Below are 130,946 nucleotides of genomic sequence, written 5' to 3'. Positions count from 1 at the left end.
AGGTTCAGGATGGAAGAAGGACCACTTTCTCACTCCCACCGAAGAGGACCCCACAGTTACTCTTTTCCTCTGCCTGCTGCTCCGTCATTCTTCTGCCAGCAGCAGAATCATACAGTACCAACAATAAACTACAGTTACTAGAGAACAGTAACATGACAACAGCATAAACACTCAACCATCAGCAAACATAAAGACAAGGCCAAGTCTTGTTGGTGTGTCTCAGCATGGCTATGGGCTGTGAACCAAGTCTCGCATGATCGGTATATCCAGAGTGTAACACAAAAGCCTTATGAGGATCCTGTAGAAGAGGAGCAGACAAGAGTGACACAATTTGACAGTTACCTCTGGATAACTGCCTGCCTAAATAATTGCCAGACAGTCAAGGAACTGGCAAGAACACCCTGGGAAAAGAAATATTGCACTGGAGAATTATGAGGAAAGTAACTTTCAGTCTTAGTATTTAGTTGGTGTTAAAACCAAACATCTTACCTTTATATTGCATGAGCAGCTGCCCTCCCCCCCCCCAAATACAACAAAATTAAATATATCTTTGCAAAACAAATTTCCTACCTTTCTTGAGCTGTGATTTACTTATAAAAAGATACTACAAAAAATATTCTATCTATTCCACAGTATAAACCTATTTCTTGAATTCTGTTACTGTTCCTGGGGTTTATTTATTGCTCATAGGGCTCTCGCGGCTCTATATCATAGCTTCCTTTGCTACACCCAGTTCATTTACATTTTTATGATGTTTGCAGAGACTAATGAATCTCACCTATCGATAAATCATCAGTAGATAAATCCTTTGCTTTCTGCATGCTTACTTTCCATCTCTTAGATACTGTAATCACAGAAAATAGTTGTTGAATCAGTTGGCATCTTCGACATTTGCAAAGTTAATTTGCCTGTAATATAAATACATGTATATACTATACATATACACTAACATATATATGCTGCTTCTTGAATAGATTGGTTTTATATTTTGCAATTTTAATGTTGGTAGTTTCATTTTATCCTGCTGATGTAACCTAAAAACATTGTCGTGGTACAAAACTGAGCTGACTTCACATGCTCTGCATGTTTGCACTATGAAAGGCCTTGAGAAGCAAAGAATGACCTTGACAGATGATGTTTGTATGGGTTTGGGGGAGGGCATTAATTTAATGCTTGCCAAGGTAGGATACATAATTTATTGTGATAGATTGTGTATCTTCCTTGTTCTTTGTGGTTTAAGCCAAAACTTTCCAGATTTTGAACAAAGGCTTGCCAGTCTCCAGAGCATAACTGACCACTTACTGTTGAAGGTATTAACCATACACACTACTTTCAGTGAGTTGTGTAACTGCTTTTCAAGGACAGTGCCTTAACCAAGTTTATCATGCACGATACTAACAGTGCAAGTCAGATCAGTTAAAAAATACGTCACTATTTTCTCTTGAATTTCATTAACAAATGAACACTACTGAGCTGCTGCTCTTAGTCTCCTGTCCTCTAGACATAAGATTTGGAGGTGATACTATTCACAAATATTAACACAAATTTAATTATGTTAGCTTCATTAGGTAGTCTCTAAAATCTTAATCATAAAGCTGAATGAGCTGTCTGCTTTCTGTTGAAAAGAACAATTTTGCTATTAATTTCTAGCCAAGATAAGAATGTGTTTTAACAGATTAACATATTAGTCACAGAAGTCTTGAGATTATAACTATTTGTTTGCTCTGTTTAACGAGAACAAAGGATCCTTCTCAGGGCAGTAACATACCTTTCAGTCTACAGTAAGAACCACTGCAGGCCCCTTTCTAATAACATTTTTCACATGTGGATCATACAAATGTAAAAATAAAATGCATGGTGAAGAAGTTAAATAAAAACCCCAGAAGCTTCTCTTATTTTCCCTAAACTAAAAACTTGCTGAGTTATTCCCAAATTCCTTTGTATATTCTAACTCCCCACGTTTACTATGAATTGTGACAATATATAGTCCTTCTTTTTCACAGAGGACTCAGATTTATTTGGGTTTAGTTCATTTAGTTTGTTTGGGAAGTGCTTACATATAAATGCAGCAACATTTTGTTCTAAGTATGAGGAAAGCCCAGCTCTCCATGTCAGTTAAGCTACAGACAGACATTAAACTCATTAAACCCTAAGAAAAGGTACTTTTCATAAGTTTAAATAGCCTCATAGTTCAAGTTAATACTTTATTCTTTTTTCCTGCCAAATAATTTTTAATAGAGTAGATTGCCATTCACTGCATAATTAATCTGTACCCTGACTAGTACAGTCCCTGTTCTTTTCCCCATTTCCAAAAATCTCCCCAGGTTTTTAAAACTCAACTTCGTTTTTGGGAATCTTCAGTCTCAACACAATGGTCAGATATATACTTCTATAGAGCACTGTACATGTCTTCCAGAAGCTTCTCTTTCAGATTTTGAAGGATTTGGGGTAGTATATACACTATGATATGAGAGTCTAGGTATCAGAGAACATCACAGCTCATCTTTTCATGATTCTAAATTATCCAGTGTTTGAAGGAAGCCGAAGAGCATCAGAAAAGTATCACTTGAGAAAATTATGAGAGGAAAGTATGGCCAATTGGAAATGTCTGCAGAAAGACAAAAATCCTGTTTTTTAAACCCAGAATTTCCCCTAGTATGAGAGGTATAAACCAACTTACTTATGTCTAAAATAAAACAGGACTATTGCCCTAACTCATGTGAATGTTGTGTCAATACATGCAAAATCCTTTGTATGTAATTTTTCCCCTTAAAATTACCTTTGATTCTTATTTTTAATTCTAAAACTATTACTAATGACAGCATATTAGAGAGATATGTAACATAAACTCCTGTCTCCTTCCTCCTTCCCTCTTTTTTTAAAGCACTGAAAGTAGAGAAGCCGAATTCCAATGCATTTTGATGATGTCATAAAAGCCAAAGTTGCAGCTATTCCCCTGCCCCCAACAAAGCTGAATAAGAGATAAATAGCTATTTAGAAAAATAAAGATCCATATCTGAGACTTAGACTAGCTTTATAAGCCTGTCAATTATTTTGTTTAAAAACATAAACACAAGTAGGTTTGATGTCAGATGCATGTTACAGAACTGCATGAGGGTGTCTGTAGTCTGTGTTGGTCCAAGGAAAGGCATTCCACCCATCTTATTTTAGTAATTCTACCACACCAAAGACAACAAAAGCTGTCCTGAGATTGAAGTGTATTGATGCTTTCAAAGCGGGTTCACTGTGAATGTTCAGAAGGTCGTAGGTCTGAATTCCACTGATGTCTTGCATTCTAGTCTTGGTGCAGAAGATGGGAAAGTATGAATTAAAATGTTGCTGGTAAGCCCAAGCTTATCATGTGATTTTCTGAATATTTTGGCATTCATTGATCCAGAAGAGGATATATGGAGGCTCCAAAATTACAAAGAAGAGACAAAATCTGTCCGCTTCTCCTCTGCAATCTCAGCTAAGCTTTTTTAGAGCACCAGTCACAGTCCAGATGGTTCAGCTGTAGTGGCAGGGGAAAGATGCTGTTACCATTCCTGCTAATGTCCTTGGGCCCAGTGAATGCAACATCTACCTAAAGTCCTCTCTTGCCCAGAGCCCAGCTTCAGGGGTTCTGTTATGAGAACCCTTTTCTCATTCAGGGGTCCATATGAGAAGTTCAAGTTCAGAAGAACCTCTTCAAAAATAAAGGATTTTTTTGTCTAAATGAGACAAAGATAAATGAATATACTGTGTGTCATTCTCCCATGTGTCTAATGAAAAGTGTGTGGCATATTGTATTAACACTGATATGGATAGCTCCTTAAGCAAAGCATTCATTGCAAGGTAAAGTGGTAAGGTTGCCCCATGCCTTTTATGTTGTAATTATCTGAATAGCTAGACTGTATTTGTATACATCAATTCCTAAAGCACAGACAAGTGGAAGAACTTACTGTCACACAGAAAACTCATGGGCTAAGCTGGAAATGAAATGGCATGAGACCATCTGCTCTGGCCGCTAGCCATAGGCACATACCCTTAAGGGGCTTCCAAGTCATGGCTTGGGCTTCCTCTTTGCCTCAGCAACAAATGTTTTGAAGAGAGAGATCTAGTGCTCTGTTCAGTGCTTTTTGATCTAAATGCTGTTGATCAGAGTTAAGATGGTTAAGTTGGCTTTTTCTCTTGGATGCAAGCATCAAATTACCCTTACCAGAATCCTTACAGACTCATCTACAGCAGAATATGTTTAAATCTTAGCTACAAACACATGTACTTCTTGGCAAAATCGTAGAAAGTCATCCAGGTTTGAACTAATTCATCAAGGCCATTATATTCTATGCCACTTTTGCCCTCTTCTTGTTACAGTCAAAAAACCCCCACATTAAGAACTTTAAGCTCTAATAATTTTTTGATAATGTGAGTCAGATAAGGAGACTTGTGGCAGCAGCGTCATGGTGAATCACAGACCTTTTTTGCACTTCAAGAACATACATAAAAATTACAACTCCTATCACAAGACACGTTGGACAATGGACACCGTTCAATTTTCACTAGGTCCAGGTAGCAGAAACCATGACAAAGGGCTGGAAGTCTGCAGAATAAAGAGGCCATGGTGGTCACGCCCTCTTCTTTGCCTGCACTGGGCTCAGCAAAAAGCAAACTGAGCTGGCCAAGAATGAGTTGATTCAGCATGCTCTGCTGAAAAGGCTCTTAAGCTGTTCCAGACAAAAGTATGAGGAAGGATGACAGGGACAACACCATCTATCCTTCAGGCTAAGTGCTCCTCTCCCCCCCAGGCATTGGACTGCTGCCAAAATGAATCATCTTGACTTCAAAATATACTAGCAAGTCCATGTCTGGCACAGGTTTTTCCTCAGTTCTTTTTAATTTTCCTCCATGGATGCATGATCTAGTGAAAGCTGTATGGTTTATACTGCAGTACAGAATAATGTGTGGTTAAACTTCAGGTAAAAGGACTGGATTTTTTTTGCTGTAACATTCATTTGTACAGTGTGAGCTGAAGTTAAAACAGGAGGAGGTGAAAGCTAGTGAGAACTGGTTGTGACTGAAGTGCTTGCTTCAGAGAATTTTGCTCCACACTGCTTGACCTACAAATACCTTCCCTTTCTCCCGTACTTAATTGCCTCAGGCTTTTTCTCTGGTTTCGTGTGTACTGCAGAAGTTGCAATGATTTAACTGAATCAGTTTCTGAAAGAACATACTTAAAGCAGACCAGTTGTCTTGTATGAAGACTCAGAGCCCCCCCTGAGTAATTCCCAGATATAAGATCTTTTATTTAGTATCAGCAAAGTCTCTCATTTAGTTTTTTTCATCAATAGATCTCAAAGCACTTTATAAAGTAGGTCACTGCCATTTATTCTGTTTTGCAGATGGGGAACAGATGAAGTTATTTGCCTACTGTGGGCAAGTAGAAAGCTGGGAATAAAAACCTGTGTCTGCCCAGTTCAGTGTTTCAGCCACAAAGCCACATGGGGTTTCCAAGTTTTCCTGCTATGAATGTGCTTTGAGGATCACATTTCTGCTAACCTTGTAATGATGTACCAGTGATTTCATGGTAATCATAATCAACTTGAAAAAATACAAAATAATAGGTCTTGTTTGGTGTACTTTAAAGTGTTTTTTATAAAATGTTAGCTCCTAACAGAGCCTCCATCTCTTAGAACTTACTTTTTGTCATGCCAAAAAATATTGGAAGCATCTGTAAAATGTCTAGAGCCTCTCTTCCTCTGTCAAAGCCCACAGAAAATTCACTCCAGAATTATGTTCAGATCATACATAAACCATCTAACAGCCAAAATACAGCTCTACAGCAGAACACAAATCAGCCAAAGTGTGAGCATAAAACTAATTCAACAAGGAGCAAGGAGCAATAAAAATGACTGCATTGAAATGCCACCTTATTTTCCATCCAGCCTTCAGAATGCAGAGATAAACTTAGCTTACATTTTCAGTAAGGCTGTCCTAACACTGAGCTGTCAGGTAGTGGGCTGCTGGTGGATTTTTTCTATTAAATGTTCTTCCTCTGTCATTGGAACCTGAGGGATGTGGTGACATCTCCATCCCTGGAGCTTTCCAAGGCTCAGTTAGACAACACCACAACTGATCTGATGTAATGCTGGTGATAGTCTTGCTTTTTAAGTAAGGAGGTTGGACTAGGTAATCTCAAAAGAGCCCTTCCAAACAACATTTCACCAGTCCTGCAACTTCAAACCTGGTGTGAATGCAATGGACTTATATATGGATTGGATTGTAGTATCTGAAAAAAAAGCATGAGAATGGGTGACCTCTTGCAGAATTACCAAGTTAGTAAAATTCTTCATCTCAGAGAAATAGAAACACTCGAGTTGCTATGGTATGCTGTCTGTTGTGGTAAGAGAGGAATTAATTAAGTTTTTATATTAGCCGAATCTTGTATTACATATAAGGAGATGCTGAAGCATTTTATTAATAGGTTACAGTCATTAATTCAGTTTTACAGATTAATAAGAAGTTGAGTTCCTTTTATGAATGATACTTAGCCCTTTTCTGGATTCTGGTATTTGTCTTTCACATTGCAATAAAATAGAAAATTGCAGATTGGCATAGGTATTGTCATCTGTAACCTTTTCCTTTGTCTTACCTTTTTGCACAGTATTTCTAAAGGCTACGAACTTGCAAGAAGGATCTGATTATGGGAAATGTGCTACAGTCCCATTTTGTCATCAGTACCTTATTAGAACTGAGAAAACACTTAAGCTTTTTTGTCACAGGGAAAAAGTTAAAGCAAGAGAAGTACAAGCACACATGTTATATGCTATGTAGGGTTTAGCTAATCTGAAGCTACTATTTTCAATATATACTATGCATTACTGTTAATTAAAGCCAGGCAGAAATCTTAGCTAAGGGAACCATTTCCTACCTAAAAGTGTAATCACATCTCAGTCTTTGGCATGTAGTTAATTTGGCTAAATTTTGTTTGGGTAAAGAAGCCCCTTAAGGATTATGATAAGGTCTAAATATCCTGTTCTGCTGTTTTCCAATTACTGTTTTTTCTGTGCCTTTTAAGTTGTTTATTTCATATTGTAGTATCTAAATTGATCATATGGCAGTTAGACCTGAAGTGAAATAATTCATCATAACAAAATGTTTGTGTTGATTTAAGCTGATCTTTTTTCCTTGAACTTTTCACTTGGAATGTTGATTTCAAATTCAAAAGAAAGCCAGATTTTTAAATGAAGAAATCCTCCTGGTCATGCATTCTTGTGCTCAGGTCTGTTACTAGTAAATCTGCAAGATTCTGGAGAGCTCTTCCAGACAAGTGAAATCTTGGCTTCCTCTATCAGGAGTTTTCACTCTGACGGCAGTGGTAACCTTGGGGTAGAAGTATTATTTTTTAAACAAATTAGGTGCTTATGTTCAAGGCCTTTTTTTGGGGGACACCTAAAATACAGTGGGTTTCAAACATTTCTATGTATTGCTGTCAACTGTGAACAATCTTTGTATACTGCTGAGTTTCCTCATAGCAATTGATGATAAACAGTTGCTAGAGCAACAGTAAAGCAGAATTGGGAAGGACGTTTGTCAAAACTACCAAAGTTATTTTGCTTAGAGTGAAAGTTAATAGTATTTGTTGAGTGTCTCCTGCTAAGCTCATTCACAGAATAGTACCTTACTAGAAGATATATGCATAAATCGGGATGAAATCAGAAGAAGACCGTATTAACGTGAGTACATTGAAGTTCTTAGGCATAGATCCATTATGGTTGTTTTACAGCTCCAAAAATCGTCACTTCTGATACAGAAAAGCAGCAAGATGCTAGGAAGACATATTCAAAATCCTGGTTTTTTTCCCTCCATGTTTTTTTGTGCTGAAAATACAATCATGCACATAGCAACAGATACATATTAGGCATATCTTAAGATGTTAAGTCAAGGATCCTGATGATTTTTATTGTTACAAAAATCATATGTCACCCTTTTACGTAACTGCTTACAGTACCATCAAATGAATAAGAATAGACAAACTGTCAGGTCATGCTTCTGATATGACTTGATACATCAAGAAAAAATGGATATGCAATAAATTAAGTGAATTTTGAGTTCAATGATCTTATTCTTGTTGGAAATTCTGAAGCATACTTTAAAATACTTTCTGAAGGGAAGAGGATGTGCAGGTGTATATTTAAAGAAAAATGCAGTACAGGAAATTAAAATATACATGTAGAAGAATTTGCTGCCAATAAAAAATTTACAGTAATAGGCCATGAATTTCTGACTGCTCACATTTAACATTTTGTAAAACGTTGGTGTATGAATGTCACAGTCCACTCAGTGGACTCGTGATGGTTCGTTTACTATGATCTCAAAGCACAAAAAATCAAGGCGACTGTGCCAAGGGGTTATGCTTCAATCCAACAGCACAGTTTTATTGTTTGCCCGTAAAGCAGCATGCAATAGGTAGAAAGACAGAAAGTGAAGAAAAGATAAAGTAAAAAGAAAAAGAAAGAGGATTATAGCTACCACCACGGGTCCAAGGCGTCCCTACGGTCCCAGGTCCAGGCAGTGTCCCGCTGGTCCTTCTGATCGTCGTGATCCTTGGTGGGGAAGATCTCCCAAAATTCGGTTGCTAAAGAGTCCTCTTTTATGCAGAGCAATACACGTTGCTCCTCCTCTGGCCCATGGATTGTTGTCAGTCTCTGCCTTCTCAAGCAAGGTTATCACGCATGTTCTGGTTCGTTGTTATGACAATGGTTGTGATTCATCTTCCGGACAGTTGTTATGCGGCCTTATCGTAGTTGCTCCTTCTAGTGCCGGGTATCAGGGAGCACCATAGTACTCCTCGTACCATGCAGTTCTCCTTCAGGGTCACTGGATCTCGGTGTCCATGAGGACCACATTCCAACTCCAGGTCTCTGTTAGCAACGCTGAGACAATATCGTTCTCTTTAGACTGACTCTTATGATGAAGAAAGCTCTTTTGTTGCTTCATTTTAAATTAAATAAGTTTATGTTTCTTATTAGTCTCTTGCACTTTAGTTTGGGGTTTATTTTTTACACAGTGATTTTTTTCAGCATGTAAAACCCAGGAAGTTTTGGGAGCTTAAACCTCCAAAAGCTGTCACCAGAAAATACATATATTCTCCTTTTATAGCCTTCTGAATCACAAACAGTGTCACATTCAGATCCTGCACACTGATTTCGGTGATCTCTGCATCCAAACTGGATTCCCATTACACATGACTATCTGCTGGGAGCAGGTCTGTTCAAGACATTGCCAAACTGCTGAGCCTAACAGCCTGGCCTCAGCATCCAAAAAGATTCTGTCCCCACAGTTGTGTCTATGTTGTTTCTTATGTGGCTTGTTTAAATCAAAGTTGTGCAATGACCTTACTTAAAAACCCAACAAACTCTGCCAAGAGCACTGGCTCCTGAGCAGATGTGGCATGGCTGAGACTGGCAGCTCAGGACACACTGCTCTCCGTGCTTGGACAGCTGAGCTGCTCACAGATCAGCTGCTGAAATACTGCAGATTACAACAGCATTTGCCTTCAAATTTTGCTGTCAACTGCACTGGTTCAGCAGCTTGTTCATGTACATCTCAGCCATCCCTGCAACTGGGGAGTGGCAAATGCAATTGTCACTAACAACCTTGTCAGAGATCCTGAGGTATGTTTTTCCCCCTGGTGAATTTGAACCTTTTTTAAAGGCTACTCTTTTTGTTTGTTTGCTATTTGTTGTCAGATCATAAGCATATCCATTTTAAAAAGCAGCCACAGCAACAGCTACTGGCACAAGAGAGGAGATGGCAGCTTCTAGCCTGGAAGGCAGAAACAAAGAGCCATGGTTGACAACCTTGAAAACCACATTCTGTCTCAACATAGTCCTGATGTAGAGCCACAGCTCTGCTCTAATAAGGCAATTCAGTCTGCTTATTGCAAATATATTTACGCAGTTTCCATTATCTACAAGGAGATATACCCCGCTGTGCCAACCTTGGTAATTATCTTCCATGATAGTTCTTTTCAATGCAAACCTTGGTGCCCATGGCACATGTGTGCAAAGGATGGCAACTGCAGGAAATCCTGACATGATAAAGTCCCAGCAGAGTTCAGTAGAGAAGCTGGTGGGATGAGGCAGCATCTGTGATTTTTCTGGACCTCTGCATAGACTTACCCACCCCACCTTGACATGTTTTCCAGGAAGGAACTGTCCCCCCACAAGCTGACACCATCTCTATCTGCTATGGTTGTCTGTGGCTGCCACACTAGGGAAATTGTGAGGGGCAGGGTTGGAAAGCAGCTAAGAGCACAGTGTGCTGGCATGGAGTGTGTTAAGTAGCCAGGTCCCTTCCCTGTTAAGAGAAATGAACCAGCACAGACTGGTAAAAGGGCTGGACACAGCCCAGCCTGCCCTGCAACAGAGCAGCAGGACACTGGGACATCACCATCATTTCTGTTAAAACCACTTCTAAACTTCACAAAATCACAGCATCACAGAATGGTTGGGGTTAGAAGGGACCTCTGGAGAACACCTAGTCCAACTCCCTGCTAAAGTGGGTTCACCTAGAGCAGGTTGAATGGAGTCACATCCAGGCAGGTTTTGAATGTCTCTAGAGAAGGAGGTTCCACAACCTCTCTGGGCTGCCTCTGCCAGTGCTCTGTCACCCTCAAAGTGAAGAAGTTTTCTCTCCTGTTCAGATGGAACTTCCTGTGTTGCAGTTTGTGGCTGTTGCTCCTTGTCCTGCCACTTATCACTGCTGAAAAAAACCTGGCCCCGTCCTCTTGACACGCACTTTTAAGGCATTTGTATGCATTGATAAGATCCCCTCTTAAGTCTTCTCTAGGTTAAGCAGGCCCAGGTCCCTCAGCCTTTCCTCAGAAGGGAGATGCTCCAGCCCCCTCACCATCTCTGCAGCCATTGCTGCACCCTCTCCAGTAGTTCCCTGTCCCTCTTGAACTGGGGAGCCCAGAACTGGACACAGCACTCCAGGTGTGGCCTCACCAGGGAACAGTAGAAAACTCCTTCTACCCATGGGTATGGTAATAACCAGTAAACATACATAAGAAATAGTCTGCTTGCCAGTCACGTAAGAATCATATGTGCAGAGTTTTAATAACCCAGTGGCAGAGCCTTCAAGATCAGAAACTTCATTTCTTCCCTAACATCTGAAATACGTAAATAAAGGCCAGGACTATATGAATTTAAATGTAGATTAAAGTCTTAACTGACTTGAAGACGTGATGCACTAAAGAACGAATTTATCTGGGAATGGAACATCAAAGACCATAAGAAGGCAATACAGATGACTGTCACCAAAGCACCATTCATATTTGTGACACGAGAAAACAGTCCAGTTTCATGTTTACAGCAAAGGATTCGCCATACCTGCGTGCTTTTGGGGTGTCAGGAAGTCCTCTGTCCACGGCAGCAGCACAATGCTGAAAGCCAGCACAGCTCACTGCAAAGGACGGACAGGTCCTTGTAATAAATGTACTGGTAGCTACAAGCATGCCCCACTGCAGGCCTATGGCACTGGCACCGGCAGCAAAGCACAGCGTGCCTTCTTTAGATCTGGGAAGCCATAAGACAAAGGCAGCCACTTGGCAGGCCAGTTACAACAGCCAGAGACAATGTGTTTTCCAGCAGCACCTCCCCTTCTTTGGGGTTTCAACTTAGTGATATGGTCCCAGTCACCTAAGCCCATGTTCATCACTGCAGCTGTCCTATCTGCCTCCCACAAGGTGACAAAACACAGCAATCCCACCTAACTGCTGAGAAAAAGCTTGAGAAGTTTGAAGTCACATCAAGATTTATCAACTACGCCTCATACTGAGTCCTTGCAATTGTAGTCCAAGATAAGCATTAGCCTCATACCTAATCTGATGACAATAATATTAGAGTGTATTTTTGCACAACCCCCTCCTGTCTAATTTTCCAGCAACATTTAAAAGGAAATGTAAATGGATAGCAATGCCTGTCACCAAGGCAGACTAGTCTGTCTATTGCCTCAGCATTGTGAAACTGATGTTGTGAAACAGCAACTAAAAGAAGCCTAGCCCAAGACACAAAAGGGGTGATTTGTGCTACTAACTTGAGAAAGAAAACTGTCCAGACACTTTAAAAATAAAGAACGCACTGGGATCTTTTAAGTTATTTCTGTAATTATTGCCAACTGCATACTGATTTCAAACCTTTATACTGTACAAAACTGCCAGCAGGGAAACTTGGCAGGGAATTAGCAGCTGAGAAAGACATAGAAGATGAATCATGATCATATGCATACAGTGCTGCATGTAGTTAGCTCTGGAAGTCGCATATTTTGTAAATGCAGAATAGCCATGCAAAATTTCAGTATTGTTTCAACTACAATACATTCACATATTTTAGCAACCTGTAACATAAGAACAGTTCTACCAAAGCCATTTTGGAAGTAAAAATTCAAAGATCTGAAAGGGAACATTCATTACAGAGTTCCTTAGAGCAATCATTACCTTGTAAGTAATGTGCGACGGAATCACCTTGTGTTTAGACAAGCTGAACTGATTTCAACAAGGGTTAAATTGGTTTAAAGGTATGCATGCTCTGGGTAGAAACTATTTAAAATTAAGCCAGTTTTAAAACCTACTAAGATATATATGATTGGTACAAACACTCATCGGCTGGATGCTGTCTCTCTCCCAAAAGTGTAAAATGAAGGCAAAACATGCTTTTGAATATGAGAATGAAGCTGTGTCTACATATAATACTTTCTTCACTGTATGTAAGAAATGATCAAGGGGGTTAATAATGTATCCTTCACTCACATGAATCACTCAAGACTACTTACTTAGAAAAATCAAGTTCAAAACATGACTCTAGCATTATATTCCTCTAAATGAAAATGGACTATTATTGACAATAATGTGGTAAGTTTTCTTTTTATTTAACTTATTATTTAAAGCTCTGTAATTTTAATGACCCATTTAGAAAGTACATGGAAATATGCCCTCTAACACTTGGAATAAGAAGAAGAGGGGAAAAAAACCCTAAAAACATTCCATGCATGGATTTGAATTGTTATGTGTTTTCTTCTTTTATAGCTTCATACAGAGGTAGTCAATCAAGTAAACTGTTAGACAAAAGTCAGTGATGGCTGACTATTTCTGAAAATAAAAAGTAAAAGGTACAGGTCCTTTTGCAGATGATTAGATTGGGTTAGAATAACTAGATTAGTCAGAATAATTTTGAGTTCAGCTCTGGGGTAGATCATGGTACTAATTAAAAAAAAGACTACTGTGTGATTTCTGAATGCCACTCTTCCATTTCTTAAGACCTACATATCCTCATCTCTACTGCTATGTAGTTGACAGCCTAAGGCTAGGAAATGATCATGAGAAGAGATCATCTTTCTAAATGAGAGGCAGAGAGACTTTCAGGGCAGGAAAGGATTGCAGCAGTAGCGCTGTATTCTGAAACTGGTACTATTGTCATGTAACCTGCGATGTACTCCTTAGGCAAGGGAGCTTCATAGTTGCTCCAGTCCCCAAAACATAGTGCTTTTATTAAACCATGAAATGTCTATTAGAAAGAGGTTTGGAGCCTAATTTAAGTAGTTCAGTTTCTGCCAAACCATGTATGGCTTTTTGGCATAGCAGGGAAAATTTCAGGCTTAATGCAGCTCTTCTCAACTTGTTTCTCATTGTACTAATTACTCCAAACAGAAAATTGGGGGAATAACCATCTTCATGTCTAGAAAAACAAAATCATCAAAGGCAGGCTTTTCCCTGCCCCCCAGGAAACACTTGAAAACACTTTCTTTTTAAGGCAGTTTGATGCACAGGAAAGCCTTATGTTAAGGGAAAGGAATTTACAATTTATATAAGATCAGACTGTTCTTACAACACATTGCTGTATAGCATGTGGTGCCTTGTCTGAACTCTATTGTTAGACCACACTGGCTTCAGCTCTGCTCCTCTGTAATATACCAGATACTGTTAGGGGCAGAAGGACAGATTAGGGAATACCTGTCTTCATTATGAAGATTGGAATAAAATTTGCATTGGAATGAGTGTGAAAACATATTGCTGTGGCCCTTATATTAAAGGCAGAGGAAGGTTAAATTTCCTTTTAAAATGTAAAGTAACATGTGGATGTAGACTTGGGCAGAGGCAGCAGTGTTTAATCTAAATAGAAGTCTTTTTTATATTAAAGTTATTGTTCAAGGTGAAACATACTTTCCTGGACTCAAAAATTGAGTACAAAGTTCAGAATCTTCCATTTGGCCAAGATGTATCCTGTGAAATACTAAAGATAGTTTACAAAAATTTTATCACTGCCTTATGTTATTGGAATGAACTGAATTAGCTGGTGCTCATGGTAATAGCTGTGCTGGAATGCCTGATGTCCCATTGTTTGGGGAACAATGGATAGGTTACTTGACTGGCCATGGAAGTTGTCGTAACATAGTTACTTAGGAAGTACTTACTACATAAGCATGTGTAGAATTTAACACATCTCTGAAAAACCTTTAAGACTGTCTGTGAGACTTAGATCATCAGGTCCTGCAGGATTACAGAGCACGTTATATCTGGATTTCTTTATCGTGATTTGACGGCTCTCTGGTTAGCTGGAATTTCAGTGCAACAGACTATTTAATCTCTCAGGAAATGCATCACTCTCATGTGATCTCAGTGCTCTGTGAAAGCCCTGCTGAGGACTTCAGATGCACCTGTGCATAGCATGCTCCTAGCAGCTGTGAGCCAAGGGGAGCGGACTTGCTTTCCTGGACTTTAATTTACTTGATGTACAGGCATGATTAAGCATCATTAATCCTTTAGCTGACATGAAGTAAAACCCTATGCATTTACGTTTCAATATATACAATGAAAAAAAAATAATCCAGAAGCACATTTGAATGCATCTATTACAAAGCCAGCCATCAGTTCACTTCAGATTATGTTCTTGCAGGCTTGTCGACCCGAACACTGGGAAGTTTGATTCAAGATGTGCTTGATTATACACTCATGTGCTGCTGTAGGTGCAAGTATGTAGCAAGGGCATTGTACACACTTACTAGGATATTGTGCACTGACCACAGAGAAGATGGGATGGTCCTACAAATCAGAGGCTGTAGGATCACGTGCCTGTGCTGTGTTCTGCAGTTTATCTCATTCTGTCCTTAGACAAGAAATTACCTCGGTGCCTTCAATGCCCTAAGCCACCCAAGACCAAATCAACAGTTAGGGGAGAAACAAAAAGATGAGAAAACACAGCATAGGTAAAGGCCACTTTGAGGTGATAAAATGCCAAGACAGAAAAGCAAAAGAATGTGACTGGAGACAGAAAGTGGGCAAACCAAGGGTCTGAGCCTTTTCTTTTATAAGTGAACATATATTGTTTCTGCATGTTTTGAACCCATGTGCTATGATCACATACATATGCTTACTAAATTCAGGGTGTTGTTTGCCTGTGCTTCAGGGAGAAAATCTGAACATTAGTAAAAGTGGTAGGTTATGAAGAAGATATAAAAAAGCATCTTATTCCTACCTATTGTATATTTACTATTTTCCTTTGATTGATGAGAGGAGCATCAAACATTCTCTCTTTCAGAATTTAGTAGAAGGGTTGATCATCATGTTTTATTTTTAAACTGTGGCAAGAACTCACAGAAAGCCTTTTCAAAATGTAAGTGCTGTCAGAAACTTTTGTTATACAAGCACCAGCAGTAAAAGCTATAAGCACTACAAAACATGCCATACACAATCCTTATGATTAATTATAAATGTTTCATTATGTGAAAAAACAACATAATCTACTGAGGATGTCAAAACATGAAAGGCTTATATGTTTGCGATTTTCACTTAATACCAGCTTCTTTGACAAGAATGATCTATTTAGCTCTTACAAAGGGAAATTTTATAGTATAAGTATCTCAGGCAGGAACTTCCTCTAATCTCAGTGACTGGCTGTGGAAACATAAGCCACACACTTGTGTTTCCTCAGACCAGTCCTCTACTTTACATTAATTTAGAGACTACTGATGTTCTGAGAACCACAATAGTAATTCTATATTAATGAAAATTATAATTCACAGCTTTTTTAAAAGATCTGCAAGCTACCCAGCCCCACAAAGTGGAGACAGCCTTGGATTTCTATTTTTTTGACATTATTTTTGTGCTATAAAATACAAAAAAATGTTCACACACATCCTGGGCTGTCAGGACCTAAATCAAGTGCCTCAAAAGCAACCTGGATAAAATAATGCTGCATGACCACTAATAGAAATGACGTGTTGCTGAAATGTCACCATATGTTCCTATTTTGTACACTTCAAAAAGCAACATTCCAGCCTTTACAGGATGAAAAATAGTGACATGTTTTTGGCTTTCAAAATGTCATTTTCAATTCCCCACCCATTAGAAAAATTGAAAGTTTTAAATCAGTTGAGAAAGGCGTCATGTATGCCTTTTAGTTAACAGCTCTTTGTCAGACAACAGCTAGAAAATGTTCGTGAGAGGAACCCAACAGATGACAACTATTTCTATTTCTTGGATTTATGATTTGAGAAAAACTGCCTTTGAAACTCTGATTTCAGACCACTGGCTCCTGGAGTGCTCATTCCCTGTTATATTCCAAAGAATGAGGGATGGTGTGGAGACAAATTAGACCAAAACTGCAAATCTGTAATTTCCTCACCCCCCCCTCCCCGAAATGTCTCTCCCTCCCTCCCTCCCCCCCCCCCCCCCCCTTTTTTTTTTTCTTCACCTTATATAACAGATTAAGATGGACATTTTTGGGGGCCATCCCTGGGACTGGCAGGGACCCCTGGCCTCAAGGCAATGATTGAGATGCTGGTGAACATGATCAAGGGCAACAACTTGAAAAAGAAATGAAATGAGGAGCTTATCCTGCGTCGGTACAGCTGAACAAATGACTGCTAGGAAGTGAACAAATCCTGATAATTATTTTTGAGTCATCCTTTTAATTAGGTAAAAATAGTAGCCTGTAGTCCCCTTAAAAGTTGTTTTGAGGAGTCTGGTTTTGTACATAAATAGAATAATTGCAAGGCACAAAATAGAATTGAAAGAACATGTACCCTATACAAATAGAGGTAAATCACAGGTGAGAGCCTGCTGTTGACTCTCACATGCTGAGTGGGAGACATTCAGCCATATTTTTCAACCCTTATCATCCATAACAACATTTCTGACTGTCAAACTGGTGACTCTATCGATGGTTTCCAGAACATCCAGGCACTGCACTAATGGTAGCTTTACGACTAGATCAGACCCAGGGAATGAGATTACGAAGCAAGGCGTGAAGGCCTATACGTCTGTCCTCCCTCCTCATGTAAGTTTTGGACCTTTTGAGCCCTTCTTTAGTGTCAAATATGCTGCTGCAGTGTTTCCTGAGGGTAACTGAGGCACATGACTGCCTGACCACAACTGGATCCATATCTGAAAAGGCCATACGTCTTAGACTTTTCCAATATGTGTTTAAATTCATGCACCTAAATCCATACGGAAGAATTACATAAGGAGCTTGATTTTTAGAAATCAATTAATTTGATCTTTGTATGGCTTAGTCAGTAGCCCTTAAAATGCATATCTCATAGGAGAAGAGCTTGTTTTTTAAAATAACTGTTATAAAAGTCTCTGTAGATTATTTTTCAAGTGTTTTGCTCATTACTAAAGAGCTAGAGGAGACTAGCATAACATTCATCACATGAGAATCTGTGACAGCCTTCAGTTAGATTAATCCTATCATACCACTTTGATTCAAATATATTTGATATCAAATATACCAGGGATCATTACTGGGGCCAGTTCTGTTTAATACATTTATCAACAACCTGGATGAGGGGATCGAGTGCACCCTGGGTAAGTTTGCAGATGACACTAAGCTGGGCAGGAGCGTTGATCTGCGGGAGGGCAGGAGGCTCTGCAGAGGGGTCTGGGCAGGCTGGAGCGATGGGCCCAGGCCAGTTGTGTGAGGTTCAACCAGGCTCAGTGCTGGATCCTGCACCTGAGTCACACCAGCCCCACACAACACTACAGGCTTAGGGAAGCTGTCTGGTGGAAAAAGATCTGAGGGTGGTGTTGGTCAACAGCTGGCCATATATGAGCCAGCAGTGTGCCCAGGTGGCCAAGAAGGCCAACACCATCCTGGCCTGTATGGGAAACAATGTGACCAGCAGGACTGGGGACGTGATTGCCCCCTGTACTTGCAATGGTGGTGCCGCCCCTCGAATCCTGTGTTCAGTGTTGGGCCCCTCACTCCAAGAGGGACACTGAGGTGCTGGAGCATGTCCAGAGAAGGCAACGAGGCTGGTGAGGGCTCTGGAACACAAGTCTTACGAGAAGCAGCTGAGGGAACTGGGGGTGTTTAGGGTGGAGAAGAGGAGACTGAGGGGGGACCTTATTGCTCTTTACAACTACCTGACAGGAGGTTGTGCTGAGGTGGAGGTAGTCTCTTCTCCCAAGTAAGAAGTGATAGGACAAGAGGAAATGGCCTCCAGTTACACCAGCGGAGGTTTAGTTTGGATATTAGATTTGTTCACCGAAAGGGTGATCAAGCATTGGAACAGGCTGCCCAGGGAAGTGGTTGAGTCACCATCCCTGGAGGTATTTAAAAGACATGTAAATGTGGTGCTTAGGGCCATGGTTTGGCAGTAAACTTGTCAGTGCCAGGTTAACAGTTGGACTGAATCTTAAAGGTCTTTTCCAACTTAAAGTATTCTTTGATTCTATGATTTTAAAATATTAATTTTAAGCAAGTCTGCTCCATGCCAGTCCTCACTTAGGCAACTACAACTAGACTGCCAGTTGTTTTTTTCTGTCCTATAGGCAGAAAGTGCAAGTTTACATTATTTATAGCTTCTCCTTCTGACCAAGTACATTTAAAACAGAGATAAGGACAGGACTGGCTAATTCACTCTTAATAAAACATCTCCTTTTTGTCTTTACTTGCATAAAATAAATCCATAAAAATGCAGTTTATTTTCATTAACTGAAAAAATAAGTTTAAAAAAATTAGAGAAAAAAAAAAAAGTCAGGAGAGTTTATATTTGTTACCCCACAAGGAACTAATAACATTGGTGCCTTTCTTGAAAGAGAGTCAGAGATTCAGTAGGTTTATGGGAAAGATCTGACATTATTTGCTTTATTGTGGTGCTCAAGGGCTCCAACTGAGATGTGAATTCTGTTATACTACCAGAAACAGCGATGTATTCCTTGCTCCAAAGCATTTTCAATCTCAAATTGAGACAGGGACTGGGGTGGTCTGTGCTTCCTCAGCTACATCTTTTTCTCTCCACATCACAGGGTGGTTGAGCTGAGTTTCCCCAGTGTCCTTCGCTGTCCAGCTGATTAACAGGACTCTGCGGTCTGAGCACCCACACCAATGCTTCGTGTCTGCAGCCCAGGCTTTCTAGGAGTCTGACCAAGTGAGTGCTTCATTTTGCTGCTTTCTCTCCAGGGAAACAACAGCTGACTTACATAGCACATTAAGCAGCTCAAGAAATACATAAATCAAACAACAACTTCTTTCACATTTTTATAAATTTCAGTTCAGCACTCTGAGATCAGGATCTCTATTGACCAAAGAATTTGGAATGCTTTCTCTCTCACTGACTTTCTGAACACAATTTATCTCCTAAGATGTATGATCTTTCTAATCTTTTATTCCTTTAAGAAATCACCTGCCTTTCAATATCATAAATCTTCAGATGATTCATTAAGCCTAATAGCTGTTTTGTTGGTTGGTTACTTCTCTAGAGTGCAGATTTAAACTTCTTTAAATGAGATTGTTTCCATGTGAAGAAAGATCTCATAATTACTCACTTTGCACGTATCCACTCAGTACATATCCTAGATCATTTCCATGTGACACTGAAGCCTCTACATCAGGAGCCAAGAGATGCCTTCTAGCAGTTCTTTGTCAGAACAAACTCCATCATCTCAGAAACTGGGCTTACGTGAGGACACTTTATTTTGCCATGAATAACCCAGCCCACTGCCCTTTTACCTTGTAGGTATCTATTTCAAATTATCATCCTACTAAAATTATGTTAGAAACCCAAACTCCACGGTAAACGTAAGTGAAAATGCACCTTTCTGTAATAAATGTAAAGCTATCGAGCTACATGCTTATGCATGCGGTCAAAAGCAGAAAAATACTTGGTATTGTAAGGAGAAATTCTGGGACAGTTTCTGAGACAACCTTCTTCCAGCACAAAGCTGGATGGTCTGTGTAGTCACATTCAAACCTGGGGCTATGTTATGGAGCATAAAAATGGATTCATATTGTAACATTTCTTTTTAAATTGCCAGTCTGTGATACCAATTTGTTTCCTTTGTTCTCCTTTCTTCACACAAATCTCCCACTTCCATGAACAGTATTGTGTTGCAGCAAAATATTTTTAAGGGTGAAAGCTTCTTGTATATCTTGTACACTAAAAGAATAAAATGACAATTTTAAGGCATCTAAAGAAGCTAAATAAGAAACACTGTTTTCTATTGAAATTGACAGTAAATAACCAAATTCTATTTCCAAACAGAGCCCAATGGGTCCTTTAATAGACACAGATTTTGGACCATCAGAAATTATTAATATGTATCTTATCCACACCAGGTGTTTAAATTTTTTTAATGGTTTGTAGAAGTATCTTTATACAACAAAATCATTGTATGCCAAAAGCCTTTCAGCTTGTTTCCTTTTGATTTCTCTAAGCTGTGTTGACACAACTGCTAATGAAAAATGTTAGGAACATGAAGATACAGGGAAAGGGAAAAAATTACATTCAAGTGTAATTTCAAAAGTTCTTATTAACCAAAGATAACCAGATATTTAGTAACCAAGCCTGATTACTAATGTTGAAGGCTAGAGGCTTTTCTGTCGAAATTCAGTCTAGCAAGGATCTTTTTCTATGATTCACCCTGGGAAGGAATCATGATGCCTCATAGCTCAGAGGAGCAGCGTATTTGTATGCAAGAAATAAATCTTTACTGAATATTTATGAAAGAAAGAATGCCTACAATTTAGATACTCCCTGTGCTTGAATAAGAAATAGTATTGGAGTCTAAAATCTCTCCAAAATATGAGATAATGGTCCTGGAAGGCTAGTCCTGTAAATACAAAGGAGCCGAGATGTAAACTGATCAAGGCTCTTCGTTTAGTAGGGAATAATTATACATAGGTAATTCTTTGAGTATAATCTATGTTGAGTATCTCTGAGATAACATACATCTTGGTTTTCAGATATGTAGAGGGATAAAATCTAGATAGGGTCTTTGCTAGATAAAGTTGGGAGGAAAAGAAATGGACACAAGTTAACATTATTTCTCCTCATATACTAAAAATGAACAAATAAATATTCTAAGATCTAAATTTTTCAGTAAGTATAGTTGAATTATGGAACAACATTTAGCAAGGTGATCACTATATAACTATTGAACACCAGAACCCATGCTAGCTGATACTGAGAATTAAGAATGACTCTGTCAGAAATAGATCATCTCAGGTCATGATGACAGGAGATATAAAATTAAGTATTATTAAAGCTGTATAGCAATTATCCAAGACAAATCCAAATAACTGTCCGAAGATACCAATATGGCTTTTCTTTGCCACAGTTGAAACAGGAAGGGTGCTTGAGTATGCTATTGCTGACAGAAATAACTTTTCAGTAGTTAAAATTCCAGTAACTGAGGTTCTTAGCACAAGACATCATAAAAAACTGTGGCATTTCCCAGCTTCTGAAGAAGGAACATTTTTACCAGTGTCGTAGCTTAGCGGTTACTCTTCTAAAGGATTTGTGAAAGACAACACAAACACAAGTGCATTAGCAAGTAACTTTTTGTGGTTTGCACCTGCTTGCAGATTTTTGGGGCTTCCAAACAGAAAGAGGTTGAAAAGCATTGGTCCAGCTAATTTTCCAATACATAACTAACATTATTTTGACTTTAACCATGCCAAATTTCCACAGTGTTTCCTGCTCACTGTCAGGATGAACAGTGTTGTGTTGCAGGGAAATACTTTTAAAGATGAGAGTTTCTTGCACACAAAAGGAAACAAATCACGATGGAAACAATATTGATCCTGTCCTGTTTTAAAGGATCACACAGATCAGAGCTTCACACAAAACTCATAAAAGACGCTGAAAATAAATGCTAATAGCACTGCCTGTCACACTGACAAACTGCTGCAGTTACCAGAGACATTAGAATATACAATCTTAGCCACGAGTCCTGATTTTAAAAACAGCTCTTAAGAGCCATCTGGGTTCATACAGAGCACCCCAAGATGACTTATGCTGAAACTCAAATGGGAATAGATGTTCTCAGCTGAAGACGTAGTGTCCCATAACTGTAAACTAAGGATCAGTTAAAAATACATTAGAAACCATGAATGTTTTTTTCCTTTTTTCTTTTTTCTTTATTCCTAGTGGAGGACTAAGGAGAATCAATATCAGTCTTTCTGACCTGGTAATGTGAGTTATTCCATTGAGTCACTGGGGCTAGTTACAGAGACTAAACAACACTTAATACTCTGAGCAAGATGAGACCCTCAGCAACTTGTAAGATTTGGCCCTCAGACTCCAGGTTTCTGTACATATTCCTGTTAACATTATTAGTCTTGATATAGAGTCATTGCCAACTATTAATTTTTTAAATCAGAGTCATGTGCTTTCTATGTGATCCATTTAATGACCTTAGTAGTACAACATTGCCTCAAATGCCTCATTATATAAGTCCTTTCAACACCCATATGAAGAAAGGAATAGTGTGCTACACAGCCTCTTTTTTATGGATGATGGTAGTGGCTCCTGGACTCCAGGTGAGGTACATGGCATTTCCTTTGAGCAGTGATTATGTACCAGCTGCAGAAAATACCACACGCTGAGGCTTTCCATGGGAATTTGCACTGCATTAAATTTTTGGCAGTGGTATGAGACTATTTTTGGTAGCTTTATTTAGAAGAATCCAGGAAATCAGTTTCATTTTAGTAATGACTTCTATTAATGAAATAAAATGGATTTCACTTTGCTTAGCTATCTTGTACATGAATACCAAATGGGAAAGCTCTTCAGGAGGTGGCATCACCCCTAGCTAGCAGAGTTAGCTTTCCACAGGCAGGCAATCTGTCCGTCTCCATGTAATCAAGGCATTTCTCCTTCGAAAACTGCCAGGCTCTATTAATTTCTTCTGTTTTCCTTGTGATCTTAAAAGGAATATCTTCTTGGGCCTGGACATCAGGACACAGAAGTAGCTGTTTATCTAAGACACAGAGTAATGGCCCTGCAGGGTCTGCTCTCTCTCCTAGCTTTGATCTCAGTCAGGCTACAGGTCTGTCACACCCCTGCCTACTGTTACACAAATTACAAGAGGACTTTTCCTCACTCGCCCATTTTTACGTATTTTCTGGTCTTTTATGGCAGAACTTTTTATAAGGGAGCTTGCCATCTTCTATGCTTGCACGTCTGGGATGTGTCTGCAAAGATGGGCATAAAACTGAGCAGTACTAGTGAGAATATCCATAACTGTAATCATAATAACATTACCTTGAGTCTTTATTTCAGAATTAAACAAATGTCTGCCAAAAAAATGATCTCTCTGGCATGTGTTTTCCCTCATTTGTGAGAGTGGAGAAAGTCAGTTTAGTCTGGTTATATCCTTTCATACTCTGGGAAAGACTGCCCTGTAATTTACAGTGAGCTGTGTTTAGCTTTGCCTGAGAGTTTGTCCTTACAACATTAAAATAGTTTGCTTGACGTTATGTTTCCTTCCAGGAGAGTTTCTACTAGACATTTAATTGGAATTAAAAGCAGACCAGGAGGTATCTTGCACTTCAGTGTCTTTATTTCAGGGTGTGCTTACAATTGTTAATACTGTTAAATGAAGATTGAAATGCTGTATGAGAAAGAAAAATGTTGATTACTTACTATAAGAGGAAACAATCCAACCAAGTGCCAGTCATGCATTTAGCCAGAATAAATAAATAAATAAATAAGCCTAATTTTAATTCTATCCCCATCCTGAAGACTTACCCCCAGGAAGGCATCCTGGGAAACAAGTGTCCTTTATATATATAAAAGGAAGAAAAACACAACCATTTTTATTAAAAAAAAATCAGAAAATGTTTTGGTGAATACCTTGAGGTTTTCATATAGCAATTTTTAGTATTTGCTTTTATAGTAGTCTACTCTAAAATGAAATATGTTTTGCTTACCATGCTGTGGGACATAACAGTGTTTTCCTTTTCCCACAAGTAACTAGGACTCACTAGGAGCAATTTTATAACTACAGCATTTTTAAAGCTATGTGGAAGACTTAACTGTAGTACTTTGCTCCTAGAAGAGGGCCTTCTAGCTACTTGTCAATAGCCAGAAAGCTGAAGAATTTGGGGGAATTTTTTTTTTCTTTTTATCTCTTCCATTTGCATAGACTTCTGCAGGGTATGTTGCTTAGGTGCCCCAGGAAATCGAGGTAAGTGCTGTTCAGGGCCATGGTAAAATGTATCCAAACTAACCAGAGGCTAGGCTTGCAAGCAGCTCAGAGGTGTTGTAGTAAGTAGTCTCAATGTATGAATAATGTTAGCGTACTCACTGCTCCAGAGTCAGCCCATGCTCTTCCCAAGGGACAGGCAGTCACTCAAAATTAAACCCATGAAGGTCAGCATGCTGTATTTGTGAGTCTGTAAGGAGAAAACCTGAGGAGTGTTGCTTCCAGCATAAGTTGTCTGCTGGGAACTAGTGTCTTCCATCTGGAACTCCTTATCTGAAGGCATCTAAACCAGCCACTTCCTTTTGCCTTGTCTTTCTCTGTTTTTCAAATGTCATCCCTCTGCCAAGATGCAATAGCCTCGATGTAGGCTGCTTACATGAGAGACTTCAGCTCAAGTCCTCTTGCTGTCTGATTCACATTGATAACCTGACCTCCCATTTTCCATGTCCTACTTCTGCACACCGGCCACAGCTGGTGGATCCCTCTGAACTGCACCATTTTGCATAGTAAACAGAATGTTCTCTTTGGGGTGGGACCCTAATGCCAGCACTTGTCACCTCAGCCTGTGGCTAGAACCATTCAGACCTCAATCAAGACCTCAGCTGTGAAGCAATGTGGCTTTCTAATTGAGCGCTGCTGTGAGGTGAGGTGTCCAGAGAGGTTCAGGTTTGTGCATCTGTGTGGAAGCAGTGAGAGGTAAATGTGGATGCAAAGCAGCAGTGGTAGCTTGTGATCGGTTCCCCACCTGTCATAGGGAGACAACAGTGTTTCTGTACCTCAGGGAGATTCCTGTCATGTGATGGGCACTTCAGGGAAAGTACTCATCTTCTTTTTATTTGTGCAGAGCTCCCACAAAGTTGTACGTGTTTTTACCTAAACAATAGTAAAATACGTCTTCTCAGCAGCTGATCTTCAAGCACCACAAGGAAACATCGCTAGCCCTTTTTCAGAAGTGGTGAAACTGAACTCTGAGAAGGTAAAGGCTTTGTGTGAGTGACCAGACAACTCCTGGCCAAATTAGCTGTGAAGAAAGCTCAGGTTTCTTGAGCTGCATCCCACCACCGGCCTGTGTAGAAGGTGAATTAACATGGCAGGATTTAGCCTCTTACAAAGGACCTCACGAGCCATCCCCTGATTTCAGACTGTGAGACCAGAGCTAGTTCTGGTGATGTTCTTGTGGTATTTCTTTCAGTCTTCAAGCTGATCACTGCAATGAAAGGAAGCTGCTGAAGACTTCAGTCTTGTACGTATACTGCACTGCTAATTCTCCTGTTTCTTGAAGAAAGAGGCATTTAATTGCATGGGAACCCTTTGTGCAGCATTTTGAGGTATGTTGCACATCACTTATAGTTTGGCTATCTTGTTTTGTATGGATGACTTGGGTCTTTCAAGGAAAGTTGAAGTTAAGGAAGTTTATATTATTAGATGCAGCATTCCCATATAGACTGGAGGAAGAAATACCACACAGCATGGAACTAGGTTGTAGTAAAAGAAAAGGATGCCAAAGTTTATTGTAATGAGTATATTAATTCTTGCCCATAAAAATGTGTCAGGCAAAATCCAGGGGAGATTTGAGGAGCGGAGCTATCTATTCCAAAGCGTGATCTGAAACACAGTTGGCAACAGAGTATGACCAATTACACAGAAACATCTCTACTGACTGAAGGTGCATCTTAGGGCCCAGGTATTCATCAGCAAATTCCTTGCAGCTGGCACTGAAGAAGTATTAGAGGTCAGTGAGCCACTGCAAGTCAGCATACATAGGTGATACATGATGTCATCTGTTGAGATGCACATACAAAAATATGGAATATGGAAATGAAACGTGCACTTAGCACTACTGCTATGTTTGTGAGAAAAACTGGTGTTAAAAATACAGGAAAATATCTTTTGTGCAGTGTTGATTCAGTGACCCACAGGTTGTATTCTCAGCTGAGATCCTAAAAAAGTAACGTGTCAAGATGCACGTACTGCTGTTAAGGACTACATGCCCGCACAAGCTGTGTGGCATGCATGCAGGTATCTGTCATGTCAGTGCACTATGACAAGTACAACTGTGTTGTGTCAAATTTCTAAACACACTGGAAGAGGTTTTCTTTAAAAATGTGAATGTCCTCAAGTCTGCAACAGTTACCTGTTCTCTGTCACTGGATGCCTGTTGGACATGATTCATCAATATCCAGGTAGATATAATGATTCCCCCAACATATGTCCATTATGAACCCATTCCAACAAAGTTACTTCCAGAGCAGCAAGTGTTTACAGTACTCTGTGTAAAGAGGTATTGGTTGATGCTTACATGCATTCATTGCCAGTCACAATATTTTCTGTTCTCCCCATGCAGGGGAGCAGATTTTTAAAGTAGGTCATGCTCTCCCACACTTAGCCCTCAGATATGACTGGAAAGCACTTCCAGAAGTGGTCACTCAACATCTAACCACTCCTACAGTGGAGCTGATGGCCACATTCCAAAAAAAACCCTGACACATAACTTTTTGAGCTGTCCTGAAGATCTGGGAGCAAATGCTAATGTGCATTTGAAAACTAACTTAATTTGAAAATAGATTTAGTTGTGGTTTCTAAACTGTTGTAAACATTTTTACCTGTATCAGTACACCTCAATGGGCATTTTCTGAATTACTTGACTGATGACTAGGATTTAACACCATCATATGTTTATATTGACTATTTCAGGATTTTATTGAGAAAGGAATTTTAATCACTGGTGCTAAAATAAAACTGTTCATCTGAAATGATCCACAGGCATAGGGGTACTGTTAGTACGGTAGTAAACATACATGTTGCTGATGAAGTGAAAATTTTCTGGCTTCCTATTTCAGGTTGAAAGTTGCTTAAAGCTGCAACACAAGTATTGCTTCCTATCCATGTGACTCCATCTCTTTACTGACAATTATTCTTAGCTGTTGTTGGGCTTCAGAGGTTCCCTTTTCCTCTATTTGGTTGCAGAAGGTGAATTTAGATCTGCATAATCTCTTTTGCCTATTAATCTGTGCTCAGGAAAAGTGATGTATTTTCAGAACTCTTAAGTGCTTAGAAATGATTTTTGAAGCCTGAAAAGCAGATCTGTGGTGTAAAAGACTGGCCTACCAGTGAGCTCATATCCTTACAATGCCTTGTATTGTATTCTTACAATATCTTGGTTTGAAAATATAATTGCAAAAATGAGTAACATTAAAATTGGAGACAGTGTTCAACTTAAAGTTTTTTCAGATTAAATGGGACAAAACTAGACATGGGTCAATTATAGAGCATAAGAGGTCTAAAGCATATTTCTAATCTCTGAATTTATTTTTAGATCTCTTCTGAATAGTAAATACAGTGGCAAGAAGCATATTTCAAAACTGTGCGTTAAGGTCTGGGTCATATTCTTAAAACAACGGTATTTCAATGTTTTAAGTAATATCTGGGAAACCTGATAAATATTGTTTTCTTTGCATAATGTCCCCATATTATATCAAAGTCCATTTGTTTTTAGAGGGGAAGAACAAGCCGGTAATAACATAACATAGTCTACACCAATGGATTTCAAATAATTTTACCAATATTTTGGAAGGAATCCAGAGCCCCCTCTGAGGTACGTGCCTGAGCCTGAGGCTGCAGGCAGGGGTTTGATGGTAGATGTGCACAGCCAGGAGGCAGCTCCTGGCTCCCTGCCTTTCCTTGCAAAGGGCCCAGGGTGCTGCCGCTGCTCCCCCGAGGTGCAATCGGTCTGGGTTGCTGTGGCTAGCCTATTGCATCCACACTGCACCAAGCCCTGTCCCGCTAAATCTCTGCCTCCACCTGACAATTTGGACAGTCACTGTCTCTGGGCCAACCAAACACTGATGAGGACTTGCTGCTTCGCTTCGGCAGCGTTCGATGCCCCTGTGCTTACCCTTCAGCAAGTCAGGAGCACTTGGGAGGCATTTGGGAGTGGGCACATGGCTATGGTGTCTCGCTGGTGGACTGTTTCTCTTTTACTAGATCTTGTCAGGTGCTCCTGAGAAATCGTTTGGACAATTGTTTTGGGGTCTTTTTTCCTTAACCCCAGGAAAGGTTGGATAATGCCTTGCAATATGAAGATTTCTCTGCTGTCATCCGTGAATGTCAAGTACAACGAGAAGTCTGCAGGAGCAGTACAAAAGCTAATCCATTTGGAGTCCTCTTGGGGCAATGAGCTTCACAGATCAATGAAGTGTTTCTAGACTGTTGCTTTTCAGCATCACTGGGTGTCAGTTTCCCTGAAGAGAGACCACCAGGACCACCTTGTCCTGGTGTGAAGACCTTTCTTGCATTAGTATGGTCCAGCTGCAAAGCAGCACCACAGGCTTGTAGGCCAGGGTCACTGGTGAGTTTGTGCAATCAGCTTGACCTGGGTAAAAGGCTACTATTGTTTGAGAATTTTTATTCAGTAGCATTTTGGGCCAATTTTGCACTGGAGCAAAAGAGTTGAACAGTCCAGAGAGAATCAGAAATCTATAACATTCAAGGCATTTGAGGCCACATTTCATTCACCTCTGTATCAGTTCTGTCTTGGCCACATGAGGAAAATCCATGTCATAGTCTGGCAGCCTCAAGTTATTCCATTTACATGCCATAAAATGCAAGAAATGCAGAAGCAAATCACTAACCCCAGTGAAATCACACCCAAAAAAGTCATTACTCTGTGAGCCCAGTCACCCCTTTTATGCCTGAAACCTCCCCAGAAGCCTAGACTAATAGATGAGCTGATTATACTATGCCTGAAGGTCAAGAATCTGGAGCTATTTCTGGCTACAGGGGAGGAGGAGTGAATTCCAAAACTCAGGAGGCCCTTGCATTGTGCAGCCTCCCAAAAGTCCTCCTTTGGCTGAAGATGCACCAGCCTAGCTGCCCCCTCAGTTGGTTATTAGCAGCTCTGGGTTCTCTGCCATCACAGACTGGCAGCTAGAGCTTTTCTGGGGGTTGCTTTGCTTTGGCAGCAAGAGCTGGGTTATGCTCGCAGCCGGCTGGTGTTTTGGGCTGTGTTTGACTGTGTTTGGGCCAGCTGAGCAACAGGGCTGTTACAACCCTTTTGTGTTTTCTGTTGCTTGTAACTGGGTGTTTGCTCCTTGCTGTTTGAGCACCTTTAATGTGAGGGAGGTTGCTTAAAGGAAGAGATGAACGAGTTTGAACAAATTCAAGCATCTGGCATTTTCCACCTGGGAGTTATGAATGAATAATCACCATATTCCAGTAATATCAAAATTGCAAATCAGTTGAACTAAACAGTAGAAGTTTCAGTGGGACTTTCTAGTTGTTTTTTTTTATTATTATTTTTCTGAATTACCAGTCTAAATTCATCTTGTAAGTGCTGTGTAAAAGGAAAATGTGCTATACTTACAGAGGGAGGTATGTTCAAGGGTCAAAGCATCTACTATTTTATTTTGAAAGGGAATACTGTACATCTTAGGTCTAACCAAATCCAGTTCTAGTGGTTTGTCTTGTTTGTTCACAACAGCCTAAACTTGCTCTCAGAAATCCTGGAAAGCTGCTTTAATCAAAGAGTTGAGCATAACGGGCTAAAGCATGGAATGGCTCCTTGAGATACATTCAAGCACTTGACAGTTTGAGGTGTCCATAGCAGGTGCGGGATTTGCTATAAGTGGACAATTTATAAACAGAGCTGACAACTGGGAAAACAAAGCAGCAGGAGCGTGGCATTCCTGAGCTGGTAGCACCTTGCCCATTAGATGTTCCCTGGTGCATGTTTCAGGAGATCAACCCTGCTCAAAGGGGGCGAGCTGGCTTATGAGCAAAGCAATGCTACCTCGGGGCACCCAGCAGAACTGCTAGGTACTGCTAGGGCAGTGCAAACCAGTTTTTTACTTTTGTCCCTCCTTAATCAACTCTATATATTGGTTAATTCTTGTATTGACAGTCTTTACTGTCTGCATTTTGCAAAGGGAAAACCCTCAAAACTTAGGCTTGCTTTTAAATGTTATTGAGGGTTTTGCTCTCTTCTGCATAACCAGCGTGGCTCATCACATGTTTGCACCTCATGTTTTTGCAGCTAATTAATTGCCTTTGCTGAACATTCCTCGAATTAGTCTGAAGTCTTGAGTGTAGAGCATCCTTCAAAAAGGCAGGGCTTTTAGGGCTTATTATAGCAGTTCTAGCTGTAAGGGAGGCACCGATGCTGCACGGCAGCCGGGTGGGAGGCTGGCCTTGGCCCTTCATTCAATTAAACTTCACACTTCATGGATTAGGTGGGCTGTGCTTTCACTTTGCTTTCTGAGTCCAAGCAGGTCCAGCAGGAACAGAAGCATCTCACCACTACTTCCACAGGTTTTGATTTTTTTCTTCAATCTGAACAAGCCAAGGAAAAGAAGAGGAAAAATACTGCTACTTCTTTCCCCCCCTCCCTCACTTTGACCAAGGATCTAGTTCCTCTGGAGAAGTGGCTTTGGGGTTTCAGCCCCTCCGCCCCTTCCCTCAAAGCACAGGAGTATTACACATGCTCTCACTTCTCATGGTTGGTTGCAAACTCATGGTTTTGTTATTCTGGTCAGGAGTACATCTGCTTCTGCTTTGCAGGCAGCTCTCCTCCACTTTGCTCTTCCACATTCTTCAAGAGGTCAGGCACACATAGAAATATGAGCCTTTCCCCCCCCCCCCCCCCCCCCAGTCCTGCCCTATAACACTGCAACAATGGGGCTGCATGTGTAATCTTAACACACCTTTTAATATTTTTCCTTCCTTAGCAGGAAATGGGAGGCAAAACCTACGTCTGATCCCTCCTGACACAAGTATAATATGACACTTAATCACCAGGACACCTGGGGACAGGTTCAAATCTTTGCTCCATCTGGTTCATACTGGGAACTTATTTAGGAGACATTTTCTCCTGCTGCTGTTGATTCACACTGTGTAAGTAATTAAATATCCATTGGGCTAGAAAGAGGAGTGCTGCTCCAGGCAGTAAAACACTCACAGCAGGAGGCTGGCTTTTCCCTCCCCAGGTGAAACAAAAGTTCTGAACATCAGCCTGTCTGATTCTGTGGCAGGGCTTGTATATGCTCTCTCTCTGCCATTCTTCTGATCTAGAAACTCATGCCAGGAGCCAAGGAGCACTGCTTGATGCAGCTGATGCTGCGTCACCTCTGCCACAATTTTTTATTTCAGCAAAGGCACAATTTCAGCAAGTAACTGTTTCAATGCAAGAGTTCTAAGCAGTTGTAGATGTGCTAGCCAGGACACTGATGGGCTCTGACAGCCATTGTTTCAAAAAGAGTGATGATGGGTTTTAATGATGGAAATTTGGATGGTCAGTACTTGTAGAGTTACTCTGCTCTTGTAGCCCTAAGTCAGTAAGGTCTTTAAACACAGCTGTAGCCCTATGAGTGGGATCATTTACTTGCTCTCATTTCTGAACATCCCCAGGTATGTTGGTAGATCAAGGCTGCGGAGAGCTGACCACAAGCATTTCATCTGCAAGCTCTCAGATGTGAAGCCTGTGACATATAGCTATATTTGACTTCTTAATGGCCCATGGATATTGTACTCCAGTGTATAACAAGGTATTGTCTGAACACACCCTCTGCAGCATAGCAGTGATGTTAAGCGTGATTAATTTTAAACATTTGGATCATATCTTCTAACAGCAATTGCTCTTTCTGTATTTTTGTGACTTTCTTTTCAGACAGGTGCTAGAGGTACCAGGGAGTCATTTTAAAATACCCTTGAATTCAGTCTCATTCTGTACAGTTCTTCAGCAAGTGCTACACTTTAAATATATGACTAGTAGCTTTTCCAGACAGGATATTTTCGGGAATTGATCAAATTCCACCTAACAAGGAAAATTCCAGCCTGTGTTGTAAAGATCAGTGAACCCTTGTTGACTTTTTGGTGGTCTCATGCTGTCAGTGTTTCAGTGTTCTTGGAATTCTAAGAATGCCTCAAAACATATTATATCCAACCCAGGGAATTCTGCATCTCATATTATCAGATTAAAAACAAAAAACAAAAACCCCTGTAAAATTAAAGAATTACAAGTTAATATTTGCTTAGGAAAAAAGTGATCAGGACACATGATTTTGTCATTTTATGAGTAAACAAAATTGTATGTGTTTGGTATGTTTTGTATACATTAAAAAATATATATATGACCTTTTCAAGGAACTATTTCTCATACTTGAAAATACTTGTAAGTCAAATCAATTAGAACAAAAATATAAAATATAAAGTGAGTAACAACCGAGATTTATTTACAAATACATATAGCTTAAAAATGGCAACCTATAATCAGAACAGAAATTTACATTGATTAAAAAACAGCTTTACCAGAGTAAAGTGCAAGACAAAAAAGCCCCAAACAAACCCCAAAATAAAATGAAAATACAAAATAAAAAAAAAACCACAGAAATTTGATAACAATGAAAGCAAAGAGGAAGCCAGATGCTCTGAAACACTAATAAAGGAAGGTAAAGCACACAAGAGAGAATCTAATGCAGGTAGCAGCAGATATTCAGGAACAAAACTAACTCATAAAACTGTGGTTTGAAGAGAGGAACTGGCAATAATAATGATAGAATATCACAGCTGGTCAGTATGTTATTTTTTTTAAATATTCATAACAATGAAACTTTTCATTGCAATGATACTACAGGATGATACAAAAATGAAGCTATTAGAAAGTAATTAGTATATCATTAAATCAAGATGATTGACATCTGAACATTAAAAAAAAATCTTGTGGATCAACACTGCTCATTTATAATACTTTCTGGAGCCCTAGAAAATTTCCATGAGAACTGAGGCAGATATTTTCAAGCTAATACTTAAAAGGACAAAAGAACAAAGTAAGTCTAGGATTCATCCTGATCTTAGGAAAAATAAAGTTGGTATAGGTTTCCATTTACAAAAAATTAAGAAAGATGGCAATTTAAGCCAAGATACACAGAGTTCTGGCAAAAGAATTTTCCCAAGGTAGGCTGCTGTATTTTTTGAGATTGTATGTTCAGTGCTTTTAGTAGAAGCTTTGACATAAAAAGAAAATTTAATTTGGTTCTATGATATTTTTATTTAAGCATCAATAGCACATTAATACATTAAATACATTAAATACTCTACTTATTATGTCACAAATGTAATTCCATGTGAGCATTTACCAGTTAAATTTACTTCCACTGCAGCCTGTGGCATTTTGTAACATGATTAATAACTTGAAAAAATAATACCACTGCAAACAGAATTTGCTATTGACGTGAAGACTGAGGAGTGGAAGAGGGATGAGCTGCTGATACACAGTGCTCTGGAGGGCTCCGTGGCTCAGAAAAGCCAGCTATAAGATCATACTCCTGGGCACAAATGCAAACCAGGCTTATGGGACAGGAAAGGAAACACTGGAAAAAGGAGTTGGAAAATGTGGTTGATAATCAGGTATAAGGCAAGAGGACTCATGAGTTCTGTAGTCAATGTCAAAGGCCATGGCGGTATGCAAAATCTGCAACCTCCCTGGTGAGTGAGGCCTCCCTGTCCTCTTCTAGCACATGGTTCCCTCTCAGCCATTTGGAGGGGAAGACCATGCCCACCCTATCTAATCTTTGAGGGTTGGAGGAGGTCATGGGTGGAGGTGCCAAACTGTCATCTGTCATCACAAGGCAGACTGTGCCTCTGTCTGTATTTGGAACACATGCATCTCTTCTTGGAGTGTTTGGATAGCCATACACCCAAAGTGATGTTGAAGCAGTGAAGGGGGCTCAGAGAAGAGTTCTGAGAGCAGCTAAGGACCACAGAGGATGATACTCAGGGAGACACCCAAGGTATTACTTGCATCTGTGTCACTGAAGAAGAGATGGCATCTCCTTGTTGTCCTTTTCCATCCTCCTTTGGAAGCTCTGCTCTCTCTAAGTGCTTTCTCAGAATATTTTCCTGGGTTTCTAGGGCTTTCTGCACTGCAGCTTTGCTTCCACAGGCTGCTGCCATAGTCTTCCAGCCAACCGAGATTCCCCTCCACTCCCATGCAGCTTAGGCCCTTATTAAGACTTTGCATTAAGCATAGCACTCCCATAGCATTTTGGAGACTCCCCCAGTGCCTTCCGTGCATTCAAATGTTCCCTGAGCTTTCCATGTTCTTTTTTTAGCCTGTACCTTTTTTATTTTTCAAGAGTTCTAAATTATGTAGGTAAAAAATCTCCATAAAATCTTGCAAGTGAACCCATTTAGGAAAGAAGTAGATGCATGTGACAGTAATGGTAAGTGACTGCCGTGAAGGAAGTCAAGCAAGTTTAAGATGAGTGTAGCTAGGTTACAAATTAAGTTCAGCCAATAAAATCTCATCTTGTTTTCAAACAGAGACAGTATCAACAACCAATGGCAATGAGAAACTAGGAGAATCAAGGCAATGATAACTCTTATGTGTGTGTGGGTTTTTAAGATTCATAACCAGCAGTAGCAAATTACCATATCGCTTCATGTTGGAAATTTGCATGAAATAAAACATCAGTTGCTGTAGGTCAGAAAGTGTCTGAACTGGAGCAACAGACCAATAACTATCCCACAACAGCATTGAGCTTCGGAGGCAGAGAAAGGATAATATGATCCCTGAGCGAGTTTCTGGTAGAATCATGCAGTTACATTAAGCATCAGATTTTAGCCAGCATGCTACATCTGTCAGCATTTTGATGTTCATGTGAGAAGAATTGCTCTGTGACATTCCAAATATTAGCAGCAACACCGATCCTACCAGCTTAATTGGTTGTGTATCTATATTAACTCAGTCTGTAACCTCAGGACTGAGGATGAAATGGGTTTGTATCTTTCATCTAAGATGAGTTTTTCAGCCGTTCAAGTTCTTTGCAGACCTATTTATTTGTACAGGCAAATAAGGAGAGGACATGCCAGAGGCCACAATTAGCCCAGAGGCTGCTGCTCCCCAAACAGTGTGGTGTGTCATCTCGGTGAGGAACATAACCGAACATGAGTCCCTCTGAGCTCACCAGGGCTACGGGCAAGACCAAGAGTGCAGGTAGGCAAGGGATGGTCACTTCCAACATGTTCCTTCATCTTTTGACAGTGCATAAGAAATAAGGTCCAAAAAGTGTACGCTGTATGAGGCCTCAAGGCAAGCACTGGAAATTGTCACACTTCAGGACCCCGCTCCAGTAGCTGACACTGTCAGACAGCCAGCACCTTCTTCCTTAAATCACCCACTGCAAGAGCATCAATCTTTTCAGTATCTAGTCTTCCCGACTACGCATTTAAGATGAAAACCACCCCTGCTCCAAGGTCCTCCACTAGTATATCTGACCCTAAGATGTCTTTGCCTAAATGTCCCCGGTGTGTTTATTTGTTGATAACCATTGAATCCTCCTTTGCAGCAATATGCATGCTAACTCCTTCTTCTATCCCCCTGTAGCTGGTATGGAAATTCTTCCTCTTGACTTAGGAGTATCTTTGACCAGATGATCCAAGGTAATCTAGACAACATACGTAAGGCCCTGTGTAACCCTTTTTGTTATGCCTTTTTAATCCTTCTACGGGTGTCTGGCAATTTCTTCCCTAGCATCCACCACATCTTCCTGCCTGAGGGCCGGGCCAGCCATCGCCCAGGGTTCTCTGTGCTCCCTCAGGGATAACACTGAGCCTGCACTCGTAGTTGTCTGCTGAAGGGACCTCTCTGGTTCAGTCGATGTGCAGAACCAGGCATGCTCAAGCAGGGACTTACCCTCTGATTTCTGTAAGCCAGATTCCTGCTACAAGCCTTACTATGCTTGTTGCCATCTTCATTAAGCCTTGCATGTGAGGTGAGCTGCCAGTAGAAACAGCATGCCTGATGTCTCATTTATGTTGCTTCACTGACATGTTAGCCCCTGGCTAGGAAGGCTCCGGTACCCTGCAGAAAGAAAGCCCAAATGGCTCCAAATCAACAACCAGAGGTCATAGGATGTATTGGCTTGGCAGACGTGACTGGTTGAATATGCCTAATCCCTGTTGTCCAGTTGCAGGAGTGGATGGGCAGCTCAGAGCATGTTTTGGTTAGAGCATTCCTATCCTAGGAAAGAAAGAGGGTTCCACATCTTGGGAAGGCCCTGGAAGGAGGTGAGATAAACGCTGAAGTAGAATTGATTAAGTCATGGTGCTGCAGCCCAGACTTTGCCAAGCTGAATTTGTACAGCTGCCTGGTTGGTGATGGTTATGTGTGAAGACTGCTGTCTGTACAAGGCTTTTTGGAAATACTGATATATTTGTGAGCAGGCATTTCCTATCACAGGTCTGAGCAAGCCCAAGGAATATAATCACCTAACCATTTGAAACCACCATGCATCGTGTCAGAAGTAAAGTTGGCCATGGTTTCAGAGACCAAGTGCTGTGCCCATCTCTCCTTTGGTACATCTTGTCCCCCTGCTTCTCAAACAACCATGCACACCCTTTCTCTCTAAGAGTTTGAAGAAGCGCTGTGTTTACTGGCAGGGCTTTAGCTGTGTGCACTGAACTCTGCTTAAAATCCAGTCCTGCACATCCAAATGAGACACAGCCATCGGGCTCTTGGCGACATGCCACCGAGGTCCTCTGTCTGTGTAGCTGATGCCCCAGCGTTCTAAACTGTGCTGCATCCTACTGGGCCACCAGGAATTGAAGGACAGGCTTTGTTTTAGGGTTTTGCCTCGTGAATAGTAATTTGTTCTGTGGTGACTTCCCAGCTGTTTTCCAATGAGCTGGCATGTGACAACACGGTGTCTCCAGTCAGTCTGAGGCCTCCCAAACCTCCAGCCATGACAAGGGAATATTTATATCTCACATGCACAGCAGGCCAATATTTTCTAAGTTATCTTGGCTCTTTTTCCCACTCAAAAGTGCTCTGTATCCACTGGCTTTTTCCAGGGGGAGGGCAACAGGAACCGACACGGAGTCAGTCGGATGTCCTTTTGTGTCTAACATCCTGCCTCTCTGAGAGAGGCTAGGGGTATGTACTGCAAAGGAAGAAACAAGAAACCTTGTAAATGAAAAATCTGCCTACATATTGTTATCTTAGCTGATGATTTGTACCATGAAGCTCAGTAGTTTGCCTCTCTTCATATGTCTTTTCCTAGATAAATAAGAAATACCAGATTCCTGATAGCTCTTGACTGCAATATTATTTTCCAGCTGCGAGTTTCACATGATAACACTAAGAAAATGAGACAATTTCCCATCCCTGCATTTAAAATCGGTTGCCCTTTCATTTCTTAGGTATGACTTCCATCGTGAGAAAAGTCAACAGGCAGCTATTTATATAAATTTCTAGTTTCTCGCCTTGAAATTAACTGTCTGCAATCTTTCAGATGCCTCACCTGGCTTGAATTCCTATTTCTCTTTGAAGATTTCTTCTCTTTTCAGTGTACTGCCTCTGTTCTCTCTGAATAATATTTCTGATGAATTTGATATTAATTTAGAAGCAGTTTCAGTGTACTCATTATTGTATTACATATATTGCCCCCATGAGTACACTATCTACCATATAACCAAAATAAAAAAGCAATATGAGCCTATCTAAGACCAAGTACTCCCTCCTGCTATCTCTTATTAAATATATGTATTGGTCCCAAATCTCCTTTATTTTAAAATAGGAGTTAATAAATAAAACATACTTCAATAAGGTTGTCATGTGCAGCTACAGAAGTATTGTCACAGGAGATGTTTTAGCAAAGTTTTCCCAGTGTGTTCAGCAGCATAAAAATGTGCTTGCTTTTTTTTTTTTTTGTCATTCCTAAAATTCACCACTGAAGCCAACCTTCACCAAAGCCTTAGTTCACTGAAAGAAGAATAGGACACTTCAGTACAGATTGACAAGGCAGTCTGCGTGGAGGGAGGAAACATACTCCCTTCATGTGATACTATTAAAGCTCATTAAACTTTGAGCAGTACAATGGTACTTATTATGAAAAATCCTAGAATCATAGAATGGTTTGGGTTAGAAGGGACCTTATAGATCATCTAGTTCCAAGCCCCCTGCCATGGGTCAGGACACATTCCACTAGACTAGGTTGCCCAAGAAGTTGAAGCAAATGCTTGAGCTCCTCCTCCTTGGACATTCTAGCCAACATGTTATGGACTATTTTAAGAAAGGAGCTGTTTCTGTGCCTAAACTACCTCTGCAGCACAGTCAGAAATTACACAGTCTGAATTACATGTGTTGTATTCCTATATTCCACTGGGAGTATACCAGTATATCTTTTACAAAGTGTGCAAAAGGATGATGAATAGGATTTTCAGTTTATGTTTTTAATGTGACACATGAGAAAAAACCTGTTGAAAGATTGCAAGTATTGCATATGTTCTCAAACTCTTATGAAATTAAGCTATATTTCAAGTATAGTTTGTTAAAAACATGAAAAATGAGATAAACATTTTTTAAAACATTAACATTATGGGAAGCTTTCCCACACCCCACTATTGAACTCAAATCTTAGCAAGTAGTTTTGGTTATCAAATAATTGGCCAAGTTGCCTTCTCTTTGTTTTTAATATCTTTATTGGCACAACAATGTGCACTAGAGCTACCAAGGATAGTAAGGTATGCTAAATACCTCGGTCCTGAGGACACTTCACAGCAGTAACTGGGTTTCATGCAACAGATCCATCTTTTATAAAGGCTAAACCTGAGAAGGAGTTGTAGCTCACTATAACTCATTATGGCTACGTGTATTATGAATTTTTGCTTTGATGACTACACCGATAAATGGAGAGGAATAGGTGTAAGGTAGGTTAAGCTGAAATGGAATTTTCATTTTTCCTGAAAAAATAATCTCCACAAAATGCTTTGTTTCTTTTCACCTCAAAAGTTTCATTTTGTTTCAAGACATATATATTCTTTGATCTTTTTCTTAGTGCTAGGTCTATTTTAAAAGGTTCTTTACCAAATAAAAGAGGAAAAACAAAGCTTCCATGATAAGAAAAATCAGCACTTGACTTTTTCAGAATGAATCATGGCAAATCAAAATCTTCAAAACACTTTAACTTTTTGTGTAATCACTTCTATATTCTAAATGAAGGGAATTGGTGAACCTAGCTAAAATTTGCAAATTGTTTCTTTCTGCTACCACATCTTTCAGTGAATTTGCTGTTAAATGGAATGATTTCACCTCTGTCATTCTCCAACATTTGAAGCAATTTTTCAAGTGTTTCATCTTTCACCCAATTACATGCTTGTGTATTCTTTCCCTCCTAGCCTCCTAAGTTCCCAAATTCCTCCTTACGTAGCCTGCAAAATATTCATTTCCTTTTGAGAACATGGAAGCCTTAATCGCTGTGGGTTGTGCAATAAAGACCTCCAGGAAAAGCCTTAGTTCACCAGAAGAACTTACAGCTCTTAGGCAACGCTCTCAGATCTCCCACCGCGGCAAGGCTCCTGGCATGCCAGGGTGGCACTGCCTCCCTGAAACACACCCTGGATTGCTGAGCTGTGTGGAGCCACCGGGACCTCAGGACCTCGTCTGACCTGTGCTAGCACTGACACGATGTGACTGAATTAGACTGTGTGGCTGTGGCCAAGGCAAGGGGAAATGAGGCGCAGCAGCACACGGTGCAGAGGACTTGGTGACTGGCAAACTGGGGTAATCTGACTGTACATGTGAAATGTCCAGAAGGATGGAAGAGAGAAGATCACTCCCATTAACCCTCTTAACCACATCCATTTTAATATATAATGTGACACATTAGTGAAGTGTAGAGCTAGCTGACAAAGGGGAGTCATTTTTAGAGTAGCTCAGATTTTATGTCTGGTGACTACGTGTTCCAATGGCTATCTCAGAGCAGAGCCTGTATTGCTACCTATTCATCTAGAGGGTATGTAAGTTCTCGGGGAGTGAGGCACTCAGTATGCAAGAGAATGGAGGCAGGCAATATTCTAGAAATGCCAGATCACTCCACGCCTACTTCACCTAAAATTTTGGGGCCCTGTTTTGTGATCTGGGGCTCTTTGTAACAAAATGGTGAATCATGAATGCTCTTGATGACTTCACATCACGTATAGGCCACATAGGCACAGGTGTTGGGAAAGTGTCATTCATTCCTCTCGAAATGTGTGGCTCCCACCCTGGTGAGGCCAGTCCTTGGCAGCGACCTGATGCTGCGGAGGATGTGATACCTGCTGGAGCTGCCAACCATGGAATGAGAGCACTTACCGTCTTTCAAGTTCAGGCCCATGTAGAGCACATCTCCCTGAATCTCTGAAAGGCAAATACGTGAGCTAATGGCTGCAACACACACACATGCTTTCAGCGACGCAGTCCAAGTGGCATTGTGTTTATGAAAGATATTTAAGAACTGCTGACAATTTTTTTTCCCTGACAACTTCGGCACTCAGTTTGGCAACCTATGCTCCTTTCAGTTTTGGCCTCAGACTTGGTTGTCTTTCCCTGCTTCACTGCTAAGCCCAGGGAGAAGCAGCAGCCACGCCTGTGCCGTGCCCGGCAGAGGTGGCACCTGCGCCATGGGCCGCCCCGCTGCCCCGGCTGCCAGCAGAGCTCCTTCCCGGGCCCTTATAAGGAGATCACCCACGCCAACCTTGCCCAACTCACTTTATCTCAAAACAAGGAATAAATGTTGTTGGCACAGAGGGGTGCCTACTGAAGCTCGAGCCTGATACACAGGCATGCATGCACGAGCATGTTTTGCCTCGGCACCCGTCAGTGCAGCTTTTTCTGTGTAGGAGGGCACTAGCCTATCTTCTGCCCCCAGGACCTCCGTGCTCAACTGTTTTGCTGTGCTCACCCCTCACTGGTTTTCGTCCTTCATCCTCAGCCCCATACTCTCTTGCTGATAGTCTCACCCTGTTGAGCACCTGGCAGGAGTGCTATGGATTTTCTAGGTGCATCACTCATATTTGTTCCCTCTCCAGTTTCTAGTTCCTCTTTTCACTTCTGCCTCTTCTGCTTTCCTCCTTTGGCAGGGCAGGGTTTTTTTTCCACTTCAAGCATTCTCAAACACCTCTCCTTTCCATCTGCCTTTTGACTTTATCTCCTATCCAGGATCTTAAAACACAGACACATAAGCTTTGGTTCATGCCTGCCATTTGTCTGACAACCTCCCTTTCTCATTCTGTCCTTCTGAGATACTTTTTTTTTTTTTTTTTTGCTCTCTCCCTCTCTTTCAGTCAGGTGATCAAGTGCAACCTTTAGGAAGGGCTAGATTGCCTCTCTACTCTTGCTGCAAGCCAGGAGTGAGACTTCAACAGCAAAAGGCCAAGGGTGGCCTGCTCTAACTGCAGAACAAGACATTAAATAGTAGAGCAATATTCACATAAAGAGGATTGTTCTTCACAAGTGTGCAAGCCTGCTTGGCTTTGGCTTCTTTCTTTCCTCTCTCTTGAATGCCCTGCTCACACAAAGGAAGCCATCTTCAAGCCCACTTCCCACCTCATCACCAATCATTCCTAATCATAAGGAAGTTACTTTCCCTCCTCCTTGTTCCCACCCCATTGTTTTCTTACCCTTGCACGCCTCCCTCAACCCTTCCCAGCTGAAATGTCACTGTTGTGGCTCCTCAGCTCAAATGATGGAGAGCAGAGCTCACAAGAGTGGATTTCCATCTCTCTGCCCAGACCAAGATTATTCGTTAATCCAGTCTGTGGCTGAAGGAGCTCTGGGAAGTTTTCTCTGCCATAACCACTATGCAGAACAGTGTGAAACACAGCAGCACTGAAAGGCGGTATTATGCAGCCCTGCCTACACCTCAGGCTGGACCCTCGAGCAGTTTGCCATTCGAGCAGTCCAGGGAATGGCTGATCTCTGCACGGTTCACAGCGCTCAGTGGCCTTCCCAGGCATGATGTGAAGGGCAAGGACTTCCAGAGCAGTCCCTCCATCCTTGGAGCACATCAGGAAACCAAAATCCTTTCTAGACAGGATCCAGTTTCTTACTTCTCTTTCCTGAGCTTAGGATACAGAGTTGCCTTCTGGAGGAGTTAGTCGTTTGCAACAGCTTTGAGACAAAGGACTCTTGCTCTGTCCTGTAGGGGGATGAGCATGACCCATTTCAGCATATTCCTGTAGTTCTAATCTGTCTATGAATGGATAAAACCAAAATCAGAACAAAATTTAACAGATTAAATTGCCATTGAGCAACAGTGGCAGCCTTGGCAGGCAGCCACGGGAAGCTGAGCAGGGAACTGCTGGGACAGTTTACCTGTCATTAAGTGCTGTCCTCCATGTACTTCCATCTGCACCGCAAAAATCGACACATGAATCTCCAGTTTCTATCTGCAATCTGACAATTTTTTTCTGTTTGCATGTGAAATCAGGGAAATAGGATCTAAAATGAAATTATACTTCTCCACATGTCTATAGGGTGCTCCCAGGCAAATGCCCCAATGCACAGTCTGGAGTGAAGCCAGGAGTATCTTAATGGATGAGTTGGTCAGGACAGGGGGTCTGTTCTAACTAAACAGGGCCTGACACAGACCTGAGCAGCAGCTTGCAACTGTCCGTAATGTTGAGCCATTAGCAGGGCCCTGGCAGGGTTCTGGCCCTTGAGAGCCCAGGCTGCAGTGGGCAAGGGACAGGAGCAGCTCAGGGTTAGCTCATGCCAGCCACTTTCCCAGGGAACAGCTTGAACGCAGCCATTTGTCCTTGGAGGCAAGCATGCTGAAGCTGTGTAAGTGCATGCTATGCCATGCTAGCTGCCCTGGGGGCTAGAAAAACCATTTGCTTTGCTAGGATAGATGTAGCCTCTCAGTTTGGCTAGATGTGTTCTGGTATGCATAAAAAATCATGTGCTTCAGGGCATTTAGGCACAGGGGCACTTAATTTCTGAAACCTAAAGAGCCACAGGCAAGGAGATAGGTACCTAGATAGTCACACCAGCCAAAAGAGTGGTGCTATTGGGCGTGCAAGATAGCACAGCTACTGTTGCCTAAGGATGTTTTTGCCAGGAACTGTCAGTTCTTTTGGTATTTCAAGTGCCTTAGCAGGTTAGACGGGTTTTTTTACAAAGTGTTTTCTTGTAGATAGGCACCTGAACCCAGTGTATACAACACTGAAGCTCCTCAGCACTATTTTGGGTCTGGTTTGTGTATCCTTGTTTAGCAGATTGATCACTTCACATTTAGATCTGACTTGAAATTATGCTTGCAGTGTGCTTCTCGGGGAGTGCTGGCCTGGCACTTTGGCAGCTTGCCTCCCATGGTGGCATTAAACTGGCACCTGTTTTGTCCCTTGAAAGGCACGAGGGAATCAGTACAGCAAGTCTGCATGCTGCAGAAATGGGCAGTAAGTGGGATTTCAAAAAATGTCCATGGCAAGTTTTGCAGCAGCAGTGAGCCTCAGGCCCTGATCCATCCCCTTTCTGCATTAGCACCTCCACATTTGCAGGACAGAGCTCACTGAGCATCCCCACCTGCAAATTCATAAAGCAAGCTGTTACAGTGTACACCATCCAGTTGCTGGCTGTGACTGGACTGGGTTCATTGCTTCAAGGGCAGAGCTAAATAATCTCAGAAAATAAGTAATAAATAATAAGAAATAATCTCTTGTGAACTGTTAGCATTACATGCTATTTTAACTGTATGCAGACTTCTCCACAACAGTTGATTCTTGACCTGTCCAGTTATTGTGACACTTAGAGTCCATTGTAAAATGTCTGATTGGTTTGAGGATTGTCAACATCTGCTTCTAATTCATGATCTGTGGTTATTTTAAATATGCCATGGAATATGCCATGGAAGATTTTGTTCAGATATTTCCCCCCACCCCAGTTTTCTTGGGGGAATTTGAAACCAATAGTCATGTCTCAGTTAGGAGGGATGTTTAAAATCTTGCTGACTGAAGCTCAGAGGAACTCCTCATTATCTTAAGCAGAAGTCAGGAGAAAAGGGGAGCCCTGCCATGCAGACAAAAATCAGAGATGGAGAAAAGTCCACATTTCTCCCAAACTAATTGATTCTGACCCACTTACACTAACAGAAGTTTTTCCACTGCCTGAAGGGGAGATCAAGATCAGCTCCTAGTTGAAAGATAATACATTTTTTATGTTCAAATACTATGTACTTTTCAAATAACAGCATAGCTATAATTTTAAAGGGTACACTACCTTTGTGTTGAGCAACATTGGTGAAAACCAAACAGGACACCTTTCTTCATTCATAACGCCCCTGTGGGTAAGTGCACAGAATATAGGCCTTCTCTGTACATTTAGGCTGCGGACAATTAGTCACGGGGAAGAGAAGAAGACACACTGGATTATTTGGGGAAAACCAAGAGAATTTAAATTGATATTTGTGAACAAGCCCTAAATTAAATAACTTAATAATTTAAATATTTATCTAGTTCAGTTGTGAGCCTGTCACGGACAGCATCTCACACATACACAGAACTGGTTTATGGAAAATGCCCTGATATAATCTGACACCATGTCAGAGCATATCAGTGGTTTAGAGGAATCCTCCTTTATCAGGGAAGCAAATTATCAGGTTCCTACTCCAGACAGGTGTCTATCCTATTCATGTCACTTAAGTGTTGTAAACTAAGAGTTGCCACTGTTCTTTGCATGGCAACATAGCCGTCTTGCATTCCCAGGTATCCCAATCAGAATGAGATTGTACTGTACAGCACCAACCAGATTATTCTCCCATCTCATATACCTCTGCCTTCCTCAAATCAAAAAAAGTCTGTGCAGAGTTAAAGCAAAAGAGACTTTAACTTTCTGAATTTCCTATTTTTACCTTACATCATCTTTGAGTGCTACCACCTTTTCAAGTGTGAGCAGCTAGAAAGGGCAATGGCTCTGGTTTGCCTACCTAAACATTGCTAACTCTCTCATGGGAGAGAGGAAACAGTGCAGTGTGTTAATACAAAGCAACTTAAACTACACATTTCAGTATGGACATGTACAAGCATTCAGGAACATGATCTGTGGTGATGTGTTGCTCAAGTTCAGCCTTTCATCTGGATATTGGATAATATATCAGGTGCAATGCAAATGGTGTCCCCTTGGGAAAAAGAATAAAGAGAAAAGAGTTTGTCTTTGTTTTATGGAGGCGGCAAGGGGAGATAAGTAATTCTCTCTAAACAAACTACAACAATTACACAGCAAATGAAAGATGAGCTAAGCTGGTTAACTGAGATCTTCTTTAGTGGCGTAATATTATAGAAATAACAGAGTTATATATTATACATTAAGAGAAGTAGAATCCTGTACCCCATGGATCTTTGGAGAGTTGTTGGTAATAGGTACAATATTCCCTCCATAACGATGTTCTGCTTTATTATTAATGGGCAATCTCATGAATTAACCACTGTTAATGTACTCTGTAAGTGCATGCAGCACAACTGCCTTTAGGAAGTTATTTTGTTATTCATAGAACCAGAGAACTGTGAGGCTGGAAGGAGCCTGGGAGATCATCTACTCACTCTGTCTGCCAGACATCTCAAGATTTTCAAAGAGTCAGGCTTCTCCACCAATGGCAAACAAAATTGGCTTAAAAAGGCTGTGATACACCAGCTGTGATTGATGGCAAGGTGCTTTTATTTTCCTCTACCTTGATGAATCAGCTATAACTAGAATATCGGAAAAGGGGAGCCGGCTGGCAAGTAGCAAATCCAAAAGCTTGTTATCCTTATCATAAACTATGTCCAACTATACTGAGTTGTCAGCTTTTGTAGGTGCCTCTTGGTGAGTGAAATTAGTTGTATACTACATGTGCCATGTGGGGGGCAGCTGAAAGCTAGGGAAATGCACAAGGTGCTCTTGGCAGCAATAGGGCTAGGGGAGAAAACATGGTCAAGAGAGGTTTTCGGAGCAGCCTAATTGTGAGTTTCACATAGGGCAAAATGTTTGCACCTACCGACTGGCACTTCTCCAGTCAGCTGGCTAGCTTGCATGTGGGATATGCTTGTACTAAAGGCAAATTTTGCACATTTACAACTAGCAAACCACTTGAAAACACTGTTTTGCTGTTTCCCTGGTCGCTGGGAGATCTTTGATCTATAGCAGCATCCAAGGTAAAGAGCCCACAGAGCAGATGGGGCCTTTGAAAGCAGACTTTGCATTAATGTACAGCGTGAGCGTAAGAGACCCCTGCGGTGTGGGGAGGCTCCACCACACAAGGATTTCAGTAGTTCCACATGACAACTGTGAAAAGCAGCCACTCCTCTGTCCCAAAGCTGTCTTTCCAAGGGGAGTCTCCAGCATGTCTGCTGTAGGGTGCTCACTTTGCATGCAGACACAGAGGCAGATGCAGTTTGCCTTGTATCTAAGAGCAAACAACCTGCAGAAACCAGGTTCCATGGGCTGGTGCTGGCTTGGGCAACAGCCTGCAAAAGAATAAGCTGATCTGAAAAGACATTGTTAACTCAGCTGCAGTGTTCAGAAGGTTTTCAGATGAGACAGAGTGGCATTTAGTCTTAATGTGGTATCTGAAACCAGCTTGCTCTGTTGTTTTCCCTAGGTGTGTCTTGCCTCCTTTGTTACCAGGAGAAGACTGGGGGAGCTGAACGTTTGCTTGCCTAGTGCGAGCTGCTCAGCATGGAAATGTGATGATTGCACTTTGCATGTTGTAAGCTGCTCTGTACCTACCACACTGAGGCTGTAACATCAGCACTGTTGTCAGATGGTACATTTTTGGAGGAGGCCCTGACTCTCCAGTGCCTCCATCAGTTGTTATATCAGTGCAAAACATGAGTCAGATTCTTCCATTTAGATATTTTACACACTTAATGTCAAAAGGAGAAAGGCAAGCGAATGGTTTTAGCTGGATTTTGGGGCAGCTGGATGGAGACACAAACATCGTTTGCACTACAAGGGGGAAAGGACTGTACCAACAAACTGCCTTTCTCTGCATGTGCCTTGTCACCAGTGGAAATTCCTCTGTTTGTACTAACACGTAATTCTTGCACTTGTGAGGATGGACCAGGTTAGTTGGCAGAGTGTGCACCTCAGTGCCAGCAACTGTCTCCTGCTCCAACACTGCCACACTGTATGACCGTGGCTCTGTAATGTAATGTGCACCTAGTGGGAGCAATAATGCATCCACAGCTTTTGGAAATGGGACTGGACTGGGGAGTTTAACTTGGTCTCCCTTTTCTGACAATGTGAAGCTTCACCTGCTGCTGCTGAAGATGCAGAGTTACCGTGCTGTTTGTGCTTACACAGAGACAGATAAACCTGAGCCCCACTTGGTGGGTGCGGATGTGGAAGGCATTTTGCTCTCTGCCCAGCACTGGCACACAGACCCTGGATGAACGAGGCACCCAACGACCACCCTTGTTGGGATATAGAACGAGAGGAGCCTTCCCTTCCTCCAGGAGTGTGGGCTGTTTGCTGCAGTAACCTCTATAGAAATTGAGGATGCTATTATGAAAAGCTTGTTTTGGGGTCAATGTGGCCACAGCTCGTGAAGGGACATCTTGCAAGGCAGCTGTGCCAGGCTGAGCCTCTGAGGCAAATACATCAGCAGGGGAGAGGCTGTAGCCCTGAGACTGAGGAATGAGCTACAAGGTTAGACTATAAGGGGGTGCAGACAGGAGCCCTGACACCTAAACACCACAGGAGAGACCAAAGGACATTAAAGACACAGCTAACCATGAACAGGGGCCAGCCCAAATCCAGGGGCAAGTTATATTTAAAATTCATTGGAACACATTCACAAAAATGAAATGTGAATTCACAAAAATTCAGTGGCTATGGAAGTACTAGCTGCAGTATGAGAGCATTGTGATTAAGTATACAAGCAGTAATAGATTACTTCAGCTCTGTTTATTGCTGCCTTTCCTTAAGGTTAAAATATGATGAGAATACAGTAAAATGGTCCTTATTTTCAACATGGTAATAGGTGTTCATTTAAAGGACTATTATTCTGTGTTCTTCATTTCATGCCAATATAACTTTCTTCCTCATGATGAGCAAATTAAGGACATATGATGTGCATTATGTTTGACTCATAATTAGCCAAAATGTTGTGTTCAGAAAGGTGCCATCAATAATTTGTTCTGTTGATGCATACAGTGATCTGTACTCAAGTACTCTCTATATACAATACTTTCAGTTACAATTTTGGTGAGGGAATAAATGGGACACCTACAAAACTGGCCAAAGAAGATTTCCTGGCTTTTGGAGGACAGGATAAGAAAAACAGAGTTTCTAGACTGGGAAAAGAACTGAAAATGAGCAAATGACATTTAACAAAGACAGATGTGATACACTCTATCTATGAAGCGGAGGTCAGTGTAAAATGCAGAATGGGTAGGCAGTGGTCCTGCTACAGGACCTCAGGGTGGTAGTGGAGCTAACAGTGCCAGACTGTTGCAAAAATGGCAAGTGTTATGTCAGCAGGACCATCATGTGAAAGTCATGGGAGGTAACTGCTGTATTTGCTTGGGTGAGGCTTCTCGACTGGTGTGAATTTGCTACGCTTCGGCTCAGCACTTAAAAGTTGTAAACAGATCAAGGAAAGTGCAAACAAGCGCAGAGATGACAGCACGAGAAAACGCAGGTTGTGAGGAACTGGATTTAGTCTGACTCAAAAAAAGAGGACTGAAAAGTGACATACTAGTCATACCTGGAATTAAAGACAGGAATAAATCGTTGTCAAATTCAGCAAGAGTGGGATATGATATAATTAAGTTAACTAAAGGTCAGCACAGTTAGGAGGAAAACCTTTCTAACTGCAGAGGTAGTTAGCATCTGAATAGATCGCTTAGGATCATTGTAGCTACCATGTCTTCCCTATCCCTGTGTCCCTGTCCCTGTACAAATACTGTCTGGGATGCTGTGATTGGCTTCATATGGCTTTATAGTGTGGGAATGTAGCTGGAGTCCTTTCTAGCTCTATTCTCCTATGATTTTATGTCAATTGAACTGTTACTGTGGAAAACCTCCTCTGGCATGTGATCCAGAACACTTCATCTACTCAATTTTATGTTTAGGAAGTTTCCCTCCTGCATATATTGTAACCATATATTTTTTTAGTAATAACAATGATAATGTATAGGATGAAGGTAACAACTTTTACCCATCGCTCTCAAAACTCCTTACAAAGCTGAAGTTATTATCTGCCTTATTCATAAAGCAGAAGGCAAAGGCACAGGAAGGTTATGGGATTGCTGAGTGTTCGTAAAGTATGCTGGCAGCAAAAATGGGCACATAACCCAGGAGATGTCTCCCAGGCCTTTCCCTAGCTGCCAGACCACATTATTTATCCAACAAATTATGCTGATGAAGATGGAGTACCCAATTCACAGCCCTGACACAGCTTGTTTTTTCTTGTAACGTGAAGAAACCATAATTCTCTGGATGCTGAGGAAGTCCTGGCTGGTGGAGGTCCAAGGTAAAATCCATTCCATGAATCTCTCATAGAATGCAGGTTAATACAACCTGAGAACTGGGGCCCCAATGTTAAAACACAATTACCTATTTTTTCTTCTGGCGAAAAACATGTTGTTCTGATTGTGAAACTGCCTATGATTTGATTTGGTAAAGTAAGAATACTTTATGTCAACAGAAACTAATATTGTCTAATTAATTAAACCACCTCATGATGCAATATGTAATATAATATGTTTTCTCACAGTATTATGTTTTCACAGAGTTGTCACTCACTCTAAAGGTTACTGTCTTTCTTTTCTTTCCAGTACAAAAGCTAACTGTAAAACTTGAAACCCTTCTGGGAAATTGCTTGGATACACGAAGAACATACAACTCTGTTTTTCAGTTTTCAGTGCTTTCTGGGCCCCATATAAAGAGTTTTTTGTCAGCTCCCCTCATTTACATGTGCAGAACCATGTCTTCCAGTGTTGTGGTTTATTTTGCAGCTTTCTCACAACCTTTATAATTGCAGATGTTCATTAAGATAAAGCTTCAGTTCTTTTGCAAGAGTCTGTTACAATTTGTAGATACCCGTGTTGCTCAGTTTGCTGTTTTATAAAGAACGCTGTCTGTTGAAGAGCAAACCAAATAAATGCCATGAAATCGCTGCCTTTTCAATGTGTTCTTGCTATGTATGTTTTTGAGTGCTGCGTAAACAGCTGTGTCACACTTTACAAATGAGTAAGGAGGAAATGGCTTGGCTACCTTGACTGATTATTGTTGGTTTGTTATGACTGTCAGTGTTTGTATTGGAAAAACATCTGAAAGTCATATGAAGGAATGAGTGCTTCACCACACTGGATATTCTTCACATATCCAAAATCTTAGTTTGTGCTCCAGTGACATTACCATGCCATTTTTCCTCCTATCTTCTTCCTCTTCCTCTTTTTCTGTATCAAATGCAAGCAGCCTGTGCATGACAAAATTAAAAAATAGCTATACGCTACAGTCCAGACAGAGTAATTGCAGAGACTTCAAAGAAGAATTTATTCAGTCTTCTAGTTGCAATTAGATGCCCAATGCTTCAGGAACGATGTTGGTAAGAGAAGATGGTAATCCAGTATGCTATTGAGCAACCTGGTAGTACCTGCCTGCAGTCAGGACCCTGCCTTTCCAGAAGTGTTGGAGCAGACAGCGACAGTGAAACCCCAATGCCTTATTCAGGATAAACACACAGTGGGATGGCCACACAGCTCTGTTCACACCTCTTACAGGTGTCAACCAGCTAACAGCAAGATTAGCATAGGCATGGATCAATATAATATGGAGGGAAAGAGAAGTGTGAGTATCAGCACCATTTACACTGATTCGACAACTTTCAGTGTCTATGGCAGCTGGAGACAGTGTGCCATGCAGGGATGACATGCACACGTACTGGGGTGTGCAGAGCAGGCATGTGTTTGACAGCCGTGAACATGCCCATGGCAGAAGAGCTTCAGCGCTGGGCATAAATATGTCCAAGAAACAAGTGTCACATTTGTGTACCGTTTAATGGTGGTCAAATAATATCCACAGTTTGACACTCAAATTGTTTAAGCAATAATTTTTCATGTTATATATCCAGTTCTATAAATCAGTCAAAGAGTATTTGTTTAATAATTTAAATCCCCCAGTGTTTCAGGGAATTGCTGGTTAAATTATTGATGGTCATTTCTACATTATTCATTTGGTCTTAATAAAGCACCTAAAGTGTTGGTCTGATTATCTTTGCTTCCACTGGTATTGCAGCAGTGTATTTCCAATGGTATTTAATTCACAACATACCCACTGGTGGCCCTTTTGCCAAGTGCACTGACTTCTTAGGCTTCTGCTTCCCTGGTTTGTAATCAGTGCTTTATGAGCAACACCTTGTTTCTGTACTGATCTATGAAATCTTACACATCATCTCAATATTAGTAAGAATTAAACACGATGCAAGTGTGAAATGACCCATGGTTTATATAGAGAGTGATCACAATGAGACAGTCTAATGACAGGGCAATTTAAAGTCTGCTAGTGCTTAAATCAGCTTGATTTATTTACTTAGGTGAAGGGAAATGAACCTGTGCTTTCAACAGGCTTCTGCCTGTATTTATCCAAACACCTTCCTCCTGCAGGATGCTCCATTGCTTCCTGAGCACTGCCACCCTGCCTTGGGAGAAGCTGGGTGTGCTCAGGGGGTCCTGGGAAGCAGAGGAGGGCACCAGAATGGGTGTCCTGGTGCAGGGTGGCCCCATGGGGGGAGCTTCTAGGTCAGGGTGCAGCGAGGGCACATGCCAGGGCCAAGGCACCAGAGGTATCCCAGGTCCAGCTGTGCCTGGGCACACATGTCCTGGCAGACATGTTCCTGCTGACCCAGCTGCTGGATGTGGGAGGGTGGGTCTGCTTGGAGGGAGGGTGCAGGTGAGCAACCCCGAGGGTAAGGGAGGTGGTTTTATCTAAGTCTCACAGAGACAGGTCTCACTCCCTCCTCCATATAGACCGGAATCTTGTCTGGGCGCCCTTTCAGCAGAGGGACCAGGCAGGCGGTGGTTTCACTGTGTGCTTCCTTTCAGCAACAGTAGCCAGCTGCATCTGTTTTTCTGCTGCTGAGCAGCTGCAGGAGGACATGGTCACAAGTCTTCATAGCTGTCTGATAGCTTGCAGTTTCTGTAAGCCACCATGAAGGAACCAGAACAGGAAATATTTTCTTGAGTGCAAGGTGCATTTTAGCAGCAGAACTGAAACCACCAGTGTCAAGTCTGAAAAACAGATGGCTGATAAAAGTAAAATATAGTCCATCCAGGAAGCACATAAATTGGTGCAGTATGTTAATATTTCAGTGGCTCAGGTGGCTGCACTACTTCTGATACATTAAGACCACCCTTTTCCTCTGGAGGACAAGCTGAGTTGCATCTCTCATGAGCCCTGTGAGGGCTGGGTTGTTCCTCTCAGCCTCTTCATCTGTGATCTGTAGGTACCTTGGGAGGCCAGGGGTGGGCCAGCACTGAGAAAGGAAGCACTGAATATGGTAAGGAAAACTGTATCTTTGTATAGCCAGCAGTAGGAATGGGACTTCTCCAGCCTGATCCCGATCACATCACTCATGTGAGCAATTGCATTGAAATCAGTGAGATTGTCTGGCTACTTGTGGGCAAGGGTGGTCCTGGGCGCCCTGGAGAAAGACACACTCTGGGGCTTCTCACTGAGGTGCAGGGGGTGCCGCAGTGAAACGCTGCCCGACCCACATACCCTAGAGAACAACATCCAGCCCTGCTGGCAGGCTTACAGCACCGGAGAAGGGAGGTGAATCTCATCTCAGGATCAGCACTGAAGCTGTCCTTATGGCAGAGTACCCACCTAAGCTATGACTCCCTCATCTCTAAGCTTTTGCACAGACTGTCTTTTCAGATTTTTTTCCAGCAAAAACCTGACCAATTTTTGACAAAGCAGCTCTTAAAAAAGTGGTTTGTTTTTCAGTTAGAAGAAATTTTCTCTTCAGGGAAATACCACTTCCCGATTCATTCTGCTAAGCAGCAGAGATGTGCAGAGCACAGCAGAGATCTTTCCTGCAGTGAAGTCAAAGCAGCAATAGTTCAAATGTGGGAACTAGGCCAGGAAGCCAATAGAATATTCCCATGTCTGTGTGAAAAATTTTCGTATCACATAACAAGACCCATTAAAAGCCATCTACAGGGAATCACAAATTTGATGCAGCTTCTGTACTCAGGAGTTGCATGGGTATAAAATGTCTCCGATTTAAAGGATGTGTAATAATCCAAATGCTTGCAAGTAACTGCAAGTCCAAATTTCTGAGCAATCCCTGAGCAGTTGCAGCCTGCTTTGAACGTGCCTTGCTCAGGATGATGAAACCAAGGCAGCTTACAGCAAACTGGACTCAAAAAAAGAAAAAAAAAAAAAAAGTACTTTTCTTCAGATGTGAGCAAACACCACAGTTGTTTGGATCTGCTTTTAGACATGAGGCTTTCCAAAGGTGGGGAGGAACGTGGCCCACTGGGGTTCACTGCTGACAGATGCTCGCCGGTGTCTGCCCTGTGATTTGGCTCTCACCAGGCACGGGTGGTGCACCGAGGCAGGATCTGGTGTTCTGAGCTGCACCTCTCTGCCGGGTGGCCGCCCCAGCCCTGCCGCCTGCTTCTCGGGGCTTGTTTGGTTTGGTTTTGCTAAGCGCTGCTGCTTTCGGTTCCTCTACAATAGCAGAGCTTGTGTACAGAAAGGTCAACCTCAGGTCAAGCCAGGATCTTTTATCTTTTTTCAAACCTGGTATGCAGACAAGCCTTATCCTGCAGAGATACAGCAAATTTGGTGATTTTGAAAAAAGATGATGGAAATGTTAGAAATAATCATTGGACCATAGATTTTGGATCCTTTTTTTTTAAATGCGAGCATCATTAATGTGTTGTAAATGTGGATTAAATGCCCAGCATTCCCAAAAAGAACACAGTAACACACCACATCTGGATCAGAGTGGGTTTATAAAAAGCATTATTAAAATGAGCTGACAGGATTAACCACTGTAACTGAAGAAAATAAAATCCACATTTTCCCACTGAAAGTGAGCTCCATTTTTACCATATTGGGCAGTATGATTCTCTTTTTTTGAGTTGCTAGCAAGAATCGATCCAAACATTTTTTTCTTGATTTTAACTTCGAGGCTGATCAGTGTAATCATCTCCTGAGACGACCCAGATAGCTCTGTGGTGGTGATGGTGGTTGTTTTGCTGAACACTTCACTGAGAAATAGATTTTGGCCAGAGGCAATGTCATGTGTTGTCCCTCCTCCTGTGTCTCATTGCTGTGTATCTAAAGTCTGTGCCAACGGCAACTTCTTTCTCCCTGGGTATCTGGGTATTTCTCTGTGTCTTTCATACTGGGCAAAAGATATTAAACAATTCTCACTTTGCTGCTGCCATGCCCTGATGAAGCAGCTAAGAAGGAGGGTAGCGATGGCACGGAGGATTTATTTCAGGTGCCTGTGTGCTTGTCGGGAAGATCTCTTGGTCAGCCTCTTCAAGTGTGTTAGGGAAACCTCTGTAGGCTCAGTCCCATGGTGGTGGGCACTGTGCAAGCACACAACCAGAAAGGATGCGTGTCCTGAGGATCTTCGGTTCTGCAGAGGAAAAAAAGACAGCAGCTGAAGCATGCTCAGATAGGTGCCGATTTAAGTGAATTTGCACCAGGGGGTGAGTCTCAGAAGAGCAGTCCCAGATGGCATTGTGTTTGCTGGACCAAACTGGGCTGCTGTAAAGCCAGTGCCCTGCGAGGGCGGAAAGGGAGGTTAAGACAGAGACCCTAAACATAGAAACATGCTTCCAGCAGGACACCCAGTCTGATGACAAGCTCACTGTGCTCAAGCTCACCAGCTGAAAGGAGGTTCTCCGTGAGCAAGGGACATATATGAGAGGTGAGCTGTGACCCTAGACCAAGCTCAGAAGCCCCTCTCCCGGCTCTCCCTGCCCTCCCAGACCTACTGGCCCCGTGATGCCTCCATCTCCTGACAGGGTTTGGTGCAAGAGTGGAAAATCTCACTGCAAGCCCTGCTGCCTGCCCTATTCATTGTGGCAGCCCAGCTTGCAGATGGCAAAGCAGCCCTGCTGCAGCCCAGGTCCACTATGGCAAACCAAAGGGACACACTTTCAGCAGCAGGAGAGGATGCTGTGGTGTTCCAGGAAAGCAGCCAACAGAGACCCTGCAAGAACTCCTGTTTCAGCAGCAAAAAAAAGGTACATTATTTCACTGATGCACCATTAGCCTTGATTTTTACCCAGTTATCGGTTTAAAAAATGCCCCGGCTTGTTGAGGTTAAAATTTTGTGGAAGAAATCTTCTGTTGTGAGAACTGGAAGCAGCCTGCACCAGCACCCAGTGGAATGACAGGAGTCTGTTGTGGACTTCCATGGGAGTGGGGCTGTACCTTATGGCCGCAGCCACAGCCCATTCATGCATTTTGTCTTCACTTGCCCAAACCTGGGCATAGTATGACCAGTCCTGGGGCTGCCTGTTGACTGCAAAGGCATTTTGAGACCATAAAGGAATGCAGATGTTACAGAATCAGGTTCTTCAGCTGTAATAGGAGATGGCCAAGTATAGAGAAGTTTGCATGACTAAAAGAGGTGGTGGGACAACACTGTACCGGTATGATGTCAGCAGTTGTGTAGTTTGAGTGAAGGTAGAGATAGAGGGAAGGTGGCTCCCTGGCCGTGATAACTGAATAATTCCTCTCTTCCTGCAGTTGGACTCACAGGGGACAAGTCACCCACAGCTCATCTTGTTTTGAAGATGGCAGTCAAGTATCCTCTGCTGCCCAGACAAAATTGCAACTCACATGTCAGACCTGACTTACCTGTTGGGTACAGACAATGGAGTACTGTCAGAAGAAGGAGGTAAGGGCTGATTGTGAACATCACATGGCCACCCCAGCCATGCAGTCTGCCTGGCCAGCCCCACCACAGTGGACAAGTTCTGAGTCATGGGCAGGTCCAGCTGGATCCAGGCATAGCCTGGCAGACGCCAGTGTTTAACTGCTAGGTAGAGAAGGCAGCTGCCTGCGCTGCCGGGCAGGACAGGGTGCCTTTGCTCCCTACCCATGACACCCTCAGCCTCACAATGTGGAGGGATTTCTGGGGAAGGAAAATGACAGGGTCCTACAAATTTAACCCCATCCCCAAGTCCTTCTCTCATTCCCCCTTTGCTCTCCCCACATCCTATGCACTGTTCCATTGGGGCAGTATTTGGCTCCTGCGATAAGCCTGAGCGCATCCATGGAAGTACAGTGAGTCAAACCCACTATCCATCTTCTTTTGTAATTACCGTGATTTTCTGGATCTCCAGCATGTCTGAGCACCTGCTTATACACTGCCAGAATTTGGCATGGGACTGAAAATGATGGATCACTTATATATCTCTGGGCTTCTTCATGAAGTGCAGGGAGTCTGCAAAATGAGATCATTCAGCCAGAAACAGGGTGAGAGACAGCTAAAGTAAAGGATATACATCTGCACCAGGCAGTTCAGAAACAAATAATGAGTAATTATCTCTCTGCCTGCTGATTTTCTGCTGCTGGCATGATGCCCAAGAGGGACAAGAGGAGTATTTCCTTCTGCAGGTTGTTGGTAGCCTCTGCAGACTGCAGATAAAGAAGCAAAGAAGAATGTTGCTGTCCTAGACATCAGAAAGGTTTCCCTCAGATCTGCCCTCTTTGTAAAAGCACGGTGCTGCCTTTGGTTTGCTAAATTGCAGGCACTAAAAAACCTGTATAGTAGGTTTGCAACATAGAACACTGAAAAAAAATATTATTTGAGCCAAAAGTCTAGTTGTCTCTGGTGTAACTCAGCTGAATTAAGTAGAGCTACATGGGGAGAGGGTGGAGACTGTGAATTTCATCAGTCTGAGAGACCTTTTTGAATTTCTCACATTTTCATCATAGAAAAAAGGAACATCTGGATGTATTGTGCAAGGGCCACATTTTGCTTTCAGTTGTGTTGAGGCAAAAGCAGAGTTGTCCCAATGGGATAATTCAAGATTTACCCCAAGATAAACAAAAGCAGGATCTGTCACCATATTTTTGGCTTTACTGTTTTGTTCTCAAAGTTTAACCTGTTTATCTCCAGCTTGTACTAATTTTCGGAGTTTTCGTCTTCTTGAATGAGACACAGGAGCAGGAGGGAAAATCTAAGATGTCTCCAGTTTTTCATTTGAGTGAGTTTTTCCTAGATCTTAGCATTCTCCAAGAACCTCTGTCCTGTATCACTCTGAGCATCTTCTCTCCCTTTGACAACCTGTAAACTACTTCTGCCACCTTTTTCCCTCTCTACATTGCTTATGTTTCCTTAGTTTTCACTTCCAGCAAAGAAGAGTGAAGAACTGAGAGTTTTGTTGTTGTTTTTCTTTTCCCACTGGCTCCAAAGGCCTCAGCTATGAAAACAAAACAAGGCAGCTCACTCAGGGCCGTGCTGGGAATTGTGCTTTTCAACTGTCTGCACTGTATGCCTCTGACACTCTTCAAACTATGAAGTTTAGGGAACAGGAAGAGGCTGTCAAATGCAGCAGTCTTATGCTTTTGATTTATCTGTAATTTCTGTTCTTACTTTCTGACTGTACTTTCAATTCTGTCTTCCTTTGGCCACAGCCAAATCTGAAGCTGCAATTTTTTGAGTAATGAGTGATGTCAAATGCACTCACATGCAGGGCATGACTTTTGGAGATTTGCTCTGAACACCTGAAGAAGTTCAAGCTCCTTCAGCAGGGCAGCTCGAACACTTTGTGAAACCAGGGCTTCAGTGTAAGCATCCTAAAAGGAAGGCACTAAAAACCTCTATGTGCAGGTTTACATCTGAAGACGCTCAGCAGCTAAAGCCAGACTCACTTCGTCCTGGGTGCTGCATGTGGGTGCTGCCTTCTATGTTTTGCTGTGACACGTGGGGCTCAGGTTGTACTTGCTCTGCTTTTCCTTCTCGTGCAACTAACACAAATCCCCTAACACTTTTTTTCTGCTGCTTATATATAATGGCAAAGAAGGGGTATTTGCTGTAGAAGACCCTAGAAAAGTCTCACAAAGAACACAGATAGCAGCCTTTCCTACCTGCCTTTGCCATTTCTCCAGCTCCCTGTGCTGCCTTCCCAGGAGGCACCTGAGAGCTTGTAATGTATTGTGCTTGATGCCACTACAGTTTCGAGATAATTGGCTTTATTCCTGAGAATGAAATGTTCTTGCCCTGCTGGACATGAAAAAGCACCTCTGTGCAGACATTTCCTGATACTTCATTGTGCCAAAACTAGAACAATGAAGCAGGAGTTGATGCTCGAAGAGCCTTGGCATAAGGACAGGCTGATGCATGTAATGCATATCATTAAAAATAGTTAGCACAAAGAAATGGTTGTTATTTTGGTTAAATCAAGCTGGACTCAGTAGCTAATTAAGTACAGACTTTTTCCATGGTTATATGCAGTTTTCAAATTCCTATAACACAAACTGTTTTAGAGGATAAGTTAAATACAGAATGCATTGAGTTTGGTAGAGAAAGTTTAAAGGTCTGCATTTTCCCACCAAAGCTATTTGATATTAGCTACAGAGTGGGTGTGTGTGTGTGTGTAGGGGTTGTGACCTCTTTTATTTTTACAGCTATTGCCATGATTTCATAATACTGGCAGCAGTCACTTCAAGGAAGGGACTAGACTTTATTACTATAATTATATGCTAGTATGTGGGCATAAAACAGAAAAACTTTTCTATAGATAAATGCCAGTAGCAAAATCCTTTAGTCCAACAAATAGTCCTTTAGCAGTGTTATGAATATTATATTAACCTCAATAAAAGCTATGCTAGAAATGTCTACTGTACATGGCACAAGTTCTGTGTTCTTATAACAGCTTTGTTCTAAGATATGAGTATACTCAGCTCTAAGAGCATGCAGCGCCTTTTCTTTGCAGAGCACATCAGAGATGTTTGCTCATTAACTATAATGGCCCATTGTGCGAGTTAGTAACACCATTTTAAACGGTGGGGAAACTGAGGCAGGGAGGGTACAGTTGTATGCAGTGAATGCAGTGAATGCAATTTTGGGTGCCCCCACTGCAGTGCTGGGGTATGTCCAGATAGTGTGCTGCAGGAGTGGGGTGACACAAGGTGAGCCATGCGGCTCCAGCCAGGCCAACACCTGTGAGCACGCTTTGCTGTTTGAGTTTCTGGGGAGGCACAAAAGGGGAGGATGAATCCTGCAGGAGGGATGAGGCATGGAGCCCCATCCCTGTCACCCCCGGACAAATCACCTGTGCTGACAGGGCAGGGCACTGCCCTCAGATCCCACCCACGTGGGAGCTCCATCAACAAAGACGAGGGAGAGGATGAGGAACCAAACAAGACAAAAGAGTTTTGTCGAGGTCCATCGCTCCTCAACTCCTAAGGACTTTCAGCCCAGCTATGAGAGCTGCAGTCACCAGCCTGCCAGTCGGCTGAGCCTGACGTGCCTGAAGCCTGGGCTTAGGGTGGTGCATGAGAATAAAATGCAGCCTAGGTGGTTAGCGCTCTGGGTTAGGAGATCAGCACCCAGGCAGGATGGCCCCTGCAGCACAAAAAGTTGGAAGCGGTGGGGGCAGCTGCTCTCCCAGTTTAAAAGGACTACAGGGTGGACATTTTTAGCTTAAGCAAGAGGTGACTTTGATTTTTCTCTAACTATAGCAGCTACATCACTTTCAGAAGTGATTTCAGACTCCACAGTTGTCCTCTCCTGAATCTGCACCGCTCTTCTGCAGAGCAGGGCTGATGGCCAGTGGGACAGGAGCCTCAGCAAGGAGCTGTTCCCCTTGGCAAAGCCTGAGCACAGCTCACTAGCAATTTAGCTAATACAATTAATTATATGTCTAATAAAAGGGATATAAACCAACAAACTATTCATATTGGGTTTTTTTTCACATTTATTTCCTCATCCCTGCTTTCAAGTAAGCTGATGGAGGGCTACAAAGTAGTATATCCACCTCTGCAGATATTCAGTGTTTTTCTCCATTGTCTTTTATTTCAATGCCCCCTTATATAAATAGCACATTACATTGGAAAAGTAGATTGATTCAACTTTGTCTCAGTTATGATGTTAGCATGGAACTAGTAAAATCACTTTTTTGAATATTTCACAATGTCTTTTTGAGTACTTTCCCCTATTTGTTAGTAATCTGATTTTGACAGGTAAAATTATTTTTAGGTAGTTGCCTGATAGTATATGGAAGTAATGTTGATGTACAGCTGAATAACAAGCAGTTATTATTAACCATTTGCTATCATCCCTATAAACCATGTAGTATCCAGTGTGTTCAGTGTTTCTGCTTGACTGAAACTTTTATAAAGAAAGAATGATGTATAACAAATATGATGCTTTTGAGGATGCATTTTCATTATAACCTTTTATTATAAGCCAGGAAACAGAGTTATGTTCAGAGATTTAAAAAATATGAAATGGTCATATGTAATGAATGATATGATTCTGCCACCCTAAATGGTACTCATTGTTTATAGCTATGCAAATATCCATAGAGCAAATCTAAATACATGTGGATATTGCGTATGTCTAATGACAAATACTTGCAACAACTCATACTTCAGAAAAAAAATGCACGTAAAATGTGAAAATATGCAGCAGTGTTCAGGGCTGCAATAATATAACTTTTTCAGTGTTTGAAGACCAGGAATCACTAATAATTCCAACAGCATGAACATACATTTTAGCTGCCTGTACTTAAAATAAAAGGTTGGATGGAAAACAAGCATAACCATAGGGAACAGGGATGTTTGAAATGGCAAGTGAGATCTGAGAGTAAAATCAGAGACCCATCAAAGCAAGAGATGTCATCTCCCGACTGCTGACCAAGAATGACTGGTAGGTAGTTCAGACATGAATTCACAGTGCTTTGTATTTTATTTACTGTGGTATGAATAACAGTATGAAGCCCTTGTGCTTCTGAAATAAACCCACAACTTTGATAGGAAACTCTTCCACAGAGAGGCTGCAGCTCAAATGGGCATTTGAGCCAGGAGACAGCAGAGAGATGCCCCCAGGCTCCTCCATCCCTGCTGCAGCACCCTGTCAGAGGAGCAAAGCTGGCAAAGCTGGGAAGGTGTTTGTACTCTGCAATGTGTGCAGGTGTTGCTGCTTCTCAGCTGCCTTTGGACATCATCATAGCACTGAGGTTAGAAGCTGTGGCTGGCTTGTGGCTGCCATGACAGGGAGGTTTTATATCAACGTTTATGTATGTCAGAATTTTATGGTGATGACAGCGAAGTGGGCAGTGTGCACCATTGCCAATGACCTGCATTACCTCTTCTCTCTCAGACTGCAAACTAGTTTGGTTATAGGATTCCTTGCCTGACAATAAAATGCACTATTTCATCGTACAAATAGTGTGATGTGCAAGACAAGGTGGTAGATCTGAAAGGTTTATACCCAAAGGCCTGATTCTGCTGTGCTGATTTTCAGAAGACTGTTTTCAGTACAGTGGTTCTAGTATTGACAGGTATTGACAACCCTGTAATGATACTGAAACTTGAATCAAAAAATAATGCTACATGAAAAAATCAACCTGCTGCTTAAGTGCGTGAGGATCATCAAAGCTGATCTGGCTTACTCCTGGCATCAGATATAATTTGGAGAAGCAGGTGGAGTGTGTAATCTGTGATTGAAAACAAGAAGGCAGGCAGTAAGGATACCTAAAGTGATGGCTAAACACAACGTTGCTCAACCCAGTGCTCAGGCAAGGTACTGAATTCTCCGTCAACCCACCTAAAAATATTTTTGTCATCACTTCCCTCAACTGGCACAGTCTTTTCCAGGTGCAATGTTCATCCTTGCAAGGATCAGTCTTAGGCCTTACTCAACTGTAACAGATCTTCACTTCTTGAGTAATAAAGCTTACCTTCAGTGCAGGCGTGCTTAGTAATTTAATTCATGTTTTTAAAGTGTTCTGTGATAATTTGATTTTAATAAAATAATATGCCTCCATTATAAAATGAACCTCTGTGGGAATTTACAACAAACCTGCTGCTGTAGAGTGGGAGCTTTATCAGAAGATCTGTTTAAGACAGTAGATAAGTCTCCTAAAATCTGTTTTGGAATCTGATAGGTCAGCGTTTTTTTGGCAGCCTGTGTTCCAGATGCTCGATTAGTAGGAATGAAGAGGCTGTGGAGATGGTGCTAGGAAATCTTGCCTAATCAGGATGATGAATCTTTGTTATGCTGGCAGATTGTGCATTCTTTCAGGCAAGCCAACCCAAACAAGCAATACCACCCTCCCCAAAATCTAGGACCACTGTGTGTTTAGGAAGGTCTTATGTTTCCCATATGTATCACTGGTTCATTTCTGCTACGAGCAGCTGTTGCTGGCTGTACATCTGGACTTTGGGTTTTGGAACCATGGAAAATAAACCAGTTTTGTCTTGAAGAGATACTGATCTGTGGAATGCACTAAAGCAAATCAGCCATGACTTTCCTATGAACTAATGGGACATGGTTTAGTGGTGGACTTGGCAGTGTTAGGTGAATGGTTGTACTCGATGATCTGAAAGGTCTTTTCCAACCTAAACGCTTCTATGATTCAGCAAGATTAATGAGCAAAGACTGCCAGTGGTCTTCGAAATCACATCTGGATTGCTGGTTTCAAATACTCAACATGAAACTTCACTAAGAAGAAAAAATATAAGATAATTTTATTGTATTGATGTTTTAATAATTAATTATTAATCTCAAACTTCCACCCAACTTGTCTGTCTCAGAGCACATAGACAAAAATAAACAGAAACTGGTTTGGTCTCTCTTTTGATGAATGGGACCATAACAGGTTGGGGAGAAGACTACCAGGGCAGGATAGGACTGATCTGAGGATCTGTATAGCCACCCCACACTGCCTAATCCCTGGCTAGAAAATGAAAACATATTTGGTAGAAGGCAAGACCTCTAAGTATGGTCCTGAATAAGCAAACATTAAGCCTTCTGCTGCATAATCTTGAGATTATGAACCTACACTGCTCATTTTGTTCTGTTCTAAGAACAGGAAGGAATAACCCAAGTCAGAGACCCTGTTCAGCAGCTAAGACATCTATGTCTGGCTGAGCAAAAAAGATACCCACTTCTGAATTTCTTTCACAGTATGCACAGAGCAGCAAAGAGCATGACTGGAAAGGACCAGCCTGCTGTATCGGCAAGGGGAACAAAAATGCTTTCTGTTTTCTGATGGAGGTACAGTGATTTAAGAATGGATGCAAGCTTCTTGTCTCAGTTGTCTTGGTTTGGTTTGGGTGTAGTACTCAACCAATGTGTGTGAAACCTTGGTGGGCCACAAACAACATACTGATACAGGCAGGAACCAAGCTCACACTGGTCCTCATGTGTGAGCTGGGCACTGGGGCTGCAGGAGGCGGTGGGTTCTGGGAGCAGCTGTGGGCAGGGAAGCAGGAAAACCTGCAGGGAAAACAAACCATATATCTCAAAATGTATCAAAATATATCAGAATCCTAGTGATATATCAATTCCCCCAGACAGTTTAGTTGTATTCCTAAAAATTGTCTTGAACCTGGCAGACTATTACTTGCTGATATAAATTTAATATTTTCCATCAGTTCATTACCATCGTTACCTGCTTTTTTTGTTTGTTTGTCCCTTTTTTCCTCCTAGATGGTTCATTTACTTTCCCCAGAAACAAACACACCATTATGTGAAAATACCACCTTTTGCAGGAGGTCAGCTTTGCTGCTCTGTTTCTGTGCTTCCAGTAAGCTTCAGTCTCCAGCTCTGGTGTTGCACTCAGGGACAAAGTCCTTTGTTTCCCAGTTCTGCAAGGAGATATTTGTGTGTGAGCTTTACAATTTAAGTTCAGGATTTATCAGGAAAAAACCATAAAATTGTGCAATACAATTTGTCAAATATCATACTTTGCAGAAACTGTTTATTACTTGTCTGGTTTTTAAGAAAGGGGGAATCCAACATACGTCACGTGGGCCACTTTCTGTTCAGATGCGCTGGATACCAAATGGGACCATTTACATTTGCAGCTGCTGGTAGATACGCTAAAATTAGACTAAATAAAAAATAGCAGCTGCATGGGTAGAAACAAACCAAAGCTGATTCACAGACGAGAAGCAGCTTGGGGAACTCAGGCATCACAGCTAGCTTTGACACAAGGGCTGGTCTAGTGTAAAAGTCCCATGCCTACAAAGGCACAATAGCCCATAATGGTAAGCCAAAACTATGTTCTGCTCAACCTTCTTTCTGGGGAAATCCTTTCATCACTCTGGACCCTTTTCTTTTTTTTTTTCTTTTTTTTTTTTTTTTTTTTTCACATATGTTACAATGTCTCATTATGTAGGAACACACTTCCCTTTAACATGTCTGTCTTCTTCTATCCCCTCAACCTCCCCCACAAACTTTCCTTGGACAACCACACTCATTGTGGCCAATGCCAAGAAAAGCCCACTCTCCAGTTGTGTCCAGTCCCATACTCCCTGCTAACTCCATGCCAAGACATTGACAGAGTGCAGGACCTTTCTCTGCAGCCGTGTCACGGGCTATTTCTTTAATAGGATTCCCTTTCAAAATGCTAGTGCAGTGGAACTTCATGACCTCTTCCACCAGCAGCTCCATCTCGCGTTGCCCCATGCATTATATTCAGATGAAAGGATATATTGTGGGTTTTAAGGCACAGCCTGTGTTACGGGGAGAGGGCGCAGAAGGGGCAGACTGCACAGTCCACACTCTCTGAACAGTCAAGCTGGACTTCTCTGGGGCAGAAAACATCAAAAATTCCATCAGGTTTTCATAGAAAATCTCAGCAAAATTCCTTCCAGAAGCACTTAATTAAGAATATGCACTCCTGTTATGAAGGCTTGTGGCTGGGACCATCCTGTTCATGGCAATCCAAGACAATATGGGAGGCGCAGGATTTCTGGTCGGTGTGTTGTAAAGATCCCTGCCCCTGTCAGCACAGAGCCAGTGAAGGCTTATGGTCCTCCTGTCAGGCTCCGCATTCCCCATTACCCTTGTCTCCATGCAGGTTTGTTAGCTCAGACTCCTCACCAGCACGGTGCTCCGGGCCCCGGGGTCAGGCCATATGCCCCTCAGCACTCCTGAAGCGCACAGCAGATCTTTTACCCCCAGGCAGCAGAGGGGACATGGCACCACCAGCAGCCTGGTGCCAAGTTTCCACGCAGCTTTGCTTCCGCACTTGTGCAAAGCAGAAGAGAGGCTTCACCGCCTTGCGAGGGTTCAGCTACCTTCTCCACAGCTCTTCTCTGCCTCCACTCCCAGGCCCCTCCAGGACGTTGCCTGGCAGCCACCATCCCTGCCAGCCTGCTGCAGCAGCAGCCTCTGGTCGTTCGCCTGTGCCGGACTCTGCCAGATCCAAGCACTTCTGCACCAACCTGCCGTCTTGGTCTTGGACCGCAAGGGTCAACAAGTGAGGCAAAGGTTTTGCTCTGGCAAAAGTTAACTTGCACTCAACCTAAAACATCTTCTCTGAGCAGGTCCATGGGTTGCTGAGGAGGAGCAAGAGAGAAGCGTGCCCCTGTGGCACCCCCTGACACCCACTCCCTGCCCCGTGGGTGACTGCCAGCAGAGCCCTGACACCCCCCTGCCCCAGGGGTGACTGCCAGCAGAGCCCTGCGGCTGCCTCTGCAGCTCTGCTGGGGTCCAGCACAGCCCTGGAGCCTTTGGGGACAGATGGGGGCTTCTCCAGGTGAAAGGCCCACCACCACCTGCACAGCTGAGGCAGCAGCACTCGTACCCAGTCCGAATCCCTCCTTCATCCTGAAAAGCCTTATTTAAGCCTCGTCTCCTGATCAGTACCGACTCACCCTTCCTCTTCTATAAAATTCTTGGACTTAATTTTGTTTTCAGCTCTTGGATCCAGCTTTCAGCCAGAAGGTGGGACAATGCCTTCCCGCTCTCCACGCTTTGGTGCTTGGAGCATTCCCTGGGAAAACAGGAAACAGACAGTAAGCCTCCTTGGGCTGAAGATGGAACTGAACCTGTGTCTCTTATTGGGGGGCTATTAAGTTAGGGAAGGAGCAGCTGCTGGCTGCACACAGAAGGGACTGCATGACGCGCCTCAGAGATGGACACCTGAGGGAGCAGCACTTGATACACACTGGAAATGCCTCGCCAAACAACAGAGGCAGCTGTCTTTAAGAACAGGGACTTTTTGGATTGCAATTTTGTTCTAAGCCATTGCAATTCCACTTCAGACTTCCTTTAGGCAGTCTTCCTCCACTTACCGAGGCTTAAGCATCCTCTTTAATGGTAGATGACCTTGGATGCCACAGCAGCAGGCAGAGAGGGGGTCTGAAAGCTCTCACCCTGGGGCCAGTTGTGAACCATGCTGCAAACCCGTTTGGTAGCCTTCCCATGAATGGGGCCTTTGTTAATGACTGATGAGTAGGATGTTCAGAGAACTTGGGAAAGTACGCTTGGCAAGTAAACTCACCTAACTAATAATAAAAATGGTCTTCAAATTTGCCAGGTTTCTTTCCCTGAGGCAAATACAATTAAAGTCAATGAATTGTTTAATGTGAGGAAATAAGAAGAGAGGGAGGGGGAAAAAGCATACTGTTCCCTGATGCTGTTTTAGAATTTCTCTTGTGTAGATCCTCCTCTGGATTGATGTTAAAAGCCTTTGCTGTGCATCCTGCAGAGAAATCTAGAAGCATAACGAAGATATGTGAGTCTGTTGAGAGCTATATCTTACCTTAGCATGGGGATGGATTCTCTGATCTAAGGCATTTTTCATCTCTAGCTGGGATGATCCTCTATCTGTCAGGCACGTATTTGATTTTGGATGTTTTAACAAGCAAGAATGCTTTCATGGGAGCACTCCCAAAGTCATGGAGAGCTGTTTCAAATATGCTGGCAAACTGCAATCCTCCTCCACAAGAGGCCCAGAGCAGGCGTTAATTATGGGATGGGTGTAGCACATACCTGCCTCTGGTGGGAAAGAACCCAGCCTGAGAACTGCATATCCGCAGATCAGACCAATGCACTTTCCTCGGTGTAGAATCAAGAAGCAGAAAATATTTTTAACACTTGGGAAGAAACATAATCCCTGCAAATAAGGCATGAACTTGATTTACAAGCTGTCCTTCTTCCTACCTGGACAACATCTCCACTGTTTTTCAATCAGTTTTCACTGTCACCTCTCATTTTAAGGCACAGCAGCCCTTGGCAATTTTAAGAGGCAGACATATACAAAAAGCTTGCAGATTAAAGCAAGTACTAAATTTTTCAGATAAATATGGCACTATTCCTGTGCTCCGGGGAGACTTCTTTAATTCTTTGAGTTCTGAATCTTAACTGACTCCTTACATAACTTACTACAGATTTTGTGTCTTCCTAGATAATGTATTGGTGAACTTGGCTTGAATGATAGAACAGATCTCTGGGCAGTAGTTTCTGTTACTCTGCAGTTCCTAGTTAACTACCAATGGACTTTGGTTTTTTTCTAGTAGCAAAGAAATAGATGAAGAAGCAAGATCGCTAGCTATGCCTCACCTGCACTTTTGTATTGTGGTAAAGGAATCACAAAGGCAAAATTTCCTTATTCTGTAAGCTGTTCATTGGGATTCAGGAATGTCCTGGTTAAACCACGACAGGGAACAATTGCCCTTTCTCCAAACCATAGGGGTGCACTATCATGCCAGATCATTACGATGTGAAGTAAGGACCACAACTTAATGCTGGAACAAGCCAGGGGCTGAGTTATGGCCTGGCAGTTCATCTGTTGCTACGTATCTCTGAGACCAAATATCTCAGGAACACTTTTGTCTGAGCAGTGCTAAAGGTCGAAGAGCACAATATGCGATGGCACACTGCATTGGCCAGAGCCTTGGTGTATGGCTGTCACACAGCTGAGCATGCCAAAAGCTACCATGGGTTTCCAGTCTCTTGGGTTAGCTTTATCAGAACATCACATTTTAAACCAAAGGAAGATGGTCTTTAAATGGGAAAACTCAGCCCTGCTGTGTGAGATGATAGATTAAAACACATCTCCACTCTTTGCAGAGGAAGTCAAGCCCCACTTCAGGTGAGGCAGTTTTCAGTGTCTTCCTGGGCTGCAGCAAAGTCCACACTGTCCTCTCCCAGTCCCTAGAAAATCCAGGTTTTCTCCATCATCTTAAAGGTTTGGGTGTGGCCCTACTGAAGCAAGGCCTCTGCTTTGCAGGTCCTCTCACAACCACTGTTCATGGTTTCTTTGCTCTGTCCCATTGTGCCTCCCAGGGCCACCCCAGCTACACATGCCCAGGAGCTGAGCAGGATTGCAACACCCCACACAAGCCCCGCTGTCAGCCCCACTTTCCTCCCAGGCATGGTGAACAAGGCAGATAGATAGCCTCTGTGCCATGTGGGAAGACATTGCATGTTGCAGGCAACAGCTTTACTTGCTCTGGGGTGGCCAAGCAGGAGTCTGAAGTCTGGGTGCTGAAGCTCCTGTGAAGCATGGGTCTCTGGTTCACTATCCCAAGGGAAAATTCAGCTGTGAGTGCAATGCAATGGCAAGCCTGGTCCAAAAGTCCCTCCTCTTCTCCCTCTCACTACATCGGAGGGATGGCTGGTGCCAGCAGTAACATCCCAGGAAAGCCACAGCTGGTGCCTCCATGCACGAGGCAGGCTGCAAGCCCCTCAGCTCTGTGATCACTGTCAATAATGCATTCACAGGAGAGGAAGGAAGAGCTGGGCAGCCAACAGCACTTTCAGGGCTGCTCAATGGCACCACTGTCTCTCTGCTCACTGATGAGGGCTGTGCGTGTGCAGGGGATCGTAGGCTCCTGGTGAAGATATGCCAGTAAGGCTGGCAGGCTGTGTCCTAAGCTCAAGGCGGGCCCAGCCTGGGTTGTCAGGTTTGCTTAGAACAAAGGAAATCACATTTCTTCCTGCCTTCCCTTCCTGCCCCGTATATAAATAGCCTCCTCTGTGGCTTAATGAAGAGGTCCAGATAGCACACAGCCCCCAGCTGTGCTGCCTGGGGAAGAGTGCAAGGAAATACTGAGTCTCACATGGCAGGAGTAGCTCACAGACCTGTTGGAGCTTATGAAGAGCAGGACTCCTTTAACCACCGTTTCTCAAGGTAAACTGCATACTTTCCTCTGGCTTCACTGTTTTTCTCCCCCCTTTTTTCCTCCCATTTAATGTGACTAGTGCAGCTCTGGTCTTAGGTCCTGTGCAAGGCTTCCCATGCTCAGGGACTCCATTTGCACACAGGAGATACCACCAGGTATTTTCCCTTCTCCTTTCAGACACTCTTTTTAGTGCATGTACTACCTGACCATCAGTTTGAGGCTAAATATTCAGCCCTCAAAATCTGTCAAAACCTCATTTCATGTGGATATGCCTTAACTCAGATATCAACTTCACCCCACTTCAGGGAGACTATTCACAAGGGTCAAGACATGGGAGATCCACCCTGATTCTTCTCCGTCCCTTTTCCATTCCCTTTTCCATTTTCCATTCCTTTTTCTGCTTCTGGTGCATGTATACATACAGTGTTCAGTTCATAGTGTAAAGCTAGTCCCTGTTTCTTTTCTTTTCTCTGTCTTCTAAATTTTTTTTAGAAAGAGAGCAGGGAGGAAGTAAAGGGCTTACAAGGTCAGTGTTGGTGGTGGGTTGGGGGTGCCCTGAGCAGCAGCCATGGCTGTAGAGTTGCTGTGCAGATCTGAGTGAAGGTACCAAATCTTCCTCCAGGCCTCTTAATTAGCTACATCTTTAATCACCCCTTCCATGTGGGTGATTAAAGGTAAAAGATGAAAGTACAACAACATAATTTTACTGCTTTGTGATGTCTTCTGGCCATGGAAAGAATCAGCAGCAAGGTGGGCTACTACAGAAATCTGTGAGTTAAAGACATTTAACTAGGAGTCTGGCCTTGGACAGCTTTTTGGGTTTGTTTGATTTTGATTTTTATTATTATTGTTATTATTTGGTAAGGAGAGATGGGATATGCAGTAAGTTTGATGTTGTTTCTTGGAAGCAGGTTCAATACTTGAGGACAGGACAGTTGTGGGTACCTTCCACTGGGGTCCAGCTCTTCTCTCTGCCTCCTATGGCCACGGCCCAGGAGCACGTGGGAATGGTGCAAAGGCAGGATGTGTGCAATGGGCAAGTTGGGGCATTGCTCAAAGGGGACAAAGCTAAGACACTTAACATGTGTCCTGGTTTTCATAAGTTTTAAGTTTTGCTGAGCTTAATACTGTGAAGTGTGCAATCTTGGCACTGTATTAATGCATATCTTTGCCAGTAAATTTCTTAGTGATTAAAAGCAGAAGCAATTTTCTTCTTAATATGCTTTTAGAGAGCTGTCATTATTCCCAGGTTGTGCAGGTGGTATGTTTTTGTGCCTAGTTGTAGGTAAAAGACCTGCTGAAATTCTGTGCACATCTTCCAGTTTTGCTTTCTACTTTGCAGGACTGAAACAAATAATTACAGAGCACCCATGCTGGCGGAGCAGAAACATTAGGTAGGGTTTTTAACCAAAACCCCTTGACAGCTCCATTCTTGCAGGTCACAGAATCTCTCATACAACGGCAAGACACACCTCTATCCCTTCCAGCAGTCCTACCCCTACCACATCTTGCAACATATATCCATTACCATAATTTTCATCTTAACCCCTCTGTCAGCCATTAACTCTCTAGAAGCCACAGCACACAGAGGACTGCTTGTGTGCTTTTGCTTACATGTGTATAAATGGAAGTTGGAAGGAAACACTCATTGTTTTCCTTGGCTGAGCTGAGCATTGAGCCAAATACTCTCCTCCTGCATCTCCAGCCAAGTTTTCCCAGCCATATCCATGGTACACCTACTCTCCCCTCACCAAAGGCCAGCATACCTTCCTCCTCATGCCAGTGCAGCACCCCCCATCCCCCTCACCGGTTCCACATTACCTGCAGGTGTTGTTTGTCCTACCTTCATATTTCCTGTGTGCCTAGAGTTGAAAATTGTATTATCTTAATTCACAGCTCCCAGGTTTTTGGAGATTGAGGTCTGTATTGTCATCAACCCTCCACCAAGATTCTGCCCCTCATGAAGATTGGGAAGAGGGACTTCCATACCAACCAGTTGTGTCTCTTCTCCAGACCCCAGCGTAGACACACCTGGGCAAGGGTAAGGGCTTCACCCTGGCTTTCCCTGCCAGAGTGCAACCCCCAGGAGGCTGGTGTGGGTTCAGGAGGGGACATGCAGGGCAGGCTCCTTGCTGTGACAGAGTTCCCACCAGTAGTCTGCAACTGTTGACAACTTGGTAATTCTGTGACCTATAAAACTGGCTGGTCCTGTTTGACTCTAAAACTTTGATCAAGAAATTCCTCTTGAGGCCTATGAAAACATAACAAACTCTACATTTAAAAGAGAGCTTGGCAGCCAAAATGATATAGTCCAAGAATCATCAAATTAACAAACGCAATGACGCAGCTCTGTTTTGTAAACACAGTGGATGCAGCTAAGCTCCCATGAAAAGCCACATGGCTGTGAAAACTGAAATGTTTATTCTTCCATTACATTCAAGAACACTCATAAAAATAAAATAAAGTAAATAGACTCTGAGTCTAGAGGATTCCCAAATATCAAGTAAGGGAGCAAGGCTGCAACAGGGAAAGAGAAAGAAATAGGGGCTGGTGATTTGAGCTGTTTTCATTTGTAACATGTATTTCCCCTTCTGCTGCTTGTCAGAACACCAAAACTGCACGTTTCAAGGAAGATATTTATGCTGGAAAACCTTAAGTGGCATGTCTAAAGAAAAAAATCTGCTGCCCATGGCAGTGCACATTTTCCTTAGTCATGCTGGCTGCAGGAGAGATGGTATGTGTTTTGGGGGAGATTTTCCTCCTTGCAGGCTGCCCTAATGACTCCTTGTGGTGTGTTTACTAGATAAATCACACACAGAAGTACTAAGGGGAGCGAGGACTTTCCCTTGCAGATATGCAGACACCTCTGCATGTGACTCTCAGTTAGCTAAACATGCCCAGGTATCAGGCTATACGAGGGCATATTCAGGTCCCTTCAGGCCACACCGGGCACAGCAGTAACCAGTACCTTCACCCTGTGTCTTCCATTTTGAGAAGGAAGGAGAAGGAGAAGTACAGGTACACAGTTATGAGTAGCCTGAGCAGCAGCTCTGATGGCTTTACAGACTGCTTGCAGACTCTTACACTCTTAAATATTCAAACATCTTCCACGTTCTGTGCAAACCTCCTCCCATCAAATCTTTTCTTCTGTACTTTTTTTTCTCAAAAGCATTCTACTACCTTTCTCCACCCTTATTCTGCCTTTCTTGTTTTTAAAGTCCAGGACTTAAGGCTCTCTGTATAGTACTGGGGCATCTGTCCCTTCAGATGCTCCTTCATGCCCCTTCAGAAAGCTCCCTTCTCCTGGCAAGCCCTCCTGCCTTCTCATCCTCCATAATCCCTATTTTTCTCATGACCTGAATAATTATCTCTGTAATTTGTCTTGTCTTTTTTTTGACTTGTCTACCTTCCACGGCAAGCAGTTTAGGGCAGGGAACGGGGCTTGCTCTGTCTCTGGAAGTTTGCTACTATCTGTGTTCTCTTTAAACAACAATAAATCTTGAATCTGCCTCACTATGACTTTGAGACTGCCTTCAAAGTTTTTTCGATCTGGGTCTGATGGAAAAACCCTCTGGCACATTTGGATTGCAGAACAGGTCTCCCAGAAGCCCTGTGGGACCTGCGCTGGTCTTTCCCTGGGAGCACAGCTCTTCCAGCCTGCACCAAGGCCCAGGAACATGGAGGGTTCTCGGGGTGCCCTGAGGGAGGGTTGTTTTCCCTGCTTAAAACCAGAATGAAAGAAAGGACAAAAATTGGGGAAAATATTACTATAAATGGAAAGAATCCCATTCCCTTCTGGCAGGGGTGTTTTGTGAGTCATGGTTATTTTCTTTTGAATACAGAGCTTCTCTGAGCTGATTAAGTGGAATTAACAACACGGTCGGGAATCCTCACAGTTCCCTGTTGCTCTGATCCCTGTGGCTCTTGTTTTACTTCTCCTGCCTTTGGGAACACTTGAGGAATTTATTAATGAGACCCAATTACAGAAAATTGTGGTATTATAATCAACATTCTGGCTAGCGCTGGAATGGCTCTTTTAACTCCTCAGGAAGTTAAAACAAACACCAGAACCCACCTTCCCAGGCATTTTTGCTCCCCAAAGCACCCAGAGTGAAAGCTGTCCTGAGAGGCAGCCAGTTATCCCCACAGGGACACTGCAGGTGCATTGCCAGTTCAGTGGAAGCTCTCAAGCAACAGCATGTCACAGGCTTCAGATGTTTCTCAACAGGCTTTAGGTGTTAGGGGAGGACACAGGCTGGACAAGGTTTCAATTAACTGTCCGGTTATCAGCCAGCAGTGCCTTTATTTGATAAAACAATTCATACTGTGTGCAAGGCAGGGACTCCTGGGGGTACTTGATACTAACTCTGAATGAGGGGTTGAGCTGAAAGGCACCCAGCAGGTCCTGGCACAACTTCTTGGGTTCAGAGGGGTTCCTTTGGCATTGACTTAATTTCAGCATTCTGGATGAAGATTCTAGCTCTTTCCACAGACAGTAAACCTCAAAAACGGTTTGGAAACTGCTGCTAGCAATACTGGGAGTCCCAGACTGGCAAAACTATTCTTCACTGGCAAAGCCACTTCCTTGGGTAACTTGAAGTTCTTCTGGAAAACTAAACCAAACCAATGGCTCCCACAAGCAACGGAGTTAGTGGGGTCTGGGTTTTGGTGTATAGGTCTATACTGCTGAATAAAGGGAGCCAGTAATCCATTCCTGGTCATGAGGACAAGTAAAGGAAAGTGACTCACTCTACATCGGTAGCTGCTTCTGGAGCAGAATTATCATGCCAGCATAGCATGGAGTCCCTAAGAAATAATTCTTATTAGTACTGTGTTACATTTTTTTTTAAACTGTTTAAAAATAAAGTCAGACTTTGTTGCAGCTCACATAAATGTGGGGGGTTTATAGTATAAAACTGAGTATATGTGGTACATGCTCTAGGGTAGAGCATATAGACAGTGATGGTTCAATGCCTTTGGGAAAGCTAAAAGACGCATAGGCTGGGGGGAACCAAGTCTAGTGAGAAGAGTTCCTTCACGCTACCTATGGTAATCAAACTATTTCCCAAGTCAAGGCTGGGCATCGTGTCAGAGAAAGCTGGCTGGGGCCATGCAAAGCAAAGCTAACGGATGAACAAAGAATAAGCTGTGTGGATAAACAGGTATCAAGAGACTAAGCTCCCTTCATGGACCTCTTTTAGCAGTATGGATGCAGTGAGCATGTATCTCATGTAGCTTTCCAGATAGTTTGTGAAAGCTCACAGTTGAGGCGCTAAGAAACTTTTCCTGCTTCTACCCAAAGACCTCATTTCACAGAATTTGCAGGGCTTTCTGGATACATTCATTATTTTGTCAAGACTGGTCCAAAGCTTACTGAGATCAGACTGAAAGGCAACTTCACAGAAGTGTGTATATGCGGGTGTTATGAAAATAGATGTCTGCTTTTGCTGGGAAATGTGGCTAAATTCAGATCACGCCAACTCCACTTCTGTTTTTTACAGGAGCACTATAATTTCTGAGCAATTCTGGCCCAGAAGAAAATGACATCAGTGTATCCTGTAGCTCACCTACAGGGAGAGTGCAAAGCTCAATACTGTAGGAATTCCTTGATGCCTACTGATCACCTGAGGCTGCACACTGGCTTGTGGTCTTGTACCACTCCAGAACTGGGGTAGTTATTCTGTAATTCAAAAGGGGAAATATTACCCTTTCTGGAAGTCATTGCCCATGTTATGGCATGTACCACAAATCGTCCCTCTCCCAAGCGCCCAGCCCAGTTCCAGGTAGGCCCATCAGTTTGGTGCTCCCTAGTACATACATGTAATTCTGCTTTCCTCAGCGAGAAGCTTCAGTCAGAAATGCAGCTCCAGTAAAGTCTGAAGCAGCTGGTGTAGTCCCAGAATATCACTCCTCAGTGACATCAAGCCTCTTGCAGGGTCTTATGAGGGAAGCTCCAGCATGGGCTCTGCTCTTGGGCAGCTCTGTAGCTGCTTGCCACTGAACCACTGCTGTCCTAGGGCAAGTAGGGGTGGGGCTGGGCTGGGCTGGGCTGGTGATGAGGAGCTGACATCTGTGGCCCTGCGCAGTCTGCACAGTTCACAAGGCTGCAGATACTCTCAGCTAGATGATACCCTTTGGGATTTATGGGATTATTAGCATTATTGAGAGTTATGTCTGTTCACAGGGGAGAATATACCCTTTAGACTGCATTACTCATTGTGTGAGTCACCATGTTGAATAACATATGTTTCCTATATTTGGTAGATGACCCAATACATTGCACTTCCATCCAGAATCGTATTCCATATAAACACCACTAGCTTTATTTTTTCTACTGTAAAAGCCCAAAATGATAAACCTAGGTATACTGCAAATTGAATATGTTTGAATTTTTATTTTTCACATAATCAGTTACAGGACTTGTATCATTAAGCCAGATCAGCCAAATGCTTGCTGATGATATCTACATTATACCAAGTTTGTATGTCTTCTAACAGAAGACATGTTTACTTGACAGAGGAGGATTCCAGAGACTGACTAGAATAAAACAAATGAGGAGCATTTAACTTCAAGAATTTACATATTTTCACTGGAACCAATAAGACTGTTCAGGTGCTTATAGCCAAGCACATGCGCTTTTATTAGCAAGGTTTTCTAAACTATTGTTCTTGCAAGGAAGGAATAGTAATCCATCATCATCAAACATAGCACAGTACTAGGGTCTACTTTCATTAGAAAGAATGGCAAAAGTCCCGTTGATTTGAATGGAAGAAGAAGTCTCTGACACTGAAATCGTAAGTTTGTGGAAGAAAAAGATGCAGCAAAAGCCCCTTATTACAAGTATTTATGATAATTGTGGAGCCTGGGAGCCTTTTGAGAGCAAATCCTCTGAGATGAAGTGGTGTGGACTGCTAAGCTAACTAGTGTGCCTGGCATGGGAGTTAGAGTGGTGGGTGGCTAGAGAGCTTCTCTGTGGCCTCCTATAAGCACAGAAATTGTGCAGAGAATGTTATGTTTTAAACCATAATGCTGGCTGCTGACAGCGAGCTTGTTTAATCTTGTAGATCTTCTTGATTAATGATGTAAAATTACTCTCTCTTATCTTTGAAGTTTGGCATAGCCCAGATACACAGGCATTGCAATCTGTCTTGCCTTGACAACATGTGAAACTCCGCTGCTATGACAGTGGTTTGCATTGGACTCACATCAGGGGCAGTAGGACAAGGGTGGCTTGGTTCTTCTGCAGGACACTGGCCTTCCAGCCTTGAGTCAGCCCAGGGCTCTTCAATGGGCTTGCTAAGTTGCAAATGAGCAGCCAATCTCATATCCAGCATCTCCTCCCCGCCTCTTTCCTCACTAGCAGAAAGACAGGATGAAAACAGGCCTACCCTAAATTAACCTGATGAAAGACCAGCCCTTTGAATTCAGCTTTGCCACAGTAGAAGACACTGGTTTAGAGCTTATTATTTAATTTTTCTCCAGTGTAATTATGACCATCAGAATCACTGAGGATGAGTATTTTCCATCAATACCAACACACCAACTTTGAATATGTGGGTACTGACTGCTAAAAGTTGAATTACCTCAAGTGGGTGGTTTCTGAGAAAGCATAAATTGCATTAAAACACGTTTCCACCTCTACATGTTTACTTCTTGACTTTCTGCTACAGTGAGATTAGTTTTATTTTGTTTTAGTTTTGCTACCCTAGTGTTTCTAGAGCAGTAGTTATCACCTTCCTTTTGGTAGGAAACTTCTTTTTTTTTTTTCTGCTGCAGGCCTGAACCCCATTACAAATGTCACATAGATGACTGTTGTCAAACAGTTGGGTAAATTTGGCCTTTCCTGTCCCTTTTCTCACACATCTTCAAGCAGTCAGCAGACCCCTTACTACAGACAAGCTTCCAGTTGAAAGTTAACTGGTTTAGTCAGTTCTGGAGTTTTGTGCCATGAAGAAATACTAGTGTGCAAAGCAATGTTTAAACCCAAACTACACCCTTTACTTTTATTGAAAAGCAAATAACTGATTGTTCCGTGAAGATGCAAAAAGCAGCATGACCAAATACGGGATAAATAAGAAAAGAGTAATCTGAGAATATGTGAATTTCAGAGAGGTTTCAGCTCAGGACATACTCCCCAAAGAGTATCACAGTTGCTTCGTGTCTGCAGGGGTTAAATTCACAAAGCTATTCATATGCATTGAAAATATTTTACATTTATAAATTTCTACATCTTCTTTCACTATTAGATCCTCAAATTTGAAATTGATGTAAGACTTATTTCCTAATTAGGAACACAGTAATTGTTGCCTTGGACTCTGTCTATGCCTTTGATCCAGATCTAGTAGAGATCAACAGCAGAGAAATCAGAAGGTACAAGAAACCCGATAGAAGAACATTATCTAACAACCTGCCACAAGTATATTTCCATTCCAAGTGTTGCCTCATTCCCTTTTGATTCAAAGTATAAATGTTTACACTGCTAATGTATTTACTCAGTAAGTTTTATGATCTATAATGGAATTGAGGGTATTCTCACTATCCAGAGGAGTGCCTTTAATGCTTTTGAATCCCTTAAGCTTTTGACTTCTGGGTTATCAAGTGGAGGCAACTTCTATTGTGTAAACAAATACCTTGGTTTACATTTATATCTTTTCACTTGAATTAAATTTTTCATTATTTCCAGTGCCATTTTTCTTTATTATAGTATTTTGTATGCCTTGCCTTTCCTGTGACAGAAAGACCAGAATAGCAGCAATTTCTTTAGTGTCATTCTCATAGTTATACTTTTTAAGTCTAATTGCTAATGCACTGTACAAGTATTTTGAATGCTGACTACTGCGTTCTGAATAGGTACACTATGTCTCACTCAAGTGATACAAATGTGACACAGCAAACATTTCATAAAAATCTTTAGTGCTTTTCAAGGATCACACTAGCTCATTGCAAAGGTCTCTGATTTTAAAATATTTAAATCTATGAATTGTAATTAAAATTACTTTTTTTTGCTAATTACCAGCCAAATAATTTTATTTCTACACTCCTTCAGTATTCTTGGATGAATACTAGCTAGTCTTGATGACCTGTTTGTCATTGAGTTGCTAATTTGTTACATCTGCTCTTATTGCAGTGCCTGTTTTTTACAGTAACTCTCCATCCTTAAAACTGAGATGTAGTGTGGGGCATGTAGGAAGAAATAAAAATTCTACCAGCCAAAGGTTAAAGATTTTAATTCCCCAAGTCTTGATATAATTTTATTATTTTTTTTTACTAATTTTCTTATCATTCTGAAGTGTAGTTTCTCAATGCTAGTTTTGATCTGATCCCTCCCAGGTGCTGTGCAATTTATTTATGTGTTGGTCAATATTATCTTGGTAAGAGATATAGCTACTCCTTGAAAAAATTGCTGTGTATTACTTAGGCTTGCAAAGCTGATCACACAATAAAAGAAGGCCATGCGCTCAGAGTACAATGGCAAGTTGCCAACTGTTTTAGTAATGGTTTATTTTTAGATGTTCTCTAACCTAGCACATGACTATTTAATAACTGTATGCGAGCAATAAAGAAATATGTGACATTTGTTGAGATTGATGGTCTTTCACAAGAGGACCTTCAAGTCTCAGCTGTCCAGTCGTAAAGGCTTAGGATTTTTTCACTTTTCTCACTTCAGAGTAATTCTTTCCTTGAACATTGGAGTCAGGTCGAACCAGGTTGTGTGATTTGCTAACTTTCCACAATGCAGTTTTGATGATCTAGAAGGCAGGCTCAGTTATCCTGAAAATAAAGGATCTCTTCTTGGAGAGAAAGAAAAAGAAGAATATAAACAACAAACTTTTCTACATTGTCTTGGCCCAGGATCCCTCCATGTGAGAAAGGCTAAATTACATCTGCATGTGTCTGCCTGAGATGTTACACTGCAATGTATGTACTTGAAAGACATGATCAGACATGACCAGAAGAGAAGCTGTTAAATCTAAAAACGTTTTGTGCAGATCCTGCCTCAAACATCTTAATCTGTTTGTTCATCTGATAATGGGAGAGGCTACACCATTAAGAGAAAAGAGGATTTTTACATACAAGCCTTGACTTGAACCCCAACAACTTTTTACCAACTTAGTGCAATATAAAACTTACTCCTAGCTTTCATGAGCATGAGATGTTTTGGAGTTCGCAGAAGACGTAGCATGTCAAGTCTGTCTTTCTCCTCCTTTCAAGCTCTTTTTTCCATAGAGGGGGATGGGCTTTTGACGAATGTTGTGAAAAGTTCCTTGGATGACCTTCAACAAGTCACTGTCACTGGGAAGAGCTGTCATTGACTCACTGAGCTATGGATTAGGAGCCAAATCCCCCCATCCCCACTTGCAAAATGGAAGATAAAATAGTCCTTTCCCTCTCCCACATTATTTCAGTTTGCTTTCCAGGTCAGGGACTGATTCCAAAGCAGATGCATTGACAGCGAAATTATGGTGTGGCTTTTTATTTTTTGGTAGAGCATAATATCTGAACTAAGTGCCATGGTATTACAGACAACTACGGTACCTCAGTACTTAAAATTCTGGGACACTAAGCATGGTTGTGGCAACACAGAGATAAATAAACCCTATGTTTTTGTAAAATTTCACACACTTTATTTTAAAGTAAACTGATCCTACTATAATGTAAGTTGTAGGACTAACACACTGTAGTATAGGAGTAATGCCGTCTTGTTCTTTATTTTTTAACAGAATGTTTCATTTTTTAAAACACTGAGAAACAGATTAAATGATATACAGAATAAATATATCTGATTTCTTTGTGTGCCTGCTTTCAGTGGCTCTTATTGAGGTGGTACTTGGCAGTACTGAAGGTTTATTATGACTGGGTTTTGTGATAGCAATCATATCCCAGGTAAAAAACCTCAGACATGACTCAACAAAAGGAGAGATCTTTATATTCCTACAGACAATTTTATAAGTTGCATATTAATTGAAGTTGTGCACAAATATCCCTATGCTTACTGTCTTTCACTGCAAAGTACAAATTCTAACTACAAGTTCCTCCTGGTTTTGTCAATTGCTTGCATGAAATAAACTGTCGGAGTTTAGTTGCCAAGCAACTCAAAGGACTTCGGTTATAAAATTGTAATCATAATGTAGAAACATTATCCCCATTTTACAAATCAGGTAAAAAATTGAACAATAGACTATAAAAATGCAGAATATTTAATAAAGCAAATAACATAACTTTCGTTTCTGTGACAGCTTTTCATTATGTGCAGCTATGTCTGAACTTTTCAGAGCCTCTGTGCCATCTTGTGTTTGTCTTTCAATTGAAATGTCCTTTTCCAGGGTGTTTGATTAAGCACTCCAATGATCAGTGTTCGTATTTGCAGCATTCCCGTGGTGCATATTGTAAGTGAGCAGTTTGAACCATTTTTCATTTCCAGTTGATCATGGTCTGTGGAGGATGTTAGAATCCTATGTCTGGCTCAGGACTCTGGACTTAAAGTAATTTCAAGGCTTGGATTCAGTTTTGATGGAACCTTGTGATGGTGCAGCTCCAATAAGTGAGAAGATGGGGGTTGTCCTGCTCTCCTGAGACTGTTACTGTCTTGGTCACACCAAATCCAATTCAGGAAAAAAGAGCCATTCCAGCCTCAATCCAACAGAGCACTGAGAAGGAAGGGGATGGAGGCTTTCACGTGTGAAAGGAAGGATGAGAGACTGACACATTCAGAGCTGTGTCAAATAATAATTCACCATGACTAATCTGGCCTAATAACTGCTGTATGATTTTTCTTGCCTACCGTTAGATGTTTATATTTTTATTTTGACACGTTTAGGCAGACCTTGACTTTTGTATATACTGAGAAGCCGGGGCTCTGGTTGGCTTTTCTGAGACTGTAGGTGCACCCTTGAGACATCTGCAGCATTTTTATTTGCTGTTTGGTTGGGTTTTTTTTTAAGTCACTGTGACTGAAGAATGTTCTTTAATTACTCAAAAGCACAACGGTGTTTAGATAAATTGGCCTCAGAGAGTGTTTCATCATAATGAAGGCATTCACATCTCTGTAGAGGATTATTTCCCTGTTTCTGCACCGCGCTCCATGTGTGTTGGCCTTCCTAGGTTATTTTACTTTTTGATTCTCAGTGTAGCTAACAGACATTCTGCTGCTGGAACAGAGGGAGGTTTTGCAGCGCAAACATCTGTGGGGATTTCCAGATGTAGGAAGAGTATGGAAGTGGGTGTTATCTCTCAGCGGGAAGGTAGGAATGTGGCTAGCAGCAGCAAATACTTGGATACAACACAGCATGTGAGTAAGAAGTATCTATACAGAGTCCTTTAGAACAAAATACAAAGAGGAAAGCAAGATAAAAAAAAATACCAACATTGAGGTTCTATTTCAGTAAAAGACAGTGGGATTTGACCTAGCTGATCATACCCACAATCCACCTACTTCTCTGTTCTGCCTTGGGTGTTTGTCTGCACCAGATGTGTCTATTTGTGTGCTTATGTCCTACAGAAGTCAATGAACCTGAAGCCAGTGACTAAAATTAAATACACGGTGAAAGTTTTTCTTCATTAAATCCCGCATGAGGGGTAGTCCTAAGGGAGAGAGTATGAAAAAAAATAAATCTGCATGAAAGGGAAAAACGGTCATGGTTTTATTTTTGCATGCCCACTGTCCACAACCTGGCACTTCTCAAAGCACAAGCACAAGGAGGGACTTTCCCCAGGAACTTCCCACATCGACACAGCTGGGAAAGTTGGAGCCAGACAGGCGTTCATAGATGCCATGGAGATCTTGTAGGAATCAGTCTTTGTTAGCCAAGGGAATTAAAAACTAAAAATCAAAAAAGGGACTAACTAAAAGAAATTCTGCCTCCCTTCTAGCTTCTCTTGACTAACTCTGGTCACGCTTCTGCTGCTGCGTCTTAGACCACGTGGAGCATCAGCTGCCAATTTCAGCTACAGACAAGGAGCCTCCTTCCTACTCAACACACAGTGGGTATCAAAGGGAGTCTGGCTAAAAGCCTTTTGTCAAATAATTATGCTTAATATGTATTTTCTCTCAAGTTTCACTTGATGTGAAACTGGCTGAGAGATGTGTTTATATATTCACAGCACACATGAAAAGAGAACCAAAACACGGCAGAAACCGATAGCTGGGACAAAACATGTGCGAGGAACTTCTCGAAGCTGGGCTGAAGATCAGACAAGCTTATAAAAAGTGCAGGGAATGCTCATTATGGACTGAGTCAGCCCAGCAGCTGGGAGGCCCCTCCCTCCCCGCTTCAGTGGTTTTATTGTTGTCCCGAGCTGCTGGCAGGCACTCCCGAGAATTCCTCTTGGCCCTGCATCTGCCTCTCTGCTGGATGCAATCGAGCCTGGGCACTTGGCTCTTCTGTTGTCCCTGTAAGGTCGGTCTCACTTGATGTGACCTCTCCTGATGGGATGCAAAGTGCAAGGGAAGACACAAGTGCTGTGCAGCCCTGATCCACGCACCGTCCCTGGAAGATCATGGCTGAGCTAAAAGGAAAGAATCAACAAAAGCTACCAGAGTACTAGATGAACGCTGACTTGAACTGCAAGCTTCAGATGCTTAGATTAGACAGATCCCCCTTTCGTCACAGGTGTAGACTTCCCCCATGTAGCTAATATTAGTTCAGAGTGTTGTGTTTTCCAGATGTTACTTCTCAAGTCTACTTTGCGTTGGGCATTCACCCTTACCCTGCCACGCACTGCTTTCTCAGCTGCTGAAAGCGTAAGCGTATTTCCACCAGCATGAAATCTGCTCATTTTGAATTGCACTTTTTCTCTCCTTGTTGCTTCTTTCAAAGGTCATTTTGAGGAAAAAAGACCTGGAATGTCAGGGGGAAAAAGCAATAGCTTTCTTTGCTTTGTGTTTGTTACTGTGGAGAGAAGATTAGTTGGTCAGTAATGAGCATCCTGACTTAATCTCCAAGGATGGCCCTAGTCCTCTCTGAAGCAACAGTTTTTCCCTGTGTATTCTAGTCTGATTCATCACAGCACTGAAAGAATTAGCATTTGCTGTGCTCCATGAGTAAAAAAAAAAAAAGAAAAAAGAAAAAGAAAAAAAAGCATTCTAGGCATCAAAAACCTCTAAAACCCAAAAGATCATCGATGAAGAGTTCTGCTCTGATCTTCCCTCACTGCTGTGAAAGAAACTGAACTGGCAGGAGCACAGAGGGTTCACCTGCCTGGCATCAGAGTCAGCCAGAAGGATGCAGCCGCAGATAGGCTACATGCTTTGTCTATGAAAATCCAAGCCTTGGGTGTATGCATTAATCTTTCCATAACCTGTTAAAGCACAGTTTCTGGTCACTGGAGCACTGGCTGGTCACAAGTGTGCAAGATCACTTCTTAAGGTGTTTGTCCGTCCCCACAGGTGTTGTCCTTTCTGCCACTGTGTTTGACCGCACGGGCCTTTAATCTCCCATGAAGCACAGAGGTGCTGCTACACCATTTTATTTTGCTTTCATTTTCAAAGCATTTTTGTGGTGTTTCAATCTTCCCAAGATGCTGGAAGCTGAGACACTCATGATGCAAAGAAAGAAACTAAGTCATAAGAGTTCTAAAACTTGCACCAAGTGGCAGGAAAGTTTGTCGCTTTGATCTCAGAAAGCCAGACATCAGTGCTAAGGATCATAATGTACCACCCTAGATTAATGTGTCTTTCCTCTAACAAACTTTAACAGCGTAGACAGTTCATCAGAAACCCAGGTCTACTCTCCAGCACGTCTGTTAACAAGCTGCCTCTTCCCCAAAGTGTCAGCTAAGTTTACTGGGTTGCTAAATGATATAGCTCTATCTCTCTCACGTTCCAGTGCCTTTCCTCATGTTATATGCACACCAAAATTGTCATGAAAAAGCAGTAACATTTCTGTTTTGTTAGGAATCAAATACCAAGTCCCGCTTTTTGAGTTGAAATCTGTTGCGCTAAGTCAGCATGTGTTTATGGTTGTCCTTAAGGATGAGGCACCACCACTCTCACTATGAAGTCTATTTCTCCTAAAGGTTGTGACCACTGGAGAGATGGCAAGTGCTAGGAATAATCTGTTACAGATTCTCCAAAAAATCACAACCGTATCAGTGATACAGTACAACAGACTTCTGCAGCCAGGCAGGGGAAACAGAAAACCTCAGGAAATGAACAGACAAACCCACCAAGAGTTCAGAGCTGATTTACAACAGCAGGTAGAAATTAAACACCTGAAAGACAATGTTAACATAACTGATGCCAGAGAACTTTGACTTTGCAATTTTGTGTGACTGTCTGATGTGATTGCATGTAAATCTCATGTATATACTGCAATGGTACAGTCCTAGGAAAGCCTCAGTTCACCTTTCCAAACAGCCCATCAGAACACAATAGCACCATTTTAATCTGCACCAAGATTAAATCTGAGTACTCCAAATCAGACTTTTCCTTTCATTGAATGTAAACAATCAAATCTCACTGTGAAGCCCTTTCCTGCTTTACTCAGCAACAGGCTCTTACATTTCGTCTTTCTTTTATTTAATGAGCACGCACTAATTTAAAAGCTGCTTTAAATAAATGTGTGTTTCATTTTCAACAGGATGTATCTGAAAATCTGTTTTATCCTGACAGTATAGAGCTGGAGGAAATCTGACCTGAGCAACTCTCAGAAAAAAAGCTTTTTAAGCGTTGGGGTCAGATTGTTATCTCCTTTACTCCTGTCTAAATCCAGAATATATCTACTGACTTCTGCAGAGCTCAGCCAGATTTACATAGCAGAAAATAAGAGAAAAAAAATGGTATTTTGCTTTTGCAAAACTCCCTCATTACAGGTTTCACCCTTGCAGCTCTCTGCTCCAGGTATCCTGCTCTTCCTCCTGATACCTCCAAGTTGCCTTCCTCAAAAACCTCCTTGCTTACTTGGAAAATTAGGTGCTTGAAAGTGCAGCGAAAGCCTTCACGGTGCCAGGTGGGTTCCCTGGCCTCTGCCTTCACCAGACACTGCTGGGGAGAGCCTCCAGCCTGCTCCTGCAGATAGCAGCCTGAGCTCAGGGTGGGTCCTCCTGCCCTTCCCTGCACACTTGCCCGCTGAGGCCAGTGTGCCCAGCACCAAAAGGCAGCTTTAACCTTCTGTAGCCAAACTGGAAGGTCAGTGAGAGGCTGCTTGTGGCATGACATCCTATGTGAGCTGCCGAGCTCTGTCATTTGGCAAGCATCTTGCTTTCCGCAAGGAGCTTCAGATAGTGTCAGTCATCAAAAAAACATGCAGTTACTCTCTAAACAAATCACAGGGAGGGAGGGGAGACCAAGAAAAAGAGCAGAAACTGCCAGGGAAGTCTATCACTCTGGTCTGTAAATAATTAAATGCTGAGTGGTGTTCAAATGTATATGTTGAGAAAGCTTCATTTGCCTTCCCCCTCCTTGTAGGCTAATTTAGAACATATCACAGTTTTTGCAAAGGCATTCCTAATACTATTGTGCTGCAAATCCTGTCTGATCCAACCTTCAAATATTTATGTAAACTGAAATATGTCTGGAAAGAAGTCAAAACAAAACAAATATGCCACACAATCTCATTCCCACATATCCCTCCATCCTCATTTACTTTCACACTAAACACTTTCGGACTGGTTCTCAACTGTTAGGTGGTGGTTAATGGGTGATAATTGCAGAGCCTGTTTCCTTGAGTGCACTGATGCACTGATGGCCTTGCATCTTGCCAAACATTTTAGTCTGGAGCTTTTAGTAGTTGCAAAATGCTTTTGCAGCAGATTTTTTTCCCCCCTGCAAATAGGTGCAGTAGTTTGGGGATTTTTATTATTTGTTGTTGTTGATAGTGTTTAGAAAGTGAGAGATTTTTTTTGAAAATTCAAATGGAAGTCTTTCTACCCTACAGTCCACGGTGTGCTTACATACCATATCCTTCTTACTTGACAGATGCCAGTAAACTCAGGCTAGATATGTTAAAAATGCAGCTACTTGTAAAACCATTTTGTACCATTTGCAAATTGCAGCTGTCTCTCTGCAGAGATATGGTCAACACATGCTGCCAGTTTGCTTCCAGAGGATAGGGGACGCTGAGCAGCGTGAAGGATGTGTGTGAAATGTGCCACATTCTCAACTGACTCCTGTATGTGACCACCCCCCTGGAGGTGATGAAAGCCTGCAATTTTATTGACTTCAGTGGTGGAGAATGCTGCCAGGGCTGGAGGGCTGGGGGTGTGACAGGCATCTGGGAGGAGGTAGGATGACAGGCTGTGTCTGCAGTGTGCAATGTCAAGGAAGCTGGGGACCCTTGCTCAGGAATTACCTGAAATTATTTGTCCCTGAGCATTCAGTGTCTTGTAGGACAGGTCCTTATGGGGAAAACTGTGTTACTTCCTTCATGAAACCTTCAGTCCAGCACTCTGCCTTATATGGGGCATTTTAAAGTGCTTTTACACATATACAACTATTTCAAACCCTTCATTTGGAAAACAGATTGCATCTGTCGCTGCTGTGGAAGGTCTGGATGACCCTGCCATGCATGGGCAGCCATAAATTGAAGAAGCACAAAATCCCAAAGCCACAGAGGTGGCTACATCTTCCTGCTCTGCAGTACGGTGAGGAAAACACAGAGCAGAAAACAGAGCCACCCCCATCATGCTGTAATTATAATGGAGTGCTAGGGGTGACCTCAGAAGCATGAGGGAAAAATACCTTTCCAAATGGATTATTTTTAAGAGTCAGATGTGCTGATCTGCTGTTATGGGAATATTTGCAAGCAAGGATAAGATGAAATAAACCTGGAATCTGTATAGTTCTGGGACCTGTTTGGGAAGAGGAAATCAAGTATGTCACCAAGCTGGTAGTGCAATAGCAAGAAGAAAAAGTGGTGGCTTACCCGATTTTATGTTTTCATTTTTGTAAGGGCTTGAATATGTGATATCAATCCTGGCGGGACTAAGAGCTGTGACACAGCCTCACCCCCTTTTTTTCGTTTCTTTTTATTTTTCCCCTTCTTTTTTTTTTCTTTCTGTCTTTAAAAGCAAAGCTCTGGCCATATTCAGTTTTTGTTGTTCTTCCTCCTGGCAATTTGTATCAGTTCCCCACCCAGCTATCTGGGGGATGTGACTCTCATGTAGTCAGGATCTCCATTTTGGTTTCTAAGAGACTGCCAATACACGCACCTCAACAGCCCTTTTCTGCTGCCTGGTGGCCTCGTGAATGGAAATCTCAGCTGGGAGAGTATCCTGACCCTCCAAAAACAGTCCTCAGGGAAAGATGCTGTGTCCAAGCATGGCAAGTCAGTCCTGCCAAACCAGAGGAAGTTTGGTTTTGGATTAAATTTTGTTCTTTCCTGCAAACATCTCCCAGTGAATATGATTCACCTGATTTCTCCTCCTGCTTTTAAAAGAATATTTTGCAAATCTTTTTCACCTCTAAAACCAATCTGGTCATGTCTTGGTGGTCTGTTAAATGAGAACCGAACTGGGATTCTAGTTATTTTTCTCCAGAGATTGCAATTATGAGGGAAAACCTTCAATCTCTCATGAAAAACAATGGTTTATGTAAGAATGTGTTTGTTAATTACTAGAGCATCCTGAAAATGTTCTCTACACAGATCACTCACCTCTGAAATTTTACAACGTGGAAGACAAACAGTATCAAAACTTTAATTCCTGTCTTTCGTGTTGATAGTTATTTTCAGCTGGAATTGTTCTGCTGTCTTCTCTAAGGTAATATAGCAATAGGAAACTGCAGCTAGCCTCCGTGGAAGCCAATCAGCTCCAACCTGATGAAATACTGGAAATGGCTGGATTTGTCTAGGGAAAAATCCTGCACCCTGAATATGGTTAGGCCGAACTAATTAGGGAAAAGAGGGAGGTTGCTACATTAAATATGCGTTGATTATTTGTCAAAGCAGGACCCAAAATGGGAATCTGAGTCTGGGTGAGGTAAAGGAATATGTATGCATTATTCCTTCTACGTATGATTATTAAATCATGTCTTTTTTAGACATCTAACATTTTAATCCTTCTCTTTTGGCACTAAAACTGCATTACTGAAGTGGGAGTAGGCAGATTTTAAAATAACAGCTCATAACTTTAACCCTCTTAAACTTAGAGAGTTTTGCTGCCAGGTGTGTCTTCTCATTTTTTTAAAGCTCTGGAATTATTCTGATATTTATCAACTGACTTAGTAGAAATCCTTTGGTGGAAACTAGGCAGCTGGGAAATTAGTTCATGAAATGCAAAATCTTCTATATTTTCTTGTATTGGTATTACCCTGATATAACTTCATCAACTACAGCAAGGCTTCTTTTAAAAAAAAAAAAACAACCCAACCTCATTCTGCCTTTGAAATGATAACATTTAAAGCATTTGTAAGGTCTAATGCTTCTATTTATGCCTCTAAACTGATTTATGCCTCTAAACAAGGGATCATAGTGAGAAGTCCTGACCATCTGCTCTGAGAGTGCTCCACTATTCCAAAGCACCAAATTGATACACCTTTTAAAATTAGATAATCTCCTGTTTAGCTCTCTCATGTGCAGCCTGTCCTAACAATAGAATCAAAGTACTTCTGTTATGTAGGTCACCAGATTATGGGACCTAAAAATATTTTAAAAACTTGTTTTATTTTAAACTAAATAAAATCTTCTGTTCTTTGAAAAAGTCTAGGGAACTGAATTTGAAGTAGTGTAATAGGCAGCAGAAAGACTAAATGAACAAAACTTGCCCTCAGACACTGACACTCAATATTGATAACTCCTTTGATGTTCCTGATGGACTCCCCCACACACACCCTCTGGTATCAAGACTGCTTGCATCCATTTCAAGAAAGAACCTTTACATCTCTTTCTTTTAAAAGTGGAAGATGCAAAGGTGCTAAGCAATTTTAATTGGAAACAATCTATCAACAATCAAGGCTCATTTGTACAGCTTTCAGTTCATTTTATAGAGTCACGGAATTGCTGAAGTTCCCACTGGATACCACTTAGTCCAAGCCCCCTGCTCAAACAAAAGTCAATACAGGACCATGTCCAGTGAGGTTTTAATACCTTTGAGGATAAAGACTCCATAGCCTCTTTGGGCAACCTCTTCAATACTTGATCACCCTTAAAGCAAAAAGAGTTTTTTTCTTATACTTAACTGTAATGTCTTGTATTTCAGTTTGTACTGATTGCCTCTCATCCTATCACTGGCTACCAGTGATGAGAGCCTGATTCTGTGTCCTTTCCTCCTTCCTTTCAAGTATTTATACACATTGACAAGTTTCTCTGAGGCTTCTTTTCCCCCAGCTGACCAGCCCCAGCTCTCTCAGCCTCTTCTTACAGGTCAGGTGTTCCAATTGCAGTCATCTTCGTGGCCTTTTACTGGACACATTCTAGTATGCCCACATGTCTCTTGTACTGGACTGGACACAGCACTTCACATCCGTCTCATCAGTGCTCATAGAGAGGAAGCCTCGCCTCCCTCACCCTGCTGGCAGAGCTCATTCTAATGCAGCTGAGGATGCTGTTGGCTGTCTTTGCCACAAAGATTCATTGCTGGCTCATGTTCAGCTTGTTAGTCACCAGGATTCCCAGGTCTTTTTCTACCAACTACTTTCCAGATGGTTGACCCCCAATCTGTATTGTTGTGCAAGATTTTTCCTCTCCAGATGCAAGACTTCGCATTTCCCTTGTTGAATTTCATGAAGCTTCCCTCTGTTCATTTCTCTGGTCTGTTGAGGCCGCCCAATGGCATGACAACCATGCTGTATCGACCACTCGCCCCGTTTTATACCATCTGCAAACTTGCTGAGGGTGCACTCTGCCCAGTCATCCAGGCCATTAATGAAGATGTTAAACAGTATTAGCCCAAGTACTGACTGCTGGGGTCGCCCCACTAGTGACTGGCCCTCAGTTACACTTTTGTACTGCTGAGGATAACTATTTGAACCTGGCAGTTCAGCCACTTTTCAGCCCACTTCATGGTCCATTTACTCAGCCTGTACTTTCTCAGCTTCTCTATGAGGATGTTATAGGAGAGTGTCAAAGGCTTTACTGAAGTCAAGGTAAACAATATCCACTGTTCTCCTCTCATCCACCAAGCTAGGTGCCTCATTGTAGAAGGCTGTCTGGTTGGCCAGGCAAGGTTTTCCCTTCATAAGTCCATGCTGAGTACTCACAACCACCTTCTTGTCCTTCATACGTCTAGAAATGGCTTCCAGGATCCACCACTTTCACAATGACTGAGGTGAGGTTGACTGACCTCTATTTCCACATATTTCCTTCCCACCCTCCCTGAAGAGAGGAGTGACATTTGCTTTCTCTCAGCCCACTGGAACTTCTCACATTCATCATGATCTGCCTGAGACAAGCAAGAGCAGCCTTGCAATTACATTGGCCAGCTCCCTCAGCACTTGTGAGTGCATCCCATCAGGCACCATGGACTTGTATATGTCCAGTTTCTGCAAGGGTTCCCTAACCTGACCTTCCCCCATCAAGGGTATGTCTTCCTTGCTCTGGACTTTCCCGCTGGTCTCAGGGACCTGAGGTTGCTGATGGCAGGTTTTGCCATTAAAGGCCAAGGTGAAGAAGGCCTTGAGCAACCCAGCCTTTTACGTGTTCACTCTCCAGGTCCCTGCCCCACTCAGCAGTGGGGCCATATTTTCCCTAGACTTTCTTTTGCTGCTGAAGTACCTGCAGAAGCCTTTCATGTTACCCCTTACTTCCCTCACCAGTTTCAAATCCAGCTGTATTTTGACTTTCCTAATTCCACACTGCATGCTCAGACAGTGGGTCTCTATCTCTCCTGGGTCTGTTTACAGAGTTACTCCTAACTGTCTGTCTGATGCAATGGTCTGTGACATGGTGCAGTCCCAGAAGAACCGGGCTGCTTTAGCTGTTATGCTTTTTACTGTAGGAAAGGGGCATCTGAAGTGGGGCTTGGATGCCTTCTGCTGAAGCCTGTGAAAAAGAACCTGTCTTGGCCTGCACCATTAATATGGCAACACATCATCCAGACATCAAAGGGAAGAGGGGAGGAGCACATGTGGGTGACTTTTCATTAAAATTCTCCGTTGTTTTTCACTTGGCTCAGACAAGCTATTCATTATGTTCTCCTCGCTCTCAGATCACCTGGATGCCATCTGTTCTTGCATTCATAGCATTTTGCCTGCTCCTGGCACAGGGATTACGAGCAGGAAGGCTGGCTAGAAAAGAACTCAACTTCACAGATGATTTCAAGGTTTTTTTCAGCTAGTTTTTCATTCTGTTTTGGGACAAAGCTGAGACCTCATGGATTAAAGACTCAAACTGGCCTTAAAATAGCGTGTTCCCTTGTAATACAATGTATTAGGATTTTCTTTACCTTAGCTACCATGTGAAGAGAAAATAGTAGAAACATAACACATGAGATCAGTGAAGGGATCGGTTTGCTCTGCCACTGAGTCTGTATTTCCTATACATTTTTATAGTACTGATTACTTGGAAATCCTTTTAGTCCCTCCTGTTTCTTCACTACTTATTCTCAGGAAGGTAATTTTTGTGGAATTTCCCTGAGCTTTTTCCACGGCTGCACTTTTTGCTATGAACATTCAGAAAGTGGTGCTGCCAATGCCCTTGAGACCTTGTGACATCTGTAACATATAACCTATTAGTAGTACCTCCTTGACATTGCCTTACTTTGTAGGCAGGTACTGCACACTGATGTGGTTTCACTGATCTGACCATGCTAGGAAGTAAATCTTTTTCATATGAAAAGTTATAGGAAACAGCCATGCAATCCCAAGCTCTGTATGCTCCATGAACTCCCTCCACATTTGAAGTGTGACAGTAACATGCTTTTTGGACCAGAACGTACAGCAGTTCAAATGCCATCTCCATGCTTTAATAAAAGCACCGGGGCTTGCTTCCCTCTCAAGGTCTCAACTACCTCTGCAACTTTTACTTCTTTAGATGATGGGAAAGAATTTACATTCACCAAACCGCTGCTCATTCCAGGCCCCCACATGAAATGTCAATCACAGAAGAATGTGCAGAAACTCCCATAAAGTTTTTAATCAAATTAGTAGACGACACTGACATTTAAATAATGGTTGTTACGATGGTGTTTTAAACCTTTGTTTAAGATTAAAAATGGCAGTTCACTCCTTTCTACGTTGTTGTTTCTGGTTATCTGCAAGATCATAAATACAACTTTCTGTTGTTTTAACCTTAGTATTTAGACTTTCTTTGGAATTGGACTTATTAATGGTTATTTCTCTGCTCACCTCAAATACCCTTAGTAGGAACATGCACTTCAGGACCTCCAAGAAACCTCTCAACTAATTTTCAATGTATAATTCATTCCATAGCAAGCTTCAGCTGACAAGTCGTACATGTGTGAAGTCTACTTGAAACTAAGATGACACTAAAACTGTCTTCTTGTCTTGTTTTAGCAAAATCATTAGTCTCTATTAGTCATCAACTAATTGCTCCCTGTATTTCATGTTTCCACTTCTAATTTGGAGGTGTGTACAACAGTAGATGAATCATTATGGACTCAAGCTTTGGTTTTGTATATATATAAAACCTAATCATTCCTTTATGGACTTAAATTTAGTTGCTGGAGTGAAGTTTTACCGCTCATGTTAGAACATCCTGTGAAGTAAAAACTGTACTTTAGCAAGAATTACGGTACATAGAGACTAAAGCAGATAGAAAAGCCAAAGGAAAAGTCCCAAGATTGCAAATAAATAGAAACACCAAGTTATTCTCTAGACTTCATATGAAATTAACCTATTTTATCCTGTCTTCTGAGCAGGTGAGATTCTGGGGAGGAAGACAGATTCCGTGCCAAGAAAGAACACAACTTCATCAGATTAGAATATATGGTATGTCTTCTCATCAAAAAAAGCCATCAAAGGCATCAGGATTGGCCACATCTGCAGTCAAAATGCCAGATAAAACAACTGTGTCCCCACATAGTCTCCTCCAAGCATTTACCACCTCTGTATTTCCTAAGGACCTACCTTCTCCAGTAGAGAACTTGTGGCTGTCTGGTCTATGGCCCTGGCCCTGTGTAGAGGCACACCACCACTTTATTCTTTCCCTTGAGAATTGTTCTCATCTGAGCTACAACTGCTGGTTTGGAGTATGACACACTCCACTGACATCAAAAGCTCTATTAGCAGTCAGAGCTACACCCTTTATCTCCATCTCTGTTTCTCTGGGTTTAAGAACTCCCAGCAGGACTCAGGGCCATAACATACACAACCAAGTGAGTAACACAGAACATTCCCAGACTCAGTCTAAGACCATGGAAACACATGCCAGGCGAGCAAAGAGCTTGATAAGCTAACATGGAAAAGTTGTATTTGCATGTTGCTTTCAGGCAGTACCTGCTTACCCCACATGTAGATATAAGAATACACCAGAACACACAAGAAGTTATGTGTTTAGGTTCATAATTTAGAAGAAATTTCCTTCTGGATAATGGTCCATCCCAAATATGTGGAAAGTTATTGATAGGGATATTTGGATAGAAATGTTATGCATGTGTGGAATGTGTTATAGGAAAGGTAACCTTTTCTTTCAAGTAAATTAATTTTCTGGTAAGATTTTCACCAAGAACAGGGACTATCCCATATTTGTTGACAAATCACAGTCTCCAGAATTATAGCAAAATACAGCTTTAATATAACATGATAAACCCACCTTCCTCAGCACTTTCTCCTTGTGCATGTTTTTTTTCTTTTTTCTTTTTCTTATTTAGTCAGCGTTTTCCTAGCAGTGGATCAAATCACTTCTGCATCTTGTTTGCAATCAGATGGAAGCACTTTGGTGTAGAGAAAATGAGTGATGAGCACACCCAGGTCCCACACTAGGGGATCTCTATTCACTACCATAATACAAACATACAGTGCCCACATCCTTCATGTCCACAGCAGAAGTTGTGGGAGACATAGATTCCTATATGAAAAAAACTACCATTTAGACTGGGTCAAAGTAAACAGTCTCTTCTGCTCCCCTCCCTTGGCTTTATGGAGGGCTGTTTATGTGGTATATCAGCAAAAAAATAGTTCACATAGTGCCTTTTTCATATCAATACCTTTGTTCTTGGCATAATGTCAAATAATAGGCAGTACTGTTATATTCTGACATGCTGAAGACAATATTGAAAAACATGAGTCCAAAAGCTGACTACAAATAATGCTATGGTCTTGCTTGTAGAAAATTAGTCCTCTCGAAATATAATCTGGTGTGCACCACTGCTTTTATAACAGGGAATTTATAAACAGAGTTTATAAAGTGGCTAAGTGTGTTAACTAGGATCCAAGAAGAGAGCTCCGGTGAGGTCTGGGGCTCTGCAATTCTTTCATGACTAAGAGGGCAGCGTTGCTGGAAACATCTTCAGTTCATATCCTTGTAAACAGCTTTCTGTGCTAAGTGTAAACAAACTGGAAGCCACACTTTTCCTCATGGCTCTTCGGCCAATATGAACCCATTTCATCTTCTGGGGGACATTTGTGACATAGGGACCACAAAAGCATTTCCATGAAAGTCAGTGATTGCCTAACCCCTTGCAAGTGTACTGTTCAGAAGTTACCCTAATATTGGCTTTTCTTTAGTTTGTGAACATTACAGCAAATCTTCCTTTTTCACTTTGGTCTCCAGCCCACTCTAATTCCACTGACTCTGATTGTGGGGAAAATAGATTATGTTTCAAACAGAAATGTTTGTTTTACTGATTCAAAGATAAAAGGAGGCTTGAGTCTGCTCTGTGTGATATACCTTGGACACAAGCTACTTAGGTGGTTGTTACATGAGGACTGAATAAATACAGCTACAACATGAGTAGGCTGGCATGAGAGCAGAGAGGATGTGCTTTTATATTGTTTTATATGACCAGAAGGTAGCACAGGAATAGGGCAAAAGGAAACAATGGAAGGAGGATGGGATCTTTTTAGGTTTTCCTCAGCTTCCCTTTCCCATTAAATCTACATATATGCCAAAACAATATAGAGACTGTGCATTCACTATGTGGTAACTCATGGCACTGCCCATATGATTCAGGAAGTGGATTTAGTTGGAGATCCATAGAAATATATTTTTTCCTCACTGGTGGAGATGGAGCCATGATCAGCAAGGGTCTTCTCAAGAGATGATAACTAACCTATAAGGGGTCTCAAGAAATTTATGAAGCTAGACAAATCAAACCATAACTGAGAACAATATCAACTTCTCTCATTCCTGCCCCCCCCCCCCCAGTCTTTATTTATTTCTTTTTCCAAACAATCTATAATAAAGCAGAGCCCAAGGGCAGAATAGATCTGTTCTGAAGAAGGAAGCAATGAAGTGCATCCAACAAAATAAGAAATCTCTGAAAAATCAAGAAGAGTTGGAAATAGTTGTGAGGCAGACAGAAAACCTTATTTGGAATATTGAAAGATTTTTGATTAAATACTGTGCAGTTTAAAAAAACTCATCTTCTTTTCAACCTATAAATGAGTTTCTCCATGAAACGTAGAAAGAAGATCCTATCCAACTACTAAGTGATTGTATATGAGCACAGAAAAAGTTTGCACAGTTGACACAACATCCTGTTTGCCAACATCATCTTGCTTTAATTCTCTTGTCAGCAAAGCCACTTTATAAGAAGAACTATTAACTCACAGTTTGTTTACTTGATATTTTTTTCCTAGCAATTTCACTATTTTGATATTCTTTGGGCTTTTTTCCAGTTCCAAAGCACTAAGAAATTCAGTTGAGAACATAATAAACTAAAACAAATCAATGCGTGTGAATAGCCACAAATGTCACATTTCTTATCTTGCTCTGTGAAACACTAAGCAGCTGCTGGCTTTTAATGAGGAGGAAAAACAAAGCTCTGTTAGTATTCCTGTGCACACTTTGTTATTTCACTTAGCAGCTGATTTTGGAAAAAGAAAGAAACAGAACTCATCTGATATCTTTCCTCTCAAGATCAACCCACATCCTTCCTAGGGCAGGAAGAGCAGGTGAATAGGACACAGGACATTTGCCACTTCTGTGGCTTCAATTGTCTAGTTTGTTCCATGGCTTCCCCGAGAACAACAGTAAGAGACTCTAGCAATGTAATTAGTTCAGCAGAGAAGTGAAGAAGAGAGAATCTTCTGAGGCATTTTGGCATACTTACACAGAGCATTGGTGTCCCTTCTGCAATGGACTGTTTTCCTGGCTCTGCAGGTGACCCTGCAGGGAGCAACTGTCTCCTCAGATGTGCAGTTTGTCCTCGCGTGGAGAAGAGTAAGTTGCATCTGGCCTGGTAAAAGAAAAGCAGGACAGAGGGGAAGAGGGGGCTGGGGAGAGGACTAGCAAAGCAGGGGAAGCACAGTCTGAAAAGGCAGGCATGCAGCAGGTGCTGGGAGCCAGTATCCTGTACACCAAAACAATGTATCAGGGAAATGGTTTTTATGCCAGGCTGACATCAGAGACCCTCCACTTGCCCCCATTTTGCAGCTCCCTCAGCTGCTGCATGATGGGGCCGGCAAGGCTTTACATTTTCTATGCTGCAGTCCAATGCTGAATCAGGTGTCCTGTCCCACTTAATGCACCCAGCTCCCACCTGTCAACAGAGGAAGGGTGATGTGCTAAGGACCTGGGAACCTTTGGTTCAGTAGGCTCAGCTCTCACAGAAACTGCTTTCTAGAGGGGCTTCCAGGGTCAGGAAGCTTGTACTTACCTTCATATCAAATAACAGTTATTAATGAGGCACAGTGGGTATGCTTAAATTTATAGTAGATCAAATGTTTCTCTGGTGTGATCCTGTTAATTTGCCCTATACACAGAAGTCAGTTGAGTCAGCTTTCATCACTTCAAAACTGTACCAATGCAGGGATGGAAGCGCTTGTTTTGGGCATTTCCCAAAATACAAAAATAGTAGTAATAAAAATATAGAAGGCATATCGTGGGCCTAGCTGAAGCTGAGCAATATGTACATTTTTTTTTTTTTCAGAAGAAAATGTGTTTATTCTTTGAGGCCGTAAGAAAACTAGTGGTTTCTTGATTCGAGCCAGAGTTCAGATAATTGTGTTGTAATGAAACATGTATTACTCTACATCTGCTAAGAGTAATATCCTAGGCAACATAAGGTTTAGAAGGCAGTTAACTATTAATTCTTCTGCTTTAAAGTTCTTGGGGTTTGCAAACAGGTGAGAAATAACTACACTGTTGGCACTGGGAAACTTACCTGTCTCTGAAACTGTTTGGTTTAGAATAAGTTAGAAATAAATCCTGAGGTAATAAAGAGATTTTAATAGCATGCATTTGAAATAGTCATGAAGGGGGAAAGGGGGACACCAATTATACTATGACACCAAATATTTAAAGGTTAATCACTTTTCCCATCCCCCATCAGGCAGGTTTAGAACAAGTTATTGTTCAGATATAATGAAAGAAGGATGTAATGGAATCCAAACGAAACTAGCAAAGCATTTGCTTGCAACTGGTCTCTCATATGCTTCTGCCACAGCTACGTAAGGTGAAGGAAGACAGCAGAGATAGTGTCAACCAAGAGTTTGTTTTGCCTGACACACTGGAAAAATTGTTCGATACTGGTTCATCTCAGCAAAGCCATTACCCTTTGAATGCTAGAAAGGTCAGCTGAGGTTATCTGCTGCATAAGTACTGGCTGCACAAATTCCTGGGAGGGAGCTTAGTTCTTGCACTGGTCATTCTGAAACAATGATATTCAGGTCTTTTTTGAATCTGCCTGCTATGTGTCTATCCTTTTCTCTGTCCCTCTTTCACATGGCAAACAAATTTCCAGATGGACTGACATCCCACTGTTGATGGAGTGCTCTGGTGAATATTCTTTTGTGTTACTCCAATAGAAAAGGTGTGTTGTACCATTTCTCTGCTTTCATAGCAACAGGTAGGAAATGAAAGTTGTATCTGGACCAAGCTGGTAACACTGACTGGAATACCAATGGAAGTCAGCATATTCTACTTCTTCTCTCTCTCTGTCGCTATAATTGAATACTTCTGGAAGGCTGTAGGTGAGAGAGATAAATAAAGAATAATAAATACTGGTAGTGAGAAATACAAATCCACTTACCTGACCATTAGGCTGAAACAAGGGAACATTTCTGGATGGGATTCTGCTGTGAATTGGTACAGTCATTTAAATCATGCTTGAGTTTCCACATTCATAACTTGTTTGTAACAATAATAAACTGCCCTTCTTGACATTTTATATTGTGGAGGCTGGTTTTTTAATTCTAAAATTACTCTATGGCAGTTAGGGAAAATAGTGTTTGTACAAGGTACAGTGAAATATTATGTCTGGCATCCTGTTAACAGCTTTTAAATCAACTTCTGCCTATGCCAAAATGCCGCTGATCTGAACTTTTCACTGTTGGTCAAGCTTTGGAAATAAACAATTGTTAAATTTGTCCATTTTAAATGGGTAAACCATTAGGATTCAGTCCTCGTTGCATTTAACTGCAGCGGTTAATAATATGGATTGCTCCTTCATGTCAATAATTCATTCAGTTTGAACTGTTAATGAGTGGCTTCGGCATTTTGATAGTTTTTAGATGTGTAAGAAGCCAGAGGGAGTTAGTACTGACCATTAAAACCCGTGTATTATTGATTGCTCTACTCTCAACAAAAATAACATTTCATTACTATAAAATTACATCTTAGTTGGTTTATTCTGATCCTCAAGTACCATTAAATGGGCGTAGCTGAAACCTGAGCTTTTCTCGGAGTTGACTAACATATCTACCAATACATCTTATTGTTCTTCTTGGGTGAGAACCAAGCAATACTGAGGAATAAATTCATTGGAATGCAAACATAAATGCTTCTTTTTAATTAGAATTCAGTCTTTCTGGCAGTATTATTTTTTTCTGGGCAAACAATCACCTTAATCATGGTTCTCAAGGAACTTAGATGATTTTTTAAAAAAACACACTTTACTGTGAGAAAATTTAGCCTTTCCTTGTCAGGTCAAATATGCATTTTCTGGTCAATAAGCACCTATGTCCTGAACCCACGATCCCAACTGATATCCCTGTTGTCAGATAGAGGAGAGATCTTAAGATATAAATGGATCCTGAACTGTAAGAATTTACCTATGTGTAGTTGGTTTCAGACATACAAAAGTGCAGCATACTAAGTTTTCCTCTTTAGCTACTTCTGTTTTTGAATAAAGCCTCACTGTGTCCAGTGCTGATATTCCAGTTTTCTACCTCAATTTGTGCTAAAGGAGTGGATGTAAAAAAACCAGACATATCTAGAAATATTTATTATAGTATATCAGTAAATTCATGCAACATGCTTTTTTTTCACTTGAAACCGTAGGCTTTTTGACAGAGAGTAATCATCTTCTAAAACATGTTCATCAATCAAGCTGTTCAGTGGAAAAACATATTTTGATGATTAGATGATATCCTCTTAATCAACATTGAGATCCAATGAGGCATGCTTGAACTGTGTGAGCTTATAGTGAATTATTAGCAGTTCAAGGTGTGCAGAAAGTGTCTGTGTTATCAATACCGGTGTGAGAGATAATTGCCTGTACTCCATTATTTGTTATCTATATGGCAGCATCTAAGCAGTCATCTAATTGTTAGGGAGTATTTTCAGTTTCAGTAAGAGTTCATAATGAGGCAGCTCCTGATCTTTGAATTGGTGCTCTTCAGTTCTGCATCACTGAAATAACAAGAGTGAACAGCAATCTGCTAAATTATGCTTTAAAGAGAGGTAAATTTGACTTAAAGCTCTATTACTTGTCAGCTGAAATCAAAGCCATGCTTCTCACCAGGCTTTTGTGCCATTGTGGGGTTGCTGGAGCATGGGAAGCCTGTGAGAAACTTCCTTAACTGGGTTTCACAGCACGCAGAACCTTTAATACACTGACATATGCACCCCTCTTACTTCATTGCACAGGGAGCTCAGAATAAACCTTCTGGGGGAATCTCAGCTGATGCCAGAAATTTGGATGCGCCTGACTCACATTAAGAAACAGCACAAAGCTGTTACACACTCCAAGCAGGATCAGATTTTTCCACTGCACTGGGATGGGCCTGCAAAATGCCACCATTTCCTAAGAGGAGCTAGTTGTGGCTAAAAGCAAACTTCTGCTCTGGTCAGGACTGGTGTCAACTACCTCTTCTTCTGACTGCAAAAGGCATTACTTCCTCTTGGAGCAGCTCTTTTTCTCTCTGTCAGCAAAATAGTGACAGGTCATGGGTTGATATTATTGCAAATTTTGCATCTGTTTTTGCCACTTTCCAGCCTAAGCTTTGTGTGCAACACTAGATGTGATAGGATCCTCAGGATAAAGGTCCCTCCCTGCAGCAGTTTCCTTTCAATAAAAAGTTGGGAAAAAAAAAAAAGAAAAGCAGGTGTTAGTTTAAATAAACAGTCCAATTGCCTTCCTTTTTTCCCTCAGCTAGTTCTGCATAGCCAAGTGACTTCTGGGGATTTGTTTTGGATTTGCAACAGATCATCCAAGATTTAAGAAGCTGAATAAAGTATAGTGCTTTCTTGTTTTGTGGCCTTGGTGTAGCCACCTCGCTTGTTCTGAAGTGCAGAACACCCCCTGAAAGTCCCCTCCTTTTAAAGTATCTGTCATTTGACCTCCATAATCTTTGGTCTTTCCTGGAAATCTTGGCCTGTATGAGAAGCATCCACCTCCAAACTGCTCACAGGCTCAAATGTTAACAAGGGGAAAAAATTGTAGTCTTCAGGAAGAGAAGTGGTGGGATGGTTCGCTACTATGAAATGCCCCTAAGCACCAAATCATGGACTTAGACTCTTTTGTGTGCATTTGTGAAAGTGTATTAAACCTAAAAAAGACTTGGAGTCAAAGTGTCCTTAATCAACAGGAGATATCAATGATTAGCCCTGGCTGAAAATTTCCTGAGAGTGGTTATTGTGCAACAGATGCAAACAGCAAAATCAAAGGTAGCCATTTTGATACCACTTTTAGAAACAATTATTTTCTTTCATGAGGAAGGCATCAAAGAATAAAATTTTTTGTCCCAGTTTGGGGAAATAACAAAGTGTCCGGTACTCAGCACCTCTCACTTGACAGTCTTTTCCTTTTTTGCTCAGACCTGTGAAATTATCACATTGACTTTCTGCTCCGCCATCCCTGTACAGCAGTTTTCTGGAGGCACCTTGTACCTCACAAGGAGAAATTTGAGGGCAATTAAAGGCACTACTTTCAGACCAGCACACAAGAATATTTCCAGCTTAAAGGACAGGCCTGAGAAGGCTTTCAAGGCAATGGCAATACAGTACTACAAAATGGTGTTTCAGCAGAGGCCACTCTAAGGGTAGGACTACCACTGCCTCAGGAAATGCTGAGAACATAACCATAAAAAAAATGTGCCATGGGAATGGAGAGCAACCTTGCAGGAACCTGACATAAAAAGGCCCTCTGAGGCTGTGCCTGGTGCCACTGTTAGTTTTTCAATGTATGTATGAAAAGATGAGTGTATGGAAGACAGCCAGGGCCCCTGTGGGCTCTTGTGGCTGCTCCTGGCACCAGTGCAGCAAGGCAGAGGCAGAAGCATCTCAGAAAATCTGTCTGCCCCCTACACATCATGCTGGAGCTGCTCCTGATTAAGTTAAGCTGCAGTTTATACTACGTACCTACAGAGTAAGTGGCAGAAGGAACTGAAGAGGCAGGCTTATCCGTGTCCTGCATATAGCAGTAAAGCTAGTTTAGATACTGTTCTTTAACATCTGAAAACATGCTCAGACATGTTGGTACATGCTGTGGGATATTACTGCCAGCTGGGAGTCCTGGAGCAGACACAGACCATCTGCATGTCATGGTGCAGTGTGGTGCAGAGAGGTCCTGAAGGGCAGGGGAAGCACTGGGCCACCATGGGGTCCTGGGCTCAGAAGTGTGAATCAGGTCCCTCAGGGCTAGCTTGGGCTCCTCTGCAGAAGCTGAGGTAAGTTGCAGCAAAAACTGCCACTTGGTTGTTCTTTGTTATTAGTAATAAATTAATTTTGCATCTGCATAACCACATATTTTCTAGGGTGGGCAGCAAACAAAGAATTACGTGTTTGACATGCAGACTTGCAGGTGTTGAGGACTAAGCTTCTTTGGGCTGTGTGAAGACGAAGCGTCCTCCAGCTTTCCCTCCAGGCCCCTTCAGATTGGCAGCTTCTGGCGACACATTTTTGTATGAGCTATTAGCACAGTGACGTATGTACAGTAACAAGACAACTAGAATTGTTACCTGTGAAGACAATATTTCTCCTGTCCTTCCTGTGAAAAAGCCTGAGACAGAGGGAAAACTTGCTTAACTTAGGCATGTCTAGCTGATAAATTGTCCTCACTTTCTATGGGAAGTAAGCACACTTTTGTCCCTAGGGAAGCTGTGTCTTAACAGAAGTCTTTGTGGATATTTAACTACCAGGTGCCATCTTTAAATAGGTTATCTTCACCCAGACCAATAAACAGAAGTTCCTATCTCTAAACAAGAAGAATTTTCCTCGTTGTCTTTCTTCCATCTGTTAGCAAGGCTCTGCCTAGATTTGCTGTGGGACTTCTTGCTTGTACAATAATATCAGATAGGGACACCAGAATTTTTATGATTTTCAGTATCAGTTTATTCTCTTACGTTGAAGCACTCAAAGCAATATGAAAGAGGAGCTTCACTTATTTCATTGTTGGGGTGTAACTTAGTGACATATTTGTTTTCTGTTACTGCTTATATCCAAATGACAGAAGAATGTCTTTTCCTTTTCCCTAGATCAACACCACTCAGTAGTAGTGAATGCTATCACAACCAAACCACTCAGCTACAGTGAAAAATTTTGTCTGATATAAACTGAGTTCTTAATGAAAATTAATTCCTTAAATTGAAATGGAGTTGTTATGCATGACTAGAATGATTCTTCTTGGTTAAAAATACTGCATTTGCAAGCACCCTTTCTTACAACCATTATTTTGATGAAACAGGGTCATTCACCCAGCATCAGAAGAAAGTGAAAATGTCAGTAAAGTAACAAATACACAAGACATTCCCTTTGAGGGAATGGGAATGGCAAAAAGGACAGACCTTATTTTTTAAAAAATATGTAGTGCTACTGCATTTACAGCTATGTCAAGATTGGTTTTTGCCTGGGTAGTTGTGGGTTCCTGTAAGAATGCTGCCAGACAAAGAAACTATTCAGTGCAGAACTGTGAACATTCTCTGTTTTCTTGCCTTTTTGCTTTTGTCGTTGTTGTTTCTTTTTCCAAATGCTATGTACAAATAGTAAGTGTCATTTTGTCATTCTTCCAAGTCTGCTGTTCTCTTTTTGAGTAACTGTGGTCTCTTTCTTTTCCTTCACCTTTTTCCTGTCTCAGTTCACAGTAGAAGTTGAAGGCAAAGTTTATTTTCACTGTTGAAGCTGTTATAGGGAGGTGAGTATCTCCCTTTTTCCAAAACACCTTGAATTCTTCCACATTTGCTGAACAGCAGTGTGAACCATTTGAACAGAACAGTTGACACCCAGCACATTAATATTACCCCAAGCAAACACCAGTGAAGTCCTATCTGAGGCAAAGGAAGGTGTTATTTCTTGATTGTAACTCTACAAAAACAGCTCTCCCGAAAATAGTACTATGGTTGAGGAATCAAAATAGAACAGCAACTTCATGCCTTTGGGAAATTATTTATCTTTTACAGTTGTATTGCAAGTAGGCCTGGAAGAGTAATGAGAAATTATAATGAACATTTGAGAGACATCTTAGTGGAAATTTTCCCAGCTGTGTGCATTCTTGTCTCTACCTTTTTACAGACATCACTTTGAGCGAGACTTGGTTCATTACTGGAAACCAAACTGCAGGCTCATTAACAAGATAACCTTAGTCATAAAACAAAATTACTGTGACAGTGGAATAAAATTCTTTTGGGGCAAAAAGAATGAAATAGTTCAGTACATTTAGGTCAGTTAGAGCTACAACAACCTGTCCCTCTTATCGTCACTTTTTGTCTTTCTTTAGGAGAAAATTACTTCTTCCCAAGGTTCAGAAAACTGAAATCCCCTCTTTGACTGCTGCTACAGAAACTGTTACAGTGCTTGTCCCTTTTACACATAATGTCCAAATGTCCCTCATAAAACCACTTCCTCAGACTTTTCCAGAATTTTTTTCTTGTAAAGGCAGTATTTCTAAGTTACTTTTAAAGTTATTTTGCAGGTAAGGCCATAAGGAACAATATTGTCACTTCTCAAATTACCAGGGACACTTGAGACTTTCTGTCAAAACAGTGGCAAATGAAGCCAGTGCAGGTGTCCACAGTAACATCCCTGACACCTTGTTCCACAGCTGCTACACTCACTGAGGGAAGGTGAGCACACGTTTGGGCACAGTCATAGCTGCCTGAAATGCCTGTTACCGTTACTGGTGCCAGGACTCACACAGAAGACTACACTTCAATATTCATATTTCCAAAGGCAAAGACACCAAACTTTGTTGCCAGCTTTGCTATTTTCTCATATATAAGGTTTTCAAAAAAGGAAAGGAAAGCTGGAAATAACCAATTACAATTGGAGAGCTAAATACATTTTAGTATTAAAGCCTTACTGTTCATAGCCATAAGGATTCATGTATTTGTATCAGCCTATACAAGATCAGTGTTAGACCAGTTGTTAGTACAAACAGACTGAAACACTTTTGCTGAATTTATAGATCTGTGTCCTACAGATCTGCCTAGATCACCATTGCTTGGATGTTCTCCCATTAAGTGTCTTCTGGTGATAGCAGCTGCTTTAAAAATAATTCACCATATTTAATGATGAATCTTAAAACTGATTTTGGTCTCTCTGTTGTTTGAAAGACAAAATTGCAATCTAGAATGCAGTCTGAGCCTCTAATATTTAAATAATTGAGGTCCACAGGGAAGGTAGCAAACAATTAATGATTATAGCAAAATCAGTCTGGCTGCATTATTGTAAATTATGCTACAGTGACATCTGAAAGTAGCTGGCTTGTGGTGCTTGATGCCACATATCTGAAATGTGTTAGGAAAAACAAGGATGCAAGTTCATTCTGCCTCTGAACAGGAACATTTTTTTCTTAGACACGTTCAGAGCCAGGACCACCCACACACTTACAAAGTCAGTTTAAAAGTCAGTCTGCAACTGAACAGTAAAACTTCTACAGCCTCATTCATGTTGGCAGTCCTTCACCCCTGACCACATTCTTTAACACTCACCCACGAGATGGAAAAGATTAATACCAGTGGTGGCCATGCTGCAGAAGAAGGTGAGGTACAGGGAGATGCTGGATAAGCAACAATGCCATACACATTGAATTAACCAAAGCAGATCTTCCAAATAACCCCTTCAATATTTCTGGATTAAGTCTTTTAAATCCTGATACCTCTGAAAGTTCTCAGCATTGTCCTCTTCCAGTCAAGAGGGTGGCAAGTGTTTAACCTTCTGGGTTACAGAGACCATTTAACACATTTGTATTACTAAAGAGCTCATAATGCATCATGTTTAATTCTGCAGTTAGAAACAAATCCACATTCGTCTGAGCTAAATTAAAAATTATGGGCACACAACTCAAGTGGCTCTGCAGCACAACTCAAAAAAGTTGTAGCGTGTAGCAGCAAATTCAGCATCCTGGTCTGTATGCATCATTACAGTTGTGATCAACCACCAGTTCTGGCAGGCACACAAAAGGTACCATCTTTGCTACAAAAAGTAATATTTACAATCACAGAATCACAGAATGGTTTGGGCCGGAAGGGACCTTTAAAGGTCATGTAGTAATCTTTAAAGGTCATCTAGTCCAACTGCTCCTGCAGTGAGCAGGGACATCTTCAACTAGATCAGAGCCCCATCCAATCTGATGTTGAATCTTTTCAGGGATGGGGCATCCACAGCCTTTCTAGGCAACATGTTTCAGTGTTTCATGACCCTCCCAGTAAAGACTTTCCTCCTTATTTCTAGTCTGAAACTACTTTAGTTTAAAACCATTACACCTTGTGCCACAGGAGATGCGCTCCATTCCTGTGATCATTTTCATGACCCTCCTCTGGATCTGTTCCAACAGTCTCCCATGTTCTGGGGACTCCAAAGCTGGGTGCAGTGCTCCAGGTGAGGGTCTCACGACAGTGGAGTAGAGGGTCAGAACCACTTCCCTTGACCTGCTGGCCACACTTCTTTCGATGCACTCAGGATACGGTTGGCTTTCTGGGCTGCGAGCACACATTGCTAGCTCATGTCCAGCTTTTCATCCACCAGTACCCCCAAGTCCTTCTCCACTGGGCTGCTCTCAATTCCTTCACCCCCCAGCCTGTATTAATACCAGGGGTTGCAGGTACAGGACCTTGCACTTGGCGTTGTTGAACCTCATGAGGTTCATATGGGCTCACCTCTTAAGCTTGTCCAGGTCCCTCTGAATGGCATCCCATCCCTCAGGCATGTCAACTGCACCACTCAGCTTGGTGTCGTCTGCAAATCAGCTGAGGGTGCACTTGATTCCACTGTCTATGTAACTGGTGAAGCTATTAAACAGTACTTGCCCCAGTATGGACCCCTGAGGGACACAACTTGTCACCGATCTCCATCTGGACAGAGCCATTGACCGCTACTCTCTGGATGTAACCATCCAAATAGTTTCTCATCCATCAAAGTTGTCTCTCCAATTTAGAAAGAAGGATGTTGTGGTGGACTGTGTCAAAGGCCTTACAGAAGTCCAGATAGATGACAGCCATAGCTCTTCCCTTCTCCACTGATGTAGTCACTCCATCATAGAAGGCCAGTAAATTGGTCAGGCAAGGCTTACACTTGGTGAAGCCATGCTGACTGTCTTGAATCACCTCTCTGTCTTCCATGTGCTTTTGTGTATCTTCTAGGAGGGTCTGTTCCATGATCTGCCCAGGCACAGAGCTGAGGCTGACAGGTTGGTAATTCCCAGGGTTGTCCTTTCTACCCTTCTTAAAAATGGGAGCAATGTTTCCCTTTTTGCAGCCACCAGGGGCTTCACCTGACTGTCAGGAATTTTCAAATACAATGGCAAGTGGCTTGGCAACTAACATTCCTTCATGACTCTGGGATGCGTCTCATCAGGTCCCATAAACTTGTGTATGTTCATGTTCCTCAGGTGGTCAAGAACCTGACCTTCTTTTACAGTGGGAGGGACTCTGAAGACCCTGCATTGTAGTCCATCCACTCGAGAAGTGTGGAGAGATTGCCAGTGAAGACTGAGGCAAATAAGCTGTAGAGTAACTTGGTCTTCTTAACTAACTCCTTGAACAGCTGAAAGTTTTTTTCTTGAAATTCAGGGTCCTGACTTTTTCCTTTGCCTGATCCATATCCCTCAGGACTGTGAAATCTACCAATGCATGATCACTGCAGCTCAGGCTGCCTCTGATCTTGACATCACCAATTAGCTCCCTTGTGTTGGTGACCAATAGGTCCAGTATCACATCCCCTCTTGCAGGTCTGTCTATTACATGGCTTAAGAAAGTATCCTCAATGCACTCCAGGAGTCTCCTGGATTGCCTACAACTTGCCATGCTACTTTTCCAGCAGATGTCGGGGTGGTTGAAGTCCCACAGCAGGGTGAGAGGCTGTGAGAGCAATGCCTCCTGTTGCTGGAGTAAGAAGGTTTCATTAACAGGCTCCCCTTGATCAGACGATCTGTAGCAAACACCATCCACAAGATTCCTTTTGTTTCTCTGGTCTCCAATTCTTACTCATAAGCTTCCAGCCTGCTCATAACTATTCTTCAGAGACACTCTGTCCATTTTTTGATGTAGAAGATAACCCCTCCACCCCTTCTTCTCACCTGTTCCTTCTGAACATCCTGTAGCCATCAATAGCTACACTGCAGTCATCAGATTTGTCCCACCAAGTTTCTGTAATGGCAATTCAGTCATAGTTTTCTAGCAGTGTGGTAGCTTCCTGCTCCTCCTGTTTGTTGTCCATGCTGTGTGCATTGGTGTAGAGGCACTTCAAGCTGGGCTGTCAGCTGTATCACCTTCTTAGAGGAACACCCCTTAATTCCTTCGAGGTATTTCACTGGTGGTTCCCTGTTGGCCCCTCAGGAGCCCCTGACTTATCTCTGTAAGATTTCAAGTGTGCTGCAGTGTACCGAGAATATCCCAGATCAACAGGCTGAAGGCTCTTGCTAGCACCCCATGTCGTCCCACAGCTTGTCACAGGGAAGCCCAATACTGTCCTCCTCTGTCTGGATTGCCACATCCATTCTGGCAAGTGCAGAGCACATAGCTTTCTGCCAAGTGGATACCACAGCTAAGCTCCTTCTGAAGGGCTCATGACCACCAACTGAACTCACCTCTTTAGTTGGTGGGGTGACTGTTTTTTCTTCGTGAACTGCTGCACAAACTGCCATGCCATGTCCTGGCTAGCATGCCATGCTCTGTTTGCCCACTCTGTTCACAGCTCTCCAAGATATATCCCACCATTATGGCAGACACCGGATAGATTATGTAAAGGCCAATGTTATGCTATCTTGAGATGCAACAAGGTGAAGTCTCAGGTCCTGCACTTGGGTCACAACAACTCCATGTAAAGCTACAGGCCTGGGGAAGAGCAGCCAGAAAGCTGCCCAGTGGAATAGGACCTGGGGTTGCTGGTTGGTGGCCAGCTGAACATGAGGCAGCAGTGTGCCCAGGTGGCCAATAAAGCCAACAGCATCCTGGCTTGTAGGAGAAACCGTGTGGCAAGCAGGACTAGGGAAGTGGAGAGCGGTGACAAGTGGTGCTCCTCAAGGGTCAGTTCTGGTACCAGTGCTGTTTAACATCTTTGTTGGCAACATGGACACTGGGATCGAGTGCACCCTCAGGATGTTTTCCAACGACACCAAGCTGTGTGGTGCAGTCAACACACTGGAGTGAAGGGATGCCATGCAGAGGGACCCCAACAGGCTTGAAAGGTGGGCTCATGTGAAACTCATGAAGTTCAACAAGGTCAAGTGCAAGGTCCTGCACCTGGGCCAAGGCAACCCCAAGAACAAATACAGGGTGGGTGGAGAATGGATTGAGAGCTGCCTTGAGGAGAAAGACTTTGGGGCGTTGGTGGACGAGAAGCTCAACATCTCCCAGTAATGTGTGCTTGTAGCCCAGAAAGCTGACTGTATCCTGCGCTGCATCAAAAGAAGCATGGCCAGCAGGTCAAGGGGGATGACTTTCCCCTTCTGCTCTGCTCTCATGAAGCCTCACTTGGAGTACTGCATTCAGCTTGGAGGCCCCCAACATAAGAAGGGTGTGAACCTGTGGGAGCAGGTCTAGAGGAGGGCCATGAAGATGATCAGAGGGCTGGAGCATCTCCACTACAAAGATAAAGACAGGCTGACACAGTTGGGGTCATTCAGTCTGGAGAAGAGAAGGCTCCAAGGAGACCTTATAACAGCCTTCCAGTACCTTACAGGGGCCTACAAGAAAGCTGGAGAGGGACTTTTTACAATGACATGTAGTGATAGGGCTAATGGCTTTAAGCTGAAAGAGGACAGATTTACATGAGCTATTAGAAAGAAATTCTTTACTATGAGGGTGGTGAGGCACTGGCACAGGTTGCCCAGAGAAGTTGTGGATGTTCCATCCCTGGCAGTGTTCACGGCCAGGCTGGATGGGGCTTTGAGCAACCTGGTCTAGTGGAAGGTGTCCCTGCCCATGGCAGGGAGTTGGAACTAGATGCTCTTTAGGGTCCATTCTGTGATTCTATGATACCTATGAAGTGATTCTCCCCCTGTACTGAGCACTGGTGAGGCCAGACCTCAAATCCTGTGTTCAGTGTGGGGCCCCTCACTGCAAGAGGGACACTGAGGTGCTGGAGTGTGTCCAGAGATGGGCAGTGGGGCTGGTGAAGGGTCCAGAGCACAGGTCTTATGAGGAGCAGCTTGAACTGGGGTTGTTTAGCCTGTAGAAGAGGAGGCTGAGAGGAGACTTCATTGCTCTCTACAACTACCTGACAGGAGGTTGTGTTGAGGTGGGTGTCAATCTCTTCTCCCAGGTAAGAAGTGACGGGATGAGAGGAAATGGCCTCAAGTTGTGCCAGGGGAGATTTAGATTGGTTATTAGGAAAAATTTCTTCACTGAAAGGATTGTCAAGTATTGGGACAGGCTGCCCAGGGAAGTCCCTGGAGATATTTAAAAGACGTGTAGATTGTAGATGTGGCACTTGCTGAATGAGGGGGAAATGAATCTAGCAGGAACCTACTGAGCAGCAGAGTCTGGGCAAGCCAGTCATATCCAGAGCCTTTCTCCTCCTTTTGAAGAAGCAGTTGTGGGGAGTGGGAAACAAAGAGTATCCCTTCTGAAGTCCTTTCCCAGTGTATGAGATTTTTTTTACTGCTTCTTCCCTATATGCAAGAACTGTACCACTTGAGCACTGAGACAGTGACTTCCACAGGTTCACTCTGCTGATCCCCCAGCTGCCCAGCTCTGATGTCCCTCTGTAGCACAGACCCCACCTGTCCTTTCATGTGCTTTTCTGACAAAGCTGGAGGTAAAAACTATAATTAGCACTTTATTTACTGCCCATGAAGGGCCTGCAAAATAAAGTCACTGGGGCTTAGGTGTGACCTCAGTTTCAGAGTCTGCAAATGTTTCCTGCCTGTGTGTGAGGGGAAAAGGGGGCTTAGGAGGAAGGGCAGCACTCTAGAGGGTTCTACAGGATGAGCGGCAGATTTGAACTTCTCACTGGAGTTGAAACTTTTTATAGTATCACTTCTGCTCTGTACCCATGTCTAAATGTAGACTGGAGCTGCATGAAACCGTCTTTCCCACAGCCACCTGGCTTAGTCAGGGAACAAGGCCAAGGGAAAGCCATCAGAGGAGACAAGTGGAGGGTCACAAAAGGGGCTCCAGCAGCCCCTTTTCACAGGCTATTAAAAAACGTAAATTCCCAGGAGGCTGATTTTTCTGCTCACGCCTCCCCACACAAATTCAGAATGAAGTTTTCCATGTGACGGGGGAAACAGGCAGGACAGGAACCCAACTGCTCTCTGAATAGCAGCCATACCATGAATGATTACTTGCTATCTTCATCTGTTGACAAAATGATTTGAATTTGTTTAAATAGCTCCCGGATGGCTAGCTTAACACATAAATCTAATATTCATCCAAGATTCATCACCTCCTCATTGATTTCTTGGTCTAACTACTATATCTAAGTGGTTCCACATCTCAGATCTTTTGTGCATGTTAGGTGAGTAACCACTTGAACTTTCATTGAACTGCTGTTCCTCAGACCATCTCTTCCTGTTACTAAGAAGAAAACTAACTGCTCCTGTGTGTTGATAATAATAATAATAATCATAACAACAACAACAACAACAACAATAGATTATGATGATGATGATGCAACAGCTGCAGTGAACAAAAATACCACTTCATGTCTTGGTGTTTCATTAATTCAAGGATGAATGCCCTAGAAGAGCTGCCAGCCAGTGACCCTGGATTCTGAAATGAAACTCGGCATCTGCCTGTGCCATCATACTCCTGGCTACTGAAAAAAGAAATAAAAGACAACCAACCATGTGAGTTTTGATGTAGTTCTGACCCACTCGTTCACTCTGCATGCAACAGGCAGGACTGTGCAACAAAGCCTACAAGCTCAGGTTTTCTGTTCAAGTAGAAATAGAAATAACTTGAAAATATGTGGCATTCAGCTAGAAACACAAGACAAATGCACAGTTCAGGAAGCTATTAAAAGAGATGGAATTCAGTACACCCTGATTTTTCAATTCTTGAGGTATATTATACCGGAGTTGCAAGTTCCAATGTGTATCAATAGACCAGCATTGGTGTAACTTTTAAGTCTATAGTCTATTTAGAAACCACCTGTTAAAAGTTAACTTGCTCTCAGCTCATCTGAACCTTCAGCACATCTGTTGTGCTTATGATGTGAAGATGCTAGTGGAACATACCTCTTTTCTCTACCAGGTTATCCACATATAAAACAAAAGCAATTTCATGAAGCATGAAAACAGTTTCATTAAGGGCAACTGAACAACTACAATCCATTTGATTATGCAGAATGGAATCATTGGTCCAAAGAAATGCTGAACTCCAGCATTCTTTAGAATGAATTTTTGAAATCTAGCCCTATGTTCCTTGACCTCTAATCTATATCGAACCTCAGTTCAATATCTATTCACTTTTGCAGCTCAAGATCTCCAGCTGCAACCACTCTGCAGCATCCTGAAATAACCTGGGGGTCAGGGACCCAATATACCACGTTACTCAGTAATGAGATTAGGGGACTGCTAGGAAAGGCATTCAAGTTATGGGCATAAGAACAAGGTGCTGGAAGATAAGAAAAGACATGAATTTATAGCACACCACTTGCTTCATGTGCCATAAAAGCCTACAGTAAATGTGAAGCAGTTTTTCCTGCTCTGAGTGAGAAAAGAGTAAAGTGCTCTGTGTTCACGGTGGGCTGTACACATGGACGTGTGCACTCCTGTGAGTCTACTTCACACCCTGCCTCACCTTGCAATAACTTGTTTGGGTGCCACACTGCAGACCAAGGATCTCTACTGGTATCTTACTAAGACCTCCTGAAGCACATTTAGTCTAGTTGCAGTTGGTCTGGTCCTGATCGACCTGTCCTACAGAAAGAAATGTTTTGCAAATTTTGCTAGACAAAAAGGGAAATTTACCAGTGGTTGGGATTTACAGTTTTCTCTCTTACTGGGGACTTCTTGGAAGGGAGAGAAGGATTTTGTATTTTCTGTTTGCTTAATATAATCGGAAACGTAAATGAAGTCACGTGCAAGATACTATATGCTTTTGCCTTGTCAAGGTTAAGCACTGCAGATTTTGGTATAAGGTACATGTACTGCAGTTCAAATCACTCACCTCAGGTTCCTACCATGGAAATGGTTCACTGACATCGATAACTTGTTCAGCATCTGTGTTTATCTCAGAACCAGACATACTTGGCTTGTATCCCTGGTTTAATTACAAAATTAAGTCATTTAATCCTTCATAATAAGAGAATCACTAAGAGCTCATTTTCTTCTTTGCTAAGCTTTCATAACTCAAAAACTTCAGTGGAATTTAGACAAATGAATCATAAGGGGAAAAAACGTTGAGAACTTGTATTCGTACGGTGTGAGGTTTCACCAAGAGGAAATGGGGCCAAACGCTGTTCGTCATGTGTATTGAGTTTGTTCATCAAGGGCAGGATGCAGTCTTAAAATACTCTATCACTATGGGATACACATCTCATTTAGGCATGCCAGTCAGTCATATGGTGTAATCCTCATTTCTGAAAAACAGACCCATGTTAAAATCAGCTTTCTCAGTTATTTAGAAAATGCAGCCACAGTACCTCTGACTGACTACAGGCAATTTAAAGAAGCTGGCTTTGCCATTTACCCCTCTCCAGGGAATGCCACTATTCACACTATATATGGGTCCTGTGCCTCACCCCCCTGTGCTAACATAGCTCCACAGACTGATGTGACAAAGGGGAGAATCACCCTCATGCACGCTAACATAAACCCTTAGATAGAGGATCCTATGCACTGTGTAAAAGAGACCTTCCCTGCTTGGTAGCAATGAACTAGAACCATAACAACCTGACAAGAGTCGTGGAGTGGAACCTGAGTGCATGAATGGGCTGATGGGGCTTTCTGCTGCTGACAAGCAGAAGTGGGACATCTTATTACAAGAAGACTTTTTTGTGTGTGTTTTCTTTATATAAAAGGGTTTACTTGTGGTTGGCAGAAGTGCAAACTCTGTTCCAGAAACATACGGACAAGTTTTGAGCAGGGAGAACCAGAAGAATGCATTTGCCATGATCAAATTGTCATGGTATCTGGAGTGTTTGGGTCGACATAGCTGCAGAGAATAAGAACAGCATGTGTAAGACTCATCTTACCTACCCCATATTCACACCAAAATAACTTCAAATACACATCAAAATAAATCCTTGCTGATTTACACCAGCTTTACAGAGACCAGCCCCCAGACTGGGGATGTCACCCACATCCCAATGTCATGATTGTCAGGTTCTCTAACAAAACACAGTATATCCTGACTGGGGAAGCTGAGGTGCAGTCTAAAAGCATGTATAATCACATTAACTGAATCAGACATTAGCAGAAAAACTACTTCTCATTAAATAATTAGAGCCCTGTGGAAAAAACACAGTGTGCTTCATATTTTCCGCCAATTTCTATGCAGTTTGGAACACCTTGCATCCAAAGAAAATTGTGCTCTAATCACCCAGCCTTGTGTGGATGTCATGCCCTCTAACACATGCAAACACCTTATCAAGTTATCACAGCATATCCTTTCAAGGACTCTGAAGGCAGCTGCCACCCACGACGGGCTCTTGCTGCCTGTAGCATTCCAGGCACTCACACCTCACTTAATACAGTAACAAAGACAGCTTGGCTGCCACGCAGCCTACAGTGTGCTATTACAGCTGCGAAACAGCTAACTTTGGCAGCCATATATCATTGAGGCTTTGTTTCAAAAACTCTCAGAATAGCTTTTCACCATGAAGCCACTAGTGTTATGCCCATAAATTGGCACAAGTGAGCAGAGTGTCTGGTGTAGGGCTAAAAGCGATGGACTGGGCTTTGGGGTTGATCAAAACAAGATGGAAACCAAACCACCACACAGGTACAGCAATAGTAGTCATTTAACAGCAGCTCCTTCCTGGATGGCAAAGTTTTGCAGCTCTTGAATCAATAAATGTGTTTGGGGTCTTGTCATTTTAAGATCTAAATAAATGACTGGACAAACCCAGGCTAGCTGCTGCAAGTCAGTAGGCTGAAGGCGAACTGTTCTGAAATGGGACAGAAGTAATGCATGTTGAAACCTGGGTCTATTTTCACAGAGCAGGGCTCTGCTGGTTGTTGCCTTCAGGATATAACAAAAAAAAAAAACCAAACCAAACAACCCCACTTTTTGTAGGGGGGAGGTAGGTAGTCATCAGAGAGAAAATGGGTCAGATATTACAAACCAGCACCAACAAATAAAACTCCACCTGCACTGAGTACGAGGAAAAGAGTAAGGCTCAGAGTACTGTCGCATCCTTGCAGACCAGGCTAGTATTTTCTATGACTGTTGTTCAGCACAGACAGCAAAAGTAAGTTGTAAGGGCATTCCCTCCCCAGGGATGTGCCTCTCCCAGCACAGACAGCACTGTGGCTGAGGAGCAAGCCTGCAAGAGAGCTTTTCCTCAGGACTTCTTTTTCCAAGCAGGGAAGTGACAGTCATACAGTCTTAAGCATTCCGCATGTCTGGGCAGCTGTCAGGCAGTGAATAAGGGAAGCAAGTGAATAAGCTGCGATTGTTAGGAAAAATTCAGCTGACTAACTTTTTAAATCATCTTAGCAATCTAGAGCTCTACTGTGGCTTTAAGACATGACCTGGACCAGAGCGGGCATGCACTGAGTGTGTGTGTGTTTATTTTTGTATATGTGTGTGTGTATGTGCACGAGACCAGCCTTCCTCAGGACAGTGCAGCTGAGCCACACCACAGTCAGCTGGGGCAGGATACACTCATGTGGCATCCCACCATTTCCAGTGATAGCTGGGGCAGTGGTTCCACCTTTCCCACCCTCTCTGGGCGGTGACTCACTCCTTTGCAAACAGGAGAAAGCTCACTCTCTCCTGGTCTTTCTATATGCACATGTATGAGGACACACACTTACATGCACATGTGAGTGCATGCAGCCTTTCATAATCCAGTCCAGACATTTTTAGCAATAAAATCAGCATTGACCAAAACCAAAATAACTATCTTGTGCTGGAGAATCCTTATAATTGCAGTTTTACCTTGACTCAGAAGGTGATCTTGCCTCTACAGGCCTCAGGAGGAGTGGACTCCCTTGCTTTTAGGTTAACACTCTTCTGTATTTACTTTTCATATTCCCTGACACTGCATGTAGAATGGACTAAACCGGTAGGTGTTTCATGTGTATTTTCTCAGCATATCCTTCCTTAAACAGACTTATACAAAATACAAGTGAATGCTTAAAGAAAGATAAACTTATAAAATATTATAAAATATAACACAGGTATTTTAGGAAATGTCAGAAACCAGGTTTCTTTTACAGTCTTGATTTGATCCCTTTTTCTTCTGTCTTTGATCAATGATGACACTTTTACACTTTTTGATGTTACATTTCACAGGATCATTTTCCTGCTGATCACTAGCTGTCACTGCGCTTTAGGTTAGCACTACAAAAGGGACTTGTAAGTGCAGAGGGGATTAAGATTGAAAAAGACTGAATTTGGGTCCTAACTCCTAATTTCTGTTGTCTGACTTTTCTGTTTCAGCATCATTAAGCTTCCTGTTAAGTGGTTGTTGTCTTGAAAAATCAAGAGGAGTAGCAACATCACTGGTAGAGTACAGCAAAACTGGCAGCTGGCATCTGAAGTTGTTCAGAGGTTGGCAGAGACATAACTCTGCCTCAGTGAACTTTCTAGGCACAGAGCAGAGGGCAGGAACATGGAGCCAGAGAAGTGGAGGTGGCACTGCCACTTTTAGCTTCAGCCTGTTCTAAAGCTGGCTTGCGTGATAATGTAAACATCTGTGAAAATAATTACAGGAGTGGATGTCTGGCAGTCCTGCATCCAGGCTCTGCCTTAAATCAGGCACAAGAAGTGAGGGACTCACAGCTAGAAACCAGAATAAGCTACTTGCCTACATTCATTTTGTGGCCAAAAAGGAGCCCTGTTGTTAAACAAAACATTTGGGCACATCAGCCTCAAGACCACTCACTGCAGCTTCCTGTGGCATTTATTTTTATTGCAACAAATGAAGCAGGTCACTTGACACAAGGAGTCGAAGTTGTTTTGTGAACCCTGTGCATCTTGTACAATAACTGAGTCAGAGGTACATGGAGAAGTTCATCAGTACACCTACTGCCTTCACAACTGTCACCACAAAAATGCCAGCGCCTCTTCCTTGTTCAGCACATCAGAGTAGATAAAGCAGATTCTAAAACCCTTTGACTGTGGTATGAAAATACAAACACATGCAAATATAGGAAGCAGCTAGTAAATGTGTGTTAAAAAATATAAATTAATAAAACTTTATAGTCCTACCACAGTAAACTGCTGAAGCTTTCATCTCCCAGACCAAACCAACAGAGTGGTTTCACTGGTGAAGAAAAGATACGTCCAAGTTGCTTTCTCATTGTTTGCTCCTGGGAAAGAAAGCAACATGGCAAACTCTCCTGCCTGGCAAGGTCACCGGTCCAAAGCCATGGTAAATCTAAGTTTTGGATGCTCTCTGGCAGTTGGTGAAATTTACCAGCTTTACAGGTCAAGGACTTTATACATTGGCAGCATTGAGGTTGCTTTAGATTTGCATGTTGCATGGCTGGGAGTTGTGAGCAACACAGACATGTCTCCAAAGGTATGCATACTTTCATGAGGTTCCTGTTGATTTAGGAAGCCATCTGTGTGCTTCCCCTTTGGGAGCAGAGCAAGTGCAAAACAGTGAAATCAGTGAATTAACCTTCAGGAGGGAGGAGCTCTCTGGAGGACACAATAGAGGTTAATAACCTTTCTCTGCAGTCCTCTTCTCTTGAGAACTCTGCGCTGACACCTTGCTCCTGCAATGTACAATGAAGGCAGAAATACGGATGTCTGCCAGATAGTAATGGACCCTTATTATGAGCCATTTGTGCGTCTGTTTTGCCATTCACCAGACCCTGACAGCAGGGCAGAGGAGGAAATGGTGGCATCATTGTGTGTGCCTGAATACGAACACGTTGATCTCATTCCCGATGTAATATTACCAGATAGTCTGATATGTGCTGCCGGGTTCAAATCCAAATAACAATTCCTTGTGGATGGCAAGCATTCAGAAAGATACATGACTTTTGTCAGGTTTGGTCAGTGATCTTGAACCAAATAAATTTGGTTCCAATTTAATTTATCCAAAGCAGTGAGTATCTGAAATGGTTCACAACTGAAAGAGAGATTTTAGTTCCCTGAACAATCCTAAAAACTTCCAATTCTCCTCTTCTTCAACAGTTTATCATTACTCATTTGCATCTGATGCTGCATAGGTATGCAGGGTCTCCTGCTGCAGAGAAGGCAACACCCTCTCCATGTCATTAATTTAGTTCCTTTCAGAGGTAAATTATTTTCAAAATATTAAAGCATTCTTACAGTGATGTTTTACTTGCTAGTTTTGTTACTGAAAGCCCTGTGGTTACATCAGGGGCGTACACAGGCAACCCCAGGGCAGGGACCCCCAGTTTGGACCTGTGATTTAGTCCTGCCCTCCTCCTGGGGCCTCTGCCCCCCAAGGCAGACTGGAGGAGGTCACATATGAGCCCATACCAAGGCTCCTCAAAGAAGGAGGAAGGTCTGCAAAAAAATTGACCCCATATATTACAAGAAACCCTGCAGATGGCATTGTAGCTACTAAGTTAGCTTAAGCAGCCAGGTAGTATTATGCATATAATTGTGTCTTTTTCTCTGATCATGCACTTCTGCTGCCTTTACATTTACTGTGATGGCTGTGGTTGAAGTGTTGGTTTCACTTTTGCTTAGCTCTTTGACTTGACTTTGTTTATCCCTCCTCCCTTGATGCTGTACTGGCTGGGATGTGTACACAGTACCTTAAAAATTTACCTGCTTCGTCAAAAGAGGGATATTCCTACTGAATTTAGGTTTGATAAATGCTGCATTCCAACGAATCGTAATGACACACCAAATGCAACCTCAGAAGCTGTCTCCAAACTGTTGCAGCTAATAACACACTGTAATTAGCACATAAGGTAGCATGCCTTTTTGGGTCCACTCTCCCTACAGAAATAGGATTTTAAGGAGTAAAGCCTGCATTTCTTGAAATTACAATAGCATAAGGGCAGAGGGGAGAGGCCATGCTTCAAATTGCTGCACCATCAGGAGGCAGATGTCCTACCTCTTTGCTGTAAAGGACTGAGGACTTGAACGTTGGTCCTTGGACTTCATGAAAGTAAAAAAGTGGTGGGCATTACTGTGTCCATCAATTGATTCAGGGGGGATGTCTGCACTTGCTGGGTGGCAGGTTGTTGGATTACACCTGAATGCAGAAACTCTGTAGTTACATGTGTCCAAAAATGTTCAAAAAAAATGTGCTGAAGGAAATCATGGGCTGGATCCTGACTCTCAGATGTTGCAGCACTTGGCAGAAAAGCAGCATTTGTGTTGTAGTCAAAACTTTCTGCTTGAAGAAGCCAGATATCTGCGGAATGTCCCCAGGGTCCAGAGAGAGCACACCCAGCAGTGAAGGCTGCTCTGTAAGTGGGGGGAATTACCGGGAAATAAACCCCCTGTTCCCTTCCTGACATGAGCAGTGCATGGAGAAGCAGAAGGGTGGATCCCAGTGCCAAACTAAAACTTGCACTGAGATTTATGCCATGTTATTCAGCAACAGCATATGTGTTGCTTAGAAAGAGTGGAAGTGCACTCAGGGGACCATGGGAAGAAGGCTTTCCCATCAGAGCTCATCTGCCTCTGCAAAATACAACCCTTTTTTCCTCTGCTGTTTTGCAGCCAAAGGGAAAGACAAGGAGGCTGGACAATGCCAAAAGAATCGCATGTTTGTAGCTCTTTTATTACATGGCACACACAGCAGAGCACATCCTGACACAGATTTCATTTTTTCTGTTCCCCAGTCTGTTTTCCTTCCCTGAATGTTAAGGCTATGAAATCAATAACAGATGACAAGTGGGTTTAATTTGTGAAGTAAGAGGAATGTAAGCCTATCTGAGTAGTTAACAATTAACAGTTCCAGACTGAGAGCAGGATTCTGTTCGTGTCAGAAACCACCTGGGGCCATTTGCTTTGCACTAATGTATACAGAGATCTGGAATGTACCACCTTATTATCCTGGTGCTGATCAGTACATGCACAAACATTCACATTTAGAGTAAATCCAGTTATGTCTGGATGCCTTTCTCCTCTGCTTTATGCAATTATGCTGTTTAGTCATGAATCACAGGTCTTCTGATTAAGGCTCAAGGTCAGGCAACGTGGGATGGAAGCTGACCAAACTTCTAGCTAAAGGCCTTTAAAACCATCAGTTGTTTACAGGAATTGCCATGCACTTTCCTGAAAGAACCAGATCAACAGATCTAGCATTAACAGAACAAATTTAATTCCTCTAATTTCTCCCACATTCTTGCAGGCAGTTTCCTCTAACTGAGGAATTAGAGGTCACACACCAGCTGCCTGCTGCACTGCTTCAGCCATGCTTTCCCAGCCTCCAGCCCTGCGCTCCTCTGTGGCAGAGGCGACCAACTGTAGCACAGTCTGAGGCTCTGAAAGCCAGCAGCTCTTTGGCACCTGGATACATCCTTCAAAAAGACACAGTATGTTTTCCTCACTTCGTGTGGTAGTGCTGGTTTAGTACACACAGAAAAAGGGGATATTGCTGGGAAATGCTGTATTTCTTTATTCACTTTCACATCTGGGACAGAATAACTTTCCTTGTGAATTTCAAGGGACTGCCACTGAGGTACACAGCCTCTGATAACTGGTGGTCTCCTGTAATTCCTGTACCTGTTTGGACTCTGTGGTGGCCAGTGTTTTGAGGAACCTTCTTGCCACAGCCCCTTGGCGCCATCTCCTCCTGCATTTTAGTGGAAGCCACATACAGGGAACCTTTGCTGTGTCCTGCACTCTTCAGGGGCAGAAACTGCCTCTTCCTTCCACAGGTGTTTGGGCAAACACCAGCTAAAGAGCCACCCTTGCTCCAGTCATTGTGATGGCTAAGGACTTTACCCCATGGAAGGTAGCAGCAGCCAGGCAGCTAACCTAGTCCTGCCACAGTGGTGGAGGATCTAGGAAGAGAAAAGTAATACCCTGATAACTGTTAGCAGATGGGATTCCCCATCTGTATTGGCCTAAGGGTCTTCAGCATCTTCTTCCCACTGAGTCTCTCCTGTAATGGATCTCATAAGAAGTTAAGATAATGTCAGTGAGCAATGACAAAATGTGCTCCAGCCTGGGGTTTGCTTGCAGGCATGTCCCTCTGAGTGCACAGAGCTTGCCTTCCAGGGCACTCCCTGCTTCCAGCCAGCCAGGCCTATAAACACAAGTCAAGGAGTAGGGAAATAGGAGCTGAAGTTACCATCTCCATGTCCACTGGAACACAGCAGGGTTTGCTACAAGTGGGTTTGGGATGTGAGATGACCAAAGGACTGGGCAGACCTCTCCTCTTTCTCCCCACCCAGTCTTTTTGAATAACATTGCTACAGGGAGGGAAGAAGGAATAATCCAAATTATTTTAACCAGTTGTAAAATGTAGAGGAAAAGAGTTTATAGGCAAACCCCAAATTCGATTGTAGGGAGAAGATAAATGTGGAAAGGAAATGGCAAGAGAGGACTAGGTCTAGAAATTCTAGGCCTCCCCAGTTCAATCCCCTGCCAATTTTCTTCTTCTTTTTTTAAAGGCATCTATATAATAACAAGAAAGGAGTAGGATTGGTCTCAGCTGTGTCCCATGTCTAGCCATATGCCTTGTCAAGTCCAAATAAACTGGCAGCTGACATTTTAGCTCTTCTTAGCCATGGGGTTTCCAGCAAGCAAAACTTTTTTTTTTCCACTTTGTACATGTCTATGTGCTAACATCCTTTTCAGAAAAACTGCGAACAAACCACAGAAACAAACAAAACTGAACAAACTGAACTTGGTAATAACAGCCCCATGGCTGAGGGGAACCTATTTCTGAGGGGGAAGATGTGTGCTGGGGCGTTATGGTTTATTTGCTGAGAAAACAACCTTCTCACTGCCACTGCTATATCTGATTTTTGTGATGGGTGAATTGCCTTTCATTATCCCAGCCTTCTCTTTGTGGCTTTGCTTGTGGTTTAGCACAGATGAACTACTATTTGGTGCAGAGGTGCTATGTTTCTTCTTTCAGGTGAGCTTAACACAAGGAAAGGCTTGTGTGCCTAAGCAAAGGGCTGGAGCTTGCTTTGCCTTTCACTTGTCTTCTCTCTGGGGCCAGATGCTGCTCTCTGACAAGAGCAATGCCATTGGTATGGCTGTCTCCCAGCCAGGTGAGGAGGAAGCTTCAGTCAGCACCTCAGTCGAGCACATTTTCATGTCCACAGCTGGATGTTTCTTATCCCTGAGGATGCCATAAAACAGTTCACCCACCAATGGAGCATCAGCTCCTGCAGGCTGCACAGGTCTGAGCCAACCAGGTAGCTGCCCAGGTTCACTTACACTAGAGTTTCTGAGATGTTACCGTCTTTCTAGTAATCACAGTGAGGTTTTTGAGTCAAGTTTGCCAGAGATCAAGGTGACCTCTGGAGCCCTTCTGCCTCTGAGCTTAGTTAGAGCTGCTACTCATATGCCCCAACACCAAAACTGGCCCAGCTTGGTCTTTACAGATGTTGGAGATACTCAGGTGTGAGATAATCATTCCTTCCACAGGTTTTCTCAGGAATCTCGAGACTGCAGTCCATTGGACACAAGTACCTTTATCAGTCTGTCTATGGGATTTCTTTTGCTGAGTGAATCTTCATGTGGGACTTTATATCTTTGTCATTGACAAAATGTTCATCAAAAAAGGAAAATGTAAACACAAAGATTATTTAAAATGTGATTAATGGACTCGTCATTCGATCTAATGCCAAAATCTAGGCTGTTCAGTGCAAAATTTTGTGACAAAAATTTTGAATTATACCCTCTGTCCTTCCCTTGCCTGTGACTATACTATATTGAAAGCAAGTTGTAGCTAACTCAGATCTGAATTTCTCATACTTTTTTGTTGCTAATTGCTAGGATCTTAGACAGATATTCAATCCTGTCCTGTTATAGCCGTGGAACATATTCTGCTTGGTCAAAGAAGGAAGTTTATTCCTTAATTTGATTGCTGTTGTTTGATTTCCTTCTTCCATGTTGATGTAACTTTGCTTCAAATAAATTATTTGTTTCTTCTTTTTTTCTCTTGGATGAATTATAATGAGTAACCTCATGAAAAGCAGAAGAATGGAACAAGGGAAAAAAGGTCTCGCAGGCAGTGTATGGAAAATAAACCTGACCTCTTGCTTAGTGGGGCCAAAGTTAATGGTTATAGGCAGTCTTTGTTCGTGGAACATGTTCTTCTCCTCTGAAAAAAGCAAGCAATTGTTCTGCTAAATTAAAGCTTAATGTGTAATGAACAGTCTTTTTTATGGGAAGAGAGTTCCCTGTCCTGGAGAGTCCAGCCAGGCAGGAATCACTTCACACACACGTCCCGATTCCTACAAGCCTCACGTCCTTCTGACAGAGCATGAAATAAGGCTGCCCAGGACACCTGCAGTGGGAAGACATGCTCACGATACCTTGTGTAAAGTCAGGATTTATCTTTTTTTTTCTTTTTCTTTTTTTTTAAAGCACTGAGAGGAATGAATCTCTCAGAAAAGGGGTCAGTGCACGCAGCTCCCTCATTCCCTACCGCCTTGTCCATATTGTATGTCAAAACTCTGGTCACAGAGTGAAAATGCCTGGGTGCAATGACAGGACCTGTCACTTCATCCCTCACTGTTGGGTTAAAGTTGTAAAATGCTAACACAAGCCACCAAGCATTCCAGCTGATAAGGAAGACCTTTGATCTTTCTTTGGTGTTTTCTGGGAATGCTCACTTCTAAACCACACTCAAAGTGGGGGCAGCACCGGGGCACCTGTCCTTGAAGCATATTAACATACTGACCTCAGCCTTTTTGTCCTATCATATCATCAGGAGTATGATATGGCTAATGAGCAGGTTCAGTAACAAAAATACTGGGTGTGGGCTGGAATAAAGGAGCAATGTCATATTGCTGGTTGGATATTCCATGTTACTGGCTCTGGAGTGTGGTGGGGAAGACCTGCTGTCATTTCAAATGCAAGGGGCAGCACTTCTGAACTGTCTGGTTTGGATTTCTGCTTTCTACACAGCATTTTCTGGGAAATTTCTGCATGAAAGACACACAGCTTCTTGAGGAGCTAGAAGTTTTTATATGATAGGGCATTTACCACACAAGTTAGTAAATTAAGCTGAGAATATGTTAATCCTGCTATTAAAAATAAGCATTTTACTTCCAGTGTAAATCTGTCTAGCCTCAACACCTAGACACTAAATCTTCTTAAGACTCTGCCTGATTAAATATCTCCATGGTACCTAATACCCTCTCTCTGTACAGTGCCTTACAAACTGTGATCCTCACACTTGCTGAAGTCCTTTTCCATAAACTAAAAAAAATTTATTAGTTCTCCATATTTGTCTCTCAAAGAGGTATTCTTAGTTCACTTAATGCTTTTTCTGATATTGTATATTGTCCTTTTATGTCTCTCTGTGTCTTTGTGTGTATGTGTATCTATACCTACATATATATCTATATCTATATCTACATCGATATCTATATCTATATATCTATATCTATATCTATATCTGTATCTGTATCTGTATCTATATCTCCAGACACAGGGACTGGATTCAACTCTGTAACTGGGTGGCCCTTTCCTGCACAAAGAGAACAACTTTGCTTAGCTGTACTCTGCTCAGGTACTGCAGTTCTGCACCAAAACAGAGCTGCCTCATGCTGACAGGTGGATCTTGTTAGCTCCAGCTAGGATGTGAGAGTTTGTTTCTTTGAAAGAGAACAAACAAGGGGCTAGGACAGAGGAGATTCATGCAGAGAAACCCTAGCCAAGTTTGGAGAGAAAACTGACTGAGGTTTGTTTTATTATTGTTGTTGCTTGAATTGCAAATAAAGGCCAGGAAGGAGGCAAGTTTGGACTATGTACAGCATGTTGAGTACAGTCTTTAGAGTTGGTGGGAACTTTGCTCACCCACACACACAAATGCATGCACTCAAATCTCAGACCGCTCTGTCCCTTCAAGGGATAAGTTTGCTGCACTTGCAAGGGAAAAGAGAAAAGTCCAGCTGCAGATAAAGAAATGCTGGTGACTAAATTATAGCCTTTAAATACAAAGGCACTATTTGGGGATAAATATGGGTTGTACGTAAAGCAGAACCACATGATATGCCTCAAGTTGTCACACTGGAGTGTATAAATAACATATAACTAGTGCTCCTTTTGCAAAACTCAAAGAACTAGAGGACAAGTATAATGCCTGAAACAGTGATGACCAGACAGTGCAGCTCCCACATTGTGAGGATTGCCTTCTTTCAGTGGTATATGGACTAGTCATCTGTTGAGATGAGTTGTCATAATCTTGATATCATAGAACAGCTTCACTGCGTGAGTACAGGCAGATGGTCATAAATATGCAACAAGACCAGGATTAAGGAGGAAAAAAGCATGTGTGTTGTCTTAATATAGAATGACTTCTTCCCACATGCACACACACATACATGAGCATGTACACACACACATATACATACACAAGCTTCTTAGTTTGCGAGCGTAACCCTTCAGGACATTATCTGTTCAGGTTCTGAACAGCCCAGTTCCACAGTAACCCGTACAGAAGCAGCCATATGATGCAATAACAAGAACAAAATTTTCAGAACTGCCTCAAAGTAAGCAAGGATAAGTGAGCCTTTTGAAGGAAAGCTAATACAATATGAAAGAGTCAGAAGAGTTGGGGGTGTTTAATTTCCCAGGGCTTTGATGAGTGAATTTTCCACTCACTACACCACAGGTCAGGAACCCATGTCCATTCCAAAGTTAATGCTATTGTTTTCTGATCTTTGAACCCTAACACCTGTCAGTGCCACATTCCCAGAGGACAACACTAGGGCTAGTATTTCATTCTAACAAAGAAAATATTTACCGACTTATCACTCCCTGAACAACATCCATCCTGTTAGACTACTAGAAAAGTCATTTAAATGCAACTGAAAGTTATTAGGGAAATGCTGTGACTCTGAATGTCATCAGACACAACTTTTCCTGTCACACTAGGGGTATCTGAAATATCTCTGCTTGTACTGGGTAGTTACTCTGGATTTATGGGAAGGAACTGAGAGGATTTGGCCCCAGTAATTGAAAATATAATCCAGTTCTTACTCAAGTTTCCAGAATTCATCTTTCAAAAACAAGTTTCCACAACAATTTGTATTTTCTGTTGTAATGCTCTATCTGTACAGAAGAAGAAAGAAATAGGAGGCACTGATAAACAAGGAAATGGTCTAACTCACTCCCTTGTGCACAAAAACCCAGAAAAGGGTAACTCCAAAGCCAGTTGTTCCCTGGACTGTGCCAAATATCCACTCCCTCTGCAAAGGAAAGCAAAGCCTTTGGCTCCCCTCTCCTGCCCTGGCTCCCGTTTCCTCCGCGCTTCCCCTGGCGCCTGTTGACATGGCTTTGCTGGACTCTCATCAGACCCGAGTTCCCTTCCTTGTCAGACTGTCATCATGACCCTTTCCAGTGCCTGGGGAGGACGGACGGACCTGTGGAGATGTGTACCAGAGCTTCTTCTCCTTGCCAGGCTCTCATCTGCAAAGCCTGACCTCAGGTTTCAAATCCATGCAGGATGAAGTCTCTCATCCACCTGCACAGGAACTTGGCTGTCCAAAGGTCTTCAGTGACTGGCAGACACGCAGGTTAAGGGGCAGACAGTCACACTTTCTACTGAATAACCATTTCCCCAGGCAACAGCTAATGCCACCAGATCAGTCTGTGGTCACGGACAATAAAAGCTAAGGCTTTCCCTAATAATACTTAGGTAACACTTCCTGGCCACATCTGAGTGAGATTCAGGTTGCCTGTGTCTGAGTCATGGTACTGGGCACTCTCACTTCTTACTTTGACCTAAATAAAGGTCACATCTTGGAGAAAAGAGAGCCTAAAGCTGAGTGAGGAATGTGGCTGGCTAATCGTTGAGCCAAGAGAGATTCACACTGAACTTCCACCGGCTAATGAAACACTACCTCTGCCATGTAATTTCTAATGCTTCCTCATGTGCAGCCAAAATAGAAACTCAATCAATAAAGAGCAGTAGCTGTTTCCAATGCAAAGGTGCTAGAATGGACTTGCGGTCAGGAGAGCAGGGCTGAGATGCGGTAGCTGAGTAATAACCACAGCTCTGTTTTGCTGGTGATGCACCACTCTGGGCGCCTGTGTTAGCTTTTGTGTAGCTGATGCCATTAGCTTCTATACCTCAAGGTCAGCTTGCAATTAGGGAGCAACTAGCCTGGAAGGAAAAGATAACTGCAGTGGTTCAATAACAGACTAATGTAGGCCAAATAATTTGTAGGAAATTATTAATCTTGGAAATGTTACCTTTCTGCACTGCACAGGTAATGATTTTCACTAATTCAGTTGGTATTTAAATTACTGGCTAACTAGTTTGTGGCGAATAGCTGTGAAGCCATAGCTATTTCTGTAACCGGTTCTTTGGGAGCACTGAAAAGCAAGCTGTTCAAACTGCACAACCCTGCTATATATATTTCCTGATCAGACAAATGGCGGTCTGGCAATAGGGTTTCTGTAGTACATTTCTGCAACTCTTACTCTGAAATCTCATTTCTGCAAATTTCCTGCAACATCCTCATAAAGTGGGCTCTAAAGCAGAAATGCCAGTCACTAAAATATTCAGAGGATGTGTGTATACCAGTAACAGGCTCTTGCCTAGCAAAGGCAGACACAGCATCCTTGTTTAATGCAGAAAGCAGCAGGCATATAGGATCCTCCACAGAACACCTTTCTGCCGTGCCAGCTTTTGTGGGACCACCTTGATGACTAGAGACAGTTCACTCTCCAAATCTGTTCAGTCTTTGGTTTCTCAACGAGGCTTGTGGGCAACGTGGCTAATTGATGCAAATTGTGCTGTGGGATTCATGGTATGGCTGTCTCTGCATATGGATTGGTATGAGATAGACAGTATGCTAATCAGATGTTGTAACCTTAGTGTAAAATTAACTGTGCTATCAACATCCAGATTTGGCCTGCTGGGCATGCTTTTTCATGCATATAGTCTCATTTTGTATTCATTTTTCAGAAACAATGGCTCAGGCAGTAACACAAAGCAGACTTAGGTGATATTTCTGCAGGTTTTTCTACACCCTCAAACTGATTAATCTAGATGTCTCACTAGGCACACAGTTATAAATGTGTGGGTATTTCTTCAGCAATCCTGATATGGAAACCTTGAAAACTATGGGATAGATGGCATTTTTTGACATTTTTAACTATGTTATTTTAAAAAAAAAATTTTTTTGCATTTTAATCTTGAATTGAAACTAAAGATTAGCAAAAATGTTGAAGAACAGGACATTAACTTAAATGTATTTATAGGGAATAGGTAGATATAAAAATGAAATTTTGTGGAATTTTTCTTTGTGCCAAAATCCTGGTGAATTTATGTTTTGATATGATGTTTTCCAAATACATTTCTAGCTGTGCAACCAAATCTATGGCTGTAGTAATCACCCTTCCCCTGAGGACCTATTAAGCAATATGTATGACAGAAGTATGAACCTTATAGAGTCTCTCACTCTTCTGGATTTGCAAGAGGAGTTTGCAAAAAAAAGCATTCTTTGAGGGAATAATCAGAAATAGTTACAGTTTGTTTCTTTTTTGTAACTCCGTCTACTATCTACTTTGTAACTAGTCTACTATCAGCTTCAGCAATGTTGCAGCTGTCATGATGCTTGACAGAGAAACCAGAAGAAGAAAAAAATCTGATATAAAGAGATTCTGATATGAAAATCTAGTGGTCAAAGTTGATGAGCCCTGTTTTGAGGGGGAGGAGGACAGGGCAGGCATGGGGGTAGAAATTCTTTTAGCAGTCTTGTTTTGTTTTCCAGTGTGCAGTCCAGCATAATTTGAACCATTCAAGTTTGATGCATGTGTGACTGATTTAAAGATTAAAACTCAACCATGTGAATTTGGAGACCTAAATGACTCTTCATAATGAGAAAAAATAGCCTTATATGTGGAATACATAATGAAGTACAAACTGCTGCAGGAAACCAATTTAACCTTCAGGGAGCTGGAGGAGCTGGGAAAATGATGGTCCAGGCTCTCTGCAGGCCATTGTCTAATAAGTAAGCAACCTCAACTGAGGTAGTGTGATTTCAGACAGAAATAGCCAAATACAAGGAAACCACAAGAGCTAAAGTGAGCGCTGCACTGAGGGAAGAGTGTGGTTACCTCATGCAGAAGGACTACAGAAAGTAAGGGGGAGGTATCTTTGAGTACACACCAAACATTACACATGCATGATATATTTACTTCCTATGGCATTTCTACAAAAAAAAAAAAAAACACAAACCAAAAAAAAACCCAAAAAAACCCAAACAAAAAAAAAAAGGAGCCTGAAATTCTACTCAAACTAGAGACAAGGGACTGAAGACCTCAGAGCAGCTGGAAGGCACTCTGATGCAGTCCTGGAGTGCATCAGGCAATTTGCTTTTTCCCTAAGGGGAGACCAGTTTGGGTGCTCTAACACTGCTCTGTGGGTCATCAACCTAAACACAGCAAGCGGGGACAGCTGGGAAATCTTTTTTCAAAAACATTGTCTTAGTACAAACCTAAGATGTTACCCTAAATGGACCTTCATTCCCTGATTGTTCCAGTCTGGATTCCCAGCTGGTGTCTGCTCAGTTAGGGAGAGGTGCTCAGCCATGGTGCCAACACACAGGCTCCTTGCTAGCCAAAGCTCAGGTACCAGCAGCCAACAGCTCAAGTGAAAAAGCATTACCAGAGTTGAAAGAGGTGTCTTTGCAAACCTTAAAACAAGTTATGTTAATGCATGTATTCTGAGATCACTGAGACTGACAGAGAAAGACATTATTTCTGGCAAACGGAATGATGCAGGGGAGGTGTTCCAGGACCACGGTATAACAAGAGCTATTTCCATGATGTGTTTTGCTTGAAGTCCCACCTACATGGGGACTACATAGGCACACATGTCTGTCATTGATTGTAATGTTTTCCTTTGACCCACATGTAACTTCGGAGATGCACCATGTTCCCGCGGAGGCTGGTTTCCCAGAACATCCTACCCTCTAGCTAACAGTGTCACGTCTGTACCCATGCACACCAGCAGCTGTTCCCTGACACCCAAACAAGCGCCCTAGAACAAGTATCTGCTAAAGCAGCACAGAGAGCTTTTGGGACACTGTTCTTTTGGAGGAGATATCCTCTGTGGCAAAAACAGAACAGCAAGACTACCACACACTCCTTGTTTGCTGGGATGGCGAAGGACAAGGGTAACTGGACACAGCCTATGTGACAAACTCATCTGAGTTGCAGACATGCCCAGGAGCAGCAAGAGCAAGGATGCTCCATCACAAGGGATGAGAGAGGAGCTGAGGGTGACCCCAGTGCTAGCTGTGCCCTCACTGCTGCATCCCACAGCACCTGAACCCGTGGGCAGAGCCAGGTGCGGGTCACAGGGTCCATCCACAGTCCCAGGCACTAAAAAGCAACAAATGAGGTCCAGAGTCTGATATTTAAAGTGAAGTTAATAACTTTTGCCTCTCCTCTGAAATGCTGTGACCTTAATTAATGTTTCCTTAATGCTTTGCAAAAAGCTGTTTAGGTAAAAGACACTGTGCAAGCACAAACTAATGGCATTCCCAAAGAGAGAGCCTAAAGGTTAGCTGAATGCATTCTAAGAAGTTGAAGATTTCTTTGCAACTTTTCCAAATAAGTTAGCTAATTTTGCCTCCAATCAAAACAATATAACGTCAGACAGATGGCATTTTTTAGCTGTTATAAACTAGCCAAGGTCACATTCCACTGCAAGGCGATTGTCTTCCAATGCATACCATTCCTTGGGATAGATAAATAATGAGTTA

The 130,946-nt window shown here is 42.2% G+C and overlaps 2 long non-coding RNA genes across 2 annotated transcripts; one reads left to right on the top strand and one right to left on the bottom strand.

The window, feature by feature from the left end:
* Positions 1 to 62,916: 62,916 nt before the first annotated feature.
* Positions 62,917 to 66,582, bottom strand: LOC129734782 (uncharacterized). The gene is made up of 3 exons (XR_008730390.1): positions 66,072 to 66,582; positions 63,951 to 64,055; positions 62,917 to 63,684 (listed from the first exon to the last, which is right to left on the bottom strand). It is a non-coding gene; the product is annotated as an uncharacterized LOC129734782 (long non-coding RNA).
* Positions 66,583 to 68,640: 2,058 nt separating this feature from the next.
* Positions 68,641 to 112,086, top strand: LOC114016314 (uncharacterized). Its single transcript, XR_003560716.2, has 3 exons — positions 68,641 to 69,334; positions 71,223 to 71,367; positions 111,649 to 112,086. It is a non-coding gene; the product is annotated as an uncharacterized LOC114016314 (long non-coding RNA).
* Positions 112,087 to 130,946: the final 18,860 nt, after the last annotated feature.

This window comes from Falco cherrug, chromosome Z (assembly GCF_023634085.1).
Source record: "Falco cherrug isolate bFalChe1 chromosome Z, bFalChe1.pri, whole genome shotgun sequence".
NCBI lineage: Eukaryota > Metazoa > Chordata > Aves > Falconiformes > Falconidae > Falco > Falco cherrug.
The sequence above is the reverse complement of the archived record's forward strand: the minus strand, read 5'-3'. Positions and strand labels throughout refer to the sequence as shown.